The sequence below is a fragment of the Tursiops truncatus genome, chromosome 15 (genome assembly GCF_011762595.2).
Source record: "Tursiops truncatus isolate mTurTru1 chromosome 15, mTurTru1.mat.Y, whole genome shotgun sequence".
In the NCBI taxonomy this organism is placed as follows: Eukaryota; Metazoa; Chordata; class Mammalia; order Artiodactyla; family Delphinidae; genus Tursiops; species Tursiops truncatus.
The window spans coordinates 55007875-55122949 of record NC_047048.1 but is presented as its reverse complement, the minus strand read 5'-3'; the positions used below and the strand labels follow the sequence as shown (position 1 = coordinate 55122949).

At 42.8% G+C, this 115075-nt stretch overlaps 3 protein-coding genes and 1 non-coding gene across 5 annotated transcripts; 1 reads left to right on the top strand and 3 right to left on the bottom strand.

Moving 5' to 3' along the window:
* Positions 1-15991: 15991 nt before the first annotated feature.
* TMEM230 (transmembrane protein 230) lies at positions 15992-23565 on the bottom strand. 2 transcript variants are annotated; one of them, XM_019941471.3, is made up of 4 exons: positions 23417-23565; positions 21356-21476; positions 19713-19835; positions 15992-17081 (listed from the first exon to the last, which is right to left on the bottom strand). In XM_019941471.3, the coding sequence occupies exons 2-4, from the start codon at positions 21452-21454 to the stop codon at positions 16941-16943; spliced, it is 363 nt and encodes a 120-aa protein (XP_019797030.1). In that variant the 5' UTR covers positions 21455-21476; positions 23417-23565; the 3' UTR covers positions 15992-16940. The 2 variants fall into 2 exon arrangements, with proteins under 2 accessions (XP_019797030.1, XP_019797031.1); XM_019941472.3 differs by lacking the exon at positions 23417-23565 and adding an exon at positions 23240-23394.
* Positions 23566-24038: 473 nt separating this feature from the next.
* PCNA (proliferating cell nuclear antigen) lies at positions 24039-30025 on the bottom strand. Its single transcript, XM_033839387.2, has 6 exons — positions 29619-30025; positions 28672-28769; positions 28439-28506; positions 26888-27082; positions 25418-25541; positions 24039-25330 (listed from the first exon to the last, which is right to left on the bottom strand). The coding sequence occupies exons 1-6, from the start codon at positions 29837-29839 to the stop codon at positions 25251-25253; spliced, it is 786 nt and encodes a 261-aa protein (XP_033695278.1). The 5' UTR covers positions 29840-30025; the 3' UTR covers positions 24039-25250.
* Positions 30026-37887: 7862 nt separating this feature from the next.
* CDS2 (CDP-diacylglycerol synthase 2) lies at positions 37888-101368 on the top strand. Its single transcript, XM_019941467.3, has 13 exons — positions 37888-38182; positions 85677-85813; positions 87090-87186; positions 87945-88042; positions 90111-90250; positions 91951-92009; positions 92653-92735; positions 94697-94784; positions 95295-95363; positions 96251-96403; positions 97862-97981; positions 98423-98526; positions 98783-101368. Exons 1-13 carry the CDS (start codon positions 38126-38128, stop codon positions 98913-98915), a joined length of 1338 nt encoding a protein of 445 aa, XP_019797026.1. The 5' UTR covers positions 37888-38125; the 3' UTR covers positions 98916-101368.
* On the bottom strand, positions 88644-88716 carry TRNAK-CUU (transfer RNA lysine (anticodon CUU)). Its single transcript has one exon. It is a non-coding gene; the product is annotated as a tRNA-Lys (tRNA).
* Positions 101369-115075: the final 13707 nt, after the last annotated feature.

Sequence of the window (115075 nt, the reverse complement as noted above, 5' to 3'; positions counted from 1 at the left end):
GCTTGCCCCTAGGTTCTTCATGAACTTTATTTTTTTTCTTAGATTCCATATATATGTGTTAGCATACGGTATTTGTTTTTCTCTTTCTGACTTAATTCACTCTGTATGACAGATTCTAGGTCCATCCACCTCACTACAAAAAACTCAATTTTGTTTCTTTTTATGACTGAGTAATATTCCATTGTATATATGTGCCACATCTTCTTTATCCATTCATCTGTCGATGGACATTTAGGTTGTTTCCATCTCCTGGCTATTGTAAATAGAGCTGCAATGAACATTTTGGAATATAACTCTTTTTGAATTATGGTTTTCTCAGGGTATATGCCCAGTAGATGGATTGCTGGGTCATATGGTAGTTCTATTTGTAGTTTCTTAAGGAAACTCCATACTGTTCTCCATAGTGGCTGTATCAATTTACATTCCCACCAACAGTGCAAGAGTGTTCCCTTTTCACCACACCCTCTCCAGTAGTTATTGTTTCTAGATTTTTTGATGATGGCTGTTCTGACCGGTGTGAGATGATATCTCATTGTAGTTTTGATTTGCATTTCTCTAATGACTAATGATGCTGAGCACTTGTTCATGTGTTTGTTGGAAATCTGTATATCTTCTTTGGAGAAACGTCTATTTAGGTCTTCTGTCCAGTTTTGAATTGGGTTGTTTGTTTTTCCTGATACTGAGCTGCATGAGCCGCTTGTATATTTTGGAGATTAATCTTTTGTCAGTTGTTTCATTAGCAAATATTTTCTCCCATTCTGAGGGTTGTCTTTTTGTCTTGTTTATGGTTTCCTTTGCTGTGCAAAAGCTTTTAAGTTTCATTAGGTCCCATTTGTTTATTTTTGTTTTTATTTCCATTTCTCTAGGAGGTGGGTCAAAAAGGATCTTGCTGTGATTTATGTCATAGAGTGTTCTGCCTATGTTTTCCTCTAAGAGTTTGATAGTTTCTGGCCTTACATTTAGGTCTATATTCCATTTTGAGTTTATTTTTGTGTATGGTGTTAGGGAGTGTTCTAATTTCATACTTTTACATGTACCTGTCCAGTTTTCCCAGAACCACTTACTAAAGAGGCTATCTTTTCTCCACTGTATATTCTTGCCTCCTTTATCAAAGGTAAGGTGACCATATGTGCGTGGGTTTATCTCTGGGCTTTCTATCCTGTTCCATTGAGCTATCTTCTGTTTATGTTCCAGTACCATACTGACTTGATTACTGTAGCTTTGTAGTACAGTCTGAGTCAGGGAGCCTGATTCCTCCAGCTCCATTTTTCTTTCTCAAGATTGCTTTTGCTATTCGGGGTCTTTTGTGTTTTTATATAAATTGTGAAATTATTTTGTTCTACTTCTGTGAAAAATTCCAGTGGTAGTTTGATAGGGATTGCATTAAATCTGTAGATTCCTTTGGGTACTAGAGTCATTTTCACAGTGTTGATTCTTCCAATATAAGAACATGGTATATCTCTCCATCTATTTGTATCATCTTTAATTTTTTCATCAGTGTTTTATAATTTTCTGCATACAGGCCTTTTGACTCCTTAGGTAGGTTTATTCCTAGATATTTTATTCTTCTTGTTGCAGTGGTAAATGGGAGTGTTTTATAATTTCACTTTCAGATTTTTCATCACTAGTGTATAGGAATGCAAAAGATTTCTCTGCATTAATTTTGTATCCTGCTACTATACCAAATTCATTAATTAGCTCTAGTAGTTTTCTGGTAGCATCTTTAGGATTCTCTATGTATAGTATCATGTCATCTGCAAACAGTGACAGGTTTATTTCTTCTTTTGCAATTTGGATTCCTTTTATTTCTTTTTCTTCTCTGATTGCTGTGGCTAAAACTTCCAAAACTATTTTGAATAAGAGTGGTGAGAGTGGGCAACCTTGTCTTGTTCCTGATCTTAGTGGAAATGCTTTCAGTTTTTCATCATTGAGAACAATGTTGACTGTGGGTTTGTCGTATATGGCCTTTATTATGTTGGGAAAGTTCCCTCTATGCCTACTTTCTGGAGGGTTTTTATCATAAATGGGTGTTGAATTTGTGAAAAGCTTTCTCTGCCTCTATTCAGATGATTATATGGTTGTTCTCCTTCAATTTGTTTATATGGTGTATCACATTGATTGATTTGCAAATATTGAAGACCCCTTGCATTCATGTAATAAACCCCATCTGATCATGGTGTATGATCATTTTAATGTGCTGTTGGATTCTGTTTGCTTGGGGGTTTTTTTGTTCTTCTTTCTCTAATTGCTTTAGGTGCAAGGTTAGGTTGTTCATTCGAGATGTTTCCTGTTTCTTAAGGTAGGATTGTGTTGCTATAAACTTTCCTCTTAGAACTGCTTTTGCTGCATTCCATAGGTTTTGGGTCGTTTTGTCTCCATTGTCATTTGTTTCTAGGTATTTGTTGATTTCTGCTTTGATTTCTTCACTGATCACTTCGTTATTAAGTAGTGTATTGTTTAGCCTCCATGTGTTTGTATGTTTTACAGATCTTTCCTGTAATTGATATCTAGTCTCATAGCGTTGTGGTCGGAAAAGATACTTGATACAACTTAAATTTTCTTAAATTTACCAAGGCTTCATTTGTGACCCAAGATATGATCTATCCTGGAGAATGTTCCATGAGTATTTGAGAAGAATGTGTATTCTGTTGTTTTTGGATGGAATGTCCTATAAATATCAATTAACTCCATCTTGTTGAATGTATCGTTTAAAGCTTTTGTTTCCTTATTTATTTTCGTTTTGGATGATCTGTCCATTGGTGAAAGTGGGGTGTTAAAGTCCCCTACTATGAATGTGTTACTGTCGATTTCCCCTTTTATGGCTGTTAGTATTTGCCTTATGTATTGAGGTGCTCCTATGTTGGGTGCATAAATATTTACAATTGTTGTATCTTCTTCTTGGATCGATCCCTTGATCATTATGTAGTGTCCTTCTTTGTCTCTTCTAATAATCTTTATTTTAAAGTCTATTTTGTCTGATATGAGAATTGCTACTCCAGCTTTCTTCTGATTTCCATTTACATGGAATATCTTTTTCCACCCCCTCACTTTCAGTCTGTATGTGTCCCTAGGTCTGAACTGGGTCTCTTGAAGACAGCATATATACGGGTCTTGTTTCTGTATCCATTCAGTGAGTCTGTGTCTTTTGGTGGGAGTATTTAATCCCTTTACATTTAAGGTAATTATTCATATGTATGTTCCTATTCCCATTTTCTTAATTGTTTTGGGTTTGTTATTGTAGGTCTTTTCCTTATCTTGTATTTCTTACCTAGAGAAGATCCTTTAGCATTTGTTGTAAAGCTGGTTTGGTGGTGCTGAACTCTCTCAGCTTTTGCTTGTCTGTAAAGATTTTAATTTCTCCATTAAATCTGAATGAGATCCTTGCTGGATAATCTTCGTTGTAGTTTTTTCTCCTTCATCACTTTAAATATGTCCTGCCAGTCCCTTTTGGCTTGCAGAGTTTCTGCTGAAATATCAGCTGTTAACCTTATGGGGATTCCATTGTGTGTTATTTGTTGTTTTTCCCTTGCTGCTTTTAATATGTTTTCTTTGTATTTAATATTTGATAGTTTGATTAGTATGTGTCTTGGTGTGTTTCTCTTTGGATTTACCCTGTATGGGACTGTTTGTGCTTCCTGGACTTGATTAACTATTTCCTTTCCCATATTAGGGAAGTTTTCAACTATAATCTCTTCAAATATTTTCTCAGTCCCTTTCTTTTTCTCTTCTTCTTCTGGGACCCCTATAATTCGAATGCTGGTGTGTTTAATGTTGTCCCAGAGGTCTCTGAGACTGTCCTCAGTTCTTTTCATTCATTTTCTTTATTCTGTTCTGCAGTAGTTATTTCCACTATTTTATCTTCCAGGTCACTTATCCGTTCTTCTGCCTCAGTTATTCTGCTGTTGATCCCTTCTATAGAATTTTTAATTTCATTTGTTTTGTTGTTCATCATTGTTTGTTTGCTCTTTAGTTCTTCTAGGTCATTGTTCAACTTTTCCTGTATTTTCTCTATTTTATTTCCAGATTTTGGATCATCTTTACTATCATTATTCTGAATTCTTTTTCAGGTAGACTGACTATTTCCTCTTCATTTATTAGGTCTGGTGAGTTTTTACCTTGCTCCTTCATCTGTTGTGTGTTTTTCTGTCTTTCATTTTGCTTAACTCACTGTTTGGGGTATCCTTTTCGCAGGCTGCAGGGTTGCAGTTCCCATTGTTTTTGGTGTCTGTCCCCAGTGTCTAAGGTTGGTTCAGTGGGTTGTGTAGGCTTGCTGGTGGAGGGGACTACTGCCTGTATTCTGGTGGATAAGCCTGAATCTTGTCCTTCTGTTGGGCAGGTTCATGTCTGGTTGTGTGTTTTGGGGTGTCTGTGGCCTTATTATTACTTTAGGCAGCCTCTGTGCTAATGGATGGGGTTATGTTCCTGTCTTGCTAGTTGTTTGGCATACGGTGTCCTGCACTGTAGCTTGCTGGTCATTGAGTGGAACTGGGTCTGGGCATTGAGATGGAGATCTCTGGGCGATTTTCGCCGTTTGTTATGACATGGAGTTGGGAGGTCTCTTGTGGACCAGTGTCCTGAACTTGGCTCTCCCACCTCAGTGGCACAGCCCTGACGCCTGGCTAGAGCACCAAGAGCCTGTCCTTCACATGGCTCAGAATAAAAGAGAGGAAAAAACAGAAAGAAGAAGGTAAAATAAAATAATATAAAGTAAAGTAAAATAGTTATTAAAATAAAAATTAAAAAATTATTAAGAAAAAAAATTTTAAGTAATAAAAAAAAACGGACAGATGGAACCCTAGGATAAATGGTAAAAGCAAAGCTATACAGACAAAATCACACACAGAAGCATACACATACACACTCACAAAAAGAGAAAAAGGGAAAAAAATATATATATCTTTGCTCCCAAAGTTCACCTCCTCGATTTGGGATGATTTGTCGTCTATTCAGGTATTCCAAAGATGCAGGGTACATCAAGTTGATTGTGGAGATTTAATCCGCTGCTCCTGAGGCTGCTGGGAGAAATTTCCCTTTCTCTTCTTTATTCGCACAGCTTCCAGGGTTCAGCTTTAGATTTGGACCCGCCTCTGCGTGTAGGTCGCCTGAGGGCCTCTGTTCTTCACTCAGGACGGGTTTAAAGGAGCAGCTGATCTGGGGGCTCTGGCTCACTCAAGCCACGGGGAGGGAGGGGTATGGAAGCAGGGCGAGCCTGTGGCTGCAGAGGCCGGCATGACGTTGCACCAGCCTGAAGAGCACCATGCGTTCTCCTGGGAAAGTTGTCCCTGAATCACTGGACCCTGGCAGTGGCGAGCTGCACAGGCTCCCGGGAGGGGAGATGTGGATAGTGACCTGTGCTTGCATACAGGCTTATTGGTGGCGGCGGCAGCAGCCTTAGCGTCTCATGCCTGTCTCTGGGGTCCACGCTGATAGACGCGGCTTGCGCCCGTCTCTGGAGCTCCTTCAAGCAGCGCTCTTAATCCCCTCTCCTCACGCACCAGGAAACAAAGAGGGAAGAAAAAGTCCCTTGCCTCTTCGGCAGTTCCAGACCTTTTTCCGGACTCCCTCCCGGCTAGCTGTGGCGCACTAGCCTCCTTCAGGCTGTGTTCACGCCGCCAACCCCAGTCCTCTCCCTGGGATCCGACCGAAGCCCAAGCCTCAGCTCCCAGCCCCCCTCCGCCCTGGCGGGTGAGCAGACAAGCCTCTCGGGCTGGTGAGTGCTGCTCGTCACCGGTCCTCTGTGCGGGAATCTCACCGCTTTGCCCTCTGCACCCGTGTTGCTGCGCTCTCCTCCGCGGCTCTGCAGCTCCCCCCTCCACCACCCGCAGTCTCTGCCCACGAAGGGGCTTCCTAGTGTATGGAAACCTTTCCTCCTTCACAGCTGCCTCCCACTGGTGCAGGTCCCGTCCCTATTCTTTGTCTGTTTTTTCATTTTACTTTTGCCCTACCCAGGTACGTGGGGAGCTTCTTGCCTTTTGGGAGGTCTGAGGTCTTCTGCCAGTGTTCAGTGGGTGTTCTATAGGAGCATTTTCCACATGTAGATGTATTTCTGATGTATCTGTGGGGAGGAAGGTGATCTCCGCGTCTTACTCTTCCGCCATCTTGAAGCTGCCCCTCGGATTTTGTTAATATAAATTTGACTTTGCTTATTTGTTTTAATCCACAGCTGGATTTGGTCTTATAATTTATTTACAATTTAAAAATCAATATTCATAAGTGAGATTGATGTATACTTTTTAAAAATATTCATTTGGGGCTTCCCTGGTGGCGCAGTGGTTGAGAGTCCGCCTGCCGATGCAGGGGACACGGGTTCGTGCCCTGGTCTGGGAAGATCCCACGTGCCGCGGAGCGGCTAGGCCCGTGAGCCATGGCTGCTGAGCCTGCGAGTCCGGAGCCTGTGCTCCGCAACGGGAGAGGCCACAACAGTGAGAGGCCCACGTACCTCCAAAAAAGAAAAAGAAAATTCATTTGGACAAGCTTTGATATTGGGGTTATACTAGGGTTATAAAATGAATAGTGATGCTTCTAAATTTTTCTCATGCTGTAGATTCTATAATGTAAAATTTATCTTTCTTGAGTGGATAAAGAAGATGCAGTACATGTATACAATGGAATACTACTCAGCCATAAAAAAGAATGAAATAACGCCATTTGTAGCAACGTGGGTGGACCTAGAGATTATCATATCAAGTGAAGTAAGTCAGAGAGACAAATACCATATGGTACCACTTATATGTGGAATCTAAAATATGACACAAGTGAACCTGTCCATGAAACAGAAACAGACTCATAGACATAGAGAACAGACTTGTGGTTGCCAAGGGGGAGTGGGGTGGGGGAAGGGATGGAGTGGGAGTTTGGGGTTTGCCGATGCAAACTAGTATATATAGAATGAGTAAACTATAAGGTCCTACTGATTAGCACAGGGAACTATATTCAGTATCCTGTGATAAACCATAATGAAAAAGAATATGAAAAAGAATGTATATATGTGTATAACTGAATCACTTTGCTGTACAGCAGAAATTAACACAACCTTGTAAATCAACTATATTTCAATAAAATAAATTTTTAAAAAAGAATGAGGAGGACTTCCCTGGTGGTCCAGTGATTAGGACTCTGCGCTTCCACTGCAGGGGCCATGGGTTCAATCCCTGGTCAGGGAACTAAGATCCCTCATGCCACATGGGGTGGCCAAAAAAAAAAAAGAATGAACAAGAAATCACTTTCATGACAAAAATTGTAACTAAAAGGGAAAAAATAATAAAATATGCCTGGGGAAAAATTTTTTTTAATTACCTTTCTTGAAGATTTTGCCAAAAATTTTCCATACTATTGTCCAACCTGAAAATTTGGGCAGCTAAAACCTTTGAGGACCCTTTTCCTATCCTCTAGAGTTAGTGGGTCTATTCAGATTTTCTATTTCTTCCTGAGTCAATTTTAGTAATTTATATTTTTAATAATACATTTCATTTCCATTTATAAACTCTCACATAAAATCGTACCTAATATTCTCTTCTCTGAGTGTCTACCTCTGAATCCTGAGATTCACCTGAAAGTACAATTATGAATCTTCCTTTTGTACAAGTTTCCCCTGTTACTGGAAGCCTCTCTCCTCCACTTCTGATCCATTTTCTTTTGTGTTCTTGAATCTTTTCATGAGCCAAGTGCCTCTTCTCATCTTTTACCCAAAGGAGTCTGTTTTTGTCCAGTGTCAGAGGAGTTTGATGAGCTTGATCAAAAAATGAGGTTTCCTGTTCTAATCTTCTAGTCTCAGACACAGAAGAAAAGTCATACTTTCTCTAGTATGACCTGAGAGTGAAGAGAAGGGCTGGATCCCCAGCTGGGATAGGGGACAGTAAGCTAGACTCTCTCCCATGGCACAGAGAGCTCTCCAAGATCTCACCTGCCTGAATCCTCTCCCAAGGCCTCTCCTATTACAACCTACCAGCCATAAAGAAGCCTGGTAGTTCTCAGGCCATGACTGCTTTGTTGCTTCTTACCATGCTGCCTGTGCTGCTCCATCTCTCTGGGATGCCCATGTCGTGCTTCTTGACCTGGAAGGTACTTCCTCGAGTTTTCACTTTTATGATAAAAATTTAAGCCATACATTTATGTTTTGTGCACTTTTCTTTTTTAAAATTTAATTTAATTATCATTATTTTTTAACATCTTTATTGGAGTATAATTGCTTTACAGTGGTGTATTAAGTTTCTGCTGTATAACAAAGTTAATCAGATATACATATACATATATCCCCATATGGCCTCCCTCTTGCATCTCTCTCCCACCCCACTTTTCTGTATATGTATTATATTTCACAATGAAAAGAGTTTAAAAAGTATCTGTATATAGTTTTATATTTGAATTTTTTTGGAAGAATACAAGGGCATACTGTTTATAAAGGAGGTCTTTACTCTTTTATTTAATATAATTCCACATTTAAATAAATTATTAATTTTCAAAGCCTGAAAATTGGCCAGGTAGTAGGAAAACCCTGGGCTGAACCCTGGTGACCAGAAATACTACCACAGTCTTGGCTGTGTCCAGAGAGATTTTAACATGGAGCTGGTTCCTTCAAGATTTTGCTCAAATTGCATATTCTCAGTAAGACCTTCCCTGGCCTCTCTGTTTAATACTGCAGCCTACTCACATTTCCATCACATCCATCCCTAGCATCAGCATTCCTCATCTCCCTTCTGCTCAACTCTTCTTCTGTAGCAATTGTCACTTTCTAACTCACTGTTACTTTTTTCTGCATTCTAGGCAGAAGGAACCGCTAAAGCCAAGGCTCTAAGTTGGGAGCAGGCTCAGAGAAGTCAAGGAGCACTGAGAAGGCTGGTGTGGCTGAAGCAGAGTGAACAAGAGGTAGAGCAGCCGATGACAGGGAGGTGAGGGGGAGACCGTGTTGGGCCCCATCGCACTGCGGGGATGCAGGCTTTTCCTGTGAGTCAGATGTGGAGCTGCTGTGGAATTTTAAGAGAAATGACATGATGTGACATATTTTAAAAGGGTCACTCTGACTACTGTGCTGATAAGTGAAGACTTTATGTTGATAGGAGAACATATTGAGATAAGAAAAGATGTTACAGCCACAAAATAAAAATTGCTTGCTACAAAAATAACACCCAGAATGTAAAAGAGTCCTTAGACCTCAAAACCATGATAGCAAAAAAATAAAAAGTATAGCAGAAGAGCTGGAACATAAAGCTGAGGAAATCTTCCATAAAGGAGATCAAAAAGATAGAATATGGAAAAAAGACAAAAATATGGAAAATAGGAGAGAAAAAATAAAGACTAACTTTTAAGGAAACAATTCCAGAAATAGGAAACAGAGACATCTGAGTGAATGAAATTATAGGATGAATTGATTTCAGAAAGCTCCTTTACACTGAAAGACAGGAGTTCCTAGACTGAAAGTATCTGGAACACCTGGTGTAATGGATAATGGGTGCTGGATAAAAAATGGACCAACAATAAGACACATCATCGTGAGATTTCAGTACAGTGAAAACAATCCTATAAGCATCTAGAAAGAAAAATAATAGCAAAATAAAGAACCTAGAATCAGAGTGTTACCAGACATCTCCACATATGTCACACAGGACGCCCAAAGGAACTGCAGTCACATCCTCACCTGTGAAGTAGCATGAGCAGGTGGAGAACAGGGCAGCAGGCTCTGGACAGAGCTCTTCAAGATGAAATAGACGAAATACTAGGAGATATATACAAATGGTAACAATTTGAATTAGTGATAGATACATAGAAAATTATGCAAACAAACAAAGCAAGATTGTTAATTCCAGGAAAAACTAAAGTTGTGTCAGAAAGGAGAAGTAAGTCATAAGTATCTGTCCTAGCTTAGCTGCAAATAAGGTCTATGTATTCTTGGTAATATCAACATTTAATATTGATCCAACCAAAATGACACAATTATATGGAGAAAATGGAGGGCCTGGAAGTATGTGAGTATCATGGGAGACGATGAGGGAACAGAGCAAAATCTCCACCTCCCACTGGATAAAATCAATTGATTAGGCCTAATACTGAAATATTGTTAAGTGGTAATATATTTCATGTGGAGATAGTGAAGTCAATACAAAAAGTTTCAGCTGGAAGAATTGAAGGTGATTATTTCTTGGGGAGCAAGGGAAGAGGGGTTGCAGAGTACTACTGATTTTCATGACAAGCCTGGTGGAATCATTTGACTTTTTAAAGTATGTGCATTGATAATTTTGAGAAAAATAAAACGAAATTTAAAAAGAAAGCTATCAAAGTTCCTCATTCCTTAGCTGGTCACAACCTAGTTCTGTGTCACTCTGGCAACCTTAATCCCCAGCTCTCCCAATGCCCAGCCTGGGCACCCAGACCACAGTACCCATTACCAGTTTGGGACCAGGCCAAGTTTCCCTCCCACCTGCCTGTGGTCTAGCTTGAGCCTTGTCTCAGCCAGATGCTTTTCAGAGCCTGCTAAGCCTCCTTTCCTCTCCAATCCACTTAGCAGAGAAAAAACTTTCTAAATTACTCATTTATTAATATTACTTATTGCATTTGTTTAGCTAGTTCACGTATGGACCTCTTTCTCTCTAAGTATGTTGCGAACTTCTGGAGGAAGTGGACATTCCTTTTTGAGGCCTAGCAAATGTTCATAGTGGGTGCCCCAAATATTTCATGGATAAACTTAAAAGTAGAATTCAAGGTGAATTAATAGGCAAATTTAAATCAAAGTCTGGAGATAAAACAAAGGTTAAAGCTGTGACCAATAAGACACATGGAAGATCTAACTGTATCAAGATAGACTTGGGAATACCCTGGCGGTCCAGTGGTTAGGCCTTGGCACTTTCACTGCTGTGGCCCAGGTTCAATCCCTGGTTGGGGAACTAAGATCCTAAAAGCCGCATGGTACAATCAAAAACAAACAAACAAACAAAAAGATAGACTTGTTTTCAAAGCTTGTGGTCTACTTTTTTGGTTAATGTTTGAGATGTTTTAATAAAGAGATATTTTGCCCCCAAAGTCCTCTCAAGGTTCAAGTTTTGGTGACTGAGGCTTGGTAGGTAAATGTGGATCCACTCTGCCAACACTGCATGTGACTTCATAGACTTTGTGCCTACCTTGCTTTTCTAGACTGCAAAATCTGAATCTTTGCAACTTGAGAAGTTAACTTCTTTTACTTCCATTAATATGAGATGAGACTGGAGGAGAGAGAAGACTCCCTGGCTCCTTCCTGGAGGCAGGATGCAAACAGCTGAGAGAGCAACACAATGGAATGCCACCTTGAGTCAATGCTCAGAATGAGCAGGAGTCCTTGATCTGGGGCCAGCATCATTCCATGGCTCTTTTGGTCTCACTGTGGTTTCAGACTCCATTAAATGGGGAAAAGACTTGGCAATATCTGACATCCCCAAGAAGCAGAAACTTAGAGCTCTCAGCAAGTCTCCTGTCAGTAACCTCTTAAGTTAAAATGTTCAGATCACAGTCCAGGGGCAGGAGCCGGGAGCTATGTCCACAAAGATCTGACTTTCCCCAGCTCCTCAAGGTCATTCCTCCCACCTGCGACAAGTCATCTTCTTAACTCTGCCAGGCCACAAACCCTCCGAGGCTGTGTTGGTGATTCTGCTGCTGCCATCTTTTTAGTTGTAGGGGGATAGTGGTCCTGTGGGTGGTGATCTCAGAGCAAACTCGGCAGCCATCAATCCGAGAGAAAACCCTTTCAAAGGATTAGCATCTTGGCCAAGAACCTTTATCTCCCAGACTGGAGCATTTTCTAGTGGCTCCTCCCAAGTTAGTGAGAGGAATGAAATACTGGAGGCATTAGAGACCCATGGAGACAGGGAGGAAAGCCAGCACTTCAGTGTTCAGGGTAAATTCCTGAGCCACCAGGTCTGCCTCCCCCAGAAACCGAGACAAAACATCCTGTCTCTCATTGGGTCATAAAGTACACTTTGTCCCTTCCCCTGGCCTTCAGAGCACCAAAGCATGCTTCCACTCCTGCCACAGACCTTCCCCATCTGTGGGACTTCTCTTTTGATTTCTCACTGCTCACAAAAATGGATCTTCACAAAGCTTTCCTGCATTGTTTCTGTGCCATTTCTATGAAGCTTCCCCAAGACACTGGTGGTTACTGTTTTAGCTGGAGAATAATGGTGGATGGAGGAGGAGGGACTAACCTTCTAGGTGCCCCTACTCCTAGCCATTGGCACTACCAGAGGAGGTCCAGTCCTAAAGGGAGGGAATGGACTGAGGCACGGGATACCCCAGATCAGTGCTTCTCAGACACTGACAGGTAATGGTCCCCCAGAGGTCTTGTTGGAATGCAGGTTCTGGTTTAGCAGTCTGGGGCAGGCCCAAGATTCTGCCTACCCAACGAGCTCCAGGATGCTGTTGATGCTGCTGGTCCGCAGACCACAATTTGAATAGCAAGGGGCAAGACTGAGAAGGGGAAGTGCAGGAAGAGAAGAGGTGCAAACAGGGTCCATGGGAGAAAGGGGAGGGAAGAACAAGCTCCAGGGAGAGGTGGTCTGACCATACTCCAGCTGCATCATCTCATCTGCACAGCCTTCCCTGCAGGGCCTCTGGTGGCCCACGTGTTGGCTACAGTGGGATGCTTTGGTCCTCCCCTTCCTCTCTTGTTCAACCAGAGAAGGACTGGAGAAGCTGCATGCTGGAGAAGGGCAGGGTCTAGAGACCTCCTCACTCCCTCCCACAGGCAGCTGTCAGGGAAGGGAGCCCTGCCTTGGTGGGACTGACTGCTGTGCTGGCTCTGGCCCCTGGCTCCGGGGTCGCTCCGCCATGGAACAGCAGGTTCTTCAGGTTGGCATCAGGGATAACAGATGGGCTCTCTCCTCCCCTCCTCAGCTTCACCCCAGGCACTACTCCCTGAAGCCAAAGGAGTGAACGTCTTCACTCTCAAACAGCAGCTTCCACTTACTGAGTGCTAGGCTCTGTGCAAAGCACCTTCCCACGTTGTTTTATTTACTCCTCACAATTACCCTACGGGGTAGGAACTGGTTTATCCCCACATTACAAGGTAACTGAGGCTCCAGAAGTAATTTGTGCAATACCTTGTGGCAAATAAGACTCAGTCTATGCCCTTCCCACCCTGGCACTAAGCCATAACTGACCACACATGTGAGGCCAGGAGCCTCGGGATGGGAAATTAGATGACAGAGCAAGGCAAATAAGGTGAGTTGATTTGGTTTATGGCCCTTTGAAGCTCAGCAGAAAATCAAGGCTGTTCTTGTCCCTTTACCAGCTTCCCTCACTGCACCAGTAACGGATGCTCCTCTGTGCCAGCCAGCAGGGACACTGCATGACCCTGGAGGAGGGGACTTGCAGGTGGTTGTGAACTGGGCTCAATGGCCTGAGCAGAGGGTGCCATGAAGAGAGTTGTCTCACCAGGGAGCACCAAATCTGTCTACAGAGTAGCTGCCCTCCCAGGCAGCTGACATAGGGTCATTTAGGAAAGTCTGAATCAAATGGTACCAGCCCATCTGTCGGTACCTCAAAGGAACACTGTGTCCTGGGACAGAAACACACTCTTGACTTTGATTCTTCATTCAATAAACCTAAATCCCCACAAGCACTGTGCTAGACTTTGTGGGACTGTAAGACCCACTCTTTGCCCTTAATGAAGAAAACTAGAAGGTTTGGTACAAAAGTAACCAAGCAGTGGTGGGGCCTGCAGTGAACTAGAGAACTCTGCTCAAAGCTGCTTCACTACTACTTTGCTCCAGTTGGTTGCCTCTCAGCAAGAAAAATCTATTGATTTTCCAGAAAAAGCCCCAAATCAAGATCAGGTGAACTTTACCATTTTTAAAACAATTCTGGCCAACATCTGTGGCCACTAGTTTGCAACCTCTGCTCCTCACCGACCAAGTCTTATCCTTTCCTATTGTACCCTCAGCACCTAAAATTCTGGGCAGAAAGGAAGCAATCAATATGCTTCTGGCACACTGACCAGGTGAATCTTATCCAGAAGAAATGGGTCTGAAACTGCCATCATATGTAGAATAGCTGATGCAACTGGGGAGGACTTAGCTTTGGAAATGACTAATGAGAGACATAATTATTGTTGCAAATAAGAAAATCCTTATATTGGACTTCCCTGGTGGCACAGTGATTAAGAATCAATGCAGGGGACACAGGTTTGAGCCTTGGTCCAGGAAGATCCCACATGCTGCAGAGCAACTGAACCCATACGCCACAACTACTGAGTCTGTGCTCTAGAGCCCGCGAGCCACAACTGCTGAGCCCCCGTGCCACAACTACTGAAGCACGTGTGCCTAGAGCCCGTGCTCTGCAATGAAGAGAAGCCGCCACAATGAGAAGCCCATGCACCGCAATGAAGAGTAGCCCCTGCTCAACATAACTAAAGAAAGCCCGCGCACAGCAACGAAGACCCAGTGCAGCCAATAAATAAATAGAAAATCTTTATAAAGCTAGGGCACATGGTTTGGCCAACGTTTTAGAAGGAGCAGGAAGGCTGCTTTTAGATAAAATATACATTTGACAATTGACCTTGGTTCCCGTTGATCCTACCCATCCCTCTGCCCTCCATTCCTTTACTTGTCCAGTCCCTAAAGGTATTTGGCTTTCATACTTGGTAAGGGAAACTCAGGCTTTGCTTAAATGTGAGTCCCAAATATCAACTTACTACCTAAGAATCTTACCCAACTCAGGGCTTTTCCAAGTATTAAAATCAAATAGAGGGACATCCCTGGTGGTCCAGTGGGTAAGACTCTGCATTCCCAAGGTAGGGGGCCTGGGTTCAATCCCTGGTCGGGGAACTAAGATCCCACAAGCCACATGATGCAGCCAAAAAAAAAAAAAAAAAAAGATATGGCTGACCTCTGTGGATATGGCAAGATACACAAAATAGAGTAAGTGGGAAACAATGGAGCTATACAATGGGAGTCCGAGTTTTTGTTTTTGTTTTATGAAAGAAGGATATGTGCTTAGAACATTTCTAGAAGGGTATACAAGAAACTTAATTAGACAACCTTGGGAATGGACTGTTTACCGCCCCCCCCCACCGTTCCATTTTGATTTTTTCTCCCCTTTACTAGCAGCATCATTACCCTTATAAAAAGGACCAAATAGCGGCTTCCCTAGTGGCGCAGTGGTTGAGAGTCCACCTGCCGATGCAGGGGACACGGGTTCGTGTCCTGGTCCGGGAAGATCCCACATGCCGCGAAGCGGCTAGGCACGTGAGCCATGGCCGCTGAGCCTGCACGTCCGGAGCCTGGGCTCCGTAACGTGAGAGGCCACAACAGTGAGAGGCGCGCGTACCGCAAAAAAAAAAAAAAAAAAAAAAAAAAAGGACCAAATAATTTAGTTTGGCCAAAACCTTCTGGTCTTAGCTTTGCTTTGCAAACACTGGCCAGGATAAAGCTTTATATATTTCCTCACATCTTCACTGTCAAGGCCCAAGAACTTTAATTAGACTACCGGACTCCCCAGCCAACCCTCCCATTACCAAATGTACCTATCCTTGAAGGCTGCTTCCGATCACCCTCTCTTTGTCTCTCACTTCCTGAGTCCTAGCCTAGCTTTTTTTCCCATTTGTACTCACTCCGTGGGTAATCTCATCCAGCCCCACAGCCCTTAGATATTGCCCCAACACTGACTCCCAAATTTCTAACTATAGCATAGACTCCCTTCCTGAACTCCAAACTGCACATTGCAATTGCCTACTCAACATCTCCACTTGGATGTCAAGTAGACATCTAAATTTAATACATCCAAAGTTGAAGTCATCTTCCCCAATAACCTTGCTCTACCCACGGCCCTCCAAATCTCAGCTAATGGCACTTGCAGGCTTCTAATCATCCAAGTCCATAACTTCAGAGTAAAAGAATGACTGGAAAACAGTCTAATGCACAATGCCAGTTATCTAAAAATGAAGGTAGTCCTAGGTATTGGGATCAAAGATATCATATAATCACTAAAATGTTTTCTAAAATAGGTTTAAAGTTATCTTTTAAGTCTAGGATTTAGATTTTGACATTTTAATTTCTTTTGAATACAAGCCACTTTTTGCAAGCTAGGAAACAGAATCAAACTAAGGCAGTCTTGTCCTCTACAGATCCAGGCCAGTTCTTACAATCTTCAGCAGAATGACATCATAATACGAGGTGCTAACAACAGGGTTAAAAACTATAAATAATAACCACTTATCTACATTTTTTCCTTAGGAAACAGCCAAAAGTCTCGTCCTTAAAGGTATGATATACAGAACATCTAGATTTACAAAGGACAGAATGATCCAAATTATATGCTGGCCAACCTGTCAGTGAACCAGATCAGAGCTGGCCAAGGACTGGTGAACAGAGAATGTGTTTACAGTTTGAAAATTTGCTGAGGTTTAAAAAATTCCTAGTTGCTGTCAATAAGAAAGCAAGTAAAAAATATTAGAGATGCACCACACTGATACTTGATTTTACCACGGTTTTACACTAGAACACAAAGTTAGAGTATGGGGATAAGACACTTACGTATTTTCAAAATAAATTACTTAGTAATAAGAAATCTGACATACTGCGTTCTTCCATTTGCCACAAGAACATATTAACAATGAGGACTATTTAAAAGAATGCTCAACTCTAAAAAGGGTGGTGGCAGCAACACATTCCACTACAGAATAACCTCCCACTTTCCCATACAATTAACATTGCTACTTTTCATGATACATATTCATGTGGAAAAACTTGTCAGGAGCTTTTGCCAGGGCCAGGAGATGAAAAATAGAGACTGTCCTGATGACATGGATAGCTATAAGCTCAGTTAACATCTTTAGGATGGACCCATAAAATCTGGCCACTGTTTTGTTAAACATCTGCAAATCGCAGAACTCCTTAGCCCTTAGCCATAGTGTCTGCTCAATGTCTTAAAGCTGGGCTCAGTCCCATCTATCACTCTTTTCTTCAGGGCTGAGGTGTGTGCTAGTCATCAAAGTCTGGAATGTCATCGTAGGAGTATCCCCGGTAGCCTTTGGATGCGTAGTAGGCGATGCGCAGGTGGTAAAATCCTGGCAGGAACACCAGGATGCCAATGATCAGGACGGGAACGGCCCGGTCTGCCCCCTGGTGGCAGAAGGAGGCAAACACATCAGTACCATGCAAGTTATAAATTTTAAAATAAAATAAAGCCATGGGTCCAATCCATGGATCAGTTATCATATACTTTTCAGAGCACTTTATTTTGGTAATACACTACCAAGGCAAAAGATTTACATCTCTTTGCCTCCTTATCAATTGCAGAAAAACTACAAAGTACTAAAAATTATAAAGAAATTATCCATGTTCAACCATAGATATCTACTTCCCATAAAGAAACCAGAGCTCCTTAGAGAAATTGCTGTTTATGAGTTGAGGGGGCAGGGAATGTACAGATGGGCCTGGGATAACTTGCTGAGCCAGAAAACAAGAAAGCTATCAAAGGCTCACCTAGGTCAGCTTTAAAAGACAGGAGTAGGGGGCTTCCCTGGTGGCAGAGTGGTTAACACTCCACGCTCCTAATGCAGGGGACCTGGGTTTGATCCCTGGTCAGGGAACTAGATCCCACATGCATGATGCAATGAACTGCCACAACTAAGGAGCCCACCTGCCACAACTAAGACCCAGCACAACCAAATAAAGAAAGAAAGAAATATTTTTTTAAAAAAAAGAAAAAAAGACAGGAGTAACCTGCAGAGGCTCCTATTGACCAAATATGGGACAATTTATATGTTAAAAAGAATATAGACTACAGTTGACTGAAGCACAAATATGTAAAAAGATGATAAGCTTACAGTGATACTAACAATTCTTTGGTTACCTTTTGAGGTTGCTAGGTGTATTTTTATAAAAATTTGATAATTAAAGAGAAATAATCAAACATTTTTCCTACCTTCACTATACTATTGTATTTCAGGGTAACCAAATAATGGTTTTGAGAAAGTTCCAGAAGAATTTTCGCTGACAAACGTGGAAAATGATAGAGCTGGATTCCTTAGTGAAAAGGGTAATTCATTTTATAATAAATGAATTAGGCTGAAGACACTTGAACCCAGTAATCAATCTTAATATCAACTAAAAATTAGGACAACCATTTTGTGCCTCCTAATGTAATGCTATAGCAATGGTTCTCAAAATGTGGTCCATGGAACACCAGCATCACCGGGGAACTTGTTAGAAATGCAAATTCTCACACCTCACCCTAGACCTACAAAACTGGAATCTCTGGGAGCAGGGTCAAGGAACCTGTGTGTTAACAGGTCTGCCAAGTGATTCTGATAGATGCTGAAGTTTGAGAACCCATGTGCAATAGCAAATACACAACACCCCTATGAAATATTCTTTCTGAAACAAAGCTAAAGTAGAACTAAATCTAAGCAAGTCCCTAAATCTAACAGCATGCAAGAAATATGAGGAATAGAAAAACAGGTCAATGGTATCAAGACAACACCCCTAGATTAATGTAAAAACTGTTAGAGATGCACACTTACAGATTTACAAGCAAATGTAAATCTGGTATTTGCTTTAGTATACAGGAAAAAAAGTTGGGGATAGATGAAACAAAACATTCATAAATGTTGATGCCTAGTTGTGGATACATGGTGGGGGTTCATATTATTCCATCTACTTCTGTTTTGTTTGAAATGTCTGCAATAATAGTGAAAAAAACCCCAAACTAAAAACCAAAACAATCTATGGGTGATTTTCTTAATTAACACCTTTATCCTTATTTATAAAGTAGTCTTTTACAAACCACACAAGGTGAAGTGATATTTGTTGCATGTGGATCTCACCTCCACTCTAAATTTTCACATCATTAATAGAACCTTGACTATACCCCTGGGATTAACAATGCATGCTGCAATGAAAGTTAACTGAAGGCACAGTCCTGAAGTTAGATGTTCAAATTTAGATGGCATCAAGTATGCCTCTGGTGGCCACATAATAGTTTAGGACCTGAGACAACTTGGATACAGGTCTCAAAAGCCAAATGTAGCCATTTTATTGTGACAGTGTTTAATATTCCCAGTTCCAAGGATAATGCCCAGAGTTTTAGCTCTTGGCTTTGTTCCTTCTGTAGACCAATGTGACCATCATCCCCTGGCCTGGTGTGTGTTGAAGAACAGATGTGAACTATGGTCAGTATTACTTTAGAACAATTTAGACGCTGTGTATAAGCATCTGTATACAATCCAAAAGAAAGAACCACCAAAAACTACTTTAGGTTACTAAGGTAGCACACTGAAGCTCAATAGGAACTCCAACCAAATCCAATTTAAGAAAGATCTGATCCATGAGCCAAAAGTCCTGGCTTGGTCAGTGGCCCCAGGCCTATATAAGCCTCACTGCTTCTCCCCAAACACTAAGTACAGCAGTATAACTGCAAAGTTATAATAACAGCATTCTACTCCAGTTATAGCCTTTATCAGTCAGAAATCCTCAACGCTAGGCTCAGTTTTGCTGTTCCAAACTAAGATGGTGGGAAAACTGCCCAACATCTCAGAGGGAAAATTTGCCTACCTGCTACACCCACCTCATAGGAACTGTGGGAGAAGTTTGTTGAAGCTCAAAGGAAGAAATATGTCTTGTTATCTGAGAACAAAATCTAAAAAAAGAAACCCTTTTCTCCTTTCTGCTGGAATATACTGAATATAAAAATGTGAGTCCTGGCTCACATTTTAAACATCTCATGGCAATCCCACAAGCCCCTCAGCTTACCCCTTTGCTGATATAGCCTGCCAGCAGGAGGGAGCCTATGATAATGAGGAAGGCACCAATCAAAAACAGCACCGTAGCAAGCGCAATGGCCTTATATGGAATCTTAGGAGGGCTTTTCTTAAACTGAAAGAGAAACAAAAACAGACAAGGAAGAGCATTATGAATACACCAGGGCTCAGACACTTTAAAGCAGAGAGGATAAGAGGAACCAATCTTGGTGTGTCCTGAAGTAAGTCCTACTACCCAATGCAGCTCTGGGAGAGAAAGGAAAAAGGACTGGCAGGAGATGAAGGTCTAGTTATTGCTCTAACAGTAAGTTGAGGGAGGGAGTCCCAGAATGTTATTCTTTCTCGTTTTAGTCTCATTCCACAGACCATTCACTGTACCGTAAAAAAATTATTTTCTTACAAAAACAAAAGATACTTTACGGTCATTCATTGATTAGACATGTTTTTAATAAACATGTCTTGGCACATGGAAGGCTGTACTAATCTACAGGGATTAAGAGTGTACATCATGCTCTGGAAAATAAGAAAGGAAATAAGTGATTTCTGGCATTCAAAGTTAAGCTGGCATATAGTCAAAGGTTTAAAAAAAAACTTTTTCGGGCTTCCCTGGTGGTGCAGTGGTTGAGAGTCCGCCTACCAATGCAGGGGACACGGGTTCGTGCCCCGGTCTGGTAAGATCCCACATGCCGCAGAGCTGCTGGGCCCGTGAGCCATGGCCGCTGAGCCTGCGCGTCCAGAGCCTGTGCTCCGCGACAGGAGAGGCCACAACAGTGAGAGGCCCACGTACCGCAAAAAATTAAAAAAAAAAAAAAACAACTATTCCTAAAGCATTAGTTGCCTGCCCCACAAGGCAAATAACCTGCCTTATTAACAAGTTCAATTCAAGGTTAAGATTCAGAAACAAATTCCTAAGGTTTGGCTCATGGTTGTGTCTGACCTAACCGACTGGAAGCTTTCCAGACGCACTTAAAAACAAAACAAAAAAACCCCCAAAACTCTCTCCTTCAAGTGTGGGTCCAAAAAGTACAAAGAATAATTGATTTGTTTATATTTAAAAGGATGGGTTCCTGCCACTTCCTCTTCGGTCCTGGTTCCACCTAAAGGGAAGTGGGTAAAAGGAGATGCTACACCATTAACTATTTTATAAACAATGATCAGGGTAGGACACAAACTTAATAAATATTCTCTGTTTTACTTATTGTTTGTCACAAAGAATATCTTTAATAAATTGGATCTCATGACATCAGGAAAGAAGGAAGATTCCCACAATCTGTTGGCTTTAGCAGTTAGTTTCTCCCTTAAAAGATGAACTGGTCTTGACTGAAGTGTAAACAAACTGATTCTACTTAACAAAAGACAATCTGATTATTTCCAGATTAACTAAATAGAATTTGCAACTACTGAACTCTGGCATTACAACTAAAATTTCTTAGACAATATTTATATTGGTTCGAAACTGCTCTGCCAAGGTCCTTCCTTCTGCAGGCTATGGCTGAAAATCTCAGAGCAGAGTTTCTTTCCTGCTGCTCCCTCTAATATCTAGGGACAGTGAGCAAAACCTCTACCTGGAAGGTTTCCCTGCTAACTCAGCAGAAACAGAGCCAGCCAATCTCATCAGGTCCCTTCTGCATTTACCTGAAGGTCAATGTAGCCATCGTCTGTACTGGAGAGCCTTGAGTATTTCACTTTACTACTGGGGATTCCAGTAGCCAGGTTGGTACGAGACGGCATCATAACACGCTGACACAGCTACAGTCTGAAAACAAAGAAAAGTATTATTGTCTGCAGGCTACAACAATGTGTTTGTTATACGTATTGGAGTTCTGGGCTGCAATGTCATACTAGCAACTGGCAATTTAGGCTCCATTGCTCTTAGAACCTGATATTCCTTTGACAAGTGAAAGCATTCTCATTATGCATCTACTATGGTTTGTCCTGGTAGAATAAGAATCAAGACATTTGCCAAGAACCAGACCTCATGTTTATGTTGCCACCAATGTTTCTCTGCCTCCTAATTTTTCCAAAGTCACACGGCGAGTAGGTGAAAGGGTGGTGACTTAAATCCAAGTCCATCTGACATTTCAACCATTCTGCCATAGTATAGTATTGCCTGTCCTCCGTCCCTGCTTCCAGAAAAAGCAAGAGGAGCATATACTCAAGGATTCTCTTATTTGTCAGGGAGAGAGGAGAGAGGGTGGGAAATGGAATACATTCACATCAGCATTTTGCCTATTTCCCTCTGATAGATATCATCCTTTTAATACAAAAGATCTGTAAAACTTCTTGTTGTAAATTTGGATAAGCTACTGGCTACCAGTGTTGTACCAGTGTCCTCTGATTTGCCTGCCTCTCTGCTCCACCCCAAGCACTGAAAGCAGCGATTGCACTTTCCAGGTTACTTCTACAGCTACATTAAAAACAAATTTAAAAAAACCCTGAATAAATACCTGGTTTTTGTTCAAAATAGTCAAAGCTGACTATAGTAATGAGATCACGGTTATTATGTCACCAGTTTAAACACAGTAGATAAGATTTAAAAACAATGACATTTAAATTGAAAAAACATTTGTAATTTGTGTACTTTTCCTCCATAAAATCACAAAGTTATGCGAATGAAACAAGTAAATCTATTTTAATCATGAAACTATTTGATTTCTAAAAGTGAAACATATCTTTAAAAAAAGAAAATTAAGTATTTCAATAGGGCAACATAAAAAAAAAAACATAAAGACCGGCCTTCCTCTGGTATGACATTTTGCAAATAATCATCATCATTATAATGGCAGTTAACAATTACCTAGTATTAAGTGACGGGTACTGTTTTAAGTGCTTTATATATACTTAATACTGAATATTAATGAGCTGTTTTAAGTGGCCCACAGTCAACCTAAACTAACTAGCATTATAAAGGAATTGGTGCTAAATGTTCATGTCCCTTTTTAGTAATTATATACTGGAGCAGAAATCAAGTATTAAAAAAATAAGAGTATGCTTACTTACATGCTTTTCTAAAAGGGTTAGATCAAATTCCGTCAAATACTATGATTTTAGGTGTTGCGATCCCGACTACACGATAATCTAAATTTAATTCTATAAAACTTAAAGTCCAAACTACCAATAATGGGCGGTTTGAGAGCATTTAATCACCTCTGATTTGTATTAGTCTTAAAAAAATAGTTTACATACTCTGACATTAACTTCATACACCGCATCAAAACATAAAAAAGCGCACGGCGTGCAGGAGAGGGGAGACGAATGCTTATTGGTAGCAAAGAGCAATAATTCTAAAAGAGGGGAAAGGAAAAACGTAAATCAATGTTTTCCGGGTACCAGCCCAAGTTCCCAACAGGCTTTTCTACCAGCCTCACCGCAACCCCAAAATATCCTCAGCACTTGAATGTTGCAAGAATTTTGAAAGCATCAGCAAAGCACTTAGCACAGTGCCTTGCACTACGAGCCTCTACACACTACTTCCCTGCCCGCCTCCAGAGCGAGCCAACAAGAGAAATAAGGACCAACATGATTTTAGAAGGAAAACAAAGTCCAGTTTCTGGAGAAAGGCCAGCCGTGCCCCAGGAGGACGAACGCTCCACACCGAGGACTCGGGGCTTGATTTCGGCAGATAGCGCAGTCTGGGCCGCGCCGCGAACGTGAGTCGAGCTCTTCCGCTCCCGCCCCGCCGCACGAACGCCTTACCGGAGCCCGGGCCCGGCAGCCCTTGCGCAGACAGCTAGCTCACGGTTCGCAGCTGGTGAGCCAGAGACCTCACAGTACGCCCCACCACTCCGTCCCCGCCCCAGACCAGCTGGGAGCCGGAAATGGCGTGTCGCAAGGCAGCGCGCCGGACGTGGCGTCACCGGGAGCGACGCCTCCTCGTTCCACTCTCCGTCCGGTTTCGGGCGTGTGCCCGGTGTGCTAGGGCCCCGTGGGGTTTCGAGAGGCGCTGTGGGCTGGGCTGGCTGCCGACCACCTCCGCCGCGGCGGGCGAGTGCCTAGCTAACCGGGCTGCGTGGGTCACAGGTCCAGGGCTAGCCGGCTACGTGTTTCTTTCCGGCCCCTAGGGTAGTGTAGGGAGTTCAGTGGCGCCTCGAGAGGCGGAAGCCGAGCCGGCGAAGCTCCCTGAAGGCCGGGGCTGTCAGGTCTCCCTATGCCCAGGGAAGGCTGCCTTCCCGGGCCGCGCCGCAGTCTCTGCCGCCCTGTACCCCACCCGCAACTCTCGAGTAGCCCCACATTCTTGCGCTTCAGTTTCCCCGCTCCTCGTCTTCAGGCCTTACCCCGGCAAGAGGTCTGGCCACAAGGGACATTTTGCAACACGTGAAACTTTTTAAAATGTCGAGCTTTATTAAGTATAATTTACATATGATAAAGTACAATTGGATTAGTTTTGACAGATACATATAGTCTTGGAGCCATCATCACAATGTAGATAAAATATTTTCATCACTCCAGAAATTTCCATCAGGCCCCTTTGCAGCCAATGTCCTTCCCCAACCCCAGGCACACAGAAAGGTAATGAATAGTTACCTACTGGATACAGTGAGTTCTACCGTCACTGCAAGTACGACAGAAATCTGTCATTTAATCCACCAAACACAAAATACACCGGAAAAAGAGGACTACAATAAAGGAATTCTCAATATGCAGCATGCCAACTTGTGACCTTGTAGCACAATTACTGCTGGGCCTTTTTCACTTTCTTGGTTGAATCCAACATCCATGGAATTAAGCCACCTTCATCCTTTAAGGGAATAAGTCCCCACAAAAGGCTACTTACGCTAGAGAAATTATTTTTGCACAAACATACTCCTTGGGACCTATCAGATCTACTAAAACTTCCAAGACTCCTGTACAAGGCTCCCTAGGCTAATGAAACACTGCCCTGTAACAATGCTAGTCTTATAAAGCTGACAGAACTCTGGGTACATTAAGCTTCTGTAAATGCAAGCAAAAATGACAAAATATTATATATTTGTTCTACTCTCCCCTTTTCATTTCTTGAGCTCAAGTCAGAATACCAAGTTTGGCAAATAAATCCCCCAAAATACTGTGTCACCTGCTGTATCTGGAATACTTTTTATCACTGTATCTAATGTCATATCAACCTGCTCTAGACTGAAACAATAAGCTCATTTACATGAGCTGCTTGAATTGTGAATTCTCTAGGATACTTGCAACCATCGTGGTCCAAATGAAGGCACTGTCCTGTGATGTTTGAAATTCAAATTTTTATTTAAATTGAAAACAATACTTAAAACTGCATTTAGAGTCAAAACCCTTTTGTTTATAAAAATTATAAGGAGTATTCCTAGGTAAGGCAAAGTTGTTACTCAGTTAACAAGACCAGATTTGACTTTGGACTTTACTTTTTGAACAAACTGTAGAGAATGGAGAAAAGAAAAAGTTATTTACAGAAAACAATATCTACATATGTACTCAGAGGTACAAAGACAAAACAGACTTAAGTATGTGCTAGCATCTCAGAAGCAGTTCTCAAAGAGCTTAGTTTTATTTCCTTGAATTTTAAGAATGTCTAAGATCCTTCTTCATCCTCGATCTTGGGAGCCAAATAGTACTTTAAATGTCCCATATCAGCAATTTTATACTCTACGACTGAAAGAAAACAGGAATATAATTAATTACTGAGAAGTACCACATACACTACCTACAAAACAAGATTCAACAAGTTTATTATCTTACCAAGGGGTACATCTGCAGACATACTGAGTGTTACTGTAGGAGAGAGTGGAGTGGCTTTTGTAAAGAAGTTCAGGTACCTCAGTGCAAAAGTTAGCTGAACTGGTTCATTCATGTCTATGGTAACCTTAGGGAGAAAACAAAAAGATTCATCATACTGAAAAACATCAAGAAAGCTGCAACTCATTCATTTCTAATATACATTGACAAATGACTTAGTTTCTTCAACAAATAAAATTGTAATAGAGGGAAAACGAAATTGAAGAGAGAACCAATGGACTAAAAGAAATTTAAGGAGCGTATCTCAATGAACTGTAATGTACGGACCTTATTAAAATCTTGATTCAAACAAACTGAAATAACCAAGGAAGTAGGAACACTGAAAAATTCCTTAATATAATTTTCTTAGATGTCATAAAATGTTTACACTACGAATAAATTAAAATATTTATGAGTGAATTTTTTCTTTTTTTAAAAATTTCTAGCTGCACGGCTTTAGGGATGTTAGTTCCCTGATGAGGGATCGAACCCACACCCTTGTCAGTGAAAGTGCGGAGTCCTAACCACTGGACCGCCAGAAAATTCCCTATGGGTTAAGTAACATTTGAGAGAAGAACAAAAATCAAGATTGGCAGGGGAGTGAAATGTAATTTAGGAGAAAAGAATCAGCCCCTGGAGTTTTGTTACTAATATATATTTGTTACTAATATATGTATTTTTAAACTGTTTATTTAAAAGTTAATATAAGGATTACACAACAGCTAGATTTTACCCCCAACTAGATCCTACTGGGTTGCTCAATTATTTGGTAAAAACATAGTAAGTACCTCCAGAAAGCTAAAGCTAGCCTCCCAAGCCTATCCTTAAGAGTATGTGTGGGTTTGATACACAAACCCATTGTTCTACAGTTTATAAAGGTTGCACTAAATTTGCATTCCCTTCTCGCAAATTTAAGTTAGATGGCATCTACAAGATCACTTGAAGATTTCAAAAGTTTCAATTCTCACATATTAGTTACTTGGAAATGCAAATTCTGTCTGTTTTTCTTTAGAGCTTTCTTTAATTTTAGCAATTACCTTGCTAAAGACTGAATGTTTGTGGCCCCCCCACCACCCCAATTCACGTTAAAGCCAAATTCACAATATGGTGGTATTGGAGGTGGGGCCTTTGGGAGGTGCTTAGTGTTAGGAAGGCAGAGCCCTCATGAATGGGATTAATGCCCTTATAAAAGAGACCCCAGAGAACTCCCTTTCCCTTTCCACCAGGTAAGAAGGCTGCTGTCTGTGAACCAAGAAGCAGGCCCTCGTCAGACAACAAATCTGCCAGCTTCCGAGTCTCCAAAACTGTGAATAATAAACTTCCGTTGTTTAGAAGCCACTCAGTCTATGGTATTTTGTTATAGAAGCCTTAGCAGACTAAGATATAACCTAATATTCTTCTTCAAGGTATTTTGTTTACTTAAAAACTACTTACAGCCTCCTCTTCTTTATCAACATTACTCGTTTGTGACAACTTAATATTTCCATTTCCAAGTTCTCCACTTGCAGAAAATTTCACTCCATCTTTTGCACAGGAAATTACAACAGCATCTCCAATATGACTGAGATCTCGGCATATACGTGCAAATTCACCAGAAGGCATCTTTACTACACAGCTGTACTCTTGTTCCTGTAAAACAAAGAATTTTTTTTTTTTTTTTTTTTTTTTTGCGGTACGCGGGCCTCTCACTGCTGTGGCCCCTCCCGCTGCGGAGCACAGGCTCCAGATGTGCAGGCTCAGCGGCTGTGGCTCACAGGCCCAGCCGCTCCGCGGCATGCGGGATCCTCCCGGACCGGGGCACGAACCCACGTCCCCTGCATCGGCAGGCAGACTCTGAACCACTGCGCCACCAGGGAAGCCCCAAAACAGAGAAATTTAAATGTCATGGAAATAAAAGATTTGGCACCCTCACTTTCTGAAGACTCAGCATCTAAACAAGAACTCAGAATTCAAGATTTTCTGATTACTTTGAAATATCACTCATTGTGTAATTTCTTAACACTCTAACCACTCAAAAAATAAATGCAGATATAAAACAAGTATGCTGTAAGAATAACCATACTAAGAAAACAAATTAGAGCTTAAACTTTTAACAGTAAATGCACTATCCCGGGAACAAGAGCCTCCACCTAATCACCCTACAGTAGGGCTAAATCAAGAGGCCATTAGGGTATGGCATACAGTGATGATGGCGCAAACAGGTCTGCTTTCCAAAACAAGAGAATATGATGTTAGGCATTTTAAACATCCGAACACCTCCTCTCACTTTTGATGTTGATAAACCTAACCATAATGAATTTCTGCTAAAATGGCTTTAAGATCTTCTCTCAATAAAAATCAAGCACTCGGGTTTCTCTGGTGGCACAGTGGTTAAGATCTGCCTGCCAATGCAGGGGACACAGGTTCAAGCCCTGGTCCGGGAAGATCCCACATGCCGTGGAGCAACTAAGCCCGTGCACCACAACTACTGAGCCTGCACTCTAGAGCCCATGAGCCACAACTACTGAACCCGAGTACCACAACTACTGAAGCCTGCACACCTAGAGCCCATGCTCCACAAGAGAAGCCGCCTCAATGAGAAGCCTGCGCACCGCAATGAAGAGTAGCGCCCCCCTCCCCAGCTAGAGAAAAGCCCACATGCAGCAATGAAGACCCAACACAGCCAAAAATAAATTAAAAAAATAAAGATCTACAAAAAAACCAAAAAAAAATCAAGCACTCTAGGAATAATAATTTAAAAAAAGATGCAGAGGTTAATGTAAATATTCACTCGGCAGAAATAAATTCAAACCAATGAGCCACTGTAGAACTCCATAACTTAATAAAATGACAAATATGTCAGTCTTAAACACCCGACTCTGGAACATGCATGAGCAGATATACAGAAAAAGTTGTTAGGAAATAGGCTTTAAATTATTATATTAATATATCTTATGTAACTTTCAAGACTGTACAGTATGCTCAATCAGAAACTTTGATACTCACTGGAATTCCAAGTTGTTCAACATCTAAATCCATTAACTTCATTTCATAGTCTGAAACCTTTTCTTGATCTACCAAAAGAAACCAAATGTTGAAGAAGAACATGTAAGTTTACAGATGTCAGGTATATTTTACAGCCATCACAAACATTATCTTAAATTTCTCTCAGCCTTGGGAAATACTGACACTACATTTTAATTTCTTCTAGCATAAGTCAGTAGAAGGGTGCGACTTACTTGGAGCTTCAAATACAAGTGCCAAGGTGTCCGCATTATCTTCAGCCCTTAGTGTAATGATGTCTTCATTGCCAGCACATTTCAGTATTTTGGACATGCTAGAACACAGAAGAACAAAGCGTTTAAAATCAACAAATTAAAACCAGGAGGTACCACTTTTAACCATTAGACCATCTGCCGAATTGGTGAGTTAGGATGTGTAAGCCGGTCCAGCCATTTGGAATGCAATCTGGTAGTATTTATACTTAAACTAAACAGCCCCCCCCCACCAAGAGCAATTTCACTTCTGGATATAAATAAAACAGCAGTATTTTATGAACTGCAAATCCCTTTGGTGGGTGAAGTTAATTATTGGGACAACGATCTTTAAAAACGATTTAATAAACCAGTTAAAACACACTGTATGTAGTAGGGGTAAATATTTCTCACAAGCTTTAAGATTTAAACATGTGTATGTACTAGACAGGTAGTGGTCAAAAGTTGAAAGCATTGCCCTGGTATAAATCTTCCTCAAACCGGGATCTTGGGGTGCTCAGCGCAACTCTGTAGTAAAAGAAATACTCTTGTCGCTCGTTAGGGCGAATGAACTAGGACACATTATAAAGCAGTTAAAGTCAATCAGGACCAAGGTTTCTCATCCAAGGCCGCCTGCCCTTAATGACCAAAGAGCTCTGCAACAGTCTTTTCCTGGCACCTCAAAGAAGTCCGTCATTTTCCCGCCACCACCCGCTTTGTGACTTTGGCGCGGAAAGAGCCGGTTCGCGCTGCAGCTAGCGCGGGCTTTCCGAACCGCGCGTTTCGCTTGGGTCCCGCCCCACTAGTGCCGCAGGCCAATGAGAAGGCGCAGATGGCCCACTCCAGCCAATGAGGGCCCGGCCCGGAGGCGCTCCCGCCAAGAGCCAGAGGAGGTGGATCAGGGCCCGGCTATCCGCTGCTTAGGGGCTCACCTGGTGAGGTTCACGCCCATGGCCAAGTTGCGGTCGCAGCGGTACGTGTCGAAGCCCTCGGAGCGCAGGGTGAGCTGCACCAAAGAGACATGGGACGAGTCCATGCTCTGCAGGTTCACGCCGCTCGAGCTGATGTCCCAGCAGGCCTCGTTGATGAGGTCCTTAAGCGCCTCAAGCACCTTCTTCAAGATGGAGCCCTGGACCAGGCGCGCCTCGAACATGGTGGCGGAGTCGCAACGACACGGCTGCTGGCGGAAGAAAGGAGGAAGGTATAGCCGGCTTAGGCTTCAGACGATGAGAGCGAGCGACGGAAATAACTCACGAACGGTTGAGACGGAGGAAGCCCACAACCAGCCCGCCGCTCCTGCAGCAGTTTAATACTGCCGCGTCTGCGAGCGCGCGCTACGACCCCGCGCCCCTCGCGGAGACGTCACCACGCTGCCCCGCCTGCTGCCTGGGCGGAGAGACTACAGAGCCAATCGTGTACCCGCTCCGCACGAAGTCCGCCCCACCCCTAACATCTATTGGAGGGTGCGGACTGGGGACGGGGCGTGAGCGCTGCGCCTTCTGAGGGCCGGCTGATAGGCGACCGGCGGGAATCCCCGCCTTTTTGTCACGTTCCGGAACCGGACGTTAGAAAAGTCCGGCCGACTGTGAAGGTCAGGCCTATAGTGGGGGTGGGGGGGGTCGTTGAACTGCGTCTTTGTGGTGCTTCATCTCCCTCTTGAGGGGTAGGGAATTTCCGGCCTCGAAAGTGAAACGCAAATCCAGCCTGCTAGGAGAAAGAGCCGCCTTGTAGCCTAAAGAGTTGTCTTGACCACCAGCTCTTAAACCTCCTCCGCCACATACACACCAAACTCGTATCATTTACCGTATGCAACTTTCTAAGCTTTTTTATTTTCTCTACAAATATACTTTTTTTAAAAAAACAAATGACTTTATACCGTAGACCCTTTTGCAAAGTACTTAATAAAGCATGTGTAATTTTATGCCAGGTACATGTTTTCTATATCAGCACCTCTTAAAAAGATGGCATAATATCCTACGTATGTAACTAACTTAAAAAGTGCTTGTAATTTGGGCAACTCCTTGAAGTATTGCTGGATCGAAGAGCATACACATTAAAATTTTGATTAATGTTACTAAATTGACTTCTAAAAGATTGCAATTTACATTTCAGCCAAAACTACGAGCATGCTCATTTCGCCTAATTTTTCTTTCTATAGATATTAGCAATCTCGTTTTTAAATCTGTGCTCATATGGAAATTTCAGTTTGTGTATTAAAAGATTGGCGCAAGTTGGATATCGTTCATATAGTTCTTGACCACTGTCTTATTGATTAAAAGGAGCACTTCATATATTAATAATCTTATTATTATAAATATCCCTCCTTTGTTTCTTTTTTGCTTTGTTTACAGCATTTCTCTTTAGTTGCTTCTAATATTTTACCTTGGTCTGTAGAATTCTTTAGTTTTTCTACCGTGTATCTTGGTGTGGATTTAGTTTTATTTTTCCTGTTCAGGAAATTTTGTATTCCTCAATCAGAAGATTCATGTATTTCATCAAGTCTAGAATATTGTCAACCATTATGGCTTCAAAAATTGCCTTTCTCTACTCTATTCTCTCCCTCTAGAACTTTCTTTTTTTTTTTCAATTTTATTTTTTTGCAGTACGCGGGCCTCTCACCGTTGTGGCCTCTCCCTTTGCGGAGCACAGGCTCCGGACACGCAGGCCCAGCAGCCATGGCTCACGGGCCTAGCCGCTCCGCGGCATGTGGGATCTTCCTGGATCCGGGCACGAACCCGTGTTTCCTGCATCGGTAGGCGGACTCTCAACCACTGCGCTACCAGGGAAGCCCCTCCTTCTAGCGCTTTTATTAGGTGTATCTATGCACTGAATTTAAGGTACCTTCAATTGTAAGATGCCCCATTTTATGTAGCACAAGAAAATAAAATGTCAAACTATCATATGATTTATCATTTAGAATGTCTATTTTGTAATTATCAAAAGAACTTTTAGACTTTTAAAAACATTTGTATCATATATCATTCATGTGCGTAATATGTACACACTATATATATATTGGTTAAAGCACTCGTAATATATCTTCACATTCAGTTTCTCACTCAGTTACTGATACTGCTGTTTTTCCATATATCATACTCTGTCGTCAAGGGTGTGGATGATGCAGCATTCTTAAGAGTGCTCCTCTATTGTCTCTGGAATTTCTTCCAAGTCTCTGCCACCCATTCGTAAATTTTGATACTAGCACTTCCTTTATGTATAATCAACTATCCTTTTGCATACATCTTTATATCAAAACACAACGGTTTCATCTATTTGTAGGTATTTTCCTTTCCAGGTCCTTTTATTTATTTTAAAAAATATTTATTTATTTATTCATTTATTTATGGCTGCGTTGGGTCTTCGTTGCCGCTCACGGGCTTTCTCTAGTTGTGGTGAGCTGGACTACTCTTCATTGCGGTCCTCAGGCTTCTCATTGCAGTGGCTTCTCTTGTTGCAGAGCATGGGCTCTAGGCATGCGGGCTTCAGTAGTTGTGACGCACAGGCTCAGTAGTTGTGGCACACGGGCTTAGCTGCTCTGCAGCATGTGGGATCATCCCAGACCAGGGGTCGAACCCATGTCCCCTGCATTGGCAGGCAGATTCTTAACCACTGCACCACCAGGGAAGTCCCTCCAGGTCCTTTTAGTGTCTCAGTTCCTTTGCAAAATGTGGAATGTATTCATTCCTCCAGTGAGAAACATTTGCTTCACTAATAACGAATGTATACTCTACTACTCTGTTTCTGTGCTTTCTGCTTACATAATAACATTTTGGTTTAATGCCAGATCGAAGTGTTGATTTGAAGGTATTTTAAATGGCAATTAAACTCCACCCATGACTTAAGAATGGCTATGACCTGTCGTCAGGGAAGGCCTTCTGCGGAGGTAGCAGGTTACCAGAGAAACTAGCTGTTTGGAGAGTGGGAGAAAGTATTCTAGGCTGAAAGAATAACATGTTTTAAAAGGACAGCATGCTTAGAAAGTGTTCAGATAGTAGTTTGTTTTAAAATTCAAAGCTTTTTTTATAAGTATTTTTCCCCAGTTTTATTGAGATGTAATTGACATACAATAGGACTCAAAGACTGATGTGTCCAGAACACACTGAACAATGGGGAGAGTGGTGCAAGGTGAGGTTGCAAAGAGAGTCAGGGCTGAGATCTTATAGCCCTTTACAAACCCTCTATAAGTGAAAAGGAAAGTTATCAAAGGGTCTTTGGCATGAGACAATTTCTGTTTTGTTTTTTTAAAAATTAATTAATTAATTTATTTATTTATGGCTGTGTTGGGTCTTTGTTGCTGCTCACGGACTTTCTCTAGTTGCGGAGAGTGGGGGCTACTCTTCATTGCCGTGCGCGGGCTGCTCATCACAGTGGCTTCTCTTGTTGCGGAGCACGGGCTCTAGGCGAGCAGACTTCAGTAGTTGTGGCATGCAGGCTCAGTAGTTGTGGCGTGCGGGCTTAGTTGCTCCGCGGCATGTGAGATCTTCCCCCGCCAGGGATCGAACCCGTGTCCCCTGCATTGGCAGGTGGATTCTTAACCACTGCGCCACTAGGGAAGTCCCCAATTTCGGTTTTAAGAGGATTACTCTAACAACTAGTAAAGGTGCTATTTCAATCAGTGAGAAAAAGAATGAATTAAATTATGACCAAACAATTCGTTAAACTTCTAGGAAAAAGTAAAGCTATAGACTCTTCCTAATAACTGTTTACTGAAATAATTTCCAGATAGATTAAATAAGTAAAATTCAAATAAATGTAAACCCAATAAGAAATGGAAAAATATTTTGGTAAATATTTAAGAGATCTTGCTGTGGGCTTCTAAACATAAAAGGAAAAAAAACCCATAAAACATAGGAATGACTACATAAGTTTTAAAACTTCAGTGTGCCTAAAAACTTGTGTTGGTTAATATACTTTGTTTCCACAACAGAGAACCCAATTCAAACTGAATAAAAGGGCACTTTATGTATCTAAACAAAATCCAGAGGTCCCTGGCTTCTAGTGCCTAAGGTCCAGTCTTAGTAAATGTATGAAAAATGGTTAGCATATTAATAAGCAAAGAAACATAAATTGAAGGGAGATAAAATTTTAATCTACCAAATTAATAAAAATTGTGTTAACACCCATTTCTTAGGAAGGATATAAGGAAGTGAGTACTTTCATGACTTGAAGATGAGAGTATAAATTGGTATAATTTTTCCAGTGGGAATTTGGAAATACGTATGAAAATCCTTGGAATTTTTTATTTAGTCTTTGACACAGAAATTCAATCTATAGGATTTTTTTTTCCCAAAGAAGTAATCAGAGTTACTTACCACGATGAGGCATGTTTAAGAATGTTTCTTATAGAATTATTAACAATTCCCCTGAAATTGGAAATAATCTTGAGGTCTAACAATATGGTCTTTGTTAGGTAAATTATGGTAAATCTGTAAGATGGAATACTATAAAGCTTTTCAAGTACCATTCTCGGGCTTCCCTGGTGGCGCAGTGGTTGAGACTCCGCCTGCTGATGCAGGGGACACGGGTGCCCCGGTCCGGGAAGATCCCACATGCCGTGGAGCGGCTAGACGCGTTAGCGATGGGCGCTGAGCCTGCGCGTCCAGAGCCTGTGCTCCACAACGGGAGAGGCCAGAACAGTGAGAGGCCCGCGTACCGCAAAAAAAAAAAAAAAAAAAAAAAGTTCCGTTCTCAAAGGGCATTTGATGTTAAAACGTCGAGTTATGAAACAGTATAAACAATAGTATCCCAACTTTCTAAAATTATTATATCTGAGTGTAAGTGCACAGAAAATAGAATAAAAAGGCAATAATATGGATGTTAACAGTAATTATCTATGGCTGATGCTACCACAAATGATCTTAATATTTTTCGTTATGCTTTTCTGCATTTCCCACAATTTCTTCATCAAACATATATTGTTGGTCTGAAAATGTTAATGCATGCTGGGAGAGAAAAATGCTGTGAACTATTTAATATAATTTCTGGCAAATTTCTTTACAAGGTGATATCACATATTAAACTGAGTCTCATTCCTGGCTGCACATTAGACTCATCTGGAGAGCTTAACAAAATGAAAGAAACAAGCCTATTTCCTCTAGGTTCCATCTCTAGAGATTCTTATTTAGTTGGTCTAGGATGGGCCATCCATTGGCATTTTTAGAAGCTCCCCAGGTAATTCTAATAAATAATTAGGACTGAAAAGTACTGTTTCAGCATGTGTGATCAATTGATGAATATTTATGCTTAAAGCCACCTGCACCTCCATATAGACTGTTGGTTTGAAAAAGTAAGACCTATGCTTTGTCAGAGAGAAGACTGAAATTATAGTTTAAATGGACTGTGTAATAATCTAATAGGTCTACAAGTTTGTGGGAATGCAGGATTTGTATTTTTGAAACTTTAAGATGTTATACAGTTCTGCCTAGCCCATTCTCAATTCCATTTTGCATGTCATCTCATTAAACTGAATAAGAAGTTTTAGCTTTCTGAGAACACTTGTCAAGATAAGATCTAGAAAGGCAATATGAAGGACAAGAAAAAGAGCAGATCAAGTCTGTTTTTGTTTATGGACAATTTTTTAAAAAATGTATTGTTTAAATAATTCATTTATTGACAGTTCTTCCCCTCTAAGAGAGGAAAAACACTATTCGGGGAACTGAAGAATTTTCTTGTCACTTGTACCAATGCAGTTTTCAAATTATCAAGAAGGTGGGAGGTGTTTTTATTACAGAATGATAATAATTATAGCAATACCTGCCCACTTATGCTGAGCTTGCAGTCAGCCTGCACACTCTGGGGGACTAAAAATCTCATGCTAGTTACCTATACTAATCCTATACATATACTAAGTATATGTATAGGAGTGCAATAGAAGGAGTACAATGAAAAGAATCACCATATACAAGATATGTCACAAGCCTGGAAGAAATGACCCTAGAGGAAAGAGCTATTATGAAGTATTCTATTATTATGAGGTATTTCTATTGAAGGGCAAAATCAGGGGTAGAGGAGGAGGTGTAACGTAATGTAAAAGAACAAAATTCTTCTTTGGGCTGGAGGTGAGGGAAATTTTTTACTTTTAATTTCTTCCTACAGTTGAGGGAGAAGCTCTAAAGCTTGCCTAAATACCTGTTAACATGACTTCCAGAGGTCTGAATATCTGATCCCTGTTTACCACAGTACCGACTTCAGAATTGTACCTGGTCTGAGCTCCATTAGCTTGGGAGGGCTGAGTATGACAGATAAGAAGTTTGTTCGGGCCAAACTGTAGGGAGTTATCTACCCTAGTAATTATACTGTGCATTCTGAAACTCTGATCTACGTGCACTGGTTCTCCAGTTAGGCTGTGTTTCAAAGCAAACAGCTGAGGTTCCAGGAGGACTGATGTGATGCTTACTCGGATGTGACCTTTCACAAATATGTTCCATAAAGGTGAGAATCTGGTTACTAACACTTCCACCTGTCTTAAAGGTGTTGACATCCTTCTAGATCCTTTAGATAATAAACCTTGCTTAATTTACCCAAGAAGTGTCTGGTCTTTATTTCAAGAAGTGATCACTGACATTAGTCAAAATGGTGGTCACACAGTCTCCAACAGATTAAAAGAGTTTTAAAATTACCATCAGCATGTTATTTACTTTTTAAAAATAAGTTATTTTTTACTTTTAAAAAATATTTATTTATTTATTTTGGCTGTGCCGGGTCTTAGTTGCGGCACGCGGGATCTTCATTGTAGCATGCAGGCTCATAGTTGCAGCGTGTGGACTTCTTAGTTGCGGCATGCATGCGGGATCTAGTTCCCCACCAGGGATGGAACCCAGGTCCCCTGCATTGGGAGCTGGAGTCTTAACCACTGGACCACCAGGGAAGTCCCATGTTATTTACTTTTATAAATAAGATTAAAACAAAAGACAAATAAAACAAAAGAGCACAGCTTTCTCTAAATAAATTATGGCCTAAAGGGGGTGGTCTGTTTCTCTAAAAAAAACAAGTATTTGTGCGTTAATAGGGAACAAAGCATACCCTGAGTTCAGTGTTCCTCTATACCTATTTTATTGTCACTTTGAAGGAGTGTTATAGGCACTTGGGAATATACTTTTATAGAAATCAAGAAAATATAACACCCTTTTCAGAATTCCCACTACTTTCCCCAAACCTTACAGTTCAGGTCAAAATTGCTAACACAAAATTGCAGCTCCTATGTGTGCAAATTTCTCTCCTTGTTAAATTACAATATGCTTAAGGGAAGGGGCCCTGTCTTATACTTGTTTTACATCACTTAAAGGCAGTGAACAGGAACTGTTGAAGGCAATGCTGAGCAACACGGGTATTAACAATGAATTTAGGAAGGCCAGGAGTATGTTAAAGCGTGCGTTGGTAACAGATCTGTGTTCGTATTCTTAGTGGGCACTTTCTAGCCGTGAGACCTTGGTTAAATCATTTTCTTTCAGGAGAAACTTTAAATCTATTAAATAGGTACTTGGGATGCGTCAGGTACATAGGAGATTGGGCTGTGAACAAAGCAGGCAGCATTCCTGTCCAAAAATGTCCTTCAATAGTCCAAAAGAGAGAAAAGAAAGCTGAATAACCGTGGAAGACCCTAGCTGTAAAATAAAAATCATATCCATTTCCAAGCGTTGTACAGATTAAATGAGATGCATTAAAGAGACTACATAGTTCAGTGCCCAGCACATAATTAACGCTCACTAAATAGAAGATAACTTGGCAAAGCAACGCAGACTTAAGTTTGGCTTTCACTTCCTTATCACGTAATCTCCTCCTTTTACACAGGTGCGTTCCCCAGGCCTTTCCGCTCAGGGCCTAACAAGCGTCTACTTATCAGTGAGAGGGAAGAGCCCTGGCTATTGAACACAAAAAGCCGAAGGCAGCAAGCACTAGGCCGGCTGGAGGCTCGGGGCTGCAGCCCATGGCCCCCAGCAACCTGTTATCTCTAAGACCACGGGCTCCAGTTCCCGAGCTCCCATCGAGTAGTCCCCCTCAGAAAAGCACGCCTTTTCCAGCCCTCTTAGGCTGCTATCCAATGCACGCCTCTCCGATCCTCTCCGCTTGCCCCGCCCCCGCCCCCGCCCCCGCCCCGCCTCCCTGACGGATTCGCGCCATTGGTGTAGTTCCGGGGCTGTGATGGCAGCGGTGCGCGTGCGCGCTTGTTCGGGGCCCTCCCGAGAAAAGGAGTTGGTGGGGCTGGGCTGGAGGAGGTTGGTCGCGCTCTGCCCGGGTGAAAGGGCGGTGGCTGCACCGGGCGGGGCCAAGTTTCAGGGCTGGCGGCCGGGCTGCGGTGGCGTCGGGAGCCGCTGCGAAGCTGCGCGCTGCTTAGGCGACGGGGGGCTGGCCGAGCAGAGTCCGCGCGCGCCCGCGCTGAGCTGCCGGCCTCGGCGGCTGCGCCACTCGGCCGCAGCGACGAAGCGCTGGTGTTTCCAGCATGACGGAGCTAAGGCAGAGGATGGCCCGCGAGCCGGACGCACCGCCCGAGGAAAAGGTAGCGGCAGCATCGGTTGGGCGCGGCCGGGGCAGCGGAGTCCCCCGGAGGTCCGTGCGGGGCGCGCGCAGAGGGGTCGTCTTGCCATCTTCTGCGCGGCCGTCGGCGGCCCCGGGCCTGGTCTGCGGGAAGGGTCCTCGGGTGCTGGGCCCCGCGGAGCTCGCGGCAGGGTTCAGGAGGTCGGGGTCCCGGGGACATGGCTCTGGGGTCCAGTTGAGGGTGGTATCTCCGGGGCCCAGGAAGGAGAGCGCGGGGGTTGCGCACGTCCGCAGCCCTCGCAGGGCTGGTTGCGGGGTCCTACGCCAATCCACTTCCCCGAGGCCTTCCTGGGTGTGAAGACGTCGAGACCCCGGAAAGACTCCTCAGAGCGTGACTTAGCCTCTCTGAACTTCTTTAAAATGTTATTTGGGGGCTGGAGGTGTAACAAGACAAGGCCATGTGATTTGCCTGTTAGGAGATTTAAACTCCTTCTCGAAAGTTAAATCTGTTGGCTTTAAGCAGAGAAGTCTCTTAATTCATGTAGTCAGCAGGTGTTGGAAGGTATATTCCCCAAAGATGGGCTTGTTTACTGCTTCAGATGTGGGCGTTGATGGGGTAGAGGAGGAGGGTAGAACAGAGGCCATCTTGGCAGGGACGTAGCTGGTTGGGGTTGAGATATGAGGGCAGCAGACTTAATTGGTTGAAGTGAAAGGTTGTGTAAGGGAGTTGAGGAAGGTGAGGAGTCATTATGTTACTGTGGACGTTGAATGACAGCATAAACTTAGTGGTAGTATTTCGAGCCTGGAGTTAGTGGTCAGGAGCAGTGTTATTTGGTAAATTGATCTGACAGTGATGTGTAGACTGGACTGAGGGAGCATGGACCAGAATGAAACAGATTGGCTGACTCGCGGGTTGCCAACAGGTGACCTGCAGTTGTTTTCTTTGGTCCCTGTGTTGCTTTAAAAACCAGAATATTTCTCCCAACAGTCTGAATTTATTGCCTATTTTGGATCATTGGAAGATCTGCCATCACATTCCCACCTGATTAACGTTTGGCTGGAACTGAGGAACAGCTGTTCCCACCAATCCCTGTTGCTCTACACCAGGTCCACAGCACCCATTTATGTAGCTTTCCATTTTTGGTAACTGGAGGAAAGGAACATTAGGGAGATATCAGGAAGTAGGAAGGCACAAGATTAGGTGTCAGGGTGTCAACAGCAGTTATACTGGAAGGAATGTTTTGGGTATGGGATGTAATGGGATTTTAAACAATATTTTTGGTTATGACAGTGGATCACCCAAGGAGAACTCTCCATACTGATGTTTACAATATGTTTTGGAGAAAATTTAGGGCTTGGGTGCAAGTTTAGGAGTCGCTTACAGAGACAAGGTACTTTGAAGTTTCTACTCTTCTCATTAAATACCCTAGCTGGGCCTGGGGGAGTTTACAGATACTTGGAGGCTGTGTAGCCCTGTTTAAGGGTGAGAAATCAGACTTGATGTTAATGGGACTTTGTTGTTTTAGAAGGTGTGAGAAGAGGTAGAAAAAAAGAAGGCATTATACCTAATGGGCTGTACTTTTGAAAAGCTATTTGTAATAATTAGACTTACTCAGTGGTAAAAACAAGCAAAGCCACATACCCAAAAACCATGAGATTATGAGGTGAAACAGTTTCTACCCTCCCCACCTAACTACTTGGATCCATCTCCCAGACAAAAGTGCCAGTTGATTCTTTTTTTTTTTTTTACTTCTTTATTAGAGTATAATTGCTTTACAATGGTGTGTTAGTTTCTGCTTTATAACAAAGTGAATCAGTTATACATATACATATGTTCCCATATCTCTTCCCTCTTGCGTCTCCCTCCCTCCCACCCTCCCTATCCCACCCCTCCAGGCGGTCACAAAGCACCAAGTTGATCTCCCTGTGCTACGCGGCTGCTTCCCACTAGCTATCTACCTTACATTTGGTAGTGTATATATATCCATGCCTCTCTTTCGCTTTGTCACAGCTTACCCTTCCCCCTCCCCATATCCTCAAGTCCATTCTCTAGTAGGTCTGTGTCTTTATTCCTGTCTTACCCCTAGGTTCTTCATGACATTTTTTCCCCTTAAATTCCATATATATGTGTTAGCATACGGTATTTGTCTTTCTCTTTCTGACTTACTTCACTCTGCATGACAGACTCTAGGTCTATCCACCTCATTACAAATAGCTCAATTCCGTTTCTTTTTATGGCTGAGTAATATTCCATTGTATATATGTGCCACATCTTCTTTATCCGTTCATCTGATGATGGGCACTTAGGTTGTTTCCATCTTTGGGCTATTGTAAATAGAGCTGCAATGAACATTTTGGTACATGATTCTTTTTGAATTATGGTTTTCTCAGGGTATATGCCCAGTAGTGGGATTGCTGGGTTGTATGGTGGTTCTATTTGTAGGTTTTTAAGGAACCTCCATACTGTTCTCCATAGTGGCTGTACCAATTCACATTCCCACCAGCAGTGCAAGAGTGTTCCCTTTTCTGCACACTCTCTCCAGCATTTATTGTTTCTAGATTTTTTGATGATGGCCATTCTGACTGCTGTGAGATGATATCTCATTGTAGTTTTGATTTGCATTTCTCTAATGACTAATGATGTTGAGCATTCTTTCATGTGTTTGTTGGCAGTCTGTATATCTTCTTTGGAGAAATGTCTATTTAGGTCTTCTGGCCATTTTTGGATTGGGTTGTTTGTTTTTTTGTTATTGAGCTGCATGAGCTGCTTATAAATTTAGGAGATTAATCCTTTGTCAGTTGCTTCATTCGCAAATATTTTCTCCCATTCTGAGGGTTGTCTTTTGGTCTTGTTTATGGTCTCCTTTGCTGTGCAAAAGCTTTGAAGTTTCATTAGGTCCCATTTGTTTATTTTTGGTTTTATTTCTATTTCTCTGGGAGGTGGGTCAAAAAGGATCTTGCTGTGATTTATGTCATAGAGTGTCCTGCCTATGTTTTCCTCTAAGAGTTTGATAGTTTCTGGCCTTACATTTAGGTCTTTAATCCATTTTGAGCTTATTTTTGTGTATGGTGTTAGGGAGTGATCTAATCTCATACTTTTACATGACCTATCCAGTTTTCCCAGCACCACTTATTGAAGAGGCTGTACATTCCTGCCTCCTTTATAAAAGATAAGGTGACCATATGTGCATGGGTTTATCTCTGGGCTTTCTATCCTGTTCCATTGATCTATCTTTCTGTTTTTGTGCCAGTACCATACTGTCTTGATTACTGTAGCTTTGTAGTATAGTCTGAAGTCAGGGAGCCTGATTCCTCCAGATCCTTTTTTCGTTCTCAAGATTGCTTTGGTTATTCGGGGTCTTTTGTGTTTCCATACAAATTGTGAAATTTTTTGTTGTAGTTCTCTGAAAAATGCCATTGGTAGTTTGATAGGGATTGCATTGAATCTGTAGATTGCTTTGGGTAGTAGAGTCATTTTCACAATGTTGATTCTTCCAATCCAAGAACATGGTATATCTCTCCATCTATTTGTATCATCTTTAATTTCTTTCATCAGTGTCTTATAATTTTCTGCATACAGGTCTTTTGACTCCTTAGGTAGGTTTATTCCTAGATATTTTATTCTTTTTGTTGCAATGGTAAATGGGAGTGTTTTCCTGATTTCACTTTCAGATTTTTCATCATTAGTGTATAGGAATGCCAGAGATTTCTGTGCATTAATTTTGTATCCTGCTACTTTACCAAATTCATTGATTAGCTCTAGTAGTTTTCTGGTAGCATCTTAAGGATTCTCTATGTATAGTATCATGTCATCTGCAAAGAGTGACAGCTTTACTTCTTCTTTTCCGATTTGGATTCCTTTTATTTCCTTTTCTTCTGTGATTGCTGTGGCTAAAACTTCCAAAACTATGTTGAATAAGAGTGGTGAGACTGGGCAACCTTGTCTTCTTCCTGATCTTAGTGGAAATGCTTTTAGTTTTTCACCATTGAGGATGATGTTGGCTGTGGGTTTGTCGTATATGGCCTTTATTATGTTGAGGAAAGTTCCCTCTATGCCTACTTTCTGCAGGGCTTTTCTCATAAATGGGTGTTGAATTTTGTCGAAAGCTTTCTCTGCATCTGTTGAGGTGATCATATGGTTTTTCTCCTTCAATTTGTTAATATGGTGTATCACATTAATTGTTTTCCGTATATTGAAGAATGCTTGCATTCCTGGAATAAACCCCACTTGATCATGGTGTATGATCCTTTTAATGTGCTGTTGGATTCTGTTTGCTAGTATTTTGTTGAGGATTTTTGCATCTATGTTCATCAGTGATATAGGCCTGTAGTTTTCTTTCTTTGTGACATCCTTGTCTGGTTTTGGTATCAAGGTGATGGTGGCCTCGTAGAATGAGTTTGGGAGTGTTCCTCCCTCTGCTGTATTTTGGAAGAGTGTGAGAAGGATAGGTGTTAGCTCTTCTCTAAATGTTTGATAGAATTTGCCTGTGTAGCTATCTGGTCTTGGGTGGTTGATTCTTAAGTACTTTCCCATCCGTTGTTGTAGGTAGGGAGGATATGAGGAACTATCCAGCTAAAGTTACCTTAATTTTTTACAACTGCACTTAAACTGCTTCTATGATGACAGAATGCCTGGGGCTTAGAGGTTCACTAAGTGCTTGTTGCTCTGCTCCACAAACACAGCACCTACTTGCCTTCTGTTAAAAGCCTAATGTAGTCCATTAGCCCAGAACAAGACAGTTGCTCCATTGCTCAATATTTCTGATTATCATGCATGGGATTTCAAACTTCCATGATTCTGGCTTTGCTGATATTCTTAGGTTAAAATTTAAGAAAATTAGAAATAATAAAACAAGGATATCTTTTTAGGGAAATAAATGGTGAAATGGGAACTTTCTTATTTTATAGTAGAAGAATTCAGAAAACAGTATTAGGTCAATTCATTAAAAGAACTGGAACAAATTTGAAAGATTTAAAAAAATGTTTCAGTTGCTTAACTGTTGTGGCAAAGTGTCTTACAAATAAGCAGACAAAATAATCTGGGGAATGTGTTTATTATAAAAGTCAGAAGGTATTTTGTTACATTTAGCATCCTAGAATGGAATTGTCAAAGCCAGTTGCTAATAAAGGAAACGTTTTCCTCTGGGAACCGTGCTTATAATTTTAAATTCCAAAAGCACAGTGTTGTTGCCAAACTAAGAAACTTGGAATTTAAGCTTTGGAAGTGGTCTTCCTGCCGCCGATCCATGTTTTTCCAGTGGTGCTTAGGAAAGACAAGAATGAAATGTGGGCCAAAAGATTGCCATCATAAAATTTATGATTGGGTTGGCATTTCAGGAGACTTTGAATGCATCTAGGAAACTTTCGAAATGACTCTCCTAACTAATTTCACAGTACAAATAATCACCCTTTAAGCTGTTTGAAAAAAATGTGCATCACTATTTCTGATTTGTGCACTCTGCTGTCTTTCCTGGGATCCACACAGGTGAAGTGTATTGAATTCGTTAGTTTTGCAGAGAGCTTGCTGAGTAATTCTGCTGCACACAGCTTCTTAACCTGCTCCCTGTGCTGTGACAGCCTTCCCAGCCTTCCTGACTGGTGCTAGAGGCTGCTGGGGGTGACAGAGCACAGCCTTTCACTTACAGACTGCCTCTGGTTTGGAAAAGAGACTCCTGACTGTTAATTTTGCCAGGCTCTCCTTGGAAGAATACTGATTTGTTCCTGGGGTTGGGCTGAGTTCCTGCCTTCCACGCCTTGCCACGCAGTGGTTGCTTGGTTGGGGCAGTGATGTGGTGCCAACCAGGGCAGACCTGGTCCCCATTAGGCAGCTTGCCCTGCCAGTCCATGATCTTTGTTCTTGTGCTGTTTGCCTCATCAGTGGGGATGGCATAGGGCCCACTCAGTTGAGTGACCTTTTAAAGAAAGTTAAACTTTATGTTATCTTGACTAGACAGTGCGTGCGTGGTTCAGAATTTGAAAGGTGCAGAGCGTACACTGTGAACGTCTCCTTGATGCCTCCCTGGTTCTCCTCCCCAGCAGCAGCACACCCCTGCCAGGGTGCTCACAAGCATCTGCTGCTGGTGTGAAAGGACCTGAACTGTCCTTTGGATTTGTTGCCCTTTGGCAGCAGCTCTTTTATATTAGAGTCACCACAGGGCCAGCCTGGGGCTTCTCTGTGAAGACTTTGCTGCGTTTTTGAAAGAGCTCTTGAGACCTGGGATTTACTGGCAACATTCTCTGAGATTTTGAGAGGATATCTCTCAAAATGAGATTGCGTGAGATTTTGAGAGGATATCTCTCACTGACCTGGATCCCTCAGTGGACGACTCTCAGAGCCTTGTCCCCACAGTCTGTGTCCTGCTAGTCCTGTGGTTTCGGTGATCTGCAGGAAATTCCTAGGTATACGTCCCTCAGTCAACGCAAACTTAGTTTGTCTCAAATTTGACTTTTCTCGTTTTAGACGTTGACCTTCCTCCTCCCGTCTGCTCTGCTCCAGCTTGAAATCCGTTGGTCCCTGTGTCTCTGCTCCCTCATCCAGTCCAGGTCACAGGTTCTCATCAGATAACACCTGGATTCCTTATCTGTTGCTTTGGCGTATTTCAGATAGTTCAGGACTTGATGCCTGAACTGTTATAAATCCTTCTAATTGAGCTCCCTCCCTTCAGGATTTGTTCTCAGCCCCTTCTAGTCCACCTGACCTTTCTTTGTACAATTCTGAAACTTCCCTATGAGTTACAGAAGGGAAAAAAATTTTTAGCCCCTGTTTCAGATCTCTTAAATTTGGTCCTTTATGGCCTTGTTTCTTAACCAGCCCCTTTTCCTGCTTGGAGCCTCTGTGACTTGGATCTTGGCTCTTGCTATTTCCAACCGTAGGAAATGTGCTCATTTTCTGTCACCCCTCTTTCCACCTCTACCTATTTAAGTCCTATTTTCTCAAAGTCCATTTTAGATCTTCCCCATTTCAATACTTCATCAGGCATGTATGTATTGTAGAAATCACAGGAATGTGTGCAAATGAGAATGAAATCCACCTACAATCCCATCATTCAGAGAAACAACCATTGTTCAAATGCATATCCCTCCTGTGCAGATAGCTACGTGGCTGTAATGCTACCATGCATGGTCTGATAGCTTGCCTTTTTTTCTTTATTAATTGAAATATAGTTGATTTACAATGTTCTGTTAGTTTCAGGTATACAGCAAAGTGATTCATAAATCTATACTGTTTTTTTTAAAATTAATTTTTATTATTTGGGTGCGTTGGGTCTTTGTTGCTGCATGTGGGCTTTCTCTAGTTGTGATGAGCGGGGGCTACTCTTTGTTGCGGTGCGTGGGCTTCCAATTGCGGTGGCTTCTTGTTGCGGAGCATGGGCTCTAGGTACACGGGCTTCAGTAGCTGTAGCGCACAGGCTCAGTAGTTGTGGTTTGTGGGCTCTAGAGTGCAGGCTCAGTAGTTGTGGCACACGGGCTTAGTTGCTCCGCGGCATGTGGGATCTTCCCGGACCAGGGCTCGAACCCGTGTCACCTGCATTGGCAGGCGGATTCTTAGCCACTGCGCCACCAGGGAAGTCCCTATGAATTTTTTACATTCCTTTCCATTATAGGTTATTAGAAAATGTGAAATAGAGTTCCCTGTGCTATACAGTAGGTCCTTGTTGTTTATTTTATATATGGTAGTGTGTATCTGTTAATCCCAAACTCCTAATTTATCCCTCCTCTCCTCCCTTCCCCTTTGGTAACCATAAGTTTGTTTTCTGTATCTGTGAGTCAGTTTCTGCTTTGTAAATAAGTTCATTAATATTATTTATATTATTTTTTTAGATTCCACATATAAGTGATATATGATATTTGTCTTTCTTTTTCTGACTTATTTCACTTAGTATGATAATCTCTCGGTCCATCCACGTTGCTGAAAATGGCATTATTTCATTCTTTTTTATGGCTGATTAATATTCCATTGTATATACGTAACACATCTTCTTTATCCATTCATCTGCCAACGGACATTTAGGTTGCTTCCACGTCTTGGCTATTGTAAAGCTGCAGTGAACATTGGGGTGCATGCATCTTTTTGAGTTAGAGTTTTTGTCTTTTCCAGATAAAGCCCAGGAGTGGGATTGCTGGATAATATGGTAACTCTGTTTTTAGTTTTTTAAGGAACCTCTATACTGTTCTCCATAGTGGCTGCACCAGTTTACATTCCCACCAACAGTGTAGGAAGGTTCCCTTTTCTCCATACCCTCTCCAGCATTTATTATTTTTAGACTTTTTGATGATCACCATTCTGAATGGTGTGAGGTGATACCTCATTGTAGTTTTGATTTGCATTTCTCTAATAATTAGCAATGTTGAGCATCTTTTCATGTGCCTGTTGGCCATCTGTATGTGTTTTTTGGAGAAATGTCTATTTAGGTCTTCTGCCCATTTTTTGATTGGGTTTTTTTTTGATATTGAGCTGTTTGTATATTTTGGAAATGAAGCCCTTGTCAGTTGCATGGTTTGCAAATATTTGCAAATATTTTCTCTCATTCTGTAGGTTGTTTTTTCATTTTGTTTATGGGTTCCTTTGCTGTGCAAAAGCTTATACCTTTGACTAAGTTCCATTTCTTTATTTTTGCATTTATTTCTTGCCTTGAGAGACTGATCGAAGAAAGTATTGCTGGGATTTATGTCAGAATTTTTGCCTTTGGTCTCTATCAAATTACCCATGACATTTTTTTTTTGAATTTTATTTTATTTATTTATTTTACAGCAGGTTCTTATTATCTATTTTATTTTTTATTTTTTATTATTTTGCGGTACACGGGCCTCCTCTCACTGTTGTGGCCTCTCCCGTTGCAGAGCACAGGCTCCAGACGCACAGGCTCAGTGTCCATGGCTCATGGGCCTAGCGGCTCCGCGGCACGTGGAATCTTCCCAGACCGGGGCACGAACCCGTGTCTCCTGCATCGGCAGGCGGACTCTCAACCACTGCGCCACCAGGGAAGCCCTAGTTATCTATTTTATACATATTAGTGTATACATGTCAATCAAAGTCATCACACCACCCCCACACACACCCCCCCCGGCACTTCCCCCCTTGGTGTCCATACGTTTGTTCTCTACATCTGTGTCTCTATTCCTGCCCTGCAAACCGGTTCGTTCATCTGTACCATTTTTCAAGGTTCCACGTATATGCATTAATATACGATATTTGTTTTTCTCTTTCTGACTTACTTTGTATGACAGTCTCTAGATCCATCCACATCTCTACAAATGACCCAGTTTCGTTCCTTTTTATGGCTGAGTAATATTCCATTGTATATACGTACCACATCTTTATCCATTTGTCTGTCGATGGTATTGCTTCCATGACCTGGCTATTGTAAATACTGCTGCAGTGAACATTGGGGTGCATGTGTCTTTTTGAATTATGGTGTTCTCTGGGTATATGCCCAGTAGTGGGATTGCTGGGTCATATGGTAATTCTATTTTTAGTTTTTTAAGGAACCTCCATACTGTTCTCCATAGTAGTGACTGTATCAATTTACTTTCCCACCAACAGTGCAGGAGGATTCCCTTTTCTCCACACTCTCTCCAGCATTTGTTGTTTGTAGATTTTCTGATGATGCCCATTCTAATTGCTGTCAAGTGATACCTCATTGTAGTTTTGATTTGCATTTCTCTAATAATTAGTGACGTTGAGCAGCTTTTCATGTGCTTCTTGGCCATCTGTATGTCTTCTTTGGAGAAATGTGTATTTAGGTCTTCTGCCCATTTTTTGATTGGGTTGTTTATTTAATATTGAGCTGTATGAGCTGTTTATATATTTTGGAGATTAATCCTTTGTCCGTTGATTCATTTGCAAATATTTTCTCCCATTCTGAGGGTTGTATTTTAATCTTGTTTGTAGTTTCCTTTGCTTTGCAAAAGCTTTTAAGTTTCATTAGGTCCCATTTGTTTATTTTTGTTTTTATTTCCATCACTCTAGGAAGTGGATCAAAAAAGATCTTGCTGTGATTTATGTCAAAGAGTGTTCTTCCTATGTTTTCATGCAAGAGTTTTATAGTGTCCAGTTTTACATTTAGGTCTTTAAACCATTTTGAGTTTATTTTTGTGTATGGTGTTAGGGAGTGTTCTAATTTCATTCTTTTACATGTAGTTGTCCAGTTTTCCCAGCACCACTTATTGAAGAAACTGTCTTTTCTCTGTTGTATATCCTTGCCTCTTTTGTCATAGATTAGTTGACCATAGGTGCGTGGGTTTATCTCTGGGCTTTCTGTCCTGTTCTGTTGATCTATATTTCTGTTTTTGTGCCAGTACCATATTGTCTTGATTACTGTAGCTTTGTAGTATAGTTTGAAGTCAGGGAGTCTGATTCCTCCAACTCCGTATTTTTTTCCTCAAGACCACTTTGACTATTTGGGGTCTTTTGTGTCTCCATACAACTTTTAAGATTTTTTGTTCTACTTCTGTAAAAAAACAAAAATGCCACTGGTAATTTGATAGGGATTGCATTGAATCTGTAGGTTGCTTTGTGTAGTATAGTCATTTTCACCATATTGATTCTTCCAGTCCAAGAACATGGTATGTCTGTCCATAGGTTTGTGTCATCTTTGATTTCTTTCATCAGTGTCTTACAGTTTTCTGAGTACAGGTCTTTTAACTCCTTAGGTAGTTTTTTTTCCTAGGTATTTTATTCTTTTTGTTGAAATGGTGAATGGGATTGTTTCCTTAATTTCTCTTTCTGATCATTCGTTGTTAGTGTATAGGAATGCAAGAGATTTCTGTGCATTAATTTTGTATCCTGCAACTTTACCAAATTCATTGATTAGCTCTAGTAGTCTTCTGGTAGCATCTTTAGGATTCCCTATGTATAGTATCATGTCATCTGCAAACAGTGACAGCTTTACTTCTTCTTTTCCAATTTGTATTCCTTTTATTTCTTTTTCTTCTCTGATTGCTGTGGCTAGGACTTCCAAAATTATGTTGAATAATAGTGGTGAGAGTGGACATCTTTGTCTTGTTTCTGATCTGAGCGGAAATGCTTTCAGTTTTTCACTGTTGAGAATGAGGTTTGCTGTGGGTTTGTCATATATGGTCTATGTTGAGGTAGGTTCCCTCTGTGCCCACTTTCTGGTGAGTTTTTATCATAAATAGGTGTTGAATTTTGTCAAAAGCTTTTTCTGCATGTATTGAGATGACCATATCCTTTTTATTCATTTCGTTAATATGGTGTATCACATTGATTTATTTGCATATATTGAAGAATCCTTGTATCCCTGGGATAAATCCCACTTGATCATGAAGTATGATCCTTTTAATGTGTTGTTGGATTCTGTTTGCTAGTATTAGGTTGAGGATTTTTCATCTGTATTCATCAGTGATATTGGTCTGTAATTTCCTTTTTCTGTAGTGTATTTGTCTGATTTTGGTATCAGGGTGATGGTGGCCTCATAGAATGAGTTTGGGAGTGTTCCTCCCTCTGCAATTTTTTGAAGAGTTTGAGAAGGATGGGTGTTAGCTCTTCTCTGAATGTGTGATAGAATTCACCTGTGAAGCCATCTGGTCCTGGACTTTTGTTTGTTGGAAGATTTTTAATCACAGTTTCAATTTCATTACTTGTGATTGGTCTGTTCACGTTTTCTATTTCTTCCTGGTTCAGTCTTGGCAGGTTATACCTTTCTAAGAATCTGTCCATTTCTTCCAGGTTGTCCATTTAATTGGCATAGAGTTTCTTGTAGTCGTCTCTTAGGATGCTTTGTATTTCTGCGGTGTCTGTCGTAACTTCTCCTTTTTCATTTCTAATTTTATTGATTTGAGTCCTCTCCCTCTTTTTCTTGATGAGTTTGGCTAAAGGTTTATCAATTTTATCTACTCAGAGAACCAGTTTTTAGTTTTATTGATCTTTCCTGTTGTGTTCTCTGTTTCTATTTCATTTATTTCTGCTTTGATCTTTATGATTTCTTTCCTTCTACTAACATTGGGTTTTTTTTTGTTTTTCTTTCCCTAGTTACTTTAGGTGTAAGCTTAGATTGTTTATTTGAGATTTTTCTTGTTTCTTGAGGTAGGCTATAAACTTTTGCTATAAACTTCCTTCTTAGAACTGTTTTTGCTGCATCCCATAGGTTATGGATCGTCATGTTTTCATTGTAATTTGTCTCTAGGTATTTTTTGATTTGCTCTTTGATTTCTTCGGTGATTTCTTGGTTATTTAGTAACGTATTGTTTAGCCTCCATATGTTTGTGTTTTTTATGTTTTTTTCCCTGTAACTGATTTCTAATCTCATAGTGTTGTGGTTGGAAAAGATGCTCGTTACGATTTCAGTTTTCTTAAATGTACCGAGGCTTGATTTGTGACCCTAGATGTGATCTATCCTGCAGAAAGTTCTGTGTGCACTTGAGAAGAAAGTGTAATCTGCTGTTTTTGGATGGAATGTCTTAGAAATATCAAATAAATTTATCTGGTCTATTGTGTAATTAATTTTATTTATTTTTATTTAATTTTATTTATTTTTGGCTGCATTGGGTCTTTGTTGCTGCGCGCGAGCTTTTTCTAGTTGTGGCGAGGGGGGCTACTCTTCGTTGTGGTGCGTGGGCTTCTCATTGAGGTGGCTTCTCTTGTTGCAGAGCATGGGCTCTAGATGCACGGGCTTCAGTAGTTGTGGCATGTGGCTCAGTAGTTGTGGCTCTCAGGCTCTAGAGCACAGGCTCAGTATTTGTGGCACACGAGCTTAGTTGCTCCGTGGCATGTGGGATCTTCCTGGACCAGGCCTCCAACCCGTGTTCCCTGCATTGGCAGGTGGATTCTTAACCACTGCACCACCAGGGAAGCCCTATTGTGTTATTTAAAGCTTGTGTTTACTTATTATTTTTCTGTCTGTATGACTTGTCCATTGGTGTAAGTGAGGTGTAAAGTCCCCCACTACTACTGTGTTACTGTTGATTTCCTCTTTTATAGCTGTTAGCAGTTGTCTTATTTATTGAGGTGCTTCTATGTTGGGTGCATATATATTTATAATTGTTATATTTTTTTTCTTGGATTGATCCCTTGATCATTATGTAGTGTGCTTCCTTGTCTCTTATAACATTCTTTATTTTAAAGTCTATTTTATCTCATATGAGTATTGCTACTCTTGCTTCCTTTTAATTTCCATTTGCATGGAATATCTTCTTCCATTCCCTCACTTTCAGTATGTATGTGTCGCTAAGGTCTGAAGTGGGTCTGTTGTAGACAGCATATAGATGGGTCTTGTTTTTGTATTCATTCATCAATCCTGTGTCTTTTGGTTGGAGCATTTAATCCATTCACGTTAAAGGTAATTATCGATATGTATTTTCCTCTGACCATTTTCTTAATTGTTTTGAGTTTGTTTTTGTAGGTCCTTTTCTTCTCTTGTGTTTCCCACTTAGAGAAGTTCCTTTAGCATTTGTTGTAGAGCTGGTTTGGTGGTGCTGAATTTTCTTAGCTTTTGCTTCTCTGTAAAGCTTTTGATTTCTCCATCGAATCTGAATGAGATCCTTGCTGGGTAGAGTAATCTTGGTTGTAGGTTCTTCCCTTTCATCACTTGAAGTATATCATGCCACTCCCTTCTGGCTTGTAGTTTCTGCTGAGAAATCAGCTGTTAACTTAACTTTATGGGAGTTCCCTTGTATGTTATTTGTCGTTTTTCCCTTGCTGCTTTTAATAATTTTTCTTTGTCTTTAATTTTTGCCGGTTTGATTACTATGTGTTTTGGAGTGTTTCTCCTTGGGTTTATCCTGTATGGGACTCGCTGAGCTTCCTGGACTTGGGTGGCTGTTTTCTTTCCCATGTTAGGGAAGTTTTCGACTATAATCTCTTCAGATATTTTCTCTGGTCCTTTCTCTCTCTCTTCTCCTTCTGGGACCCCTATAATGCAAATGTTGTTGCGTTTAATGTTGTCCCAGTGGTCTCTTAGGCTGTCTTCATGTCTTTTCATTCTTTTTTCTTTATTCTGTTCTGCAGCAGTGAATTCCACCATTCTGTCTTCCAGGTCACTTATCCATTCTTCTGCCTCAGTTATTCTGCTATTGATTCCTTCTAGTGTAGTTTTCAGTTATTGTATTGTTCATCTCTGTTTGTTTGTTCTTTAATTCTTCTAGGTCTTTATTAAACATTTCTTGCATCTTCTTGATCTTTGCCTCCATTCTTTTTCTGGGGTCCTGGATCATCTTCACTATCATTATTCTGAATTCTTTTTCTGGAAGGTTGCCTATCTCTACTTCATTTAGTGTTTTTTCTGGGGTTTTATCTTGTTCCTTCATTTGGTACATAGCCCTCTGCCTTTTCATCTTGTCTGTCTTTCTGTGAATGTGGTTTTTGTTCCACAGGCTGCAGGATTGTAGTTCTTCTTGCTTCTGCTGTCTCTGTGTTTGTTCTTTAATTCTTCTAGGTCTTTGTTAAACATTTCTTGCATCTTCTTGATCTTTGCCTCCATTCTTTTCCCAAGGTCCTGGATCATCTTCACTGTCATTATTCCGAATTCTTTTTCTGGAAGGTTGCCTATTTCCACTTCATTTAGTTGTTTTTCTGGGGGTTTATCTTGTTCCTTCATCTGGTACAAAGTCTTCTGCATTTTCATTTTGTCTGTCTTTCTGTGAATATGGTTTTCCTTCCACAGGCTGCAGAATTGTAGTTCTTCTTGATTCTGTTGTCTGCTCTCTGGTGGATGAGGCTAACTAAGAGGCTGTGCAGGCTTCCTGATGGGAGGGACTGGTGGTGAGTAGAGCTGGGTGTTGCTCTGGTTCCCAGAGCTCAGTAAAACTTCAATCTGCTTGTCTGCTGATGGTTGTTTGGCCTGAGGTGACCCAACACTGGAGCCTACTTGGCTCTTTGGTGGGATTACTGGGAGGGCTCATGTGAAGGAGTACTTCCCAGAACTTCTCCTTCCAGTGTCCTTGTCCCCATGGTGAGCCACAGCCACCCCCTGCCTCTGCAGGAGACACTCCAATACTAGCAGGTGGGTCTGGTTCTGTCTGCTGTGGGGTCACTGCTCCTTCTCTTGGGTCCCAGTGCGCACACTACTTTGTGTGTGCCTTCCAAGAGTGGAGTCTCTGTTTACCCCAGTCCTCTCGAAGTCCTGCAGTCAAATCCCACTAGCTTTCAAAGTCTGATTCTCTAGGAATTCCTCCTCCCATTGCTGGACTCCCAGGTTGGGTAGCCTGATGTGAGACTCAGAACCTTCACTCCAGTGGGTGGTCTTTTGTGGTGTAAGTGTTTTCCAGTTTGTGAGTCAGCCACCCAGCAGTTATAGGATTTGATTTTATTGTGATTGCATCCCTCCTACCATCTCATTGTGGCTTCTCCTTCGTCTTTGGATGTGGGGTATCTTTTTTGGTGAGTTCCAGTGTCTTCTTGTCTTTGATTGTTCAGCAGTTAGTTGTGATTCCGGTGCTCTCTCAAGAGGGAGTGATCCCATGACGTTTTTACGGAACTAGAACAGAATAATCCTAAAATTCGTATGGAACCGTACAGGACCCAGAATTGCCAAAGCAATCCTGGAGAAAAAGAACAAAGTTGGAGGCATAACCCTCCCAGACTTCAGACAATACTATAAAGCTACTGTAACCAAAACAGTGTGGTATTGGCACAAAAACAGATATATAGATCAATGGAACAGAATAGAGAGCCCAGAAATAAACCCACGCACCTACAGTCAATTAATCTTCAACAAAAGAGGCAAGTATATACAATGGAGAAAAGACAGTCTCTTCAAGTAGTGTTGGGAAACCTGGACAGCTATATGTAAATCAGTGAAATTAGAACACTCCCTCACACCATACACACGAATAAACTCAAAATTGCTTAAAGACTTAAATATAGGGACTTCCCTGGTGGTGCAGTGGTTAGGAATCTGCCTGCCAATGCAGGGGACGTGGGTTTGAGCCCTGGTCTGGGAAGATCCCACATGCTGTGGAGCACCTAAGCCCATGAGCCACAAGTACTGAGCCTGCATGCCACAACTACTGAAGCCCGTGTGCCTAGATCCCATGCTCCCCAACAAAAGAAGCCATTACAATGAGAAGCCTGTGCACTGCAATGAAGAGTAGTCCCCACTTGCTGCAACTAGAGAAAGTTTGCACACAGCAACGAAGACCCAACGCAGCCAAAAAAAAAAAAAAAAAAAATTAAAAATCTGTTGGGGGAAAAAAGACTTAAATATAAGATATGACATCATAGAGCTCGTAGATGATAGCTTGCCTTTTTATGCTGTCAGGAACTTTTTCCCACATCGTTAAGGTTCATAAAGGTTCTTTTCAAACAGTATTTCAAACTTTTTTTTTTAATTATGAAAGGCATAGGTGAAAACAAAAGATAATCATTGTAAAAGCACAAAAAAGAAATCACTGTAATCCTGCCACTCAGAGATAACCACTGTTAATATTTATTTTTATACACACTGCGCATTCCTGCACTATGTGTACTATTGTAACTCACTTTTAACAGAAGAATATGCCCTAAATATAGTTCAGGTCTTTAAACATTTTGACCTGCTATCATTTTTAGTGGTTTTGTGTCATTTTGCTGAGGCTGTACCTTAACTTATTGAACCAATCAGGCGTTTAAGTTGTTTTAAGTTTTTTGCTGTTTTAAGCAAGGTGTAGCAACTACCCTCGATTTAACACACACACACACACACACACACACACACACCTTTCTGCACATGCATATTCTTAGATAAGTTCTATGTTTAGAACTACCAACTCAAAAAGGATGTACATTATTTAAGCTTTTGTTACAAATAATATATTTTCTTCTGCAGTAAATTTGTAGTCACTGTAACTGCATGAGAGTATTTGACCTTGTGGTCTCCCCCCAGAAAGGAATACTGAGTATTCACTTGTTTCTTGATTTTAGGAGAGGAATTTTGGCCTAGTGGTTACAAGCACAAATCCTCAAGTTGGACTGCTTGGTTTATAACTTGACTCTACCACTAATGTGCTTAAGTTTTCTCACCTCAACAATAGGGCTTAGAGTGGGGTTGTTCTGAGGCATTATGCCTTTCTTGTATGAACTGTACCTTCGAGTAACCAAATAGTTGATTAAAAGTTTCTCTTTATAGAATAATTGGAAAAGGAGTAATAGAATATTAATATTTCCACACCCCATTGGATTAATTGAAATGAGGCAATAACCATCAGTGCTACCACCATCACAGACAACCAGTTATTGTGTATTTCCTGATGGAAGTATACGTACAATACTACTGGTGGAGGAATCTTGTCAAAAAAATCATACCCCAAACTCTTCAAGACTCTAGTTCTAACTGCTAGTTTACAGGATATTCAAGGAACGATGAGAAACAGCACTGGACAAATGACCTGGTAGCTGTAGAAAATAAATGGCAAGGAGACCCACCTCCCCCACTTAAAAAAAAAAGGGGGGAGGGGGAAGCAATAGATATAGATATATGGAGGATAAAACCTACAAATTAGAAGACTTAAGACAGATTAATGATTTCTGGACCTTATTTGGATCCTGATTCAATCAAACTGCTATAAAGAGAAAAAATGAAATTATTGGGTAAATTCAAATATTGGATACTTAATATAAAGGAATTGTTAACTTTTCAGATGTGATATAATGGTATTGTGATGTTAAGTCCCTATGAAAAAGCACTAACTATAAAGGAAACAATTGAGAATTTGAGCTACATTAAAATTGAGAAATTCTATTTACTGTGCTATTAAGAGAGTGAAAAAGAAGGCCACAGACAATATTTATAAAAAAAAATCTGACACAGGACTCATATCCAGAATCTATAAATAATTCCTACAAAATGAATTTAAAAAAGGAAACTCAGTAGAAAAATGGGTACTTCAAATGGTCAGTAAATATATCCAATGTCATTAGTCATCAGGAAAATCAAAGCAAAACTCACAATAAGATACCACTACACACCCACCAGAATGGCTAAAATTAAAAAGACTGAAAATACTAAGGTTTGACATACTTACTAAGGGGGTAGTGCGCCACGGCTAGCCGGAAGGGAGTCCGGGAAAAAGTCTGGACCTGCTGAAGAGGCAAGAGACTTTTTCTTCCCTCTTTGTTTCCTGGTGGGCGAGGAGAGGGGATTAAGAGCGCTGCTTAAAGGAGCTCCAGAGACGGGCACGAGCCGCGGCTAAAAGCGTGGACCCCAGAGACGGGCATGAGATGCTAAGGCTGCTGCTGCTGCCACCAAGAAGCCTGTGTGCGAGCACAGGTTACTATCCACACGCCCCTTCTGGGGAGCCTGTCCAGCCCGCCACTGCCAGGGTCCCAGGATCCAGGGACAACTTCCCCTGGAGAACGCACGGCGTGCCTCAGGCAAGACAGAAAAACACACAGCAGATGAAGGAGCAGGATAAAAGCCCACCAGACCTAACAAATGAAGAGGAAATAGGCAGTCTACCTGAAAAAGAATTCAGAATAATGATAGTAAAGATGATCCAAAATCTTGGAAATAGAATGGACAGAATGCAAGAAACATTTAACAAGGACCTAGAAGAACTAAAAATGAAACAAACAATGATGAACAACACAATAAATGAAATTAAAAATACTCTAGGGCTTCCCTGGTGGTGCAGTGGTTGAGAGTCCACCTGCTGATGCAGGGGACACGGGTTCGTGTCCCGGTCCAGGAAGATCCCATATGCCGCGGAGTGGCTAGGCCCGTGAGCCATGGCGGCTGAGCCTGCGCGTCCGGAGCCTGTGCTCTGCAATGGGAGAGGCCACAGCAGTGAGAGGCCCAGGTACCGCAAAAAAAAAAAAAAAAAAACTCTAGATGGGATCAATAGCAGAATAACTGAGGCAGAAGAACGGATAATTGACCTGGAAGATAAAATAGTGGAAATAACTACTGCAGAGCAAAATAAAGAAAAAAGAATGCAAAGAAGTGAGGACAGTCTCTGAGACCTCTGGGACAACATTAAATGCACCAACATTGAATTATAGGGGTTCCAGAAGAAAAAGAGAAAAAGAAAGGGACTGAGAAAATATTTGAAGAGATTATAGTTGAAAACTTCCCTAATATGGGAAAGGAAATAGTTAATCAAGTCCAGGAAGCACAGAGAGTCCCATACATTATAAATCCAAAGAGAAACACGCCAAGACACATTTATCAAACTGTCAAAAATTAAATACAAAGAAAACATATTAAAAGCAGCAAGGGAAAAACAACAAATAACATGCAAGAGAATCCCCATAAGTTTAACAGCTGATCTTTCAGCAGAAACTCTGCAAGCCAAAAGGGACTGGCAGGACATATTTAAAGTGTTGAAGGAGAAAAAGCTACAACCAAGATTACTCTACGCAGCAAGGATCTCATTCAGATTTAATGGAGAAATTAAAACCTTTACAGTCAAGCAAAAGCTGAAAGAGTTCAGCACCAGCAAACCAGCTTTACAACAAATGCTAAAGGATCTTCTCTAGGCAAGAAACACAAGAGAAGGAAAAGACCTACAATAACGAACCCAAAACAATTAAGAAAATGGGAATAGGAACACACATATCGATAATTACCTTAAATGTAAGTGGACTAAATGCTCCCACCAAAAGACACAGATTGGCTGAATGGATACAAAAACAAGACCCATATATTTGCTGTCTACAAGAGACCCACTTCAGACCTAGAGACACATACGGACTGAAAGTAAGGGGATGGAAAAAGATATTTCATGCAAATGGAAACCAAAAGAAAGCTGGAGTAGCAATTCTCATATCAGACAAAATAGACTTTAAAACAAAGACTATTACAAGAGACAAAGAAGGACACTACATAATGATCAAGGGATCGATCCAAGAAGAAGATACAACAATTGTAAATATTTATGCACCCAACATAGGAGCACCTCAATACATAAGGCAAATACTGACAGTCATAAAAGGGGAAATCAACACTAACACATTCATAGTAGGGAACTTTAACACCCTACTTTCACCAATGGATAGATCATCCAAAATGAAAATAAATAAGGAAACACAAGCTTTAAATGATACATGAAACAAGATGGACTTAATTGATATTTATAGGACATTCCATCCAAGAACAACAGAATACACATTTTTCTCAAGTGCTAATGGAACATTCTCCAGGATAGACCATATCTTGGGTCACAAGTCAAGCCTTGGTAAATATAAGAAAATTGAAATATTTTCAAGTATCTTTTCCGACCACAATGCTATGAGACTAGATATCAATTACAGATAAAGATCTGTAAAAAATACAAACACATGGAGGCTAAACAATACACTACTTAATAACGAAGTGATCACTGAAGAAACAAAGAGGAAATAAAAAAAATACCTAGAAACAAATGACAATGGACACACGACGACCTAAAATCTATGGGATGCAGCAAAAGCAGTTCTAAGAGGGAAGTTTATAGCAATACAATCCTACCTTAAGAAACAGGAAACATCTCGAATAAACAACCTAACCTTGCACCTAAAACAATTAGAGAAAGAAGAACAAAAAAACCCCAAAGTTAGCAGAAGGAAAGAAATCATAAAGATCAGATCAGAAATAAATGAAAAAGAAATGAAGGAAACGATAGCAAAGATCAATAAAACTAAAAGCTGGCTCTTTGAGAACATAAACAAAATTGATAAATCATTAGCCACACTCATCAAGAAAAAAAGGGAGAAGGCCCATCAATAGAATTAGAAATGAAAAAGGAGAAATAACAACTGATACTGCAGAAATACAAAAGATCATGAGAGAATACTACAAGCAACTCTATGCCAATAAAATGGACAACCTGGAAGAAATGGACAAATTCTTAGAAATGCACAACCTACCAAGACTGAATCAGGAAGAAATAGAAAATATGAACAGACCAATCACAGGCACTGAAATTGAAACTGTGATTAAAAATCTTCCAACAAACAAAAGGCCAGGACCAGATGGCTTCACAGGCGAATTCTATCAAACATTTAGAGAAGAGCTAACACCTATCCTTCTCACACTCTTCCAAATATAGCAGAGGGAGGAACACTCCCAAACTCATTCTACGAGGCCACCATCACCTTGATACCAAAACCAGACAAGGATGTCACAAAGAAAGAAAATTACAGGCCAATATCACTGATGAACATAGATGCAAAAATCCTCAGCAAAATACTAGCAAACAGAATCCAACAGCACATTAAAAGGATCATACACCATGATCAAGTGGGGTTTATTCCAGGAATGCAAGCATTCTTCAATATACGGAAAACAATCAATGTAATAAACCATATTAACAAATTGAAGGAGAAAAACCATATGATCATCTCAATAGATGCAGAGAAAGCTTTTGACAAAATTCAACACCCATTTATGATAAAAACCCTGCAGAAAGTAGGCATAGAGGGAACTTTCCTCAACATAATAAAGGCCACATATGACAAACCCACAGCCAACATCGTCTTCAATGGTGAAAAACTGAAAGCATTTTCACTAAGATCAGGAACAAGACAAGGTTGCCCACTCTCACCACTCTTATTCAACATAGTTTTGGAAGTTTTAGCCACAGCAATCACAGAAGAAAAGGAAATAAAAGGAATCCAAATCGGAAAAGAAGAAGTAAAGCTGTCACTGTTTGCAGATGACATGATACAATACATACAGAATCCTAAAGATGCTACCAGAAAACTATTAGAGCTAATCAATGAATTTGGTAAAGTAGCAGGATACAAAATTAATGCACAGAAATCTCTGGCATTCCTATACACTAATGATGAAAAATCTGAAAGTGAAATCAAGAAAACACTCCCATTTACCACTGCAACAAAAAGAATAAAATATCTAGGAATAAACCTACCTAAGGAGACAAAAGACCTGTATGCAGAAAATTATGACACTGATGAAAGAGATTAAAGATGATAGAAATAGATAGAGAGATATACCATGTTCTTAGATTGGAAAATCAACATTGTGAAAATGACTCTACTACCCAAAGCAATCTACAGATTCAATGCAATCGCTATCAAACTACCACTGGTAGTTTTCACAGAACGAGAACAAAAAATTTCACAATATGTATGGAAATACAAAAGACCCCGAGTAGCCAAAGCAATCTTGAGAACGATAAACAGAGCTGGAGGAATCAGGCTCCCTGATTTTAGATTATACTACAAAGTTATAATAATCAAGACACTATGGTACTGGCACAAAAACAGAAAGATAGATCAATGGAACAGGATAGAAAGCCCAGAGATAAACCCACGCACGTATGTTCACCTTATCTTTTATAAAGGAGGCAGGAATGTACAGTGGAGAGAGCCTGTTCAATAAGTGGCGCTGGGAAAACTGGACAGGTACACGGAAATGTATGAGATTAGATCACTCCCTAACACCATACACAAAAATAAGCTCAAAATGGATTAAAGACCTAAATATAAGGCCAGAAACTATCAAACTCTTAGAGGAAAACATAGGCAGAACACTGTATGACATAAATCACAGCAAGATCCTTTTTGACCCAACTCCCAGATAAATGGAAATAAAAACAAAAATAAACAAATGGGACCTAATGAAACATAAAAGCTTTTGCACAGCAAAGGAAACCATAAACAAGACCAAAAGACAACCCTCAGAATGGGAGAAAATATTTGCAAATGAAGCAACTGACAAAGGATTAATCTCCCAAATTTATAAGCAGCTCATGCAGCTCAATAACAAAAAACAAACAACCCAATCCAAAAATGGGCAGAAGACCTAAATAGACATTTCTCCAAAGAAGATATACAGACTGCCAACAAACACATGAAAGAATGCTCAACATCATTAATCATTAGAGAAATGCAAATCAAATCTACAATGAGATATTATCTCACACCAGTCAGAATGGCCATCATCAAAAAATCTAGAAACAATAAATGCTGGAGAGGGTGTGAGAAAAGGGAACGCTCTTGCACTGTTGGTGGGAATGTAAATTGATACAGCCACTGTGGAGAACAGTATGGAGGTTCCTTAAAAAACTATAAATAGAATTACCATATGATCCAGCAATCCACTACTGGGCATATACCGTGAGAAAACCATAATTCAAAAAGAGTCATGTACCAAAATGTTCATTGCAACTCTATTTACAATAACCTGGAGATGGAAACAACCTAAGTGTCCATCATCGGATGAATGGATAAAGAAGATGTGGCACATATATGCAATGGAATATTACTCAGCCATAAAAAGAAACGAAATTGAGCTATTTTTAATGAAGTGGATAGACCTAGAGTCTGTCATACAGAGTGAAGTAAGTCAGAAAGAGAAAAACAAATACCGTATGCTAACACATATATATGGAATTTAAGGAAACAAATGTCATGAAGAACCTAGGGGTAAGACAGGAATAAAGACACAGACCTATTAGAGAATGGACTTGAGGATATGGGGAGGGGGAAGGGTAAGCTGTGACAAAGCAAGAGAGAGGCATGGACATATATACACTACCAAATGTAAGGTAGATAGCTAGTGGGAAGCAGCTGCGTAGCACAGGGAGATCAACTTGGTGCTTTGTGACCGCCTGGAGGGGTGGGATAGGGAGGGTGGGAGGGAGGGAGACGCAAGAGGGAAGAGATATGGGAACATATGTATATGTATAACTGATTCACTTTGTTATAAAGCAGAAACTAACACACCATTGTAAAGCAATAAAAAAAATCATTAATAAGAAAATAAAAAAATAAAAGGAGGCTTCTCATCGGATCTTCACAAGGCATGTGTTGCCAATATGACTCTCAAAATATCAGTACCTTTGGAGATCACACATCTCTTGAAATTTAATATACTATTCAAAATGTGTATTGATTCTGATGTTCTCCCAGTGTTGTTTGAAACGTAACTAAAAAATTTCCCCAATGCATTCTTCTGTTAAAATGCTGAATGGATCTTCGGGACGTTAATAGACATTTTTTCCCTCTGTAAACACTGACTGAAAACATCATGTTGAGGGTCATGTGCAGTCTATGAAGTGTATATTAATCCATGTATGTCTTCCCAGGAAAACATTAGCTGGGGAGGGTTTGCAGGGTGTGCTTGCTTGATCCAGTCTTCTCTTCTGGCTTGCAGAATTCAATTACTTCCTCTCAAAGCCGGCAGCACAAAGCTCCGTTCAGTTACTAGTCATTGTGTTTGGCTCATAGTTCGCATGCAGTTTGATATCCGGCAGTCTCCTCATTGGGTCTGGTGACTGTACATGAAAGGGTTATTATCTATCTGTCATCTCTTGCCCCTTCAAGTACAGTTGTGGAAGAGGGACAGGATGAAGGTGGGCAGGACAACCCCATTCAGACATGGAGAGAATGTGAGAGACACAGCAGTGTCTTGACTCACCTGTGTCCTGAATGGGAATTGCCTGACCTCTGTGTGCTTAAATGGGGTCTGTTGCCTGATAGGCTTCATTTTAGGTTGAGTGGGTGGGGAGCAGAGCCCCCTAAATCTCATCCGCCATCTTATCTGTCAGACCTCAGTCCAGAGCTCCTCCAGGATTTCAGAGGGCAGAGGGCTCCTACTTTGCCTGGAGCCTTTCTTCCATATAATCTCTTGGCTGCATTTTTTTTTTTTTTCTGTTTTATTCCATCCATCTTAGCTCTTCAGTCTACTTTGTCATCCAGAAATTTGTTGAAATCTCATCCATTGATGATCTCTGTCCCCTAATATTTCGTCTAAGGCCATGGTTTTATTACGTACTGTACCCATTGACATTGATTTCAGTTGGATGTTGAGGTCAAAGGGCATGGGCTCTGTCTGCCCTCTTCAACAGGGAGTTTTGAGTTTTGAGAGACCAAGTTCATCTTGCAACATTAGAAGCAGGTAGTTGCAACACTGTTTTTGTTGTTGTTTTATGTGTGTGGCGAAAATAAAATTGGTTCCTCTTGATTGGTGAACACTGAATTCTGGGCTTCTGCTTCTGACAAGCAAGAAAGGCAAAAGAGCTGATAACTGACCCTGGGAAGTGCCTGTGTTTGGTTGGAGTTGTTTGATGGAGGAGAGGAGACGAGACAGGGTAGGAGGCCAATGAAGGAGAGTGTGGTGTGCTACCAAAGCCTGAGAGAACAAGTGCCATGGAGATGTCAAGTAGAATAAGGAGTAAATGTGGTTTATCCTCTGCCTCTATATTTTCTCTCAGTGACCCAAAAATCATTTTATGGAAGATGGTATCTCACAAGGTTATGGGACCTAAGTTTTTTGAACAGTAAATCTTTATACATACATTTGCCATTTTATGGATTTTGCTAAGCTCTTTTTAATGATATTTTTTAGTCTCTATGTAGCTTTTTGAAATGACTAGCACTGTGTGTTTATAACTTATTTCTTTAAACATTCTAGCAAAATCTCAGGCTTCTTGCCCTGTTTAACTCCAAGTGACTGAAAACCAGAAATGATAGAGGATTAAACAAGATGGAAGTGTATTTCTCTCACAAAAAAAAGAAGTCTAGAGGTCAGCATTCCAGCAGCTTCATAGTGTCAAGGATTCAGGTTTCTTCTTTTGCTGTTCCACCACCCTGAGTATGTGACTTTTGCCTCTAGTACAGTATGGCTGCTGCAGTTCTAGCCATCACATCCATGTTTCAGAAAGCAGGAAGAAGGGCAGGAGAAGAAGAGGCCTGCTCCTTTCCTGTAAGGATATTTCCTAGAAAATGCACTCACTGTTTCTGCTTATAGCTTATTGGCCACACTCTGTCACTTGTCCTCGCCTGGTTGCAAGGGAAGCTGGGAAATGGTCATGCACTTGGCTAAGCATTGGGGTTCTATTACAATGGGAAAAAAGGGAGAATGGATGTTGGGGCAACCAGTGACCTCTGAGCACTTCCAAAGGCCTGAAGATGCCTATCAAAAATTGGCAGCAGATCTCCTAAGCAATGAAAAAGAAAAGCTGGGGAAAATGAGGGCAGAGAGGAGAAGAGAACAGTGGTGGCTGAGGGTCTTCTCCAGTGGTGGCAGGCAGCTGATTCATGGGAAGTGAGGAAACAAGAAAAGGGGGACTGTTTTGCAGGTTTGGGGATAGGAAGGAAGGGACTGAGGGTCAAGCACAGGCAGCTGCCTGCTCCTCAGTGGGAGAGCCCTCGAGGCATAGGCATCTTTTGGACGGTTGTTACTTGAATGTTTGGTAAACAAAGGAGTAATATGTAGAAAAGTCACTGCATACTAGTATCTCCCAAGATGGATGTCCAGCACCACTTTTCTAAAACTAGAGGAAGAACCAGGCCCTCGGTTTCCTGTCTATCATCATCTAATTTATATCTTTTGATCTCTCTGTAGGATGGAGCAATAATTGTTGTTCAAAATGATGATCTTGAATTCTTACAAAATTGTGTGAGAATAGCCAGAAATGGTGTGGCTTTAACAAGATGCCTTTGGATAAAAGTTATCATTGCACATGCACCCCCTTCCCACTATTGCATCAGAAATGTATGTTTCCTGTGCGTTGCAGCAGTAACTTGCTGGAGGTGGCAGGGCTGGCATTGAAACCTGAGAGAGCCTAAGGAGGATGTGCAATGTGGCAGTTATCTTTGGAGAAACAAATCAGTTATTAATAACTGGATTCTTCAAAATAAGAGGTCCTTGGTGGAAAAATAACTAAAGGATAAGATTGAGAAATAGTCTCATTATGTTACATGTGGAGACTGGCTGGCTGGAGTTCTTATTGCCTCTGGCCATTTTTTTTTGCCATGGGCTTAACTCCAAAGGTATAAATCTTCTCTGTTCCCTTCCATTGTGGTTTATAGTGTCTCATCCTGTGCTCAGTGTGAAGGTGTTTGTAGAAGCCCCTTCATTGCTGATCTTTGGCTACTTTGAATAGAATCTCCCACTAGGTTCCTGTCTGTGCTATGTTTGGGTTGATGTCTTTCCCCTCCTGTAGTTTTGGGAGACCAAGGGCCACACGAGCTTTGTTTTCTTACAGGGATGTCAGCCAAACACCCAGTCTTCTCTTGAACAGTTGCCATTTCTATCTCATGTCTGTTCCACAGAATTCTCTGTACAGACACTTTTCACTTCGCACATAGTGGTCTATCGAAAAGGTGCCCCTGGGGAGTAGTTTTTTTGAGAACTTCTGACAAAGAAACCATTTCTTCTGTAGATATAGCCTCTCCTAGGGACTTTCCATCGGACAAGTGACATCTCATCATTCTGTAGGGTCCTGCTGAGTCCTGGGAGATTTGGTTAGACATCTTGTTTCCTAGATCTCAGGGAAGAGTTATTCTGATTATTCAGTTTGGTGTTCTAACATGACTCTTACATTTCTCATTGGTCTTAATATATCCAAAACACTAGAATGAACCATCATTTGAAATTGAAGAAACAAAGATTTTTAGTGTCCTGGGGATCCAAAAGGGGATAGAATGGTTTGAGATTGGATGGTTTGGGATTTTTCAGGGTCCTTCCTTTTCAGGGAAACTGGCTCAGGATTTCCAGACTTTGTTGTCCACTAATCTCTCTTGGCTTTGATGAGTTCACCACAGGTAATGTGGTTGTGGAAGCTGATCTTAGGGCTGGTTTTTCTGGTTGCTTCGAAGAATCTCATATTGCCTCGTGTGTTCATCTGTGTGTGACTCCAGGGCTCACTCACTCATCATTCTGAGGTGTTTAGCACCGCTTGGGCAGGGGGAGAGGAAAGGGCTTGGTACAGGGGTGGTGACATTGAGTTGCAGGAGCAGGAATCTGCTGGGAAGGATGGACAGAGAATGAGTCAAGGGTCCCAAAGTACAATGGGGAAGCCTTGAGTGCCCTGCCACAGAGTTTAGGGGAAGCCAGTAAAGGTGTCAGCACAGAGGGGTGAGAGGCTTAGATATATCCATTTTGTACTTTTTAAATTATGGAAGCAATACTTGTTTTGTGGAAAATGTGGAGGTGACAGGAAAGTATAAATGAATATAAACTACATTAATTTCACTACCCAGAATATAACTGCTGTTAACATTTTCATCATGTCCTGCTAATCTTTTTCCTGTGGTTTTAAAATGGCTGCTTGGCATTCCTCCCTATCTTTGTTGAATAGATCATGGCAGAATCTTCTATTGTTGGACATATAGTTTGTTTCTTCCTATAAATAATGCTGTGATGAACATTCTCATAAATTGTGTTTCTCTAGACATTCACTTAGGGTAGTGTCTCAGTATGGAATGACTAGATCAGAGGAGATGTGAACCATTTAAAGGCTCTTTGTACCTATTTCCAAATTGCCTTTCGGAAAGGTGGTCCTAATGTACATTTCCATGAGTGCACTGGTTTTTGCCCCCCCCACCCCCACCCCCACCCCCCGCCCCCGGTCCACAGTGAATATTCTTTTTATTCTTTCAATCTGATGTGAGGAAAATCGTTTCTCGTGGCCATTTTTTTTACATCATTTACAAATATTTGTAAATATTTATTTGTATTTGGCAAATTGTCTTTCTCTTTTGCTTAATTTTCTATTGGTATGTTCACATTTTTCTTACTAATTATAAGGTTTGTTTTTTTTTAGTAAAGAAGTTGAAAGATCTAAACTGGTATTGTTCTTAAAGGATTTTTGGAAATGATTATCCATTTTTCACAGACATGCCACTGTGACAGCCTGGCAGGAATTTGGGCAGTGGGGTGCTCAGTAGGCCTGTGACATTATTACAAGGCCTGACCATGCAGTGACCAGCCGGCCACTTGTATACATGTCTAGAAGTGGGCTTGCTGCATTATCAGAAGCTTTGGGCTTTCTGCATTATCAGAAGCTCCTATTTTATAGGGATGAGCAAAAAGGCTTGAAATTCAAGCTATATTCTGAACCCAGGTGGGCTGAATCTGAGTTCCATGCTCTTTGCCTTAGCCTTTTGCCTCCTTGGCCTCCTCGTTTCCTCAGTCACGGTGTGGCCAGAGAGCCCCTAACACAGGAGGACCTATGAATGTCTCAGGGTTAGCCAACAGGGCTGTTGGGAGGGCAGTGGGGAAGCCTTTACCTCACTCTGCACCAGTCTGTGAGAAAGGAGCTGGTGACAGTGGCCACTGAGTTCCTTGGGGCCTGCAAACTGGAATCAGGGACATCTCAGCCAGCGCAGGCCCTGCAGGCTGCAAGCAGGCTGGAAGCTACACTGGTATGAGGCCTGTGTGGCATGGATGCCTTGTCCCCTGAGGCCCGGCTCAGCCCCAGCCTGCTCTGTGGAGCCCTCTTGACTCCTGCACCCCATTTCTTCATCCTCCTCCCTTCTCCATGCTTCTGTGGAAATTGACTGTTCAAATCCTGGTTGCTATCTCCTCAGCAGATGAAGTCCCTGGAGTTGGGCTCCTTGTCTTGAATTTCTGTAGTTCCCATGAGCTGCAGGCAGGTTGATCCGTCATGGGGGTTCCTGGCAGGCTGGCAAAACTGGGGTAACAAAGCAAGCAGAGCCCAAAGGCACAGCTTTCCTTTATGACCTCTTGGTCATATAAACTCCCAGTTGCTGTCAGACTTGGCTGTTCCTAGACGTAAAGTGGTCGGGAGGTTGAGTGGTGTTAAGTCAGCTGTGAAGATTAGCAACTGGCTGGGTGGTCTGAACCAGGCCTCTGGTTTCAGGAGGAATTTGTTGAGCTTAGTGACTAGAGTAGTGGAGCAAAAAGAAAACATTGGCAGGTCAGTGTTTATTTTTAGTATTGAAGTACTATGCTGCATTAATACATGATGTGCTTAGTATCAATCCCAACATTTGTTGAAAAGTGTTTAGAGTTTATGAAAATAAAAAGACAGTAAAACTAAATGGTTCAGATGCACAAAATTTGGACACACTACAGAATATCAGGTAAAAATTTAAATGCATAAAAAGGCTAAACTAAAAATTACTGTTGTCGGTGAGGAGGAAATTTCCCCCTCTACCCCCCTTAAGTTCTGTGGCTGGACTAATAATAAAATTGACACAAGACAGATTAACAGGAGAAAAAGAAATTTTAATTCATGCGCATGGAGGTCCCATAGGAATGGGACCTAAGAAGTGGCCACAGCAGGCAGCTTTTATACTTTTTAGACGGTTTGTGAAGAATTGACAGGATGAAGAAGCTTAGGTTTTCGGTGCCCAATTAGTGAAGAACGTAAACAGCGTTTGGGCTTGGGGTAGTAAATTAAAGAAGTTAACAAGGTTTGTTTATATAGGCTTCTTGGCTGAATTCCCTATCACTTGGCTATAAGGGTGTCCTCCTAAAGCTCCAGATGCAGGGAGTGCACCTTACACATGAGAGATTTCCTGCTTTCAGGGGACAGCAAGGAGGGTCAAAGTGTCCTTCTTGCATTGGCTGTTTCTTAAATAACTAATTCAAAATAATCAATATACCATTGTGACATATTTTGGGGTGGCCTGCCCTGAGTCTCAATGATGGCATGCAGGTGTGACAAGCAACTTGGACTGCATGAACACAGTTTCCACTCTCACCGTGCAGCAGAGCACTGTGGTGACTTGGATTTCCCTCCCTGCCTGTGGAAGCCTATGGGTAGATTTCTTCCTGCCCTGTGTCCTTCTCAGGTTCACCTACCTGTAAGGCCTAAGTACTGAGCTGTCCTTAAGCCTTTCTGGTTAAGAGATTGTTGCTCCCAGCCAGGACCTCTCGGAGTAAATGCTCTGAGAACAGCTGGGGCTGATATCCACAGTCTATGCCCAGAAATCCTTGACTGGGCACTGAGCCTGAGCACTCTCTCAGGCTGTGAACAGTTCACTGGCGCTGTCCATTCTTAGCTCAGGCCTAGTTCTCAGAGCCTTGGATAGAGGCTCTACCCCTGATAGAGTTCTCTGGGAGAGAGGCAGCTTGGAAGTGCTCTCAAGGCAAATATGTCAGTAGCCTGATACTGAGGGAGGATAAACTCTAGGATTCAAACCTGAGCACTAAAGCACAGGGTCTGTATTACTGGGGAAGACAGCCTCTTCATTCATTAGCTCCTGAGATCTGCACAGGTGGAAGAGCAATGGGAATTCAGGGTGTTAAAAACAAGACAATAGGCCCAAAATGGAGTCACTTATGCTAAGCTCCACATCACCAAAGAGACCTAGGTACTGTTTTGGCTCTCCCAGAAATGGAACCTTAGACCAGTCACTCAGGAGTTACCTAATCAGCACTATTTAGGGTAATCTCCTGATAGACCCCTGCCATTCCCTGAAGGAAAGTAATATTGCAATAACCAATCTACCTTTTTTTTTTTGGCCTCACTGCGCACAGCATTTGGGATCTTATTTCCCTGACGAGGGATTGAACCCCTCCCCCTGCAGTGGAAGCGCAGAGTCCTAACCACTGGACTGCCAGGGAATTCCCCCAATCTACTTTTTTGCTAGTATAGTTTCCTTGTTCACACTCCCTTCTTCCTATAAAAGCCTTTCATTTTGTGCAGCTCCTGGGAGCTTATTTCTTTCTGCTGAGTTGGATGCTGCCTGATCATGATTGAATACAACCAAAAAGATCTTTAAAATATACTTTGTTGAATTTTATTTTTTAACAAAGGAAACGTAGAATAATAGGTTAAGCATCCTTTTTGCAGAGGTGGTTAATCATTTTTGGGTAGAAGATTTGCTTTTAAATAGCTTTAAAAGAAAACCATTTTTTATTGATGAAGCAGGTACGTTTTGGTTATCTAGAAATTTCACTATGGATTAGCAGGTTTTTCCTTAATACTAGATAACAGAGATGTTAGAGTTTATTCTGTTCATCAAACCTTCAACCCTCAGCTGAGATCGAGTTGGGTAGAGGTGACAGCCTGCCGGTTCCGTGTGAAGAATAAGTGGCCGCCAGTCACTGTTGCCTATGTTATTAAGGTGGCGAGTAATTTCTTTTTTGGTTGATGCATCTGTCTGTCTGTGCTTGGAGCAGAAACTAGCTTGGTGGAGAACTCAGCTTCTGGAAGCCCAAGCTGCAGGAGGCATGTATTCCTTTTTTGCACGAATGCATGGAGGGAAAGGCAGTCAGCAGCTGCTTGAGATTGTCTTCTCAGTTCTGCTACCCACCTCTCTTCTCCTGTTTGATGGCTCATCCTTATGACATTCTTAAGACTTTCACATTCCTTCCACATAGAACCTGCAGACATGAGATGGAGACATTTTGTGCAAAGTGGTTGGCTATTGTGGTGTGATATTTATGCCTGCCATTTTAACCTACAGACTCAGAAGTGGATAACTCCTTAGTCATTCCTTAAGCTGTCTTCTTTCTTCCCTTCCTCCCTTTGTACAGAGACATTGATTGAGGACCTTCTATGTACCAGGCAGTGTTGTAGGCCATGGGGATATAGCAGTAAATAAAAGTCCCTTCCACATGGAGTTTATGTTCTAGTGGAGGAGACAGAAAAATGTGTAATAATTTCAGGTAGTAATGATCTTACAAAGAAGAATAAAGCAAGTGTTTCTTAATATGAAGGTAGCATTTCAAAGTGTGAGCATTGGAAGGGACCTTCCAGCATGCAGTCCAGTTGGCTTAAAGGACAGATGTGTTCTGATTCTGCCTGGAGTATTTCCCATTATTCAAGGGAAATGAGTGTACCTATATGTTCTTGCAGCATTGAACCATTTTGGGCTTAAAAGGTTTCACTCTGCCAACTTATTCTTTATTCCTGACAACACATTAGTTGTCCAGAAATACAGCTCATTATCACCTGGGTTTTATGGGTGTCCCTCCCCAAATAATTTTAATCTTCGGGAAGGGCTGAAAATTTAGTCCTTTTAGTCATTAGTTGTAATTGTGTAACTGTAGCTCTAAAGTTGTCTTTCCTACCCAAATGGTGGCAGCCATTATTCTAGGTTTTGTAGATAAAGGTTGATGAATTTGATTAAAATTCAGTGAGTTTAAAAAAACACTCATTGAGCTTTAACCAGCTTCTAGGCCAGGAGCACTCAAGGTAAAGAAAGATGAATAGGGCAGTCCTTACTTTTTTTTTTTTTTTTTTTTCTGCGGTACGCGGGCCTCTCACTGCTGTGGCCTCTCCCGTTGCGGAGCACAGGCTCCGGACGCGCAGGCTCAGTGGCCATGGCTCACGGGCCCAGCCACTCTGCGGCATGTGGGATCTTCCCAGACCGGGGCACGAACCCGTGTCCCCTGCATCGGCAGGTGGATTCTCAACCACTGCGCCACCAGGGAAGCCCAGTCCTTACTTTTGATGAGCTTGAAATCTAAATTAGATTATGTTGAGATTATGCCCTCTGAACATGACTACAAAGTGCAAAAATTAGTGGGAGGAAGGACACATAATATGCTGTGGGAACTTTATTGAAAGAGGAAACTGGTGAGCAGGGTCGGGTATTAGTTTCCTGGAGCTGTTCTAACAAATTGCCACAAACCCGGTGGCTTAAAACAACAGGAAATTATTCTCTCACAATTTTTGGAGGCTGGAAGCCTGAAATCAAAGTATTGGCAGGACCATACTCCTTTCAGAGGCTCTAGGGGCGAATCCATGCCAGGCCCCTTTCCAGCTTCTGGTGACATCTTGGCATCCCTTGGCTTGTGGCCACATCTCTCTCTCTCTCACTCTCTCTTTCTGGTCTTTCTTCACATTGTCTTCTCCTTTGTTTCTGCATCAGATCTCCCTCTGCCTCTCTCTTATAAGGACACATGTGATTCCATTTAGGGCCCAACTGGATAATCAGGATAAACACCTCTGTTCAAGATCCTTAACTTAATTAACACACCTTTTGCCATATAAGGTAATATTTACTCTTTTGCCATGTAATGTAATATTCACAGATTTCTAGGAAGTCAATTTATTTTGGGGAGGGGTGTTTTTTTTTTTTCCTGTTTGCTGCAGGTGGAAATCAGGGAAGACGTTCTCTGAGGAGTCTTAGTGCTCCTAAGATGGGACCTGAAGGATAAGCAAGGAGGAAAAAAGGCTGGGAACAAAGCTGGAGAAGAGAACAGGGTGGGAGGTAATCAGGGCCAATGAGTAGCTGTGCTTGGTTGGAGCATGTGGCTTGTGCTGGGTGTAGTGGACGGATCTTGGAGGACCTGAGGTGAGAGGCCATTTGTCATTAGTTCACTAGGCAAAAATGAGTGGATGAGGCGTGTAATCAGAGCTGTGCTTTATGAAGATTAATTTGGGAGTGTGTGGGGAATAAGTTAGAGAAGGGAGGAATTAGTGGAGAAATCAATTGGGAGGCCAGTGTAGTAGAGAAGGGCTGACATACAAACTTTAGCAAGCATACTAGGGGTGAGAGTGGGAATAAAGAGAAACCCTGGAGTGTTAGGATCACACAGTTTGAGGACAGATGGGGTGTAGGGAGGGGGATTTGGAGGTGGTGATGAGGTCACTGTTCCCTATGGAGCACATCTCAGGTAGATTCGATTCTGATAGAAACAGGAGGAAGAGCTAGTGTGGGTGGTAAAGGAGGTGGTTCGTTTTGGACCTGTTGAGTTTTGAGGTGCTGGTTGGACATAGAGGTGTCTTGTTGACGGGTTGAAATGTAGTGCTGTAGCTTGGGAGAGAGGATATATCTAGTGTTACGGAAGGTAGGTCCATAGAAGAGAGACTGATGGTACTAAGGGTGCAGTACACTGCACTACAGAAATACAAGCTTGGGGAACACTGGCATTTAGGAAGTGTGGGGAAGAAGAACAGAAGTGTGAGGAGAGGAATAAAATAAGACTGTTTCAGTTATAAATGCAAGAAGCTTCTCAAACTTGATTAAAAGGGAAAAAGGACTCTATTAGCTCATGTAATTTAAAGACCAAGGAGGTTCTAGCTTCAGGCCTAGTTTAATCTAGTGCCTCAATGTCATCAAGCCCCAGTCTCCCTCCATCTCTTGGTTCTCTTTCACGTTGGCTTCATTTCTAGGTTTCACATGGTTACAGGATTTTCCAGCAGGTGGAAGGTCCCATTGACAAGGTTATGCCTTCTTCTTCGGGGCTCCAGAAGTACAAGGAATTGCTATGATTGGATCATGTGTTTACCTCTCACCCAGTGGTTGTGGTCTAGGGAGCACAGTGCTCTAATTAGTTATAAATTACCTGCCTACACTGGGTGGGAGTGGAGAGAGGATTACCCCAAAACAAAATTAAAGAACTGTTATCACAAAAGGGAGAACCAAAGCTGGGTATTAAAACACTACATGTGCAGTATACCAGGATTGATCCAAGCCCAACAGTATCACCAAAGATCCAGTCCGAGAGGCAATAGATTGATAACTGATACATATGTCAACTGTTTTCAAGCTTTATGTAGTTAAAACCCCATATAGACATAATTTTGCATTCTGCCTTTTTCGTGTTGCTGCATGGTGTTTATAGTTGTATTGTTAATAGCTGCACAGAAAGTTGGTTTACCATAATTTACCTAGTAATTTTCCTTGGCTAGGGACATAAAACCTGTTTCTGCTTTTTTATCAATACAGTGATGCCATGTTCATTTCTCAGTGGTCCCCAGGCTCAGCCTCTCTGGTTTCTTCATCTATTTCTATTACAGTCTTGTTTCTTTTGTATCTCCTTACTGTTTTAACCTTTGTACTGGACATATTTGCCCCTAGGTAAGGTCTCACCAACGCTAAGTAGAGCAGGACCATGCCTGTGTTAATACAACCTAAGGTGTTTTTTTTTTTCTTTCGGTACGCGGGCCTCTCACTGTTGTGGCCTCTCCCGTTGCGGAGCACAGGCTCCGGACGCGCAGGCTCAGCGGCCATGGCTCACGGGCCCAGCCGCTCCGTGGCATGTGGGATCCTCCCAGACCGGGGCACGAACCCGTGTCCCCTGCATCGGTAGGTGGACTCTCAACCACTGCACCACCAGGGAAGCCCAGGTTTGTTTTTTTAAAATAAAAAAGTTCAACTGAGTAAAATTTGAAGATATTATTGGCTTCATTCAATGATCATGAATCAGGCAGCATCCACTGTAGCAGACAGAAATGAGCTCCCAGAGCAGTACAGAATGAAAGACTTTTATAGGCAGGAGAGAGTGGGAACAAGGGACTTAACACTAGGCAAAAAAGTAGATTAGTTACTGCAAAGTTACTTTTCTTTAGGATATGGTAGGGGTCTGTCAGGCACATTACCCAAAATAGTGCTGATTAGGTAACTCCTGACTGACTGGTTTAAGATTCCATTTCTAGGAGAGCCAAAGCTGTAGGTTGTCTCGGTTTGGTGATGGGAACTTAACATAAGTGACTCCATTTTGGGCCTGTTGTCTTGTTTTGAACCGATTGGATCAGTTTTTGTTTTTGTTATTCAAACTAATCTGTGATTGTCAAAGTCCTTAAGTCTTCGGGTGTATATGTTACTGTTAAGCTATATCTCCCTCATTTTATGCTTCTGAACTGGTGGTTGAAGTCTTCTGTTAATTGCAGTCTAATTTTATATTTGTATAATTGGCCCGTCTTTCTAGCACATTGATATTTTTAAGTGTTTGTCTATCTTTCTGAGCTTTGTGTTGCCTGCATGTTTTATCAGTCTGCCGTCAGTGGTTTCACCTAAGTCATTGATGACAGAGGTGACTAGGAAGCAAAACAGGACTTGGGTGTGCAGTGTGATTACAGCTGTTATCCCCCCAAAAACATGTATACGTAGAAAAAGACTAGCATGAAATACATCAGAACGTTAATTATTTTGGATAATTTGGAGGTTCTAAAGATGCATATCCCAGTTATCTTTAAGGAATATGTATTACTTTAAGAAAAATGTTTATCAAGACCAGATAAGGGTTGAAGCGGTATGCGTTCCCTAGTGCCTTCAAATTTATTGATAATAAATTTCAGGCATTAGTAAGTGCTATAAAGAAAAGAAAGCATTGTAAGGAGATAGAGAATGATGGAGGTGGAGTTGAGCCATTCTTTTATGAGTAGGGTGGTTAGAAAAGCCCTCTTTGAGGAGGGACTGTCTGGATGGAGACTGAGTGAGGTGGCTGATTGAGCAGTGAGAACATTCCAGAGTCGGGGTGAAGGCTCTCGGGGGTCAGGAGTTAGGTCAGTGTATTGAGAGACAGCAGAAAGGCCACTGTGGCTGTGGGTCCATCCTCCCTGGAGATCACTGGTGCAGTGAAGGGCTAGGAGAGGTAGGTTGGGATCTGGTAAGTTAAGTTAAGATAGTGAGAGGTCATTAAAGGGGTTTTAAATGGGGGAGACGCATGCACTGGTAGGTATTTTAGGAAGATCATTGGCTATTTGTGAGGAGAGTGGAGGGTGGAAGGAGCAATTAGGAGACTGTTGCAGATGAGAGATAATGGGGGCTGGGATGAGCCTAGTGACCGAGGAGATAGAAAGGGTATGTTCAATATATATTTTGGCTGTAGAACCAAGAGAACTTGAATTGTTTTTCAGTTGCAGATAATCATGCAGATCATGCAATTCATTGGCTTAAGCCATTCTTGGTCCTCACTCCACTGTGGCTTTCAGGTGTTGGCATCATCTGAAGACTCCCATGAAGATGCAGGCTAGTGCTGGTAGCACCTGGGGCTCTGCCTCTCCACCTGTTCCCCTTTTCCTCAGGCTGGTGGGGGAAAGAGAGCTCAAGTGTCTCTCCCCACAGTCATCTAACTGATTCTAGAGTTCTAATTTGATTATACTATCTTAGGCCAAGTGCCTACTCCAGAACAGTCATGTTCCCCATTGGGTTATGCTGGGGTTAAATGCCTGTTCGTGAACCTGTCGCTGTGGAAAAGAGCATGGAATTAAAATGATTATTTTGCACAGGCTACTACACACCATGCAAGGGGAGTAGAATGGATTTTAGGAGGGAGTCAGCTGCAGTGTCCAGTACCTGGGGAAAGATGAGGAGAGAGGAATTAAGCATGACTCCCGGGTTTCTGGCTTAGGCAGGATATAGATTGTGGCGCCATCAACTGGCTAGCTAGGCACTTGAGGATCAACAGTTTCGTGGGTAATGTCAGCAGTTTTTTTCAGATATGTTTGAGATGCCTGTGAGAACTTTCTAGTGGAGATGTCAGTAAGTAGTTGGAAATATAGCAGTTGGGTCTGGCGCTGGAGGAGAGGTTGGGGTTGGTGATACAAACATCAGAGTTGTTGGTGTGGTATTGGTAATTAAAGGCAAGGGGCTGGATGGTAATACTTAAGGGAGAGAGTGTAGTGGGTCCAGAATTGAGCCCAGGGCCAGATCAACATTTAGAGGACAGGTAGAGGGAAAAATAGCACAGGAGACTGAGAGCAGCCAGTCAGGTAGAATGAGAACCTGGAAAGTATGTATCGTGGAAGCTGAGAGAAGAATATTGAAGTGGTCAGCTAGATCTAATATTGCCAAGAGGTGAAGAAGACCTGCATAAGATGAAGACTGGAATGTCCATTCGATTTGGCATCTTTGAGGTTGTTTTATTTACTTCATGTGTTAGAAATTTTAGACTCATTTTAGTCCCCAGAGTCTGGGACATCACACTTGAGGGCACATTGGTTTTTCTCTGCTGAGGTACTGGATATCTGAAAGTCATATGCAGTTGAGCTGACCAGGCACTCTTTTTTTTAACCTTTGTATTAAAGGAACTTTTCAAAGACAAAAGAGAATAGTTTAATCAATTTCTTTGTACCCATTGTACAGAAGGGGTGCGATAAACATACTTTTCCTTTTAATGATTGGTTTTCAAAAGATGATCTGGTGTCCCAGCAACCTTCAAAGGTGGTCTCTGTGGCTTTGCACAGTTATCATTATGAGCTCAGATTTTCATATTTTTGTGTTTATATCACTTTTGGTTTATTATTTATTTTAATGCTCAAATTGTCTCATCTTTGATCATTAGGAGTATTATATTTCTTAAATGGCTTTCTCATTTTCCTATTTCACCTTTTCCCAGGGATCTTAGTCATTTATCAAAAACTATTTTGCATTGTTGCTCTCATAATTTCTTCTACAACTAATATGGAAATTTTGGGATGAGAACATTGTTAATTTTTTGTCCTCAGTATATTTGATTGGCACTTGTTTCTATGACTGTTGGCTATGAATCAGGAATAGTGACACTAAAATAAAGTGACACTATACTATTCTAATACTGTAAACAGCTCAGGGTGCTTGCCTACCCACAGGGGCAGGGGAGCTTGAGGCATGAGATACTGGGGACATTAGCTCTCATGTCCACTTACCTTGTCTAGTAATCTTTGTAGTAAGAACTGTTGGAGATGCATGACACTGAGGCGCGTACTGGATGTCGGTTTATAGTTTAGGGGTTCATCAGATGTGGAATCCAGCAGCTGGTCCTGGTTTCATTTTCTGGCTGAGGTCTAGGGAGTACACTTGAGCCCAATTTTGAGATTGCAAATATATTTTTCTTTACCATCTTATTAGATCTTTTGGTAATATTTGATAAACTTTCTTCTTTGCAAGAGCCTTATTCTAATAAAGAGGAAACTTAAAAAAAACTACTTTCTCCCCCAGGATGGACTCATTTTTTCTTAAATACTAATAGAGATGCCTGACTAGGTAACTGATATTAAGAGGACCTATTGGACTCCAGCGGGGCTTCTAATTTTTGGTGTCTTGCTTTGACTCTGGAGGACAGTGGAAAACAAGTGGTATCATTAGAACAGAACTGTGGGCAGAGCCTCCCAGGAGACAGAGGTGATTTTTCCAGCTCTGGTAGTCTCTATCCTGAATTAAGTAATATCTTTTGATGATGATTGGTACTAGGTTAGAGTTGTATGCTTGTTCTTTTAGTAAACAAATACATTTACTCCAGAGGGAGGCTTTAATGGGGGGAGGTAGGAGAGTGTTGGGAGAAAGAACAAACAGGAATTATCCTGTGTCATCCAAACTCTTGGTTTAATGTATGAGAGAGCAGGTTTGAGGAGGTTGGGACCTAATCCAGCAGTGTCTGTCTGAATTAGAAAACCTTGTATTCAAGCAGGCTGCATCTTCCTTTTCTGAACTCCTTCTCAGACATACCTCTATCACAAATCCTGTGCTTCTTTTAGTCCCCTCTATCACTTACATATTTGGCCACAAATGACAGAAAACTCAGAATATCACTAGCTTACCAAGATAGAAATGCCCTTCTTTCTCATGTAATAAGCAGTCCAGGACCCATACCATTTTTGTCGTGCTACATAGTTGTCCTTGATGGTCTCCTCCTTTTATCTTGTTGCTTAGTCATTGGTAATAGGTGGCTTTCACATCATGGGCCAAGATGGTTGCCGGAGCTCCAACTAGCCTTTCCACATTCCAGTCAGCATAAAGGAAAAATGGTAGAATTGCACACAGTGCTTCTGCTAACATCTCATTGACCAGAACTGGAAAATGCAGTCTTGGTTCTAAGCCCAGCTAAAAATCAGGGCTTCTGTTCTAAGAAAGAAGAGGAGATGAACAGTGGGACAATGGGTTGCAGCCCTATAATGCCTCATATAGTGCTTTTAAGAGCGTGGAAAATGTTGAATTGCTGTATGTCGCTCGGCTATCTGCCAATCTAGTAAACCCTGGGTCCTCTCCAAATGATTGTCTGTGGCTGCTTAGGCAGATGTGGTGAGACTTTCTGTCTTCTCTGTAGGCACCATGCCAGATGTAGGGGGTACTGTGGTGAGGAAGTCAATATTTCCCCCTTGCCCCCACCCAGATTGTGGTCTACAGGAGGAGACAATACAGTGTGGGGTGCATTCTTGAGGGAGGATGGGGGCCACTGGGACACATGGCAGAAGGTTTGGAGAGAAAGGTATCTCTTAGCTGAGATCTGAAGTAAATAATAGTTGGCCAGAAGAGAGATGAGTTTCTGAAGAGGGTGATTTGCAGAGACTGTTCTAGGTAGGGACAGAATGAGCAAAAGGCCTAAGGTAAGAAAGTACAGCCTGTTCTAGGAACTGACTGTAGTTCAGAATGGCTGAGAGAGACGAGGCTGGAAGGGTATACAAGACCATGATCCCAAAGGGGCTTGTAGACCATTAAAAAAAAGTTTAGATCTGTCCTGTAGTTTAGTCTATCCTTTAGAGGTGGAAAAATCACCTCAGTTTAGCCCAGAGAGCTCCAGTATTGCACAGGGAGTTGACATGGTCAGATTTTCTTTTTGGAAGGTCCTTCTTGGTGCAGTGTGAAGAGTAGAGTGGAGGTAGGAATAGACTAAGGCCAGAGATGAGGTGGCTGGTTGGGCTGTCACAGTTATCCAGGGGGGACAATGTTGGCTTGAGTTAAGGGGGGTCTAGAGGCAAGGGGAATGAATAGATGGAGCTAAAAGCTGTTTTGGAGGTAGTGATCCCAGACCTGGTGATAGGAGCCAAGGCAGGAAGCACCAAGGATGATGGCCACCTTTCTCAATTGCCAATTCAGGGGAAAGGGAATGAATTTGGTTTTGAACACACAGAAAATTTTAGGTGTCTTTGGGACATCCAAGGTGGGAACATCCAGTATGTTTGGATATGTGGGTCTGAAGCTCAAGAAGAGGCAGTTAGAGGCATCAGAGTGAATGAAATTACTCAGGGAGAGTGGGCAGTAGAACAGGAGGAGTGCCCAGCACAGAACCTCGTGGAGTCCCTCAGTTAAGGGACAGGCTGAAGAAGAGGAAGCTGCCAAGGAGGAGCTGGCTAAAGAAGGCCTGGCTAGAGAGGCAGGTGGGAAACCAGGAGGATGTGCTGCTTGGAAGCCAAAGGAAGAGTGTGTCTCGATAATAGCATCAGAAGCCGCTGCAAGGCTGTGCCGGTCGTGGAGGTCTGGGAATGCCCGGGGATGAAGGTGGCTTGGTGTGGCTTGAGGAATGAAGGTCGGTTGAGGGAGGAATGAAAGCCCATCAAGGGTGAAGGTCAGTCAAGGGAGGGGTTGGGGTGTTCAAAGCTCTTCCCAAAGGTTCATCCTTCCCCAAAGGGGAAGAGGGTGCTTTCCTTGGATGAGCCTGTTTGAATGGTGTAAATGAGGGCCAGGGGTGAGGGGGAGGCGGGAGGACAGAGGGGAGGGAGGGGAGATCAGTGGAGCAAGGTCTCCGAGGAGGGGGAGGAAAGGGGATGGCAGCACGTGGGAGGCTCCAGTGCTGGTGTCCTGGGAACAGTTGTCCTCCCACAGGAGCCCTATCTGGGCCCAAGGCTGGCAGTGGTGTGTTCTCTGTAAAGACCCCTGTGGCTCATTGTAAATAGTATTGTCTGGGGGTGAAACGGGTTCAGAGCCAGTTAGGTTTCAAAAGCTGAACCTCCCGCACGTGTGTCTTTCCGTGTCCTCTGGAGAGCTCTTTGGTGCAGAGGTACTTTAAGGAAGCAGTCCATCTGGAGTAGTTGAATGCATTTTCTGTGGATCACGTTACTGATATGAGGCTTTTGAAGGCAGGATATGGCCATGCCAGGGATGATTCTAAACTTTCAGAGCCAGGCTCTTCCCCTTTGATTCTTTGTTCAGACAATTGAACTTGTCAAATGAGGTTAGCGTTAGAAAAAGCTAGAAATATTTTCTTTGCTGTTCCAAACACTAAACACACACACACACACACACACACACACACACACACACACACACACTTTTTTTTCCCCCAATAGGAACTCAGATGAAAGTCTACTTGGCTTTTTCAGTAAGGACACATAGGTCCCTTACACTCATATTAAGGATAAACCTGTCTCTGGTAATTTCTTTCCTTACAAGTGGGGGAGTCGATTTTCCTGGCAACTGGCCACAGGGCTTGTTTAAGAAGATGGCAGGCATGATACTTAGTGGAAAGGTTAGGCTCAGCCTGAATGATTTTCCTCCAGGACAAGGTTTGTAATTTGCATCTAAAGCAGTACAAAAAATAGTTTGTGTAAGTTGTGAAGTCACTCATTAAATGAAACTTACGAGTTTTAATGCAGCTAAGTATTCTCTAAACTGCTTGGGTTCTCTCTAGGGTTTTCTAAGTAGATTATAACAGTGAAAATGAGTCCTATGGATGCTGTTCCGGACCAAGCCAGGTCCCTTCTCAGGCCAGGAAGCCAGACCTTGACCACAGGGACCTCCCCTCTCCCCACCATTACAGCTCCTTCTGGCCCTGCCTCGCTGCCTTCTCTTGCTTGTGTTGAAGGAAGCCTTCTGTGCTGTTTTGAGCCCTAGTTCATTGGTGTCTGGGCAGCTGTAGGAGGTTAAGGAACCCTGGTAGGCTGGTAAAGGAAGCCTTTCAGGCATGAGTTTCTCTAAGAATGTTGACAGGTCTGAGCCCTTGGTACCCAAGACTCTCCATGTGTCCCTCACCTGAAGTGCTTCTGCCTTTCCCTATAGAGTCTTAGTGAACCAGAAGGAAGGAGGCCTTAGAGATAACTTTTTTTTTTCCTTTTAAAGCAATGCTCTTGTTTCCTGTTTACACCAGCACCACAACCCCCTTGAGAAATGGCTGCTGGACTGTGGAAGGATGGGCGGTGACTGAGAGAGAATCTGAGAGACAAGGGTCTGCCCTACTCAGCCTCTGATCTGGGCCCTTGGGTTGAAAAGAAAGAAAGGAAGGAGAAGGGGATGCCTGGGAGCCGTGCTGAGACAGCTTGAAGCAGCAAGGCAGCCTTTCCCCGCCACTGTGTTCTGGCCCCAGAGCTACTGAGCTGAGTCCTCAGACCCACCAGTCAGCAGGGAGAGGGGATGAGAGTGGGCACTAGTCTGGCTCTGCTGCAAGGGCCACACGAGCTGGAAATCCAAGTGGGTTCTGTCATATGCTCAGTGCAAACAGACACTTTGGTCCATGGTAGGTTAAGTAGAATTAATTAGCTCATTAGTCCAACAAATCTTTGGGCGCCTGCTACGTTCCAGGCACTGCTCAGTGCAGTGGGAATCAAGAAGACCACAGTCACTGACACACCACCGTGTCCAACATATATGTGATGCTTTTACCATGTGCCCCAGCTTGCACAGACTCACTCAGTTATATATCTGTGCTGATAGGTCCCTTATAAAGCATGCACAAGAAAGGAAAGCTGAATGAGCTGAATAGAAATAAGTCCTAATATTTCCTCCCACACCTCAGTGGACTGTGCTATACACATCCCACATCAGGGAGCACGGCCATGTACTGCTGCCTGTGTCTCAGACCTCCACCTTTCATGGGAGCTTTGAGAAGTGGATCATTTTTGAGTTGGGGCCGCCTGTTGGATGAATGGAAAACAGGAAAGAGGAAGCAAGGCAGGCAGATGCTGAGCTCACAGAATTGATTAGCCCAGGGCCCCAGCAAAGCCTGATAACCACCATTCTTTCACCACTCTACCCTCCTTGGGAAGGGTGCCCAGGTTGCCTGGGGTAGGTGTTTAGGGTTCTTGGGCTCCTGTCGTGTGTGCCATGGTCAGCCTGCTGCAGGGGGGGTGGGTGTGGGTGTGGGTGCAGCAGGTGCCTGTTGCTATTCAGTCCCTTTATAGTTTTAATAGACTTTCACTGATGTTGCATTTGATCATCCCAACAACCGTCTGAGGTGGGGGGGGGGGGGTCCTTTCCCCAGTGGTAAGACCAGAGACTGGAGGCCTGTGCTGAGTGTCATGAGCACCAGGGCTGGGATTTGACTGGCTGCTGCCGCCGCCACCTCCTGCAGAAAGTCTTCTGTGGCGTCTGCCTGTCTCACCATCCGCTGGAGGAGCAAACCAGTGAAGCGCTTGACATCTCTGACTCTTGGTCCTGCGTGTGCCACTTTCTGCTGGGTGAAAACTTGGGCTCCAGGTTTCTGCCTCCTTCTGGGCCCACTATGGAAGCTGCCGCCAGCATTCGCCTCCTCACTCGGGCATGAGCAGCCCAAGTGGAAGGCCCTGTCCGTGCATGGGGAGGAGCCAGAACGCCGCAGGATTCCAGGTTCTCCAAGGTTTCTGTTCCTTGCCCTGCTTTCTCGACATCTCCACCTGGAGCCCAGAGAGCTGGCTGATTTGCCCCACCCTGATCCATGTCTTCCCAGGCTGTGCTCTTTCCTCCTGCACAGGAATTTGCCCTTCTGCCTTTTTTGGCTCTGTTTCAGCTTGTGGGAGAGTGGCTGCCTGTGTAGGTGTTTGTCTCCTGCTCTGAGGAGACCTCCAGTTAAGGGCTCTGAGGATGCTTATTCAGGAGCCTGGAGTGAGTTACTTGCTTACAGGCAGGTGACACCTGGAAAGTTAATCTCCTTCAGGCTTGTTTCTTTAGGGCATTTACTTCATTTCTTAGTTGTTCATCCCAGGCCCCCTGATGTCTTGACAGTAACAACAGTCACAGCATCTTTGTAACATTTCTCTCTATCCTTTTACTACTTTCTGCTTCAGGATACCTCTCTTCACTGCACTTCCTCCTAGCAAGGAAGGAGAGGAGTCGGATATGGCGATATCTGGGCTAACGTTCGTAAAAGGGCCTGCAAAGTCCAGAGACTTAGTACCGAGCCGGAGGTCCCTGCCCCTCCCCTGCAGGGGCTCTGCCTGGGTTCCTTCCTGCCCTTCCTAGCCTGGGGAACCAGCAGCCTTTGTGAGTTTCCTTGACAACAGGATGGATAAGTTAAAAATAAACTGTGCTAGGGCTTGTGTGTGTGCATGCACGCATGCCTGTGTCCTCTCGTCTGCTGTGCTCACCTCAGCCCCTGTGGCTTCTAGATACTCCTGGAGAACATCTGTGGGAAGCCTTGGTGGGGCTCTGGTACTTGCATTTTGAAGCCCCTTGGTTGAGGGGTCAGATCTAGATAATCCCACAACATCGTTACCTCATATTCCTGATGGTAGCTGATGGGGAGAGGATGATAATGTTAACATGAAGAATGGAAAGCTGTTCCAAATGCCTCAGTCTTCAGGCAGTCTCATCAGAGAGGGATAATCCCACATTATCCATGCATTTCAGAACCTTGTGGGGCAGTGGAATAGGCACAGCTCTGGGTGGGGGTTTGGTTAAATCTTTCTAGGGAACCCCTACCAGATAAGGAGGGTCCTTTCTGGGCTTCTTTTATTAGGTGAGGAAGCACAGTACAAGTCACTTGGGTGACTTGTCCAGAGCCACTGGCTAAGCATGGCGGAGGAAGGAGCACTGACCCCCATCATCGGAAGTTGTGGCTTTTCCCCTCAGGTCCTACGGATGAGGCCACCTCCATAAGTTCATTCTTTTTTTAAATTGAAGTATAGTTGATTTACAATGTTGTGTTAATTTCTGCTGTACAGCAAAGTGCCTCCATAAGTTCTTTACCAAAGCCTGCTGTCTCTGTATCAGCAGTTCTGCACTAAAGCCTCTGTTTTGCGGTGTTATCGCAGTTGTGAGTTAATTTAGAAACAGCTGTCTCTATGAGGGCAGGGGCAGCTTTACCACACCTGGAATTAATTCCTCTCTTCCTCCCACCATCCTTACATATATTTGTAAGTATTTTATGTAAGTATCTTTGTGCCGGGCATGAGGATATCCTGAGAAAAAGTTGTTATAATCCTTGTCTTTAGGGACCTTATGGTCAGTTGGGGCAGAAGACAGTTATAAAATCTCCCACCAAGTCCCTGTTGTGGCCAGTGCTGAGCCGGAGGGAGAAGGTCTGATTGTAGGAAAGGGAAGGACTGAGGTGGGGCGTGGGGGTTAGAGAAGGCTGGAGGAACAGGTTAGTGACACAAAGTACTTAAATCTGGAACATATTAAAAAAAACTCCTACAAATCAATAAAAAGGAAAGCAAGAAAACTCAGTAGAAAACTGGCCAATGACTTGACAGACACTTCACAGAAGACGATATCCAAATGGCCAAGAAACATGTGAAGGGATCCTCAGTTTCATATATTTATTAGTCATCAGGGAAATTCAAATTGTCCAATTTGAAGAAAGATATAACTGTCTTTTTGTTTGCACATGTATGTAATGAAATCTTTGACACTTTGGTTAAACCTCCTTTTGCCATTTTCAGTTTACTTTATTCTGAATCTCTTACTGAAGAATAAAATGGATTCCGAGATGCTTACATAAAAGGAAATCTAGTGGGATGAACACACTGAAGTCAGAGACCTGGTTAGTAGGAGATTTGGGGCCAGCCATCGAATTTCTCAGAGCCCCTGTTTCTTCATTTGTAAACAGGGATCTTTCCGTCTTCCTTCCCTTCCTCCCAGAGCTGCTCAGATGTTCACAGGTGTGGGAGATGCTCTCAAAACTGTGAAGGGCTATTCAAATACTGTGTAGTATTGTTACTCTGATTCCAAGTGATTTGATTTCTCCTGCACCTCTTCTCACAGCAGCTATTCTAAATTCTCCTAAGAAATAAAAGCTCTGAGTAGAAGGATGGTCCCTAGGATGTAGAGCAGCCTGCTCCATGGTACTCTGGTTGGAGAACCTGTTGTTGGCATGGCTCTGGTCCCTTCACACAGGCTGGGGAGCAGGGTGAGTTCCTGTGAGCATTTCCTTATATGGCTGGGGTCTGGTGGCAACTCTGTGAGTGACAGCAAAGTGTCTGCTGATGCCTAGGCCTGGTGGCTGGGAGAGGGCAGTGGTACACACCAGTCCTGGTGAAGCAGTGACTCGAGTTAGTGGTCCCATAGGGCTTTCACACTGAGTGGGGCTGGCCTCCTTATGGGGTGTTCTTGTGAAGTCTGGAAGTAACACCATGGACTTTGGGGAGCCCTGTTGCAGGGGCAATAGCCTGAACACCCAGCTTTCCCCGAGAGAGCCCGGGCTGTCTTGGTGGTTCTGAGCATCCATAGCTTGTGGCAGAGCAGGGGCTGCTCCCTGTGTGACTTAGGTGTTGATGGAGAGGGGTTCTCAAAGGTGGATGGGTCTTTTTGGATGTCTACACCCAGTATCCTACTCAGCGCTTGTGACCTTTTCCTCTTCTGTTTTTCTGCTATGTAGGAGTCGGAGGCAGAAGCAAAGGCAGATGGAGAGACTGCATCGGACAGTGAGAGCCGAGTGGAAGCTGTCACCCTACCAACCTCTGTAGACGATACCCCAGAGGTCCTCAACAGGGCCCTTTCCAACTTGTCTTCAAGGTAGCTTGGCTTAATGATGCAAGTGCTTGCTGGGGTCTTGCACTGTCTCCAAGTGCCATGGAAAACCCGAAGCCCTTAGAGAGCCCACAATCTTGTAGCAGGAGCCCACATCTGTTAGAATGTGAGGTGCAGGCCTGCCCGCTTTCATTGGCCACAGTCTCGCCTGCCTTTGCCTAGGGCTCCATTGAGTATCATCTAGTATTTAACAGTGACTACGAGCGCCGCCTGGGTGGATCTGGCCTTGAAGGGTGCTCTAGGCTGTCTGGGAGGTGCTGTCTAAGGAGGAGGAACGAGTGGACATGGGGGTGGTCACTGACACAGCACATGAAGATGAATGATCCTTGGGGTTTGTGACTAATGGGCAGGTTGCTTTACACTGAGGAGCCCAAGTTTCTAGTTAGGAGTTCAGTTTTCCCTCTCTCACACACATACATTGTGGACATTCCTTGAATTTTCCTATAAGAATTGAGAAACATCTCAACTTGGGTGAATTCAGGGTTAAAATTTTGATCCCTTGAGATTCTAGTCCTTCCGATACCAGCTGCATGGGCAGATTAAAAAGGCAAACTATAAGACCCCAAAACATTATCTAAGAGTGTTCCTGGGCATGCCTCCCACACATTTGTCCCTTTGAAAGGCTGTATTGTGCAGTGGTTAAGGACATGGGTTCTGGAGCCAGACTCCCAGGATTCAAATCTCAGCTTAAGCACTTCACAGGTGTATGAACTGTGCATCCCTTTCTTCATCTGTTGTAAAAGCTACTAGTGTTGAAGGTTGAATCAATTAATACATGTAAAGTCCTTACAGAAGTGCCAGGTACATACATATGATAGCTATTATTACCACTGTGTTTGATACTGTTATCACCATAGCAATGCAGGGTCAGAGCAATGTAGGATTCTGCTGCAGGAAAAATGTTTTTTTCCTCAGATAGAGAAGCCCATAGAAGCCGTCCAAGTAGATACAGAAGTAGAGGGCATTGTTCCCTCGGGTCTTTTGCCTGATTCCTTCGTTAAGACACAAGCTGGGTGTGTTTTTCTGTGGACCTTGGAGGACTTGCTGAGTTTAGCATGGATGATGTGATGGCTCTGGTGGCTCTGCACCTCCCAGCATGTGGCTACTGGGCTACTGCCTCTGTCAAGGTGAAGGACATACTCCTGGAAAGGATTGACCTCAGGGCCCTCTCAACCCAGGAAGAACCATCCCCCTTGGGTTTGTACCTCAGTTCTTTCTGGGCCCCTGACATGTTTTCTCCTTCCCCTCCTCTCTAACTTAGATGGAAGAACTGGTGGGTGAGAGGCATCTTGACTTTGGCCATGATTGCATTTTTCTTCATCATCATTTACCTGGGACCAATGGTTTTAATGATGATTGTAAGTGCCATTTATATGCTGTTTTATAGTTTTGCCTTCACTTTTCCCTACAGGACTGGTCATTTTAAGTGCCAGGTGTTGGGTTGGTTCTGGGAATCACTTGGGGTCCAGGCTCTTCAGACCACATCTGCCTTAGAATAGCTGCGATTTCTCACCTTCCAGCAGCCAACTGGAGGGCTATTTGTGTGTGAATTAAGGATCACTTTAAAATTTGATTTTATTACTTCAGCTCTTCGATCAAACTGGGACCCTGGCTACGATTCTGTGTGACTCTTGGTTTTGTTTCTTGTTTTCCTGGAGTCTCCCTCCTAGGTTTTAGGACTTTTTTGTTAAGAAATCCCAGTCCACAGTACTTTGCTGTTAGTCTTCCCACTGTCATGGACAGGGTCAAATGACTAACAGATGAGTGCTGAGCAGAGCAGTTGGGACTTTTCAAGTATGTATTTCTATTCGAAGTCAAGAATGGAAGATATTGAGTCCCGAGGTGGGGGGGGGTGTTCTACAATAAAAAGTTAATTGAACTTTCAGAAGCATATATTTATTGTGAGAAATTGCATCTACTCTGTGTGACTTAAAGGGCCTCACTACCCTGTGGGGTGGTGTGAGAGAGAAAGGAGGAGAGTGGAATCACTGAAGGACCGACATTGTTCTTAAATATAGTGGTTTTTCTTGAAGGCCCATGACCTGTTGGTTTCTGTTTCTAAAGATCATAAGAATTGGGGAGTTGACAAGTGTTCTAATTCTTTTGTGTCCTGCAGGTGATGTGTGTTCAGATTAAGTGTTTCCATGAGATTATCACTATTGGCTACAATGTCTACCACTCCTATGACCTGCCCTGGTTCAGAACCCTCAGCTGGTAAGCTCTTTAGCCCCACAGAAACCCTTAACAGATTTGGACAAGTGTTTTGTGGTAGGTATTTACAATCATGGTGGGAGGGAGGCTGTGATGGCCATGGACCTTCACAGCACCTTTGAGACCCAAGTATTGCATAGGCCGGACTGTATGGTTGGCCTGTGAGGAGCGTTTGAGTAGTTACCCAGAGTCTGGACTCTTCCTCAGAAGAAACCAGACCAGCTGCATCTGTGACTGTGTTTGCATCAGTATTTGGATTCCTTAGACTCTGCACAATGGCCCCCCTTTTCTATATCAGTACATTTTTCATGCTCTAGTATCTCAGCATCCCACAAGAATTATCTGGGAGTTGTCAGTGCTGGTGTTGCTATCTCTGGAACTTGACTTCCTCATCCTTAAAACAGATGGTTGAGACCTAGTCAGTGCTTTTCAAACTGTGGTTTTGGAGCCCTAGTTCCTCGGAGGCTCCTTGGGTGCCAGTGAGCAGGAGTGAGACTGAGTGCAGGGGATCGGGGCTCCTCAGAGGAACTCTGTTTTCTCCTCCTAGGAAGGGGCTTGGCTTTTTTTTTTTTCTGGCCACGCCACGCTACATGCAAGATCTTAGTTCCCTGACCAGGGATTGAACCTGGGCCCTCGGCAGTAAGAGCGCAGAGTCCTAACCGCTGGACCACCAGGGAATTCCGGGCTTGGCTATCTTGAAGCAAAAACAGGGTCAAAACCTATAGTGCAGATGATGTCCGAGACCCCTTCCTGATCTGAAACTCGCTGCTGTATTGACCACACTCTTCTCAGGTGGTGACATGTGAGCAGAGTACTGTGTAGTCCTGAGAAGACTTCGGGCAAATACAGATTCTTCTCACCCTGCTGTGCTGGGTCTCGGGCATTGATTTCATTACTTACCAGGCCAGAGAGTAGTGTTTTGGGCCCCAGCAACTTGGTTATGGCCAAGGGAGTTGATGTGCTCGGACTTGGCCTGGACACATCCTCTGAGAGATGCTTCCTCGTCATCCAGCAGCACAAGCTGCCTCGCAGTCTCCACAGGGCCTGTGCTTGCCACCTGGGTTAAGATGTAGGTCTCTCTTGTGGGTCTTCTATAGCTGGAAAGCAATGTTATGAATTTTGTTAACATACTCAGGATGTCTGACCCCTGACTGTGGTCACTGTACAAAGGAAGTGTTTTTCACATAACAGAAAACAAACCCAGTATGGGAGTTCTTGAACTTCCACAATTAAAAAAAAAAAAAGAAAAAATGGAAGAGAGAAGCTCTCCCTTCTCTTCTTTGTCTGGATCCTTGTTGAGTGTTTAGAGTGGGGCTGCTGGTTCCCATACTCAGAAACACCAGTGAGGCCGCAAAGGTATATGAGCCATGTCTTCTCCCTCCTCAGAGCTCCTTCCAGTAGAGGAGAGAGGTTATAAACAGATGAAGAGTTAGTGCTAGTGAAAGGTTTGTGTGTCAAAGCCAGGCATCAGAGAGGAAGACAGTCTGAAGCATAATTAATTGCTTAGTGGAAGGAGCAAATACTTTGTACTATAGAAATAAATGCAGGGGAGGCAGATATCATGTTAGGTCATGCAAGGTTTTTATGAAGAAAATGGTATTTGAGCAACAAGTGATAAACTGGGTAAGTGAAGAGGATGTTCCAGGCAGGGAAAAGAAGGGAACCAAGCAGACAGGTGGCAAAGCCAGAGAAGTCCATTTTGATAGGTGTGCAAGGTTTGTGTCAGGAAGAGTGGATGTAAGGCTGCGGAGGCAGGATGAGGTGCCTTTCAGAGGGTTGTCTTACAGTTTGAGTGGTAAGTTAGGCCTGGTAATGCTACAGAAGGGGCAAAAACTTGAGTCCCAAGTTTATGATAAATGGAGAGTGAATGAAAGCCACAAATTTCTAGATAAACGTCTCACCTTCAGTGTCACCAGAGAACAGGGAATGGTGATCTGCTTGTCCTGTGTGAGCTGCCCCCGGGGGTCTTGGGGGTCAGGTGGACCTCTGGTCCTCGAAGCTTTCTAACAGCCTCGCTTTAAAGGAGAGGCCACATGTGCTCCCCTTGGCAGTGACCTGTATTCTCTTACAGGTACTTTCTACTGTGCGTAAATTATTTCTTCTATGGCGAAACAGTGACAGATTACTTCTTCACTCTGGTCCAGAGAGAGGAACCTTTGCGGATTCTCAGTAAATACCACCGATTCATTTCCTTTACTCTCTATCTAACAGGTATGAGTCAAGCAGCTCACCAGTTGTGTATGCCTTGCTTTTGCATGTCTGCTGAGTTGGGGCATTTCTTGGTCAATGTAAGGTTTTGATGACATTAACTCTGACCACTTAGGGGAGCAGAGCTAAGGATTCTGCCTTACGTGAGCTGTAGCAGCTCTTTACTAAGAGAAATGAGACCAAGGGGCTTGTGTGGTTGTGGAGGCTGAGTTTGTGCCACCTGTCCTTGTGTTCCAGCCTCTGTTGGAGGACTGCATAGCATGGTCTTGTCCTGACTGTCCTCTTGGCAGAGATTCTGCAGCGTGACTGAAACAAAAACCACCCAGGAACTTGTATATAAAAAGGGACATTGCATTGACATATACACTACTATATATAAAATAGATAACTAACAAGAACCTGCTGTATATATAGCACAGGGAACTCTATTCAGTTCTCTGTAATGACCTATATGGGAATAGCATCTAAAAAAGAGTGGATATATATATATATGTATAACTGATTCACTTAGCTGTACAGCAGAAACTAACACACATTGTAAATCAACTATACTCCAATAAAAATTAATTTAAAAAAAAGGGACATTGCAGTATATTAGAAATTTTATTGATTTGGGTTTAAAAAGACCTGTGACTTCAAAGGAGCCAGGAGCTTACTCTTTGAATCTCAGTTAGCTCTTCTGTAATCTAAAGCTAAAACAGGAGCATTACTGTGAGGATTTGAACAGATACATTGCAACTTGACAAACAGTAAAGTGCTCTGTCAATCTAAACTCAGTTAAGACTGTACAGTAATGCTAGTAATGTGTTCTTCATAGTTACCCTAAAAGCCAGTTTGAGGCATATGAGAAATTTGTTCTGACCTAATAAGTTTCAGTCTTACCTGTTGTTCATCAGCTTGATGGCAATACTCGGCTCCGTGAAAGACACCTGGCTATTAAAATATGAAGTCCCCTTCTGAGAGGTTTGCTGTGTTGAGGATAGAGAGCATGCCTCAGAGCCTGGGAGCAGCCCCACAAAGGGAGGCCAGGGGTCTTGAATAGTGATGTGCTCTCTTCTGGGCAGGGCTACTTTTGAGGGACTCAGCACACTTATGGGTAAAATCCCTTTTCTTCCTGGAGAGTTCGGTCATATGGGTCAGTAGGAGAGAGATGCAAGGATGGCCTTGGCCCCATACCAGGTAGATCCTCCTTCTGCCTGTTCTTTAGGACAGAGGTTGGCAAACTTTTTCTTAAAAGGTCCAGATAATAAATATTATAGGCTTTGGGGGCTATAGGGTCTCTGTTGCAGCTCCTCATTTCTGCCATTGTAGCACAAAAGGAACCCTGGACAATATGTAAACAAATAGGTATGGTTGTGTTCTAATAAAAGTTTGTTTATAAAAACAGGCGGCTGGCCTGACTGTTGTCGGCCCGTGCTCTAGGATCAAAACATTTCTATCTGGTGAACAGTGTCCTAAGTTGAGTGTAGTCTGCAAGATTTTAAAATATTGCCTTCCTTTAATTGTCTTGAAGGAGTCATTTTTTCCTTCTGACTGCTTATCTGGTTTTATTCCCTTGGGCTATGAATTTGTGCCCTGGTTGGTTAACTGCTGCCAGGAAATTAGCAAAGGACTGCTTAACACAGCTAAAGGAAATGACTAGGACAAAGATAAATGCAGAATGTGATTCATTTTGCCCTTTCTCCTCCTCTTCCTCAAACTAGGATTCTGCATGTTTGTGCTGAGTCTGGTCAAGAAGCATTATCGACTGCAGTTCTACATGGTAAGGGAAATATGCGCATCAGTGTCAAAATTCTTGGCATAAGTGAAATTCTGTGGAAACTCCACAGGTCTCTCATCCTTTCAGTGATAAATCAAAACCCTGGAATGCAGTCTGTTTTTATTCATCTGGAACCTAGAGGATGAAGGAGGCATCCCTCGTGAAGTTTGGTGGCTCTTTATCCACCTAGACCCAATCGCTGTTATGTAATTTACACCCTAAGTAGTCTTTGCCCTCTGGACCTGAGGGTGGCCTCCAGGTAAGGCTCAAGGTGAAGCTTTAGGCATTGCCCATAGATATCCTGCCTGCTATATCACTCCCTCAACCTAAAAACATCCCCTCTCTGAGTGTCCTAAGCACTCAATAAATACTTACTAAGAAAATGAGAAGTACCCAGGCTTTTGGAGCATAGAAGGACTAACTAATGGGCCATATGGGCCCTCCTTTTGATGGCAACTGTAGCTGGGGAACATAGTTCTTCCCAGAGGCCTGTTCTATACCTTTTTCACTTCCTGTAAGGCAGGTACAGAAGCAGATATCTTTCCTACCTGTTTCTAAGCAATTTTCTATTTGGTATTAACGGTTATTTGAAGTTCCTTTCAAGCTAAACTGTTAGGTAAAGTTTATCCTTTATCTTCTTTTGCAGTTTGGCTGGACCCATGTAACATTACTGATTGTTGTAACCCAGTCACATCTTGTTATCCACAACCTGTTTGAAGGAATGATCTGGTGAGTGATGTTGGGGGGGGGGGGTTCCTTTTATTTTGTGGGTGTTTTCATATAGGTGGGCTGAGAAACTCTGATGAACTGTCTAAACCAGAGATTCTCACCTGAGCTACATCAGAATCCCTTGCAGGCCTAGTTGCAGCACAGGTTGCTGGGCACCCCCACTCCTGAGTTTCTGCTTCAGTAGCTGTGGGGTGGGGCCTGAGAACTTGAATTTCTGATACATTCCCAGGTGATGCTGATGCTGCTGGTTGGGACCTACACTTTGAGAACCACTGTTCTAGACTAACAGGTGTAGGGATATTTAAAGAATCAAAGGCAATGTAACTATATGGCAACAAATTTGAAAATCTAGAAGAAAAAATCATGATTTCCTAACAAGAGGTCACCGAGTAAAAATCACGAAGAAGAAAACTTGAATAGATCAGTAACTATAAAAGAACTTTGAAAATTGCATAAGAATCCACACCTGGAAAAAATGACCAATGATAGCAGCTGAGTTTTATCCACCCCTTAATATTAAAGCTGATAAAACCATAGGGAGGGAGAAACAAGAATGATAAACTGACTTCTTTTATGATTATAGATATACTATTCTAAATAAACTATTAGCGAATGGAATCTGGCAATGTGTCAAAAGAATGATATACTTAGTAGATTTTATTCCACATATGCAATGGTTTCAGCAGGAAATCTATCACCATTGACAGAAATCAGTAGGCTGACTGAAGAAGCTATGCTTTTAGTGAAAATGTGAAGGCATATCCTCGTGTATATGAGGAGCTAAAGTACTGTGATTAAGATCCCAAACTGTGCCTCTGTTTCCTGTTCTCAGGGTGAAGGTACAGTAATACCCACTGCCTGAGGAATAAATTAGTAAAAATATGTAAAGTGCTTAGAACAGAGACTAGCTCATCTAAATGTTCGCCTTATGGCATTATTATGTTTAAAATAATGATAATGGCCTGAGGAGATGTACTCTCCCTCTCTTTCAGAGTGTTGTTAAGTAATTCTAAAGAGGGGCTCATGCTAAGTTCTCATCTTCAGGGCTAGACATACCACTTGGCTCTAGAGTGAATCATATTAAAATCTCTAGTTATTGGTTTTTAGACTGAACCTTCAAGACTTAATTATAGTTGTAGAGCAGAGAATGTTGCTAGAAGCCTCAACAAAGTAAATACTATGGGTTGTTGGGTGGATACAGGTGCTCTAAATCCCTACCTTAACAAGCAGGAAGTCAGAAAATATTGCCTGTAGTTGAAGGGCTAGGATTTTTGTATGTTATGTTAAACTGTAATAGAGAAAATTTGAAAAAAGTGACTGTCAGAGAGCAGAAAGTGAGAAGAGAGAGATGGTACAAGTTTGGAAACTGTCCCTTTTTTTTTTCATGGTGGGGATGACCAGACCAGCAGAGGGAGGCAGAGAAGAAATCTGGCTATATGTACTTGATCTTGCTCTCAGTGTAGTCCTGGGGAAAAGTTGGGCTCACTGGAGCTAGTAGAGCTAGTAAAAAAAAAAAAAGGTAAATTATGAAATAGATAATAAATGTATTACTTAGGATTATGGAAGTAACTACTAGAAGAAGAAAAGTCAGAAATGTTTAAAAGTAGTTATTTTGGAGAATGGAGATAGGGATAGGGGAAACAAGGTAACTTTTTATTTTTTCTTTTCTTTACACTTTAAATTTTTATATTACTTTATAATGAAAAAAGAACAAATGACATTTTATAGGGTACCACCTCCATTTATTCAGTAGTCATTCAGTAAACATTTGAATGCTGCTATGTGCTGGATACTAGGTATGGCTTATGTGGCATTTTATTTCTTTTAAACTTATTCCTTAATGGTTAATAAGTACTATATGGGTTATTCTGGTACTGAAATTTATGAATGGCATTGTTTTGTGGACTTTTGAGGTATTATCATCTTGGTAGTGTTGATTCTTACTTTGGTTTATTTCCTAGGTTCATTGTCCCCATTTCTTGTGTGATCTGTAATGACATCATGGCCTATATGTTTGGCTTCTTCTTTGGTCGAACCCCACTCATCAAGGTAAGTGGATCACCCTAACATGGACCATCACCGTGAGGGGAGGGTGGTGCTTTCAATATGAGTAGATCAGCTTGGGAGACAGAAGAGATCTAGCTGGTGTGTACATCTTTATGTCATCCTGATGAAAGGCTAGTAATAAATTAGCTTCAAGAGAAAAGCCAGAGGAAGACTTGACAACTACTCATAGGAAAAAAAAGAGCTAATAGGGAAAATATTTTTATAGACGGTGTAGGCACACTTTTGTGGCTTTGATCTGAATTTGAGTGTTATCATTTAAATAGTTTGCTGTTTTACAATATAATTAAATTATTTGGCCAATTGAAACAGAAAGGAAACTGAGGGCTATCAGACAGGGAACAAGGAAACCAAGTATGGGGTACTTTAGAAGGTGAGGTGGTTTAATTGAATGAGTTTTTTTAATAGGAGAAAGACCTTTAACAGTTAATCATTATTCCCAAAGCTAGAGTTAATCAAAATGCCTTTTTTTAAGAACTTGCTCTCTGTCCACAGCTGTCCCCGAAGAAGACCTGGGAAGGCTTCATCGGGGGCTGCTTTGCTACTGTGGTATTTGGCCTTCTGGTAGGTGGTGCTCCCAGTTGGGTGGGGGATGGGCAGAGGCCTCCCACCCACCTTCAAAGCCCATCCATGGCTAGTGAGCATGTCCCCCGAGGCCAAGGACTCTGTCCTGCAGAATGGCAACCTTGCCCTATAGCGGGGCATGAACATGGCATGGGCAATGCCAGCTGTCCTTTATCTGCCAGTCTTTAAGCAGTAGAGGAGTGGGGGCCGTGCACACCTTGTACTCCTCTCAGTCTGAGGCCTGGCAACACTCAGGAGATGGCATTCTTGTCCAGGCAATTGATATTTTGCCTGAGAGTAAGAGGTGAGGTGGGATATGCCATTCTAACCCAGATTTTCTCCTGTGCGTGTCTTTCCTGGAGAGGAATGATCTCCCAGCCCTTTCTAGAGCACCATTTGCTGCTTTTGACCCTCAGGCCTGTCTCTCCCCTTTTCAAAGTTGTCCAGCTGCCCTTCAGGGCTGACCCCCTACTTACTGCTCTTCAGCCTTCTCTCCTCCTGGTTGTCTCCCTCTCACTATACCACTCCCCTCACCACCTGCCATTTTGAATTAAGGGATCCTGAGAAAAATGGACCGTTGCTCCTCCAAATGGGTGAAACTTCTTGTAGTTCTTTGCCCAAATTCCCTCAGGTCTTTCCTGGATTTATTCAGGGCCTGGTTATTGGAGCAAGTACATTGAAGCCTCAGTGGGCCATCAGCCTCTTTTCCATTTTTTTTTTCCAGATACAGGTAAAATACACATATGGTGAAATATGAACCTCTGATTTAGTGCATAGCTTGCACTTAGGGTGCTAGGCACTGTGAGGGACTTGGCTGAACCAGGCACGTGCTGCCCAGGCAAGATGGCTGGAACTTGTCTCCTTAGTCTGTCTGTTCTCATCCTCAGCTGTCCTATGTGATGTCCGGGTACAGATGCTTTGTCTGCCCCGTGGAGTACAACAATGATACCAACAGCTTCACTGTGGACTGTGAGCCCTCGGACCTGTTTCGTCTGCAGGAGTACAACATTCCTGGGGTGATCCAGTCGGTCATTGGCTGGGTATGTGCCACTCACATGGGGCGAATGATCCTTGGCTGGATAGTGACTACACAGAGAGAGCCCTCTCTCCACCACTGCCTTCCCTCAAAAACAACTAGCTTCCTCCCTCCCCAAAGCTTGTAAGCCCCAGGTTGGAGAATTGCTCAAGTCAGCTCAGGGTGAGGACAGGAGGAGACATTTTCTCCCGCTTCAAATCATTAAGACCAGGATTCTGAAAGTGTGCTTTTGGATCCTGGGGCACCCTGAGGTCCTCTCAGGGGGTCTGTACTTTCTTCATAACATAATGAAGAAAGTTTCACTTTTTCACTTTGTCAACATTTGCCATGATGGTGCAAAAGCAGTGCTGGCACCTTAGCATGAGTGAAGGCAGTGGCACTAAACTGGACTGTCATTGAATTCATTATGCCACATACTCACAGGAAGACTCAGCCAGCTCACTTTAAGAATGTCTTTGATGAGATAGTAAAATTATTAAATTTATTAAATCTTGACCCTTGAATACACACCTTTCTAATGCTCTGGTACCAAAATGGAAATTATACATAAAATGCTCCTGCTAAATGCTGCAGGACAGTGCTTACCTAAAGGAAGACTGCATGTGCACCTGCTTGAGTTACGAGCTGAACTAGCGGCTTTTTTATGGGGACATAATTTTTACTTGAAAAGAACCGGCAAACTATAATTTTTCAGATTTGGATTTTTGGCAGACATTTTTCTTGAAAAGAAACAAAGTGAGTCTGTCACTTCAAGAAAACAACTGACAGTAGTTGTTACCAATGATAAAATTTGGCTTTCAAGTACAAATTAGAGTTTTGGAAAGTGTATACCTGCCACTGTAAGTTTGACAGCTTCTTAATACTTAAAGGCTTTTCTGAGGGATCTGTGGTGATTTTAACATATGACGTTTTGACATTGTATGGCAAAATTTGTCTACATTTGAAAGATCTGTGTAACTCAGTGAACCAGTATTTTTGAAATGGCCAGTGCATGGTGTTACACAGTCATGCACGGGTAAACGATCCATTCAAATGGTCATTGATAGGCTTTCAGATTCCACATTGCACCAAATTTTTAGAAAACTACGGCTCAAGTTCTGGTGTAATATCAGAGAAGAATACCCATAATTATCTGAAAAGACGGTGCTAAAATACTCTTCCTTTTTTCAACAATGTGTCCTTGTAGGGCTAGATTTTCTTCATACACTTCAACCAAAACATCATATTGCTGTAGACTGAATGCGTAGTACCTTAATGTCCTCTATTAAGCCATATATTAGAGATTTACCAAAAACAAACAAAAACCCGCAAACCAGTCTTTTTCCTAAATTATTTTGGGGTGGGGGGAGAGAAATAGTTTCATAAAGAGGTGGTTTTGTTGTTGTTTGTTTGTTTTTTAATGTTAACAAGTAATAAGCCTGGGCTTGCAGGCATCTCAACTGACTTCATTTATTCTTTTCAGAAAACAGTCCGGATGTACCCCTTCCAGATTCACAGCATTGCCCTCTCCACTTTTGCTTCACTCATTGGCCCCTTTGGAGGGTTCTTCGCTAGTGGATTCAAGCGAGCCTTTAAAATCAAAGTAGGAAAACCCTTTTCTTTTCCCCTCATTGTCTCCAAGCTGGGCCCCTTTTCACCCGTCTTCTGCCTTCCTCCTCCTGTCCCACTTCATCAGCCACGACCCCCTTCAAAATACCAAGCTATGAACTCTGATTATTAATGTGTGCTCTTCTTCACCCATGCATGGAATTTAAGTAGGTTAAAGGAAGATACATTGTTTCTAAGAAAATTCAGTGGTTGGATTTTCAGTATATTTGTTAATATATTCTTTCTTCAAAAGAAACATTTTGTAATTTAATAAGATTGTGTCCTATTATAGCTTCAGCATTTGAATCAATACTTACTTTTCACTTTCTGTTGCCCTCAGCTATTCAGTACAGTAGCTGGACATTGAGGTGGGACCATAAACCAGGCTTTGACTTGGCTGAGGCCAGGCTCATCAATCCTTCCCCTCCTCTAACAGGACTTTGCCAATACCATTCCTGGCCATGGAGGCATCATGGATCGCTTTGACTGCCAGTATCTGATGGCCACCTTTGTCAATGTGTATATTGCCAGTTTTATCAGGTATAGTACCTTTCCATCTGAACCAAGTTAGTGGATTTTTAAGTGGTGAAATTCTAGAATTCTAGCTACTTCTCAGTTTGAGTGAAAAAAACCAAGTGTGAATGCAGTTTTCAGTTGCTATTAGTTATGGATTCCCTGAGGACCCTTACCCTCCATTAGTAGAGAATCCAGAGAGGGAGCAGCTACTTAAATAATCAGGCCCTCGAAGTTGCTTGGCCCCTGCTTTGCTCAGTGCTGTTTCTTCATCCTCTTCTAGGGGCCCTAACCCGAGTAAGCTGGTTCAGCAGTTCCTGACCTTGAGGCCAGATCAGCAGCTCCACATCTTCAACATGCTCAAATCTCACCTGACTGACAAGGGGATGCTGACAGCTGCCACGGAGGACGAATAGGGACCACCAAGGGCCAGAAGAGCAGGAACAGGGCTGAGTGAGGGGCAGGGCTCCAGGGCAAGCCCAGCTGGACAAAGACAAGACTTCAACTCACTGTCTTTTTTTTTTTTTTTTTACAGTGTTTTTTATTTGTGGATTTTAAAAAAAAAATCTGTGTGTACAGTCTATGTGCTTATGATTTGGGTTGTAAGTAACCTACAGCTTTGAGTTGGAAAGAAGTCATGGTGGTAAAACCATTTGGGTTTTTAAAACCGAAGTTTTTAACAACCTGGAAGACAGTGTTGCCCAGCTCTGAAGCACCTGCTTGGTGCTTCTAGCTCCCAAGCTGGAGCTTCCATATCTGGGCTTGATCAGAGTGGTCATTCATCTGTGTTCGTCCAGTTTAGCCACCCCGCCACCCCAAGCTCTCTTTGTAGCTGACCCCCAGCAGGGAAGAGATGCACAGCTTGGATGTCTTTACTACTGGAGCGCTTTCCCTGGGCTTCTCAGTAATCCCTGCCTTGGAGCTACAGGAGTGCTGCCTCCTGAGGCTGGAGGGATGAAGACTTGTTAATCAGATAGGCATTCTGTTCACAAATCCTGTGGAGTATGAGCTCTGCTTTATGATATGGGTTCACCTCGCTTCATCACAGACTGAAAGAAGGTTTCAGTTTTTATTTTTTTCAGAAAGCATGAAAAATTATAATAGTCTGGAGAAAAGCTACACTGTACTATTTCAAGTGTATGCAGTAGGATATACTGTAGTTGGGCCTTTTCCTACAGGGTTTAGGCTCAAGTGGCTCCTATAGGGCAGTCGGTTAACTGGGTCTTTTCAGGGATGATGTCGTTCACGTTTGTGCTGTAGACTTGTTGCTGCTGAATCCCTTCTGGGGGCTTCCCGATTTGACAGGGAGCAGAGGGCTTCTCTTTCACATGCCCATGCCCTTGGCCTTGCTGACCACCCACGTAGCTGCTGTGTTGTGTGTGTGTGTGTGTATATTATATATATAATATATATATGTATAACTCTTAAGGCAAGTGTGTATCTGTGTGTGTGTTAAAAATCACTTATTTCTTACAGTGATTTCAATTGTACCATGACTTCTTCACTGAAACCACAAAGTCCTGCTTACAACTCTGCATAACCCAACCCAATTAGAGGTTTGAAGCTTCTGAAGATTAAATGCGCACTTGTTGTATAATGTGACCAGTTTAAATGTAGTTTATATTTTACAGGGGGACCGTTTTTCTTTTCAACTGTGACTTATTTATTGTTTCCTTTTAAGTAGAGGAGTGAGGTTGACTTTTGGAATATACGTTCTTTGTCAGGACAATAAGCAAGGGGAGAGCTTGGTGGCCAAGTGTGTTCCATTATTCTGTGCCATATTGGTTCTCATTGCCAAATGGGGGTGTAGCAGCTTGCTTCAGCACCTTGGGCTGGTGCTGCTTTGCTTTATTTCTGTTTATCTCAGCCTCACTGCATCCGTGGATGCTCACAGCCAGCCCAGATCACTAAAGCGTCCAGCACGGACCAGACCCCTCTTGATGTCTCAGCTCACAGTCGCTGTGTGACCTTCCACGTGCAACAGCTTCTTTCTTCTGAAATTTTATTTCCAGTTCATTACATGGCTTTTCTTTTTCAGGTCCAAGGCCCCCTTAAAAACAAAATGTGTTTTTGCATGGGGTTTTAGTGCTGGCTGTGACTCTAGGTAGGACAGACACATCACTCTGTGGGTCCTCATTTTCTGAGGTGTCTTGTAATTCCCATATTCCATGATTCTGGCTGAACAAGTACATGTACCAGAGGCTGCTGCAGGTATTGAGTCATGTCCTGGGCACCCAAAAAGCAAGTACTTACAGGCCTTTTCTAAATACTTGTCCTTAAAATGCTTGTCCTCAGCAATAAATCTTAAAAAGTGGAGGTGATGAGTAACGAATCTAGTTTTCTGATTGCAGAATGAACTTGGTTCCCCAAACCAGAGATGGAATGGTGCCACATTTGTCTCGTGGTGCCCTACTGTGGGCAGATGGTGGATCCTTGGGTGCAGGGAGTCTCAGCTGGGACTCGGCAGCAGAGAGCCACCTTTGAATAGGTCTTCCTTTGGGATCAGGGAGCCTGGCACATTCCTGTGGACATGGCTGCTGATGGGGGTCCTGGGAAACGGCAGCTGGAAGCTCAACAGAGCTGCCATCAAGAAAGCCCGAGGGTCAGCTGGGATTTTGTTTTCTTTTGATTCCCTTCCTGCTTTCTGGTGAAATAGGGGAATTTCATAGTCAGTAGCCAGGAGACTGATGCCACCTTGTGTCTATATAGCACATTGTTTTTCTTTCTCCCATTTATTGAAAATCTTTCACCAAATAGACAAGTTTCCAGAGACTTGTAACACACAGCTGTGCAGATATTAATGAGTGGCATAACTTGCTTCAGATCCATTTTTTTTTTGTGAGAAATAAAATGTGACAAATTGTGTGCCCTCCCTTGTTGTGGATTTAGTTTCTAACTCCCATGCATGGTTTTATGTTTCCCATTTGATTTTGTGTTCATACATATTGTGCAGTCCTGTTTTAGAGATTTTTTTTTTTGTTTTCCAATTTGAATCCTATACATTCTCACAGCAGCCTTCTGAGGTACCTCAGGTCAGAGGCATGAGCCCTTTGCTGATGAGGAAGCCGAGGGCCGGGGGGCACTTCCCCCAGGGTCACAACCTGCTAGTTGTGCTCACCAGCAGGACAAGGACTTCTCATCCCCGGGCCTCCTCACCTTGGGGAAAGCGCAATATTCCTTCTGGCAAGCTCAGGAGGCCTGACCTGTGTGCCGTGTTTAGAGTTTAAGTTGCTGTTAGCTCCTACCTGGTGACATAAGGAGCTGATGGAAAAAGAAACCAGGGAGCATCTGCAGGGGCTGGGCCTGGGCGTCCTCCCTGGCGAGTTCTCGTGACTGCTCGCAGGACACCCACGCCTTTTCCCTTTGCGTGCATGTGCCACCCTCTCAGTTGCTCTCAGCATCGAAAAAGTACACATTTATGTTTTGCTTCTGAAAGTGAAACCCTCTAAGGCAGCCTGGGCCTTATTTATGTTTATTACTTCTTGCCTGTTTCATATTCTGAGCATTTTAGTAGGTATAGTTTAACTGTATTTAAGATGTATCTCCTTCTAGTGTTGTACAATTCTGTAATGTATGTTTGAAACTAATGTCTCTTTCAGAAGGGGCAAAATGTAACTTAGCCTTACACAGGTAGACTCTGAAATCATTTTATGGTATTTATTTTTTCCCCGCTGTGCTTTTTATCTTGTAACTTATATTGTATAAGAAGATTCCAAAAATATATTTTAACGGAGACTAAACGGGCCCTTTGATTTGAATGAGCTAGTTGCCGAGTTAGCTGGAGGCTGATTCGAATGGATCCTTAAGTTCACATCTTCAGACTGTCAGTGAGCCCCTGGCAGGCTCAGGAGCATCCCTGACATTGCCAGGGGCAGGGGTGTGTGTGACTGACTCAGGGCAAAGAGCATCATTGCTTGGAAAACTGGACAGCAGTGGCCTTGCTCCGTAAGAAGCCTGCCCAAGGTCAGTTTCCAAGGAAGCAGATTTGCATTACTGTACTAGATGTGGCACCTCTGAAACTTCTTCTTGTGTCACTGATATCTTAGGCACCATCGCCTTTTGTCTTTGGGAGTAACTCTCATCTGTGCCCACCTTTCTTGTGCGTTGTGATTATGTGCTGAGGAAGGGGTGGAGTGGGGAGGGAGCAGTTTCCCTTAGGCCCAGGGTTCCTGTTCTTCCACAGTCAGGGTGGGAAGTTTCCCTTAGGCCCAGGGTGCTGTCCTTCCACAGAAGGATGTCCAGGTGACTGTCACACACACATTGCAAGACAACAAACCATGGGCCGACTCTCACTGTGCTTGTCAGCAGGGGCTCCGAAAGAGTGGCTGGAACAAACCATCAGCTTCCTGAAGAGAGGGTCTGGTTCTTGGGCAGAGCCTCGTTATTCTGTCCTTGTCTTGGTGAAACGAACTTCCTTTTCCCTTGATCACCTTCCATGCTCGCAATTACCCAGCTTTCACTTTTTAAAGAGATTACCCGCTCCCACTTCCTAACTTGTTTTCCCTTGTTGGGTGGGGGCCCTTGTGGCACGACCTACATAGGGTGCTAGGCTTGGACCAAGTGGTGATGAAAGAGGCTAATTTAAGGGCTCTTCTAGGCCTACCTCCTCTTGGTCCTGAACTCTGTTCACCCACATTCCCTGCAGAAGGTGGGCCCGTTCTCAGTGAGGAATGGAGTCCCAGCTGCTGACTGCCTATTTCCATTTGAAGGTGGCCCCGTCTTTCTGTTCCTCCCATCACTGCACACCCCACCCCCCCTTTCAGGTTGACCGGCAGTAACCTTATTCACCTGGCCTCTCAGGTGGGTGGAGGCTGCTGTTGTTACGTGGGGAGCCTGTCCGTATGTATGGCATGTTTTCAAAGACAAAGAGATCTCAGCTGGGAGGCTGGTTTGGGAGGTATACTTTGGGTGCTGAAGTGTTGGGATTTTAGAACATGTAGATGATTTATGAGAACAGAATGCCAGAATATCTGAAGTCTAGGATTTTATGGCCAGTGGCTTTCAAATCCATTGGCTCTTTGAAAACCCTGCCCCCCTTCCCCTCTTCTACCAAATGCCTATCTGATGAGGCTCCTTTTTATTCTCGAGTCATTAAGTTACCAGCAGTGTGTTTATTAATAATAATTGCAATAATAGTGCTTAATATGTGCCAGGCACAGTGCTAAGGATGCATTATCCCTTTTAATCCAGAAAACAACCTTTGATCAGGTATTATCTCCATTTTATACATGAGGAAAATGAGGTACCATGACAGGCAAAGTGCAGTGGTTAAGATAGACTTTGGGCTCAAATAGCCCTAGGTTTGGGCAGGTTACTAGGTACAATTCCAACCCAGCTGGCTCTGATAATAGCAGCTCCCTTACGGGATTGTTGTGAGGATTTTATGAGGTAAGGCATGTAAATATTTGTCAGTGCCTGGCACATAGTAAGCTCAATAAATGGTAGTTGTTTTTATTGAACCCAGCTGGTAATTTGAACCCAGGGTTGTGTGATGCTGGAGACTGTTTCTCAGCCACTACACTGCCCCTTCCCTGCACACAGCCTGGGTGTTCAAAGTCTAGAAAGTGACCACACTCTCCTTCTGAGAGAATCAGTCCAGACCTTACCCATCTACAGTGACTGGGTACTTCCCACTTCATTTAGAAAGCCAGCCTGACGAAAGGAAAGAGGATGTGGACAAGTTCCAGAATTCTCCATTCCTGGTAGGAATGGTTTGCCTGAGATTTTGCTCACCTCCTGCTGCCCCTGGTCTGGACTTGCCACGGGGAAGGAGGCCCTTTCCTCTTGCCTGGTGGTGCCTCCACTTCCTGGGCAGTAAGGGCTGATCTGTGAATTGCTGTGGACTCCATGTCCCCCTCTGCCAAGAACTGTGCTCTGTGCATACAGCTCAGGGACCTGCAGCAGTCCTCCGTGTGAGCGGACACCGCGGGGCCCAAGAGGAGTGGGAGAGAGAGAAAGCTGCTCTGTAGTAGATGATAGTACAGAGGGAAGGCCTAAAGCTCTCGCTCATGTCCTTACACATAACAAGTCAGGGGCTTTGTGTTTCTTGCTTTCTTAAAAGTGTTAACAGGGTAGACGCAGGTGACCACTTGGGGATAGATAGAGGGTGTTTCTCTTGGATTCTAGGTTAGCAGAGGATCTCAGCGGTGATTCATGAATGAAAGGAGAGTAGGCACCGGATTAATGAAAAATGAAAACTATTTCTTTTAGTTTTCCGAATGCAGACAGAGGAGTTGGGGAGGGTGTGTTTGAGGTGGCTCATTCTTCACTTGGAAGGAATGGTGTTGACGGGGTATCCCGGAAGTTCTCAAGCCAATAGAATAATAATGACCTAGGACCACTGGCTTGACTGTGGGCTGTTTCCTGAGTGAGGGGAATGAAGACTAGACCCAAGGCCCATGTGTTTAAATGGTAGTCTCTCCCCTTCAGTTAGTTGCTTATGACAGGAGCCAGGAGCACAGTTGTGGGGGTTTAGTGAGCAGCTGCTGTGATGGACTGATCCTAGGCCTGCCTCCCACTCCTCTGGACCCATGCTTGCCAGGCCGGGCACTTCCTCCCTCATTGTTGCATCTAATGGACCCAGGCAGCTTTTTATCTGTAGAGAAAACAGCTCCAAACCAGGGGCAAGGGCCCTCTGCACCTTGGGCTGAAGATGCTGCTGCAGTGGTCTCCCAGGTCTCGGGAGACCCTTATGTAGTGCTCAGAGTCTCTAGTTGGGTTTAGCCACCTGGTGACTGTCCTAGGTGAGATTCTCTGCCGACGTCATCCATAGCGCAGTCCCTGTCCTTGGCTGCTGGAGCACCCATTTCTTACCTTTGTTAGTTTCATGTGCTCGTTTTGCTGGCTTTGTGCCAGGGAATGCCAGACTAGAAAGGGGGTTGAGAATGTACCTACCTGTTTTTATAAGGATGTCCTTTGTGTTCTGTTGCATTTGAATCCTCCATACACACAGCACCATGTGGCTGCCACACAGCACTGTGTTGCTGCCTTATGTCACACTGGCTGGGTGTCTGGGAGCTGATTACAAAGGGAAAGAGCTGAGCAGACATCAGGGCCAACATAACCAAAGGACTTGGAGCCAAGAGATCAAAAGGCAGTGTCAGGATACACTGGTTTATTGTCGTCCGGCCAGCGGACTGTTGAGAAGCCATGGGGGCAGCAGCAGGAGGAGTGCAGGCAGAGGAGAGGCCAAGAGTCCTGCAGCTGGTGGAGGCCAGCCCTGAGTGTCTTGTGGGTGCGGGAACAGAAACTGGGCTCAGAAACCCATCCAGGTCTCCCTGGATTCAACGCTCATGCACTGTGGATTCTCTTCTGGAGTCGATGCTGATACCAAGTTTTAAGTTTTATTGGTGTTTAATACTTTCCAAAACAGGAGGGGAAGACCAAAGTGTTAGAGACAAGCGGCCCCTCTGTTGAAGATTGTTGGGAAGCCTGGTGGTGTTGGGTGAGTCAGGCACTTCCTCAGTTCTGTTCACTCTGAAGACCTGTTTAGTGAGAAAGTTCCCCAAAACATAGAAATGGCTTCCCTGGCCCCACTGGGGAGTGCCAGGTAGTCAAATGTAGCCCACTGCAGTGTCTGTGCTGCCAAGATTGGCCCCGAGTTTGTCCTGGCCCTGCCTCTGGCATTTCACTAAATCCATGTGTTTTTGCCCCAGCTGACCTTTCTCTGTGCACTGTCTGATCAGTATTGAACTGATTCTTTTTCAATGAAGTGTCAGATCATGATATACTGTACATTGGAAAGTATTCACCTTATTTATATACCTGAATCTTCCTACTACACAAATAAACATCTGTTAAATTCTGCATCGTTTGTGGTATCTGATGGAGGGTGTGCTGACTTGGTATGAGATGTGGGGGGGGGTTGTCTGTATGGAACCAGCATCACTTCCAGGGCGCTGCCGACCACTCCCTCCTGAGGCATCCTCTGCCCTTGGCCTTCACCTGCTCTCTGGCTTTCCACCTTTCCTCATTTTGCCTTGGCTGCTCCTTCTAAGTTGCCTTTCTGGGCATCTCTCCTCCTGCTGGCCCTGCCCTTAGCTGGCAGCATTCTGCTCGAGACACTTCTCCCCACTGAATGCTCTCCTGGGTGTTCTTGCCTACTCTCAGGGCTTCAGTCACCATAATCCTGCGGTTTCCAAGTCCACATTCCTAACCCTCATGGGCCTGTGAGGCCTCTTTGTGTGGACTTTGCATGGCCAGACCCAGGCCCTCCTCCAGTACCTGCCCCAATCCAGTGTTCTTTCACCACCATCAATTCTTCACTAGGAGTGATCTCATCAGTATCCAAGGCCTGCCCATTCTGCTTTCTAAATATTCTTCAGATTCATCCTGACTGCCAGTTGGCTCCATGCAGCCTCGTTGCCTCCGCTCATTCATTCCTTACACAATGGCTGGGGTGAGATTTCTCTGCTTGGCGCCTTCCTGTGGCCTTAGTTGAGGCTTGTTGCTGAGACCTGACCCCACGCTCAGGTCCTGCCCTCTCACAGCCACACTCCTGCTGTCCCCTCTTTGTCCCAGGCGCTCTCATCTCCTAGCCTTTGCACGTGCTGTTTCCTCTGCCTGATTCCTCCTCTCTCCCTCCCTGGCTCACCTCGGCTGCCTAACTCCTGCTCATCTTACTGTCCCACCGTCAGCAGCACCTATGTGCTCCCCACCCCAGGACTGCTTTCCTGGTAAGACTGGGGGCCCTGGTGGGAGGGTGGTGGCTGCCCTGGCTCTGAAGTCCGGGGGCTAATGCCTTGGGCCAGTGGGACCTCTAGATAGCTTGCCTTTTGGGTAGGAGCCTCTGCCTTTCTCACCTATAGGGACCCTAAATGGTGGGACTTCTGGAATGAATTGCTTCCCAACACTCAAAGTGTAAAAGATACTGCATTTACTTTCCTAAATCCAACAAAATGTGACTCCAAGCCACCAGTTTCCGCAATTGATGAGAACCCCAACTTTACTTGTCTTCCCTTACTGCCTTGCTCCCACGGGCTCGTGTGGTGCCAGAGACAAGGGGGTCCCATGTCTTCAGTCCATCTACTGAAGGCTTTCCTCATCCAGGCCTGTGAGGTCCATCCACTCACTCCCCAGTCACTGTGTCAGCACCCACCTCCCTGGGCACCCCTGCAGCTGTCTGCATCTGACATTCTGCCACCTCAGGGCCCCCGCACTCAGGCCTTGACCCTCTCCGTGCATTCGACAAACACTCGTGGAGTGCCTGTCCTGTGCTAGGCCCTGGCTGGACACTGGCGATGCAGCAAAAAATAAAGCTGACACCGTCCCTGTTCTCAAGGTGCTCATTTTGGAGAGGGTGGCAAACATGTGAAAAAGCCATGTTAGATGGAGAAACTGTAGCCAGGAGAGGGGAACAGGGAATGCTGGTGAGGAGAGCTTGCAATTGTAAATAGGGCCCTCAAGGAGGGGCTTGCTACCACAGTGATGTTTGGGCAAATGGACACACACCTGAGGGAGGTGGGGGAGGGTGTTCCAGGCAGGTGCAGAGCAAGTGCAGACGCCTGTGCCTTCGAGGAACAGCAGTCATGGATGAAGCAGGGTGAGTTGGGAGGGAGCCGTGGCAGGTAATGAGGTCCCAGAGAGACTAGGTAATTAAGCAGGGCCAAGGCCACTGGCTTTTACTATGAGCAACATGAGAAGTTGTTGGAGAGTTAAGAGCCAATGAGTGACTTGATCTGTTTGTTTTCAAAGGGTCACTTGGCTGCTGCACTCAGACTTGATTTCAGAGGGGGCAAGGGCGGGAGGAGGGTGCAGCGGCAATCTGGGCAAGAGAGGATGGTGGCTGAGCTCCGTTGATGCAGTGAGAAATGATCAGACAATCAGGATGTGTTGAAGGATTCTATGTGGCCTGGGAGAGAAGAGGAGTCAAGGATGGCTGTGACGTTGTTGGCCTTGGCAACTGCAAGAACGGCATTGCTGTTTTTCTGACCTGAAAAAGGCTGTGGTGGGAAGACAGAATTGGGGTGGGAGGTGGAACAGAGAAGGAAGACCAGGATTTTGATTTGGACGCAGTAGGTCTGACATGCCTGTGAAATATCCATTTGGGGATGTCCACTCCAGGGGGGTGGTCACAATGTGGATATTATTCTGCAAGATCCGGGATACTGGATGAGATCACTGATGAAGAGTTGAGGTCTAGGGACTTCCCTGATGGTCTAGTGATTAAGATTTTGCCTTCCAGTGCAGGGGGTGCAGGTTCAATCCCTGATCGGGGAGATAAGATCCCACATGCCTTGCGGCCAAAAAAAACCAAAATATAAAACAGAAGCAATATTGTAACAAATTCAATAAGGACTTCAAAAAAAAAAAAGGTCCAGATTAAAAAAAAAAAATCTTGGGCAGAAGAGTAAGACGCAGACATCACCTTCCTCCCCACAGATACATCAGAAATACATCTACAGGTGGAACAACTCCTACAGAACACCTACTGAACGCTGGCAGAAGACCTCAGACCTCCCAAAAGGCAAGGAACTCCCTACGTACCTGGGTAGGGTGAAAGAAAAAAGAATAAACGGAGACAAAAGAATAGGGATAGGACCTGCACCAGTGGGAGGGAGTCGTGAAGGAGGAAAGGTTTCCACACACTAGAAGCCCCTTCGCGGGCGGAGACTGCGGGTGGCGGAGGCGGGGTAGCTTCGGAGCCGCGGAGGAAAGCGCGGCCACAGGGGTGCGGAGGGCAAAGTAGAGAGATTCCCGCACAGAGGATCGTTGCCAACGAGCACTCACCAGCCCGAGAGGCTTGTCTGCTCACCCGCCGGGGCGGGCGGGGCCGGGAGCTGAGGCTCGGGCTTCGGTCGGAGCGCAGGGAGAGGACTGGGGTTGGCAACATGAACACAGCCTGCAGGGAGTTAGTGCACCACGGCTAGCCGGGAGGGAGTCCGGGAGAAAGTCTGGATCTGATGAAGAGGCAAGAGACTTTTTCTTCCCTCTTTGTTTCCTGGTGCGCGAGGAGAGGGGATTAAGAGCGCTGCTTAAAGGAGTTCCAGAGACGGGCGCGAGCCGCGACTAACAGTGCGGATCCCAGAGATGAGCATGAGACGCTAAGGCTGCTGCTGCCGCCACCAAGAAGCCTGTGTGCGAGCACAGGTCACTCTCCACACCTCCCTTCCGGGAAGCCTGTGCAGCCCGGCACTGCCAGGGTCCCAGGATCCAGGGACAACTTCCCCGGTGGAACGCACGGCGCGCCTCAGGCTGGTGCAACGTCACACTGGCCTCTGCCGCCACAGGCTCGCCCCGCACTCCGTCTCCCTCCCTCCCCCCAGCTTGAGAGAGCCAGAGCCCCCGAATCAGTGGCTCCTTTAACCCCGTCCTGTCTGAGCGAAGAACAGATGCCCTCCGGAGACCTACACGCAGAGGCGGGGCCAAATCCAAAGCTGAACTCCGGGAGCTGTGCGAATAAAGAAGAGAAAGGGAAATCTCTCCCAGCAGCCTCAGGAGCAGTGGATTAAATCTCCACAATCAACTTGATGTACCCTGCATCTGTGGAATACCTGAATAGACAACGAATCATCCCAAATTTGGAGGTGGACTTTGAGAGCAAGATTTATTATTTTCTCCGCTTCTCCTCTTTTTCTGAGTGTGTATGTGTATGCTTCTGTGTGAGATTTTGTCTGTATAACTTGGCTTTCAACACTTGTCCTAGGGTTCTACCCGTCCGTTTCTTCTTCTTCTTCTTTTTTTTTTTGTTTACATTTAAAAAAATATTTTTCTTAATAATTATTTTTTTATTTTAATAACTTTATTTTATTTTACCTTACTTTCTTTTCTTTTATCCTCTTTATTTCTTTCTACTTTTTCTCCCTTTTACTCTGAGCTGTGTGCATGAAAGGCTCTTGGTGCTGCAGCCAGGAATCAGTGCTGTGCCTCTGAGGTGGGAGAGCAAACTTCAGGACACTGGTCCACAAGAGACCTCCCAGCTCCACATAATATCAAACGGTGAAAATCTCCCAGAGATCTCTGTCTCAACACCAGCACCCAGCTTCACTCAACGACCAGCAAGCTACAGTGCAGGACACCCTATGCCAAACAACTAGCAAGACAGGAACACAACCCCACCCATTAGCAGAGAGGCTGCCTAAAATCATAATAAGTCTACAGACACCCCAAAACACACCACCAGACATGGACCTGCCCACCGGAAAGACAAGATCCAGCCTCATCCACCAGAACACAGGCACTAGTCCCCTCTACCAGGAAGACTACACAACCCATGGAACCAACTTTAGCCACTGGAGACGGACACCAAAAACAACGGGAACTACGAACCTGCAGCCTGCAAAAAGGAGACCCCAAACACAGTAAGATAAGCAAAATGAGAAGACAGAAAAACACACAGCAGATGAAGGAGCAAGATAAAAACCCACCAGACCTAACAAATGAAGAGGATATAGGCAGTCTACCTGAAAAAGAATTCAGAGTAATGATAGTAAAGATGATCCAAAATCTTGGAAATAGAATAGAGAAAATGCAAGAAACATTTAACAAGGACCTAGAAGAACTAAAGATGAAACAAACAATGATGAACAACACAATAAATGAAATTAAAAATACTCTAGATGGGATCAATAGCAGAATAACTCAGGCAGAAGAACAGATAAGTGACCTGGAAGATAAAATAGTGGAAATAACTACTGCAGAGCAGAATAAAGAAAAAGGAATGAAAAGAACTGAGGACAGTCTCAGAGACCTCTGGGACAACATTAAACGCACCAACATTCGAATTATAGGGGTTCCAGAAGAAGACAAAAAGAAAGGGACTGAGAAAATATTTGAAGAGATTATAGTTGAAAACTTCCCTAATATAGGAAAGGAAATAGTTAATCAAGTCCAGGAAGCACAGAGAGTCCCATACAGGATAAATTGAAGGAGAAACATGCCAAGACATATATTAATCAAACTGTTGAAACTTAAATACAAAGAAAACATATTAAAAGCAGCAAGGGAAAAACAACAAATAACATACAGGGGAATTCCCATAAGGTTAACAGGTAATCTTTCAGCAGAAACACTGCAAGCTAGAAGGGACTGGCAGGACATACTTAAAGTGATGAAGGAGAAAAGCCTACAACCAAGATTGCTCTACCCAGCAAGGATCTCATTCAGATTTGATGGAGAAATTAAAACCTGTACAGATAAGCAAAAGCTGAGAGAGTTCGGCACCACCAAACTAGCTTTTCAACAAATGCTAAAGGAACTTCTCTAGGCAAGAAACACAAGAGAAGGAAAAGACCTACAATAACAAACCCAAGACAATTAAGAATATGGGAATAGGAAAATACATATCGATAATTACCTTAAATGTAAATGGATTAAATGTTCCCACCAAAAGACACAGACTGGCTGAATGGATACAAAAACAAGACCCATATATATGCTGTCTACAAGAGACCAATTTCAAACCTAGAGACACATACAGACTGAAAGTGAGGGGATGGAAAAAGATATTCCATGCAAATGGAAACCGAAAGAAAACTGGAGTAGCAATTCTCATATCAGACAAAATAGGCTTTAAAATAAAGACTATTAGAAGAGACAAAGAAGGAAACTACATAATGATCAAGGGATTGATCCAAGAAGAAAATATAACAATTGTAAATATTTATGCCCCCAACATAGAAGCACCTCAATACATGAGGCAAATACTGACAGCCATAAAAGGGGAAATCAACAATAACACATTCATAGTAGAGGACTTTAACATCCCACTTTCACCAATGGACAGGTCATCCAAAATGAAAATAAGTAAGGAAACACAAGCTTTAAATTATACATTAAACAAGATGGACTTAATTGATCTTTATAGGACATTCCATCCAAAAACAACAGAATACACATTTTTCTCAAGTGCTCATGGAACATTCTCCAAGATGGATCATATCTTGGGTCACAAAACAAGCCTTGGCAAATTTAAGAAAATTGAAATTGTATCAAGTATCTTTCCGACCACAATGCTATGAGACTAGGCATCAATTACAGGAAAAGATCTGTAAAAAATACAAACACATGGAGGCTAAACAATACATTACTTAATAACGAAGTGATCACTGAAGAAATCAAAGAGGAAATCAAAAAACACCTAGAAACAAATGACAATGGAGAAACGATGACCCAAAACCTATGGAATGCAGCAAAAGCAGTTCTAAGAGGAAAGTTTATAGCAACACAATACTACCTTAAGAAACAGGAAACATCTCGAATAAACAACCTAAACTTGCACCTAAAGCAATTAGAGAAAGAAGAACAAAAAACCACAAAGTTAGCAGAAGGAAAGAAATCATAAAGATCAGATCAGAAATAAATGAAAAAGACATGAAGGAAACGATAGCAAAGATCAACAAAAGCAAAAGCTGGTTCTTTGAGAAGATAAACAAAATTGATACTGTTAACCAGACTCAAGAAAAAAAGGGAGAAGACTCAAATCAACAGAATTAGAAAACCATAATTCAAAAATAGTCATGTAACAAAATGTTAATTGCGGCTCTATTTAGAATACCCGGAGATGGAAACAACCTAAGTGTCCATCATCGGATGAATGGATAAAGAAGATGTGGCACATATATACAATGGAATATTACTCAGCCATAAAAAGAAATGAAATTGAGCTATTTGTAATGAGGTGGATACACCTAGAGTCTTTCATACAGAGTGAAGTAAGTCATAAAGAGAAAGACAAATACCATATGCTAACACATATATATGGAATTTAAGAAAAAAAAGTGTCATGAAGAACCTAGGGGTAAGACAGGAATAAAGACACAGACCTACTAGAGAATGGACTTGAGGATATGGGGAGGGAGAAGGGTAAGCTGTGACAAAGCGAGAGAGAGGCATGGACATATATACACTACCAAACGTACGGTAGTTAGCTAGTGGGAAGCAGCCGCATAGCACAGAGAGATCAGCTTGGTGCGTTGTGACCCCCTGGAGGAGTTGAATAGGGAGGGTGGGAGGGAGGGAGATGCAGGAGGGAAGAGATATGGGAACATATGTATATGTATAACTGATACACTTTGTTATAAAGCAGAAACTAACACACTATTGTAAAGCAATTATATTCCAATAAAGATGTAAAAAAAATAGAATTAGAAATGAAAAAGAAGTAACAACTGACACTGCAGAAATACAAAAGATCATGAGATTACTACAAGCAACTCTATGCCAATAAAATGGACAACCTGGAAAAAATGGACAAATTCTTAGAAATGCACAACATGCCAAGACTGAATCAGGAAGAAATAGAAAATATGAACAGACCAATCACAAGCACTGAAATTGAAACTGTGATTAAAAATCTTTGGACAAACAAAAGCCCAGATCTAGATAGCTTCACAGGCGAATTCTACCAAACATTTAGAGAAGAGCTAACACCTGTCCTTCTCAAACTCTTCCAAAATATAGCAGAGGGAGGAGGACTCCCAAACTCCTTCTATGAGCCCACCATCACCTTGATACCAAAACCAGACAAGGATGTCACAAAGAAAGAAAACTACTGGCCTATATCACTGATGAACGTAGATGCAAAAATCCTCAACAAAATACTTGCAAACAGAATCCAACAGCACATTAAAAGGATCATACACCATGATCAAGTGGGGTTTATTCCAGGAATGCAAGGATTCTTCAATATATGCAAATCAATCAACGTGATACACCATATTAACAAATTGAAGGAGAAAAACCATATGATCATCTCAATAGATGCAGAGAAAGCTTTTGACAAAATTCAACACCAATTTATGATAAAAACCCTCGAGAAAGTAGGCATAGAGGGAACTTTCTTCAACATAATAAAGACCATATATGACAAACCCACAGCCAACATCGTCCTCAGTGTTGAAAAACTGAAACCATTTCCACTAAGATCAGGAACAAGACAAGGTTGCCCACTCTCACCACTCTTATTCAACATAGTTTTGGAAGTTTTAGCCACTGCAATCAGAGAAGAAAAGGAAATAAAAGGAATCCAATTCAGCAAAGAAGTAAAGCTGTCACTGTTTGTAGATGACATGATACTATACATAGAGAATCCTAAAGATGCTACCGGAAAAGAAGAAGAGTTAAGCAATGAATTTGGTAAAGTAGCAGGATACAAAATTAAAGCACAGAAATCTCTGGCATTCCTATACACTAATGATGAAAAATCTGAAAGTGAAATCAGGAAAACACTCCCATTTACCATTGCAAGAAAAAGAATAAAATATCTAGGAATAAACCTACCTAAGGAGACAAAAGACCTGTATGCAGAAAAGTATAAGACACTGATGAAAGAAATTAAGGATGATACAAATAGATGGAGAGATATACCATGTTCTTGGATTGGAAGAATCAACATTGTGAAAATGACTCTACTACCCAAAGCAATCTACAGATTCAATGCAATCCCTATCAAACTACCACTGGCAGTTTTCACAGAACTAGAACAAAAAATTTCACAATTTGGAAACAGAAAAGACCCTGAATAGCCAAAGCAATCTTGAGAACGAAAAACGGAGCTGGAGGAATCAGGCTCCCTGACCTCAGACTATACTACAAAGCTACAGTAATCAAGACGGTATGGTACTGGCACAAAAACAGA

What these genes read in the sequence shown, in the direction of transcription:
- TMEM230 (XM_019941471.3), bottom strand. Translation starts at nt 21,454, where the DNA reads ATGATGCCGTCTCGTACCAACCTGGCTACTGGAATCCCCAGTAGTAAA. An exon ending in ATGGCTACATTGACCTTCAG is followed by an intron (nt 19,836 to 21,355) that starts GTAAATGCAGAA and finishes TTTCTCTTTCAG; the next exon opens with TTTAAGAAAAGCCCTCCTAA. An exon ending in CAGGCTATATCAGCAAAGGG is followed by an intron (nt 17,082 to 19,712) that starts GTAAGCTGAGGG and finishes TTCTGCCACCAG; the next exon opens with GGGGCAGACCGGGCCGTTCC.
- PCNA (XM_033839387.2), bottom strand. Translation starts at nt 29,839, where the DNA reads ATGTTCGAGGCGCGCCTGGTCCAGGGCTCCATCTTGAAGAAGGTGCTT. An exon ending in ATGGGCGTGAACCTCACCAG is followed by an intron (nt 28,770 to 29,618) that starts GTGAGCCCCTAA and finishes TCTGTGTTCTAG; the next exon opens with CATGTCCAAAATACTGAAAT. An exon ending in GTCTGCAGATGTACCCCTTG is followed by an intron (nt 25,331 to 25,417) that starts GTAAGATAATAA and finishes GTTTTCTTTCAG; the next exon opens with TCGTAGAGTATAAAATTGCT.
- CDS2 (XM_019941467.3), top strand. Translation starts at nt 38,126, where the DNA reads ATGACGGAGCTAAGGCAGAGGATGGCCCGCGAGCCGGACGCACCGCCC. An exon ending in ACGCACCGCCCGAGGAAAAG is followed by an intron (nt 38,183 to 85,676) that starts GTAGCGGCAGCA and finishes TCTGCTATGTAG; the next exon opens with GAGTCGGAGGCAGAAGCAAA. An exon ending in CTGTTTGAAGGAATGATCTG is followed by an intron (nt 92,736 to 94,696) that starts GTGAGTGATGTT and finishes TTTATTTCCTAG; the next exon opens with GTTCATTGTCCCCATTTCTT.